Genomic DNA, 144,179 nt, shown 5'->3' on the forward strand with positions numbered 1-144,179 from the left:
GGGTCTCTCCTGCGCAGGAGAGGAGTCTGATCATAGCCTGGGCGTCTGGTTAACAGTGCCAGGAGCTGCTCTTTGTTCAGACTGTTTGTGCGGAGGGAGGAGTTAGAACTTCGAAGGCTGAGTTCCATAGAGGACAGTGTAAAAATAGTAATTCCAGTGGGTTTTCATAGATTTGCATTCCAGTGTTCCAGTGCTAATAATATTCCTTCTTATCTGTTTCTCGCTTTCTCTCTAAGCTTCCTCTCTTTGCTATCCACTCACTCACTGTCCTCTCTTTGGAGTTTGGAATATACACATTATTCCATCTCTCTCTCTCTCTCTCTCTCTCTCTCTCTTTCTCTCTCTCCTGCTTTCTTTTTTCTTTTCTTCTTTCAGTGGTGTACACAGTGATGTACACAAGGATGAGGTCCTTCATCAGTTGTGCAAGCAAAGTTCTTCTGATGTTCTAGGTGAAGGCCATTGTAAGACCATTTTATATATGCAGAAGTAAATGTTTACTGTAAATTTTAATATTCGTGCCATGTGGTTCTAAATTTCCAAGAGTGTAGATCAGTTATTTTTGTTTGTTTCCTGACTTCATTGCTGCCATAGCAACAACTAATACTTCCAACAGATTTGATAGTGAGACGGTGTTCAACAACATGACGTAAAGCTGATTACATCTCTCGCAAGAAATGTACTGTATGGGAAGGAAAGGGAGATAATGTTGCCATTTGTGCTAGTTATTTTAGTGGCTGTGTTAATCCATTTACATGTAGCATGCCTACAGTAGTTGCAGTTAGCAACGACTATCATCAAACTGATCATTTAACTCAGATTTGATGGTCTTTGACTTTTTGTCTTGTCTGTAGGAGATTTGTGGAGGATCCTGGAGGATTTGGAAATGGTTCTGTATGATATTAGTCATTTATTTATTTGTAGGATGGTAAGTCAGCACTAAAGGAATTCACTTATAGGTCTTACAGGAATTCATTGATAGGTCTTATAGGAATTCATTGATAGAACTTATAGGTCAGTGTGTGACCTCACTGAGCAGGTAAAACATGAGCAAAAGCATCACGACTTCCTTAGGAAAACCACAGGTATGAAAATATTCACACATTTCCAGAATATTTGGACTTCATACCGCCAATGTGCATCAGCCTTAGTAACTGTGAGTAAGTGAACATGAGCTACATTGTTACTAAGACTGAGTGTCCACAGGTGGAAGTGTAGACTCTAACCATGCATCAACTCTCTCTCTCTCTCTCTCTCTCTCTCTCTCTCTCTCTCTCTCCATGTGAATATGTAATATATGAAAGAGTGAGGAAGAACACAGACTTGGATTGTGGCCACATTGCTGTGAGAAACAGCAGGAAGACACATGTAGCATACCTGAAGAAGCTGTTCACAGCACACACCATTCAGTCACACTGGTCACCATCACTCACCAAAACCTCATTTCACTCCACAGCCACAGCTAACGAAGGAGCGTAAGAGGTCTGGTGAGAGTCCAGGAAGACCTTTCTGCATTCCTGCTGGCTGCTAGCAGTCCGCCAGACATTATTTGAATCAGCAGATAATCATCATATTTTAACATGGACAGCTGACAGTGGTCCTACGTTTTTTTCCTACAAACATGTAATACACATCAGATTCGTATGGAAAACATAAAGTCGGGGCCACCGTGAGCTGCTCACAAACGGTTCTTGTATTCCTGCACTTGAGCACACAGCTTAAGCTCCAGGAACACATTACCCCTCTGGGGAAGGAAGTGCTTTCTCACCGAGGCCCAGAGCGAGGAGCATGAGAGGTGAGGGAGAGAGACGTGAGCTCGCTGGTCTCCCGGGGACCGAGAGGGGAGAGGACCGGCAGGGTCTGGGCGGGGACGTCAAGAAGCACGACGACCGTCGGCAGGTCTGGAATTCTCATCTACGAGGGCACGGAGCCGGCAGACCAGGGCTTGGGCCGGCGCCAGGCCACGCCCCTTCTTCCTCTCTCCTCTTGGGCTAGATGGGTTCTGCTGTGCAGATCACCTCGCTGGATGTAGGTAGGGCCTGCCTCGTGGGGGCACACGGCCAGGGAGGGAATCGTTTGTCTGTCACGGACAAAGACAGCCACTGTTAGTAGACAGTAAATACATTTAAATAAGTATTCAACAGTGATTTATCAATCTTTCATAAATAAAACAAAAATGATCAGTATATTATAATGTTATTCATACTAACTGCTACTCATTACGTAGGAAAAAAACATTCCACGTTCTTTTCATATCCTATGATGTTTGAGTTTTCCATTAAGAGTGCTAGAGTCATGACTTATGGACCCTGTGTTCTCTGGTAGCAAACACACTCCGCGGGTTTTGTGCGTATCCTTCCTCAACCTGGCCCCCATGTCTGGGTTCTCTGCAGTGTGCTCGTCTCAGGGCGTGGCTGTGCTGAAGGACCCGGGGGCTGTGGGCACAGGTAGTGAGTGACATGCCTGAGGTTAATGCCACGGCACACTGCTGTGCCCTCACCTTTGCCACATGGGATGTGTACGCATGCTTTTCAGACCCTTCCCACAGTCCCTACACCTTCCTCTCCAGTCTGTTTGTGTGAAAATGCTGGAGGTGAGATTCCCCTGCACTCCCCGACCGCATGACTCTCATACACAAGTCGCTTGATTGTGTAGCAATAATGTAATACCATTATATAGAGATATACATAATTAAAGAGCAATTCTCTATTGAATTGATAAGCTGATATGTAGCTTTGGAAATGCCTGTATTGAACCCTGTTAGCTATAACCAACTCACCTGGTTCAGGATCAGCCGTGTTCACTTGCGACGATGTCTTTAGCAGCTGCGACACAAATCAACAGGCCCTCATCACTTGTTAAGGAAAAGATTTGAGTTGGAGCTTTTGAGTTGGAGCTTTTGAGTTGGAGCTTTCACATCACAGAGGGCAAGAAGTGGCTGGAGTCTGTGTGGCGTATTAGCAACGTGTGTATCAGGAGGGTGTGTATCGGGAGGGTGTGTATTGGGAGGGTGTGTATCAGGAGGGTGTGTATCAGGAGGGTGTGTATTGTGAGGGTGTGTATCAGGAGGGTGTGTATCAGGAGGGTGTGTATTGTGAGGGTGTGTATCAGGAGGGTGTGTATCAGGAAGGTGTGTATCGAGAGGGTGTGTATCGAGAGGGTGTGTATCGTGAGGGTGTGTATCGGGAGGGTGTGTATCAGGAGGGTGTGTATTGTGAGGGTGTGTATCAGGAGGGTGTGTATTGTGAGGGTGTGTATTGTGAGGGTGTGTATCAGGAGGGTGTGTATTGTGAGGGTGTGTATCAGGACGATGTGTATCAGGAGGGTGTGTATCAGAGTGTGAGGGATGGCTTCAATTGGGATTTTCAACGGAGAGATCCTGAAAGATCCACTTCCCTGTTATAAAAACCATACGAGAAAAACCGTCACTTGCATGTTGAATCCTTCTCAATGATTGGCTCAAAGCTGCACTAATCATTCTGAGTGGGGGTGTTTCATTGGGATTTAAATATCTTACATGTCTTTCTTTCTTTTAGCAAGAGGAGTCAATGATCCTTTATCCTGTGACGCAGGAGCAATTAGGATTAGACTGATGCAACATCTCACAGATTCTCACATCTCACAGAGAATGAACGGCTCAGTGGGGTAATGTCTTCCACGTCGAAGTATCAGTGAGCCAGAATGGCTTGGCACACACGTCGAAAATGGTGAAACTATGCAAGATGGGCAGTAAAAAATGTAAAGAATAGCTCCTCAAACATAAGCGTCATTACAGTGTGGAATTGAACCTGTCAAATTCACTCTTCTAAATGGCTCTCATGTCTGAGTGGCGAGAACAATTCTGCCAATAATCTTCGGGCATACGCTCACCAGCTCACCTGTGTGTTGACAAAACTACACCTGACAGTGCAGAGGCACCGAGGGGTTTCTGCAGCAGCCATGTCCCCGCGTCGTGCGTCCCCACGTCCTCCTTTCCAAGGACACGGCCGGTGTCACACCACATGGTTCACTGCAGCGGATGTAACGGTGCCTGCGTCTCCTGAGCCTGCAGTGAGAACCTTCTGCTCGGTGTCCTGGGGTTGCTAACTATCGACTGAGAGCTACACTTTGAGACATAATTTCTGTAGTATCTGAACCTTGACTTGAAAGGGTTCTCTTTACACGACTCTGCTTTTTGGAGGCTACTTTAGTGAACCCTGCTCCAGACGACGAGCTATGGGTCCTGGGTTAGGTGGACATGTCCCTGGGTGTGGGGACAGGGTGATGCTGAGATCACAGCTCCACTACAGACTGCACAGGCCTAGCAGTGCACGGCTTGGAGCTACTGTCCACAGCACACATACCTCATTTAACATAATGGATGGTTCAATTTCAGAGTTATGTTTGAATATGTGATATTTTCCCTCCACTGGTGGGGGCACGTTTGATCAGACAGAGCCAGGCTGTCCCAGACGCTTTGTGGTTGTTCACTCACATCAGAGATCTGCCTTTAGGAGCTGGGAGACGTTCTCTGAACATTCTTCAAAAAAAAAGATATGTGAGATTCGTCTTCGTAGTCCGCCCTTCACGGCGCTGACGGCGAGAAGCAGATACAAACCGTGCAGGAACAGGCGTGACATCAACCCTCCCTGGCTCGCAACCCTGGAGTCCTGCCGTGCTGATCAGAGCTTCCTGTCTGCTGCTCCGTAAGCGGAGAGAGCAGCTCAGCACCTACAGAGCCGTCAGGGGGCGTGGCAGCTCTGGAAAAGGCCAAACAGACCAGGGAGGTGGGAGGGGCTGTGGAGAGGAGGCTCAGGTCTGAGCTCAGAGCTGTTTGAACAGCTGCATGAAATCAGTGAGCCTGGCGTTGCAGTCTACGGATCCTGACCTGTGGAACCCGGAACCTGAACTCTGGAACCCAGAACCCTGTTCTGCTCGTTAATGTTTTGAGCTCTACCATGTCCTTGTTGTCATAGTGGTACCGCCTCACCAAAAAGGGCTATGACACCTTCTGTGTGCACCACGTCCTGTGCCAAGTGTGGGGAGTGCAGTGTGGCGAGTGTGTCGTGGCAGCGTGAAGCGTGCGTGAGACTCACCACGGCTCTCTGCTGGAACACACAAACGAACTCTTAGATGGGGCACTCGGCACGTGCTACCACACTGTTATTCACAGCTCTGGACTCGAGCTGCGTTAAGACATCACGATTTTAAAAAACACGGCCGTCGCTCCACGTGTCTTTTTAGTTTTAAGGATCGGGTTGTATAAATGTGAAAAACCATACAGACAGTCCACAGTTTGGTATGTATCATGCATGAAATAAAAGTCTTAACCCAAGCCACCACTTCCAAATCTGCATTCTGGTGTTCAGCTTGGCGGAGATAAACTCCACATGGGCTGGAATCGTCCCAGCGGACGCCGGCTCGCTCACAGCTTACACAACCGGTGGAAGACAGCAGCATGACGAGTCCTCCTTTACTTAAACACGTCCTGACAGTGATGAGGGGGAATATGCGCCTGTCATCTGAGGGGTTTGTTCTTTAAACTCCTGCGTAAACAACATGTCAGGGCCTTTTGAAAACCAGAGTGCTTTGCAGCGTTCGCTCTCTCTCAGTGCTCGTCTTGACGCAGGCATTATGCCTCTGTGTCTCCAGACTTTGGATGAAACACAGACACGCAGCATGACTCAAATAAAAATGAGGGTCCTTCTGCTTCAGCCTGGGAACTGAAAAACAACAGAGTAGAACAACCCACATGGTACTGATCACTGAGGCTTAGGTAATTATTGGAGTTTTGTCTAAAAAAGAGTGCCAAGAGTCGCTTCTGTACAGCCATGACTCAGAGGCCCATGCTGATGCCCACCACTGTTTTATCAGAGGAAGAACTTGACAGGTGAGTATGAGATAAGCGTCCTGCATCATTTGACAGGTCATTAAAGATGGTGTAAAGATATTTAGGTACTTTTTGCTCACAGTCTAATGTAGATTTATTCTATTTTGTATTTGTCATCTGGCTGGGTTTTTGGCGCTGGGTCAGAGACAATGTCCTTATTTAGATTCTGGAAGCTTCCTCCTTCCAATCTGTGGGAAGAATTAGAGAGAGAGAGAGAGAGAGAGAGAGAGAGAGAGAAAATGAGGGTTCACACAGAAGAGGGGAGACTTGCCAAGTCCTAACAAAATGATATATGGTCTGAAATGCCTGGGTTATGGAGTGTTGTACCAGCCAGCTCCACACACACACACACACACACACACACACACACACACACACACACACACACACGTGCACACATAATGTGTACAGAAACAATTCCATGAACAAATTCAAGCGAGTATCAAATTGCCCTCTGCAAAAATGAAATGTTACAAATGTGAACTTCACTGATAGTTAAATTCATGAACTGAGAATGTGGTAACCAACATGCTGATTTCTGTTTTCCCTTAGAGGAAGACTGGAAAGTTGGACTGAGTGAACAGCACAGACCTCACAGCAGCACAGACCTCACAGCAGCACAGACCTCACAGCAGCACAGACCTCACAGCGGCACAGACATCACAGCAGCACAGACATCACAGCAACACAGACGTCACAGCAGCACAGACCTCACAGACATCACAGCAGCACAGACATCACAGCAGCACAGACCTCACAGCAGCACAGACCTCACAGCAGCACAGATGTCACAGCAGCACAGACCTCACAGCGGCACAGACATCACAGCAGCACAGACATCACAGCAACACAGACGTCACAGCAGCACAGACCTCACAGCAGCACAGACCTCACAGCAGCACAGACCTCACAGCGGCACAGACATCACAGCAGCACAGACATCACAGCAACACAGACGTCACAGCAGCACAGACCTCACAGACATCACAGCAGCACAGACATCACAGCAGCACAGACCTCACAGCAGCACAGACCTCACAGCAGCACAGATGTCACAGCAGCACAGACCTCACAGCGGCACAGACATCACAGCAGCACAGACATCACAGCAACACAGACGTCACAGCAGCACAGACCTCACAGCGGCACAGACATCACAGCAGCACAGACATCACAGCAACACAGACCTCACAGCAGCACAGACATCACAGCAGCACAGACATCACAGCAGCACAGACCTCACAGCAGCACAGACCTCACAGCAGCACAGACCTCACAGCAGCACAGACATCACTACATTTACATTTACAGCATTTGGCAGACGTTCTTATCCAGAGCGACTTACTTTTTTTTAATCTTATTTTTATACAAGTGAGCAATTGGGGGTTATGGGCCTTGCTCAGGGGCCCCTCAGTCATGGGCTCAGGTCTGGGAATCGAACCCACAACCCTCCGGTCACAAGACCAGTTCCCTACCACCAGGCCATGACATCATAGCAGCACAGACGTCACAGCAGCACAGACCATATACCAGCACGGACATCACAGCAGCACAGACGTCACAGCAGCACAGACCACACAGCGGCACAGACATCACAGCAGCACAGACATCACAGCAGCACAGACATCACAGCAGCACAGATGTCACAACAGCACAGACATCACAACAGCACAGACCTCACAGCAGCACAGACATCACAGCGGCACAGACATCACAGCAGCACAGACATCACAGCAGCACAGACCTCACAGCGGCACAGACATCACAGCGGCACAGACATCACAGCAGCACAGACCTCACAGCAGCACAGGATAAGCCAGACCATGGTGTGTTTTGCAGTTTCCACACCAGCCAAACCATCTTCTCCAGCAGGAAAGTAGAGGCCACATGTCAGATTTAAATTAGCATTGTACTGTCAACCTGAAGCTTGAAGAATGAATCTGTTGGACACCACTACATTTCTAACAATGATGGCCAGATGCCATGACTGGTAACCATTCACAGGACTGAGACTCTCAGACTTTCCAATGTATGTTTCTACTGGAAGAGAGAGGAAGAGTTCACTGGTTTTCACCACTGGATCAAATAAGACAGTGTCTGTAGATCCTGTTTTGGTGCAGTAGTTCGCAAGTCTTGGGTTTTTGTTATGTTCATAAAGCAATTCCAGTTTCTGTAGCAACAATTATGCACCAGAGTGAGAATGTGCACATTAAAGCACATTTATTTTCATGTGGACTTCATCTCTGCAGCTGGACACACACAGCAGCAAATTTGTGCTGCTAATTTAATTACATTTATTAAACTGAATTATCATTGATTTGGTCAAGATTAGTAAGATTAAGTTCAACACGCATGGTTGTTTACTTTGTGCTAGCTGCTGCCTTTGATGCTATAATAAATGTTCATACAGTCAAAAGCTGTAGTTTAGTGAGGCCTTTGTTTTCTGTGTAAACCTCATTAGCACTGACACGCTAGTCCATACCAGTACTGACTTAGCTACGCTAAAGAGAGTCTGGTTCGAGATGAATCAGCGAGGGACTGGTGATGTGTGTCCACAGTTAGTTCCCGCCCGTGCTGCTAGTATAGGCTCCGCCCCCCACCGGGGCCCTAAATTGGATTAAGAGGTTTAGAAGATGAATGAACTAGCAAATAATCCGTTTTAGCCCTTTTATTGTGGACTTTATTATAGAAAGTGATTTGCAGTCTTATTCACTGCAGGCTTGCGTCTGAAGTGGACCAGCCAATCAGCAACAGGCCTGTTCCGTTTGTCCAATCAGATGTTACTCTTCACAGGGAACAAAAGACTGGACACACATTGGCTGTTGCAGACAATAGTCATTGAATATATCACAGAAGATTTATGGTTATCAGTGATGTATTTATGGCTCTTTTTAGCCACGTGTTTTTTAACTGGATGCCGGGTGGAGTAGTGCAGGTGGAACCGCCTGCTGCTCTGGGACTCACAGTAGCATGTACATACGTAGCTCAGTACAGTCTCAGTACAGGCTCAGTACAGTCTCACACAGCCCCATTTAACACTGCGTCCATCTCACATACACCAAAAGGCGCAAACCTCTTCCTCTCGTCTCCAGAATGTCTCCCTCCCACGCATCTGCTCCTCCACCTCCTCCATCTCTCAGCCTATCACGGAGCCCTTCACGCTCTCCGCTGCTGTCAGGGCTCATAGATCCCGGCAGTGTCAGTGCGGCCGGGAGGTAACGGGCGGAGACACGAGCGCCTCACTCGCTCGGCTTCAGCACACTCTGTCTGACAGGCGGGGCAGCTCGGTGCTGCAATTAGGCAACATGAGCACAAGATCTGGGAAAAATGTCGAGACGCAGGGGGGCACTTGAAGCCACTTGGCCAATCCTTGGTTTCAAAATAACTATCATTTTGCACAATTTCAAATAACACAAGGTCTTGTTATAATTAAGCACACATGAAGCAACAACATGAAGCAACAATATTTTTAAGTATTTTTTTGAGTAATTTACTCATCCGCATGTGGTTGTTGTCAAGGGTGAAATGATACATTGGCACAGGTCTGTAATCTAAATTAGGAATAGCCAGACTGGGTTCATGTCCACATAGGACTAGACAGTCAGTTTTCACCGTAGGTGTTGTGAGCCCGTGCTGCTGTGCTATTTGAGTCAGGACAAACTCATGTAGTGCACAAATGCTTGATGTATGACAATTATGGTAAAATTACATCGATCTGCACTTAATATTCCTGGAACATTCTTTAATTGTTAGAAATATGCTTCCCTGAGATTCGCACGTGTTGTTTATTTGTGTGTTTAAGAAAGCCGCTTTAAACTGTGTTGTATGTCTTTTTGTTCTACTTGAGTCTGTCTTAGCTTAAAACTCATCAGAGGGTGAGAGATCAGTTCTGAATCTGATCAGAATCAGAATCAGAATCTGATGGATCAAAAGCTTTTCTTATTTACATGGATGCTTGCACGCAAGGGTTAATGAATCCACTATTCAGCCAAACTGTGGTGCCCGTAAATACGCTCGAGGACCCTGCTGAACAGCTATGAGGTCACAGCACTGACCTCATCCCCTGTCTCCACCCCCTAAACCCTGTCTCCACCCCCTAAACCCTGTCTCCACCCCAATAAACCTTGTCTCCACCCCACTAAACCCTGTGTCCACCCCCTAAATCCTGTCTCTACCCCACTAAACCCTGTCTTCACCCCACTACACCCTGTCTCCACCCCAATAAATCAGCCAAACACGCTTGAGGACCCTGCTGAAAAGCTATGAGGTCACAGCACCAACCTTATACCCTGTCTCCACCCCACTAAACCCCATCTCCGCCCTACTAAACCCTGTCTCCACCCCACTAAACCCTGTCTCCAACCTCCTGACCCTTGGACCAGAATCACTCCCATATTCACTTTATTGTCTGCACACGGCAGACCAACAGTCTCGTGGATGAACTGTTGTGGAAGTTCAACTGCATTATTATTGCCCAGTCAAGCATTATGGGTCCATCCACTACTGGGAATAGATTTGTTTCTCTGCACTACCGTATGTCAATCTTCCCACGGGCCTCTAGGAGAGCTGTGCATTATTTATCAGTCCCTTCCAGTTGTAGCGAGGAAGGACAGACTCTTGTCCACAGATCAGCTCAGGGACTGGCAGTCACGGAACAATCCAGATATCTTGAGTTTGTCAGGCCTTTAATAAAACATCATTTCGGTCTGTTGCTGTGTTATATGTGTGGTCCTGAGTTGTACTCTCAAAGAACCAGGACAAGGATGCTTGATCCAAGCAATTTGTAACAGTCTGGTTGAGGTAGTTTAGCTAATGAGTGGTTGTTGACACTTATTAGTCTGATTTGTTTAATCAGACATGTTATTCTGGTAGAGGAAATGCATAACAAGCCAATAATAAATACGACTCTAACTCTGTTAGTCATCCTTAAATACTTAGTAATGTTAACAAAGAGAACAGGGATCATGCAGATAGTCCTCAGGTTGCAGGTGACATAAAACTAAATGATCAATGTACCATTTCTGTTTTACGTCCTGCAACAACTCTAAAGCCAAGTTAACGTTTAGTAAATGTCCACTGAGTTGTGCGGAGAGTTGTGCAGGTGTGTCAAAGCGGCTCCTGTCTGGTGGAGTCAGCAGGTCGTGTGTGGAGGCCCGTCTCACTCTTCACACTGACCTCCTCCCTGTGCCGACACATCGTGGTCTTTCACACGCACGTGTGCACGTGCACAAACAGGCTCCTGATGACACGCCTTCAAAAGCCGAGCAGGGTTCGCTCTCAGGAACTTTGCAGCAGGACATCCAGATTTTCTCACCCATGGGGAGAGAACAAGTTGAAACACAAAGTGTTTTCACTTGCACAATTGTGTGTTCATTTGTAAGCAGATGCTTGGATTAGATGACACACAACTGATCTCAGTCATAGCAGGGAAGCAAGTGAGTCACTTAGCTGGTCATGATGGGATAAGACTTCTGCTGCAGATCGAACACGTGTATGCACACATATCAGGACCATATACAGGTATTATAAATAACGATCCCCACTGATAAAGTTAATCATGATGGGATATAACCTGGGTGTCTTTAAACATTTCCTGCCTTGAAGTGATGACATTTTAGCAGGAAAAGAATGCACACGCAGTGAATTGCAGGAAGCAGACAGCGGGTCTGCGAGAGCACAGATATGTGGAAGGAAACATTTGTGAAACTCTTTACACGGCTGCACTGGGAATCGAAAAAGGCACACAACGCTGACCTGTGTATCCGCATCAATGTAACAAGCAACACAGTTGAAACCCCACAACAGTCACGTGTGGGTGTAATGTTTTCATCTCTCTTGTCCAGGCATGGAATTTATGATGTGTGATGCTCCTTGTGAGATGAACTACCATTATAGGGCACAGGGCTGGAGAAAGAACTTGCTACCGTTCAGTTTTGATGCTTCAGTCTGTGATCTTCTCTGTGCTGTCTGAGCAAGTGTCTAGGCAAGTAAGTGACATAGCTAGACACTTTATGCAGGAAAGAGTGAATCCTATACGTGACTGCACATACAGATCAGGTCCACAGCACCATGGGTGGTTTAACTGCTGCTTAGAAAATCAGCAAAGGGCTCTCAATGCTAGGAGGAATTCACCACTCTTGGGTGCAGAGATTCTTGGGTCCATTGTTGCTTCAATTAATATATAGTTCTCTGTATAAGGTATTGCATTATCTGTTTTAATTGCTATGACATGACAACACACTTTTGCACATCACCTGGCAACGTGTTAGACCTCAAACTTAAAAAGCTATACACGAAACATTAATGAATGAATGAATGACTTCAAGGCACATACGCAGCAGAGCACACAGGCGTGTGACTGTATCTCCTGAAGGAAGGCGTGACTTCACGTGTGGCACATATGTTTACATCCTTTGATTGGGCAGCACTAACAGTGGGGGGAGTCATATGGCTTCGTGACTACCTGCAGGGTCACTGGGAGGGGGGGGGGGGGGGGGGACTGTCTCTCACAGGTAAGGTAATAATAACAGAAAGACAGATTGCTGGACTCTGGGTTTCTTGTAGCCTTTGTGTGTGACAGACACCTTTTGGTGCTACTCACAGTGCTCTCAATGGGTAAAAATAAGATAATTACAATTTAATTATGAGTCACTGAATAGTACTAATGCAATTAGCTTCTCAGGCTGAGTGAGACTTGCCAATGTAAAATGTGCGATTACAGCCCATGCAGAAACATGTGGAATACAATATAGTAAAAAAAAAAAAAGATGTTTAAATAAACACAGAGAGCGTGAATTGAGATAAATTGTCTTCAAAACCCTTCATGGTTGTCTTCATACTGGTCCGCTAATCTTCAGCGAGCACACGTTTCCAGCGAAGAGGAAGAGAACTGTGAGGACCACGTACAGCCATTGTCCCCGAGTCAGGAAGGAGGTGAAAGGGAGAGGGGGGAGCAAACAGAGCTCCCAGCCAAGCCCAGCGCCCAGGACAACACCCTCACTACCACTCTACTCGCCCTCACTACGGCTCTCCACGCCCTCACTACGGCTCTCCGGCGTCTCTACGGCGTGTACAGAGCAGCCCTCTCTAGCACCATCAGTCTTCATATGTAAGTAGAGGCACAACTGTAGGGATTACCTGAGCTTTTGATGGCTGATCTGAAAGGCAAGAAATGATTGATAGAGCAACTGTAGATCCACTTTGCTTTACAAAATGAGTACCGTGACTCTCTCCTGCTTCACAACTAGATCAAAACAGGATCCCTCATTTAAACTCATTTAAGATCGGCAGGAGTTGTAGGATCTTCAATATCTTTGAAAAACACTGAAGCTTTGACCTTGGGGCTTAATATTCAGATGGTAATTCACCCCCCCACCAGCATATGAAGTAGGTTAGTGGCAGATCTGACCCTACACCAGCAAAGAGGTGAAGTCAAATGAACAAGATAACATGGTACCTATATCCCTGCCTATAAATATCAGCCTCAGGCCACAGGCTGAGTGTGTAGTGACTCAGGTTAGGTCACCTTGCCTGGAGGAATTATTTATGAAGTTCTCCCGGGTCCCTCCTAGAACCCAGATCAGTCAGTCAGAGTACCTGTGGGCAGCACTGAGACCTCGCCGAACGAACGCCACACTTTATATAAACTCAGTTGGACAAAACCTAAAAGCCAGATGGAGCGAGCATGTTCACACACACACACACACACACACACACACACACACACACACACACACGCACACAATGTTTAAATGAACTGATTAAAGCTGATTTGTCAGCATATTACTTGATTATTCACAACTTCAAGGCTCACGCCCCACACATCCACTCTATATGTGATTTAACATTTTTCCATTGTAAAGAACTTTAGGTATTGAGTGTAAGGTAAACGTATAATAAGCATCCATCAAAATTAGGACATTTACATATACAGTATTTAAATATACTCATGTCCATGTACAGTAGGACTTAGTTGTCTCCGTGGAAGACATCCTTCTTCTGGTATGGTAGACCTGAATCTAAAGATACCATTAAGATAGGACCCTGTCAGAGGGAATGTATACATAGAAAGTGCATACAATTTTCTTTATTTCATTAAATCATCAGCTCGAAGTTTATCAGATTTCTCAGCGTGCAAAGATACTGTGTAGCAGTTTGTAAAAACCCGTTAGTGTTTGCTAAATGTGACATACATAGACAGAACACAGCGGTGTCTCAGATTAACACCATCTGCCTAGGATTAATTCAAGATGGACCAACAGATTGAGTCTTTCCTGCTTGCTTCTGACTAATGTACCTGCTCACTGCGTGTGGCACGTTGTTCTCTAGAGGTGCCAAGGATGAAGCCCCCTACACAAATGAAGACTCACCTGTCCATGGGCTGACTACACTAGACCCGCACTTAGAAGGTGTACTTTTTAGATCTTTCATTTCAGGGATATTCTAAATAACGAACAAACTAACGGTTACGAACGCGCAAAATGCCAATTCTTTGTAGAAAATAAATAAATAACAAAAACAACGGACAACTCGTAACTCATGTGAAATATGATCTTATGTTGACTGGGAGGAGGCGTGAACGCGGAGCGCGTAACCGCCCCGGGCAGCCGCCGAACGGAACCAGGACTGGTGTCAGAAAGCCTCGCCAAGCTCGCCTGAAGGGATCGCCAAACGGGACAGGTTATTTCAAGAACTGGCACATTTTAAGGACATTTTCACTCTGTTGGATCGCAGTTTCCCAAGTCTAACAGCGTCAACTTGAATGACAACATTGGACTAGCCTACTGTACGGTAAGTTGACTTTACAATGATTCTTTACGACAGAAAATACTAATATTAATGGCAATTTTAGGGTAGCCCACTACAACACGAACCTTGGGCACAAGTTTGAGACTAGACTGCTTGTAAATGCACAGACCCTGATGATTTTACGGAGCCAGTATTTACAAGAAGGAAACAAAGTAACACAGGCTACATTAAGATGCCTCTTAACTCTCGATCTGAGTTTTTATTTATCTGTATGTTTATGTAGGTGTAGGTTAAATAACTCAGACTTGTTTTCCAAATTGTTGCGACTCAGTTTTATCCTTTGATTTCACACAGTGGGTAGAATTGCTTCGCTCTCTCCGTTAGCTTTGGGCATTACTGCCATTCCGGTGACACCAGATTCATTTTGCTGTTGCGGTGAGATTTGATATTATAGCGCATTTTGCTCCAACATTGTTAATGATGTAGTGACTGGACCCGGTGGACTGTAAACACCTCCATGTAACATATGTGCTGGTCGCCAAGCTCTGTGTGGTTATTACTGTCGAGTTCGCTTTTGAAAGTTCTGAGTTCGTCCCGTTTTATGGCGTCTTTAAATTATTTTAGTGGCTGTTTTGTTGTCAACAGGTTTTAACCCTGTTCGTCGTTTATATAAATACCGTTGGTTCTCCTCAACACGACCCACTCCAGGCGGCGGCTCCCCGACTCCGGCACGTTTTCCTCGGTCTGTGACCTTCACCACGGCGGTTCAGACGACGAAGAAGTTTCTCTAAATTTAAACTTGTCAAACTCAAGGACTTAGCTGACGGCGTTGATCAAACAAGTCCATTCAACAGAACTGGAACTCAGAAAAACCCTGCTCCAAATCTCATGACCTTTATCAGGAGACTGATAACTGTTTTCAATGATTTTGGTAGTTTGGCGTGTAGTTCCTCTCACAGTGCTCCAATAGCTTGCGCAATGAATGCGTGAAACGTCTAAAGTGAAGAATATCCAGTATGAAGGATTGAAGATCCTGTATGTGCGTGTCTTGTTGAGATCAAGGGCCGTTGAGTCCCCCAAACGACCCTTTCCGTGGTGTAGTTTATGACCACGTGACCGAAACCTCCTTTCAATAATCTGCATATCATTTAAATATAAGAAAAATGTCCGAAAAAAAAGCATTTTAATGCCGCCCCTACCACCTCCACCCCAGTGCAGACTGATTGGCAGGTGGGAGGTGGATATGTGGAGGTGTTGGAATTACCGGAGCATCTGAGGGAGAGAGCAGACATGTTGCCCCTCTGTGCTGCCCCTCTGTGCTGCCCCTCAGTGTTGCCCCTCTGTGCTGCCCCTCAGTGTTGCCCCTCAGTGTTGCCCCTCTGTGCTGCCCCTCAGTGTTGCCCCTCAGTGTTGCCCCTCAGTGTTGCCCCTCTGTGCTGCCCCTCAGTGTTGCCCCTCAGTGTTGCCCCTCTGTGCTGCCCCTCAGTGTTGCCCCTCTGTGCTGCCCCTCAGTGTTGCCCCTCAGTGTTGCCCCTCTGTGCTGCCCCTCAGTGTTGCCCCTCAGTGTTGCCCCTCTGTGCTGCCCCTCAGTGTTGCCCCTCTGTGCTGCCCCTCAGTGTTGCCCCTCAGTGTTGCCCATCTGTGCTACTGCACAGTGACTCCAGAGATCAGATGCGTTTCCCAGGAGAGGTGCAGAGGTGTAAAGGCTGCATGAGCTCTCCCACATATCACCTGCAGCAATGAAACCTTCAAATGAAATATTGTTAATGGAACCTTAAGGGTCATAACACACCTCATCACACCTTGAATGAGACACACCTCCCAAAGATGTAAACAAAGATGGGGTAGAGGACTCATTACGGCTGGGTAGAAAACTTATTACGTCTGGGCTAAAGGACTCATTATGGCTGAGGTAGAGGACTCATGGCTGGGGTAGAGGACTCATTACGGCTGGGTAGAGGACTCATTACGGCTGGGTAGAAAACTTATTACGTCTGGGCTAAAGGACTCATTATGGCTGAGGTAGAGGACTCATTACGACTGGGGTAGAGGACTCATTATGGCTGGGTAGAGGACTTATTATGGCTAGGGTAGAGGACTTATTATGGCTGGGCTAGAGGACTCATTATGGCTGGGGTAGAGGACTCATTACGGCTGGGGTAGAGGACTTATTATGGCTGGGGTAGAGGATTCATTACGACTGGGGTAGAGGACTTATTACGGCTGGGTAGAGGACTCATTATGGCTGGGGTAGAGGACTCATTACGGCTGGGGTAGAGGACTTATTATGGCTGGGGTAGAGGATTCATTACGACTGGGGTAGAGGACTTATTACGGCTGGGTAGAGGACTTATTATGGCTGGGGTAGAGGATTCATTACGACTGGGGTAGAGGACTTATTACGGCTGGGTAGAGGATTCATTATGGCTGGGGTAGAGGATTCATTATGGCTGGGGTAGAGGACTCATTATGGCTGGGGTAGAGGATTCATTACAGCTGGGGTAGAGGATTCATTACGGCTGGGGTAGAGGACTCATTACGGCTGGGTAGAGGACTCATTACAGATGAGGTACAGGACTCATGGCTGGGCTAGAGGACTCATTACGACTGGAGTAGAGGACTCATTACGACTGGGGTAGAGGACTCATTATGGCTGGGTAGAGGACTTATTATGGCTGGGCTAGAGGACTCATTATGGCTGGGGTAGAGGATTCATTATGGCTGGGGTAGAGGACTCATTACGGCTGGGGTAGAGGACTCATTACGGCGGGGTAGAGGACTTATTATGGCTGGGGTAGAGGATTCTGTCAGGGCTGGCTCGGATGCCGTGCCATCTACGTCCGCTAGGGGCACCCGAGCCAGTCCTAGACTCCAGCAGCGCAATCAGCAATGATCTGTCTCACCTGTTGCCATGGCTTCATAAGGAAGCGTTTGGAGACAGATCATTGCTGATTCGTTTTGGTTATGCCGTTACGCTCTCAGCCTCTCTCTTTCTCTGTTACAGCGTGTGCCTCTTTAGGTATCTCGTCATCTCTCTCTCGTATCTATATTCTCTGTCTTTTTCGAGTTCTCTCCTGCGTCGCTACTGACCTCCCTCAAGTTTTCCTCAACCTGTTACATTCCTATCCCATTGCCGTTTGTTTGGGAAGGGTTTTTTGTTTATATAGCCTTTTTGCTATTAGTCAGCTACTTCCCCTGACGTCCTTGTTTTTCGCTTTGTTTCTTTTACGCGTTGAGTAGTCCGCGGTTATTCAGGCACTCCTTTTAGTTCTGTTTTGTTTTTGTGGCACTTGGTTCCACCTCTCCCTCGCTCTCTCTAACGCGGTGTGTGTGCGTCCCTACCACCGTCGTTACAGAACGAATCAGCCCTTTAACATGGAACCAGCCGCTCCTAACGAAGCAGCAGAACTAAGGGCAGCCCTCTCCCAGCAGGGTCAGTTGTTAGGCAGCCATGACCAGGTCCTCCGCCAGATCATGGATCAGCTCAACAACGTGACCACTGCCCTACAGGCTTTAAGTAACCCGTCTCCCGCTCATCGGGATCCGCCTCCCGCAAGCCCAGCCGAACCCGCAGCAGCTCCGCGGCACCTCGAGCCTGCTCTCCCCGCCCCGGCTCGCTATTCAGGAGATCCCGAAGGGTGTAGGGGTTTTTTACTACAGTGTTCGCTTGTGTTCGAACAACAACCACTACGCTTCCCTACCGAGCGCGCGAAGATAGCATACGTAATAGCCCTACTCACTGATAAAGCCCTGGCTTGGGCAACCCCCGTATGGGAAAAACAGAGCGAAGTATGTGCTACTTACGATAGCTTCTCCCGTGCCATGAAAGGAGCCTTCTACCATCCCTCGTCGGGCGGGGTTGTCGGTCAGCGGCTTCTGCGTCTCAAGCAGGGAAAGCGGTCCGTAGCAGAGTACTCCATAGAGTTTCGCACGTTGGCGGCTGAAAGCGGTTGGGGTTCGGGCTCCCTCATGTCCGTGTTTCAGGAAGGGCTAACGGAGGAGTTGAAGGACGAACTAGCTCTCCGTGACCCTCCGTCTGATCTAGAAACACTGATCAGCCTGACGGTACGGCTCGATAACCGCCAACGCGAGCGCAAAAACACCAAGAAGCATTACCATCGCGAAACACCCCGTATGCCTGACGTCGTGCAGCCCGATGAAACCTTTAATCCCAGTAGTGAGCCGCAACCCATGCAGCTCGGTCATACACGCCTGTCACGGCAGGAAAAACAGGCGCGTTTACAGGAGGGGCGGTGTCTGTACTGCGGGGGCGGGGGACACCAACGTACCAAATGCCCCGAGCTGCAGGGAAAAGACACGACCCACCAGTAGACGGGAAGGCTCTGGCGGGTTGTAATACAAGTCCTCCCACTACCGGTCTGTCCATCCACGTTTCGTTATCGTGGCATAAATCACAGGAAAAGCGCCTTATGGCTTTTATTGATTCTGGTGCCGCGGCTAGTTTTATCGACAGCTCTTTAGCTCAGGAACTACAAATCCCTCTGGTTCGCCTTGACAAACCCCTCGCTGTCGCCGCGGTGGACGGCCGCGCCCTCACCTCCGGCGGTATCGACCACCAAACTATACCGCTGGAGATGCACGTCGGGGAGCACTTTGAGTTAGTCACCCTATACGTCATCAGCGCCCCACACATGCCGCTCATACTAGGGTTTCCATGGCTCCAACGACACAACCCTGACATAGACTGGCTCTCGCGCAGTATCGGGTCTTGGGGTGCTATGTGCAAACACACATGTCGTAAGAGCCTCCGTGCTTCGTCTGCTGAAAAGTCGGCCGAGACCGTTGACCTGTCCTCCGTACCTGCTGATTACCACGACCTCCAGGCGGTGTTCAGCAAAAAGAAGGCCAGTTTTCTTCCGCCTCACAGGTCTTACGACATCGCCATTGACCTACTTCCCGGGTCTAGTCCTCCTAGGGGTCGTCTCTTCTCTTTGGCCGCCCCCGAACGAAGAGCCATGGAGACGTACATCCAGGAGGCGTTGGCCGCTGGGTTCATACGGCCCTCCACGTCTCCAGCCGGTGCTGGTTTTTTCTTTGTCGGCAAGAAAGATGGTGGGTTGAGGCCGTGCATTGATTACAGGGGTCTCAATAAGATCACAGTCAAAGACCGTCACCCCCTGCCGCTTATGTCAACGGCCTTTGAGGCACTCCAACAAGCCACCATCTTCTCTAAACTAGACCTTCGGAGTGCCTACAATCTAGTGAGGGTCAGAGAGGGGGATGAGTGGAAGACGGCCTTCATCACACCATCGGGTCACTACGAGTACCTTTTGAGTGTCTTTATGGCTACGCCCCTCCTATGTTTGCTGACCAGGAGGACGAGGTGGCGGTTCCGGGTGCTCGTGCCTTGGTGCGGCGGTGCCGGTTGGCGTGGAGTAAGGCCCGTAGGGCCCTTCTGTCGGCCTCGGCCGGTTACCGTCGCAATGCTGACAAGCACCGTCTTCCGGCTTTGTCTTTCCGCCCCGGGCAGCGGGTCTGGCTTTCCGCCAAGGACCTGCCGGTCCGTGGCGGAACCAAGAAGCTGGCCCCTCGGTTCTTGGGTCCGTTCAAGGTGGACAGGCGGATCAATCCCGTCTCTTACCGGCTGCTGCTCCCTCCTTCCATGAGAGTTCATCCGGTGTTCCACGTCTCGCGTCTCCGCCCAGTTTTGTGTCATATGCCCCGTGCTCCGGCCCCGCCGCCTCCCCGCATGGTTGACGGCGGTCCGGTGTACGCCGTTTCTCGGTTGTTGGATCACCGTCGTGTCCGTGGTCGGGACCAGTACCTAGTTGACTGGGCGGGTTACGGGCCCGAGGAACGGTCCTGGGTCCCCGCCTCTCGGGTTGTCGACCGCTCTCTCATTCGTGACTTCCGTCGTGACAGGGCTGTCGCTCTGGGCCCGCGGGGTCTCGGGCCTAGAGGGGGGGGCTCTGTCAGGGCTGGCTCGGATGCCGTGCCATCTACGTCCGCTAGGGGCACCCGAGCCAGTCCTAGACTCCAGCAGCGCAATCAGCAATGATCTGTCTCACCTGTTGCCATGGCTTCATAAGGAAGCGTTTGGAGACAGATCATTGCTGATTCGTTTTGGTTATGCCGTTACGCTCTCAGCCTCTCTCTTTCTCTGTTACAGCGTGTGCCTCTTTAGGTATCTCGTCATCTCTCTCTCGTATCTATATTCTCTGTCTTTTTCGAGTTCTCTCCTGCGTCGCTACTGACCTCCCTCAAGTTTTCCTCAACCTGTTACATTCCTATCCCATTGCCGTTTGTTTGGGAAGGGTTTTTTGTTTATATAGCCTTTTTGCTATTAGTCAGCTACTTCCCCTGACGTCCTTGTTTTTCGCTTTGTTTCTTTTACGCGTTGAGTAGTCCGCGGTTATTCAGGCACTCCTTTTAGTTCTGTTTTGTTTTTGTGGCACTTGGTTCCACCTCTCCCTCGCTCTCTCTAACGCGGTGTGTGTGCGTCCCTACCACCGTCGTTACAGATTCATTATGGCTGGGGTAGAGGACTCATTATGACTGGGGTAGAGGACTTATTACGGCTGGGTAGAGGACTCATTATGGCTGGGGTAGAGGATTCATTACGGCTGGGGTAGAGGACTCATTATGGCTGGGGTAGAGGATTCATTACAGCTGGGGTAGAGGATTCATTACGGCTGGGGTAGAGGATTCATTACGGCTGGGGTAGAGGACTCATTACGGATGAGGTACAGGATTCATTACAGCTGTGCCAGAGAACTCATTATGGCTGGGTACAGGACTTATTACGGCTGGGCTAGAGGACTCATTATGGCTGGGGTAGAGAGCTCATTACGGATGAGGTAGAGGACTCATTACAGATGAGGTAGAGGACTCATTATGGCTGAGGTAGAGGAGTCATTACAGTGGAAAAGTCATACTGACAAAGACAAAACAAAAAAATGTTCACCAGGGGGATGGCTTTTCTCCTTCAAAGTGTGCAGCATCGTTGGTCTTAGTTCTATTGCTGTGGTGTGTTAAGGTCACCCCAGCCCTCCTCATACATACATGGAACCCCTGACAGTTGTTTACTTGCTCAGTGCTGAGCCTGTGCTGATGACACACATGGAAAACAGTTTTGAGTTTTTCATGTTTTAATTCAGAATTCACTTCCTCACCAACCCCCCCCCCCTCCCTATTCCCCCCTCACTGCCCCTGCTGTCATGGAGCAACAGGACTCCGTCTGCTTCCAACCGTCCACAGCCGTGCGAGGCTTAATCAGGGCCTTATTAGAGAGCTTCATTGTGCCCGGTCCACCTGTCTGCAGCCATAATGTTTTCCTTCCAGCTGGGATCAATGGCGACCCAGTTGGTCCTGTATCCAGCCTTATAAATGCGGGCCACAGAACTGAAGGCGTACGCCAGCCCCATCTGTAAAGCTTTGTGTGAAATCAGTGTGCGGGGGAGTGTGGGGTGTGTGTGGGGGGCTCACAGGTGTCCCTGCTCCTTAATGCTTTCAGATACAAGTCAGGCAGCTGATTCATGCGGCGTGCTGGCTAATTAGGAGCGTGAAAGAGAGGACTTGGTGCTGTGTGGGATCAGGCAGTCGCTGACGGGGGTGTCCTCTCCCATGCGTGGGCGGAGACGGGTGTCCTTGTGGTGGGATCTAGCAGAATGCCCACAGACAAGCTGCAGACCCATCTGCCTTCCTGCGTGTGAACATCACCGCCTTGTTCTGGGATCTCAGCAGGGGAGCAGATCCTGAACTCACCGTGCTTTGTCACTGACAAAAAGGAACAACTTTTATTCCACCTTCCCTGTCCGTGACGAGGTCTCGTGGTACACTGATCTGTAGAATACCTTCATTGGGATCCAATGATTTTAGTACTCGACCTGTCTTATATGTGCGAATGGATTCCTGAAGGCCTTGAAGACTCTTTGGATGACGTGATTTCGTAATTTCCTGCATTGACTATGTGAATGAACTGTCACATGGTTCTCTTCAACTTCATTGCCTGGGAAGCCAGGGAGCATTCATCATTTTAGTTATGGTGCTCACCTGCTGTGGTTAAGTGGTCTACTCCCAAGTCAGTAATGTGAAGTCACAGCCTGCTTAAAAGCACAGAAGAGAGAAAGGATATTGAAACTGTTTAGCTGCAGGTGCAATTTAACACCCTCTGCAATTAAATCAGGTGAAAATTACATATCTTGTTGTGAAAATGCGTCTTTTAAATACAGAACCTCTAGAAGGAAGATCCCGGGTGTGAAACGTTTTCTCTGTTGTAGCACGACAGTTCATCCAGTGTTGCCCCTAAAGTGGAATCACTCAGAAAGCACAGTGAGACTTGTTAGTGAGGCTTACATCCAACATAAAGATTTAAAACTACATGATTCAGACATTGAAATGTCCATAGTGGAATCTGTTAATCATAAACAATTTATATGCAAATTGCTACAGAAACTATTTTATTGCTGATTGGTAAATTTTTCATTTTAAAGCATAAGAATCTTGTGCATTTTCTGTAAATGCAGTAAGTCTGTCCATGCCACTGTGTGAAAGAGAGTAGTGAGTGTTGGTGTGATGGAGTACACTCGCTTCTCTGGTCACTGCCTCATTTACACACAGCAACGTAGCTTTGCGTAATATCCATAATATACAACCTTGACACAATGGAGTATAGTGGACTGACCTGATCTCTCTTCTCTCATCCTGTATTTATGGGTATTTTTGAATTTCTTTTTCTAGTTGCTTTCCTGTGAAACTGTTAACAGCAACTGCCTGACATTCTAATTTATTTAAGCATAATGTACATTGTGAAGAAGAGAAGCTGCTATTACATTGCACAATTTTTGTAATGTTGTGCCACTCAGTGTGACGCCGGAGGCGTCGGGACAGAGGCAACCGGAGACGGGGGTTGAACAGAAGGATGTTTATTGTCCATGGCAACCAAACCAGTAAAGCTCTTAGCGCACACACTGCAAGTGATGCAAGGTAAAGCTTGTAGCGCACACCAGTAAAGCTCTTAGCGCACACACTATAAGTGATGCAAGGTAAAGCTCGTAGCGCAGGTAGGGAACGCAGTGACGGACACGCAGAGACCAGAGACGCTCATGTAGCGGCAATGTGCAGCACTGGACCAGACGACCTGCGGGCTTAAGAAGAGCAAAGTAAATAAGAAACAGGTGTTCAGTATACTGGTGATTGGGACTGTGGGAGTGGTTGCGTGCGCGGAGGTGTGTGCTGGGATCGGCTGCTGGCCGGGATGCGCGCCCTCTGGTGGCGACCCGGCCCCCTCACCGTGACACTCAGATTATGACCATCATAATGGCAGTGGAAGAGCCCAACCCTGGTAGATCTGGGGGAGGCGAGGAAGTTCTTGAAGATTTGTAATGGATCAACCTTTAGCATTCCAAGTGTTATCCACAAAGCCCTCAGCTGTTTTGTTGTCTAACCTTTGATGATTCATTGCTCTGTTTCATCAAAAGCCATGCCACGCCTCACAGAAATCTCCTAGTGGTGGAAATGTCTTTGATACTGTTTTATCTGCACTGAATTTACCACTCTCAGCTGGGTTTTTATAGTTTGTAAGAATCTGAATGGTTGTATATAATAGAGATCATAATGGCTGTGTGATCCCGCAGGTATTCGGGCGGAGAATGAGGAGTGGTAAGAGCTCGTCTATGAGTGTCTCGATTTGCCTGCAGTGTTGTGGTGTCGGTCAGTTTCTTAAAGTGGTCCATCAGTAATCGCCTGTACCTTCCTGCTTTACACACGTATCTCTGGACTAATGGCTGTGACCACGCTGTCAGCTCTTCCATGAGTGTTGTGTTTTTGGAGTCTGCCCCTGAGTTGCATCCATGTTCAGAGTGCAGGTCTGTTTTCATACTTCCTTGTGGTTGATGGTCCAGCACTTCCATAAATTTTTCTCTTTGTGGCACCACGGAACAGGAAAATGGCTGTTCACATTCTGTTTCTATTCCTTTCTTTGCCCCCCCCCCCAAAAAAAACAGCACTGGGTTGTTTATTTTGTTTATATTGTCTCTCAGTCTCAATATAACCTAGACATCCCACACTAGCAGGGAGACGTGCCTGAGCAGCTGAACCTTTCTTTAGTGTATTCACAGTGGCCTTGTGAAGGTGGCTTGGTTTTTTTGCGTTACAGATCGAGCACAGTTGATACAAACCTCCTTCACAGTTGAGACAAACCTCCTTCACTGTTGAGACAAAGCTTCTTCTCAGTTGAGACAAACCTCCTTCACTGCTGAGACAAACCTCCTTCACTGTTGAGACAAACGTCCTTCACTGTTGAGACAAACCTCCTTCACAGTTGTGACAGACCTCCTTCACTGTTGAGACAAACCTCCTTCACTGTTGAGACAAACCTCCTTCACTGCTGAGACAAACCTCCTTTACAGTTGTGACAGACCTCCTTCACTGTTGAGACAGACCTCCTTCACTGTTGAGACAAACCTCCTTCACTGTTGAGACAAACCTCCTTCACTGCTGAGACAAACCTCCTTTACAGTTGTGACAGACCTCCTTCACTGTTGAGACAGGCTTTTTGATGCTGTTGATGGAGTGCAACAGGAGACAACCGTATCATTCTCTCTATACTCGCTGCGCTGGTTAAAATTCTTTTAAAAACAAATTTAATCTCATTTAGCTTCTGAATTCCTCTGAGGGCATAAGAAACAGTTGCTTGGAATATTTATTGCAATTTCCAGGATGTTCATTAAGACTGATGAACTGGACATCGGAATCAAAGCAAACGTTTGTGGAAGTTCTTTGAAATTTGGGTGACGTCTGAACGGTCATGGTGGTAGATGGCTGTCTGTGCCGGTGTGTCCGAACACGAGGAGGTAATTACAGTGAGTGTGTTCAGGGTCCCTCACGGATCAGACTCACACAGAGAGACAGATGAACTCGCCACACGCTCCCCGACCCTCCGGAATCACATCTCCTTCTCGGCTTCAGCAGACCCAGCTGTGAAAATGGAACAGCAAAATGTTTCTGTCACCTCTCCCAGCGAGCACGCCGCCCCCATCATGGCTGTCTGTTTTGCATAGTACCCATTGGTTTTTCCAACATTGCCAAAAATTCTCTTATTTTTGGTTTTCTCTGTCAGCCCAGAAACCTCGAGGTACTTTAAAGCTCCAGTAATGAAAAATATGCAGATTTCCGTTTCAGGCCGCATGGTTCTTATTGGGCTGGACGGTGGGTTGTGGAGGTGTGCTGTTGTCTTTGGTTCGGGCTGATGGAGTTTCTCCCTCAGCATGCGTGCTGTGCAGTAGTGAAGCAGCAGAAAGTGTGCTGGTGAGAAGATGAAGAGGAGCTCTCAGTAGTGATCTTCTGGCCTACCTGAGTAGGGCTACCTAGTCTGGATCACTGGATGAAATAGTCCTCTCTTGTAGTTAGTTTGAATGACGTGTCAGTGTGGAGTTATTTTTAGGGTTCACACACACATAGTGTGGGAACCCTATTGTAATTGTTAGGATTTTTAGGGTTCACACACACATAGTGTGGGAACCCTATTGTAATTGCTGGTATTTTTCTTATTTTTCTTATTCTTTTGCCCATTTTTTGACATAAAATGCATCGTGCAGCCTAGACCGTAATGCCTAGAAAACCCAATCTTGGCAAAAAGGTTCAGTTACCTCCAAGGACCAGATTCCCATACAGGGACCCCAAATTGGCCTGATGGTGGCGCTATAGCAGACCATATTGACTTTTTGTCCATATCTCCTACACCGTAGGTCCTAGAACCAAAATTCCAGTTCCTATGCATTCCTTGACTAAATTCAATAGGACAATTAATATACAACCATTAAGCTCCGCCCACTTAGATTTCGAGTTAATTTGCATAATGTGCAAAATCACACACATCTTTGAGCGCGAACTAGTCCCTGGATTTTTCACATACGTGCACATATGTGGTATCAAAACGTTCAGAAGAGTCTGAACTTTAAAATGTATCCAACAAAAATGCTAATTTCTTCACTACCTAGTCAGTATAAGCCAATCAAATGAGGGGGCGTAAATTCAATAGTAAATTTTGCACATATGGAACTCTAACTTAAGAAAACTTGCATGTAATGAGATGGCACTTCACAGACAGCTTCCGTGTGAGGGTCTGGGGCAGCTCGCAGTGGTTGCCATACCTCACCTGCTAGGGGGCGCTATAACATGCAAAAATTTGCCCCATGCACTCAGATTGGCCGATCCACATGAAACTTGACAGACATCATCTATGGGCCTCTGGAAACCAGGTCCTAAAGCAGACATGCCATACTTCCAAAATGGCTGACGTAATCGGCCAATCAGTGATCGGCACGCGTTTGACAGGCTTACCATTGGTCGATCTGCACGAAACCTCTTGGGTGTGGACAAGTGCACGCCCCCTATGACATAATCCAGCCGGGTGTCGATTTGCCACTGGGGGGCGCTATTGCAAAAAAAGCAAGTGTATCCCCTACATAATTCCACTTGGGAACATGCAATTGGACTTTTTTGATTCCTTGCAGTAGTGCGAACAACTTTCCCATTACATGTCCTATTAAAAAATGCACAGTTTATTTACAGTTAATAATAGTTTGAAATCATCACTTTTCATACTCCTCCTAGGATTTTCATACTATCATGTCAAGCAAAGTCTTATAATACTCTACAGAGTGTGAAATCAAAAAACAATCCAAAGATTTTGAATTTGAGGACACTTATACCTGCTAAATATTTTTTTAATGGACAGCATCGATACATATAATATTCATATTCTTAAAGCTCTTTCATATTTTACCCAATTCTGACCAAAATGCACAAGCCCATTCAGAATCCCATCCTGAACAAATTTGTCAAGTTTCATCTAAATCGGTTATCGTATGGCTCTACAGTGCAGTATTATATACAATGCATAAGAATGCATGTAAAGTCCCTCTGTCACCTTCTCCTTCTCACACGCACGCAAGCTGAAACTCACACTCTCAGTCTCTCTCACACTCTCACCCACATTCCCCCTCCCATCTCTGTGCCCTAAGTAAACATTGCTCTGGCTACCTAGATCTCTCTGTGTCTATTAACCAGGCACACACACATACAGGCACAAGCAGGCCTTCCTATAGCATTCACAATGACACTTCCCTAGCCATACCCACCCATATCTCAGTGACTAACACATGCTCATACAAACTGATATTTGGCTTCTTTTTTGTCTCTCTCTCTCACACAAACACACAGACACACACACCTTTATACCTATATGTATGTATAGTTTCTATGTATACTTATGTATGTATGTATTAGTATATGTTGTCATAGTTTCAGTACATACACTACCACACACACACACACACACACACACACACACACACACACACACACACACACACACTTCTACCTAAATGTATGTATAGTTTGTATGCATATCTGTCCAGTCATAACAGTCATGTCAGTCCAGTCATGTCAGTCATTTCAGTCCAGTCATATCAGTCATGTCAGTCCAGTCATGTCAGACATAAGTCATGTCAGTCATATCAGTCATGTCATTACAGTCATGCCAGTCATGTCACTCATTCCAGTTATGTCAGTCATATCAGTCATATTACTTTTGTTCATCATGCCAGTGATGTCATTTCAGTCATATCAGTTATGTCAGTCATGCCAGTCATGTCAGTCATGTAATGCCAGGCTTTGCAGACTACATTCATACTTTGAATACACGGGCAGTCATGTTAGGCGTGCAAGGTGTGCAAGGAGTGAATTAACAAAGCATAGTCTCTGGCACCCTCAATCTCTCTCTGTCTGTAATATACAGGCCCAATCATGTATAGACACAATATAGGCCTTCCTATATTGTTCACATAGATGCAGCCCTAGCCAGATGTGCTATTTCTGTGTCTCCCTTTCTGACACACGCAGATGTCATCACACACTATCTGTAGAGCACACACTGGCCAAACCCAAACAGCTTCTTTTCACTTTTAGGTCTAAAGGACCTTTTGGGCTTCCTTTTGCCTATTGAGGCCAAAATATGCCTATTTGTGTGTGAACCCGCCAATCGCCGCTTGCGGCTATATTTAGGGTTCACACACACATAGTGTGGGAACCCTATTGTAATTGCTGGTATTTTTCTTATTTTTCTTATTCTTTTGCCCATTTTTTGACATAAAATGCATCGTGCAGCCTAGACCGTAATGCCTAGAAAACCCAATCTTGGCAAAAAGGTTCAGTTACCTCCAAGGACCAGATTCCCATACAGGGACCCCAAATTGGCCTGATGGTGGCGCTATAGCAGACCATATTGACTTTTTGTCCATATCTCCTACACCGTAGGTCCTAGAACCAAAATTCCAGTTCCTATGCATTCCTTGACTAAATTCAATAGGACAATTAATATACAACCATTAAGCTCCGCCCACTTAGATTTCGAGTTAATTTGCATAATGTGCAAAATCACACACATCTTTGAGCGCGAACTAGTCCCTGGATTTTTCACATACGTGCACATATGTGGTATCAAAACGTTCAGAAGAGTCTGAACTTTAAAATGTATCCAACAAAAATGCTAATTTCTTCACTACCTAGTCAGTATAAGCCAATCAAATGAGGGGGCGTAAATTCAATAGTAAATTTTGCACAAATGGAACTCTAACTTAAGAAAACTTGCATGTAATGAGATGGCACTTCACAGACAGCTTCCGTGTGAGGGTCTGGGGCAGCTCGCAGTGGTTGCCATACCTCACCTGCTAGGGGGCGCTATAACATGCAAAAATTTGCCCCATGCACTCAGATTGGCCGATCCACATGAAACTTGACAGACATCATCTATGGGCCTCTGGAAACCAGGTCCTAAAGCAGACATGCCATACTTCCAAAATGGCTGACGTAATCGGCCAATCAGTGATCGGCACGCGTTTGACAGGCTTACCATTGGTCGATCTGCACGAAACCTCTTGGGTGTGGACAAGTGCACGCCCCCTATGACATAATCCAGCCGGGTGTCGATTGGCCACTGGGGGGCGCTATTGCAAAAAAAGCAAGTGTATCCCCTACATAATTCCACTTGGGAACATGCAATTGGACTCTTTTGATTCCTTGCAGTAGTGCGAACAACTTTCCCATTACATGTCCTATTAAAAAATGCACAGTTTATTTACAGTTAATAATAGTTTGAAATCATCACTTTTCATACTCCTCCTAGGATTTTCATACTATCATGTCAAGCAAAGTCTTATAATACTCTACAGAGTGTGAAATCAAAAAACAATCCAAAGATTTTGGATTTGAGGACACTTATACCTGCTAAATATTTTTTTAATGGACAGCATCGATACATATAATATTCATATTCTTAAAGCTCTTTCATATTTTACCCAATTCTGACCAAAATGCACAAGCCCATTCAGAATCCCATCCTGAACAAATTTGTCAAGTTTCATCTAAATCGGTTATCGTATGGCTCTACAGTGCAGTATTATATACAATGCATAAGAATGCATGTAAAGTCCCTCTGTCACCTTCTCCTTCTCACACGCACGCAAGCTGAAACTCACACTCTCAGTCTCTCTCACACTCTCACCCACATTCCCCCTCCCATCTCTGTGCCCTAAGTAAACATTGCTCTGGCTACCTAGATCTCTCTGTGTCTATTAACCAGGCACACACACATACAGGCACAAGCAGGCCTTCCTATAGCATTCACAATTGACACTTCCCTAGCCATACCCACCCATATCTCAGTGACTAACACATGCTTATACAAACTGATATTTGGCTTCTTTTTTGTCTCTCTCTCACACAAACACAGACACACACACCTTTATACCTATATGTATGTATAGTTTCTATGTATACTTATGTATGTATGTATTAGTATATGTTGTCATAGTTTGAATACAAATACTACCACACACACACACACACACACACACACACACACACACACACACACACTTCTACCTAAATGTATGTATAGTTTGTATGCATATCTATAGTATATGTATAGTATATGTCAGTCATACCAGTGATGTCAGTCATATCAGACATGCCAGTCCAGTCATGTCAGTTATATCAGTCATGTCAGTGATGCCAGTCATGTTCTGCCAGTCATGTAAGTCATGTCAGTCATATCAGTCATGTCAGTCCAGTCATGTCAGTCAAATCTTCAAATCATTACAGTCATGCCAGTTATGTCAGTCATATCAGTCATGTTAATTTTGTTCGTCATGCCAGTGATGTCATTCCAGTCATGCCAGTCATATCAGTTATGTCAGTAATGCCAGTCATGTCAGTCATGCCAGGCTTTGCAGACTACATTCATACTTTGAATACACAGGCAGTCATGTTAGGCGTGCTACGTGTACAAGGAGTGAATTAACTAAGCATAGTCTCTGGCTCCCTCAATCTCTCTCTGTCAGTAATATACAGGCCCAATCATGTATAGACAAGTGCAGGCCTTCCTATACTGTTCACATAGATGCAGCCATAGCCAGATGTGCTATTTTTGTGTCTCCCTTTCTGACACACACAGATGTCATCACACTCTACATCTGTAGAGCACACACTGGCCAAACCCAAACAGCTTTTTTTTCACTTTTAGGTCTAAAGGACCTTTTGGGCTTCCTTTTGCCTATTGAGGCCAAAATGCCTATTGGTGTGTGAACCCGCCAATCGCCGCTTGCGGCTATATTTAGGGTTCACACACACATAGTGTGGGAACCCTATTGTAATTGCTGGTATTTTTCTTATTTTTCTTATTCTTTTGCCCATTTTTTGACATAAAATGCATCGTGCAGCCTAGACCGTAATGCCTAGAAAACCCAATCTTGGCAAAAAGGTTCAGTTACCTCCAAGGACCAGATTCCCATACAGGGACCCCAAATTGGCCTGATGGTGGCGCTATAGCAGACCATATTGACTTTTTGTCCATATCTCCTACACCGTAGGTCCTAGAACCAAAATTCCAGTTCCTATGCATTCCTTGACTAAATTCAATAGGACAATTAATATACAACCATTAAGCTCCGCCCACTTAGATTTCGAGTTAATTTGCATAATGTGCAAAATCACACACATCTTTGAGCGCGAACTAGTCCCTGGATTTTTCACATACGTGCACATATGTGGTATCAAAACGTTCAGAAGAGTCTGAACTTTAAAATGTATCCAACAAAAATGCTAATTTCTTCACTACCTAGTCAGTATAAGCCAATCAAATGAGGGGGCGTAAATTCAATAGTAAATTTTGCACAAATGGAACTCTAACTTAAGAAAACTTGCATGTAATGAGATGGCACTTCACAGACAGCTTCCGTGTGAGGGTCTGGGGCAGCTCGCAGTGGTTGCCATACCTCACCTGCTAGGGGGCGCTATAACATGCAAAAATTTGCCCCATGCACTCAGATTGGCCGATCCACATGAAACTTGACAGACATCATCTATGGGCCTCTGGAAACCAGGTCCTAAAGCAGACATGCCATACTTCCAAAATGGCTGACGTAATCGGCCAATCAGTGATCGGCACGCGTTTGACAGGCTTACCATTGGTCGATCTGCACGAAACCTCTTGGGTGTGGACAAGTGCACGCCCCCTATGACATAATCCAGCCGGGTGTCGATTGGCCACTGGGGGGCGCTATTGCAAAAAAAGCAAGTGTATCCCCTACATAATTCCACTTGGGAACATGCAATTGGACTCTTTTGATTCCTTGCAGTAGTGCGAACAACTTTCCCATTACATGTCCTATTAAAAAATGCACAGTTTATTTACAGTTAATAATAGTTTGAAATCATCACTTTTCATACTCCTCCTAGGATTTTCATACTATCATGTCAAGCAAAGTCTTATAATACTCTACAGAGTGTGAAATCAAAAAACAATCCAAAGATTTTGGATTTGAGGACACTTATACCTGCTAAATATTTTTTTAATGGACAGCATCGATACATATAATATTCATATTCTTAAAGCTCTTTCATATTTTACCCAATTCTGACCAAAATGCACAAGCCCATTCAGAATCCCATCCTGAACAAATTTGTCAAGTTTCATCTAAATCGGTTATCGTATGGCTCTACAGTGCAGTATTATATACAATGCATAAGAATGCATGTAAAGTCCCTCTGTCACCTTCTCCTTCTCACACGCACGCAAGCTGAAACTCACACTCTCAGTCTCTCTCACACTCTCACCCACATTCCCCCTCCCATCTCTGTGCCCTAAGTAAACATTGCTCTGGCTACCTAGATCTCTCTGTGTCTATTAACCAGGCACACACACATACAGGCACAAGCAGGCCTTCCTATAGCATTCACAATTGACACTTCCCTAGCCATACCCACCCATATCTCAGTGACTAACACATGCTTATACAAACTGATATTTGGCTTCTTTTTTGTCTCTCTCTCACACAAACACAGACACACACACCTTTATACCTATATGTATGTATAGTTTCTATGTATACTTATGTATGTATGTATTAGTATATGTTGTCATAGTTTGAATACATATACTACCACACACACACACACACACACACACACACACACACACACACACACACACACACACTTCTACCTAAATGTATGTATAGTTTGTATGCATATCTATAGTATATGTATAGTATATGTCAGTCATACCAGTGATGTCAGTCATATCAGACATGCCAGTCCAGTCATGTCAGTTATATCAGTCATGTCAGTGATGCCAGTCATGTTCTGCCAGTCATGTAAGTCATGTCAGTCATATCAGTCATGTCAGTCCAGTCATGTCAGTCAAATCTTCAAATCATTACAGTCATGCCAGTTATGTCAGTCATATCAGTCATGTTAATTTTGTTCGTCATGCCAGTGATGTCATTCCAGTCATGCCAGTCATATCAGTTATGTCAGTAATGCCAGTCATGTCAGTCATGCCAGGCTTTGCAGACTACATTCATACTTTGAATACACAGGCAGTCATGTTAGGCGTGCTACGTGTACAAGGAGTGAAATAACAAAGCATAGTCTCTGGCTCCCTCAATCTCTCTCTGTCAGTAATATAGAGGCCCAATCATGTATAGACAAGTGCAGGCCTTCCTATACTGTTCACATACATGCAGCTCTAGCCAGATGTGCTATTTTTGTGTCTCCCTTTCTGACACACGCAGATGTCATCACACTCTACATCTGTAGAGCACACACTGGCCAAACCCAAACAGCTTTTTTTCACTTTTAGGTCTAAAGGACCTTTTGGGCTTCCTTTTGCCTACTGAGGCCAAAATGCCTATTGGTGTGTGAACCCGCCAATCGCCGCTTGCGGCTATATTTAGGGTTCACACACGTAGTGTGGGAAACCTATTGTAATTGCTCGGGTTTTTCTTATTATTATTATTTTTCTCCGCATAAAACGCATACTGCAGCCTAGACCGTAAGGCCCAGAAACACCAAAGTTGGCAGAATGGTGTAGTCTCTTTGCAGGACCACGCTTAAGTACAGAAGCCTAAATTGGCCTGATGGTGGCGCTATAGCGCAGTTTTTTGCATTTTGGCCCATATCTCCCACACCGTAGGTCCTAGAAAGAAAATTCCACTTCTGATGGATTCCTTGGCTCAAGCCAAAAACAATGGTACAAAAATTATTAAGCTCCGCCTACTTAGATTTTTTGCTAATTTGCATAATATGCAAAACCTACTTTTTTATACTAGTCCCTGGTTTTTCATCTGATCACCACAATCTTGGTGTCAAAATATTCACAAGAATCTCATTATCAAGGAACATCAACAAAACTGTGACATTGGTATACAGTCTGGTTGTCACATGTCAATCAATAGCTCTGAGGCGTGGCCAAATTTACTTCAGCAGCTATATCTCAGCAATGCTTTGACCTATCTTTATGAAAATTTATCAGTTGTTAGGGCACATGACTCAGAGGTCACAGGTCAAAGCTGGCCACGATTGTCCAATAGGGGGCGCTATAACATGGGGAAATTTGTTTCTCAGAAACCATTAGTCACATCAAGCCCAAACTTTACAGGCATCATCAGGGGCCCAAGTGGTATCAAGGCACACAATGATGACCTCATCACTCAAAAAACATGGCCGCCATGAGCCAATTAATTTTTATTTGAATTAATTGGCCATTTGACAGACTTACCATTGGCCAATCAACATGAAACCTCACCACTGTGCATATCCCAGGACTATGTGTCATACTGTGCAGTGTTGAAACATTTGGCCACTAGGTGGCGCTATTTGTAAAAATCATGCATAACTCCTTCAAATTTTCACTTAGGAACATGCAACTTGTTTCTTTTTATACCTTGCAGTAGACCTGACAACTTTGCAATTACAAGTCCTATTAAAAAATGCATACTTTTGTCACATTCATCAATTGTTTGAAAATAGCTCTTTAAAAACTAGTCCTAGGAATTTGATCTAATGATGGCAAAAATGGCATAGGCATAATCTGTAGACACTGTAGTTAACTAAATATGGAAAAAATGTTGCATTTTTATTTGTCTGATTGGTCAATTTTTCCATTATATCCTTCTGGCCATGCCATAAATGACCTTTATTGCTATAACTCATAAACCATGTAAGTGATCAACTCCCAATTTGAAAGGCTTTTATACACTGAGGTCCTTGTGAGGTAGGCCAAGTTTGGTTCAAATTGGCCTGTCGGAGGCGCTACAGTACCCAAAAACCTGAGAAATCAAAAAAACTCACGCAGCAATCTTGTTATGCAGAATGCAGACAAGTAATGGGGCTTGTATGATTCAGATCAATGAGGTCTATAACATTGCAAATACATCTCATAACAAAAAGTGCACTGCCTGACCAGAAATGAACCTTTTAATTCACCAAAATGTCATTGCATTACTGAGATTAATGAGATATCAGTATGATAGTACTTGGGCTCCATCTAGTGGCCAAACACCGAAACTGACTGAAAACAATTGCTCACATGAAACACCACACAAACGCACAGAAAGCTGATCTCAGCATGTGATTTAGTTCTGTGATCTGAATCATTTTGCCAATACACATTATTTTGATCCTTTTGGGCCTTTAGTGCCTCAGTTGAATAGAATGTTTTGTCACATTGATTTACTTATGCATTTTTTCCACTCAAACAGCTTCTATTCACTTTTGGGTCTAAAGGACCTATTGGGCTTCTTTTTGCCTATTGAGGCCAAGAGGCCAATTTGTTGGTCTAAAAGACCCTTTGGGCTTTTTTGCCTTTTTTTGTGTGAACCCGCCAATCGCCGCTTGCGGCTATATTTCTTTCTTATTATTATTCTTTGTCCCATTTTTTGACCTAAAACGTATTGTGCAGCCTAGACCGTAATGCCTAGAAACCCCAAACTTGGCAAAAAGGTTCAGTTACCTCCAAGGACCAGATTCCCATACAGGGACCCAAATTGGCCTGATGGTGGCGCTATAGTGGACCATATTGACTTTTTGTCCATATCTCCTACACCGTAGGTCCTAGAACCAAAATTCCAGTTCCTATACATTCCTTGACTAAATTCAATAGGACAATTAATATACAACCATTAAGCTCCGCCCACTTAGATTTCGAGTTAATTTGCATAATGTGCAAAATCACACACATCTTTGAGCGCGAACTAGTCCCTGGATTTTTCACATACATGCACATATGTGGTATCAAAACGTTCAGAAGAGTCTGAACTTTAAAACGTATCCAACAAAAATGCTAATTTTTTCACTACCTAGTCAGTATAAGCCAATCAAATGAGGGGGCGTAAATTCAATAGTAAATTTTGCGCATATGGAGCTCTAACTTAAGAAAACTTGCATGTAATGAGATGGCACTTCACAGACAGCTTCCCTGTGAGGGTCTGGGGCAGCTCGCAGAGGTTGCCATACCTCACCTGCTAGGGGGCGCTATAACATGCAAAAATTTGCCCCATGCACTCAGATTGGCCGATCCACATGAAACTTGACAGACATCATCTATGGGCCTCTGGAAACCAGGTCCTAAAGCAGACATGCCATACTTCCAAAATGGCTGACGTAATCGGCCAATCAGTGATCGGCACGCGTTTGACAGGCTTACCATTGGTCGATCTGCACGAAACCTCTTGGGTGTGGACAAGTGCACGCCCCCTATGACATAATCCAGCCGGGTGTCGATTGGCCACTGGGGGGCGCTATTGCAAAAAAAGCAAGTGTATCCCCTACATAATTCCACTTGGGAACATGCAATTGGACTCTTTTGATTCCTTGCAGTAGTGCGAATAACTTTCCCATTACATGTCCTATTAAAAAATGCACAGTTTATTTACAGTTAATAATAGTTTGAAATCATCACTTTTCATACTCCTCCTAGGATTTTCATACTATCATGTCAAGCAAAGTCTTATAATACTCTACAGAGTGTGAAATCAAAAAACAATCCAAAGATTTTGGATTTGAGGACACTTATACCTGCTAAATATTTTTTTAATGGACAGCATCGATACATATAATATTCATATTCTTAAAGCTCTTTCATATTTTACCCAATTCTGACCAAAATGCACAAGCCCATTCAGAATCCCATCCTGAACAAATTTGTCAAGTTTCATCTAAATCGGTTATCGTATGGCTCTACAGTGCAGTATTATATACAATGCATAAGAATGCATGTAAAGTCCCTCTGTCACCTTCTCCTTCTCACACGCACGCAAGCTGAAACTCACACTCTCAGTCTCTCTCACACTCTCACCCACATTCCCCCTCCCATCTCTGTGCCCTAAGTAAACATTGCTCTGGCTACCTAGATCTCTCTGTGTCTATTAACCAGGCACACACACATACAGGCACAAGCAGGCCTTCCTATAGCATTCACAATGACACTTCCCTAGCCATACCCACCCATATCTCAGTGACTAACACATGCTCATACAAACTGATATTTGGCTTCTTTTTTGTCTCTCTCTCTCACACAAACACACAGACACACACACCTTTATACCTATATGTATGTATAGTTTCTATGTATACTTATGTATGTATGTATTAGTATATGTTGTCATAGTTTGAGTACATACACTACCACACACACACACACACACACACACACACTTCTACCTAAATGTATGTATAGTTTGTATGCATATCTGTCCAGTCATAACAGTCATGTCAGTCTAGTCATGTCAGTCATTTCAGTCCAGTCATATCAGTCATGTCAGTCCAGTCATGTCAGACATAAGTCATGTCAGTCATATCAGTCATGTTACTTTGTTCATCATGCCAGTGATGTCATTTCAGTCATGCCAGTCATGTAATGCCAGGCTTTGCAGACTACATTCATACTTTGAATACACGGGCAGTCATGTTAGGCGTGCTAGGTGTACAAGGAGTGAAATAACAAAGCATAGTCTCTGGGGTCCTCAATCTCTCTCTGTCAGTAATATAGAGGCCCAATCATGTATAGACAAGTGCAGGCCTTCCTATGCTGTTCACATAGATGCAGCCCTAGCCAGATGTGCTATTTTTGTGTCTCCTTTTCTGACACACACAGATGTCATCACACTCTACATCTGTAGAGCACACACTGGCCAAACCCAAACAGCTTCTTTTCACTTTTAGGTCTAAAGGACCTTTTGGGCTTCCTTTTGCCTATTGAGGCCAAAATGCCTATTGGTGTGTGAACCCGCCAATCGCCGCTTGTTATTGATTGTTTTGGTGCGATACCTAAAGCAAAATGTATACATTGCATTTTAATACATAGTGATAGTGTTAATACATTGTGTTAATACATAGTGTTAATACGAGACAACATATAACTTAAATATAGATCTTGAACTTGTGAAAGCAGGTTCATTGGTTATGGCTTGAGGTTGTGTGAACATCAGAAGGCACTTGTGCCCCGGTGGAGTAATAAATCACACTCACTGAATCTACCTACAGCCATACAGTAATTCTGCTGTGGGATTCTGCTGTGAACACAGCTGTCTGGCGCACAGGTGCTTTGACACGCTCACGCTCTTAGTGCATCATCATGCCTGAATCGGCCCACTGTTTTTTTCATGATGGTTGTAGCTTCATGTATGTTGTGGTTGTGTGTGTGTGTGTGTGTGTGTGTGTGTGTGTGTGTGTGTTCCAGCATATCAGGGTGGTCTTACAGACAGCTTGCGCTATTTGTGAGCCATGATGTCCCTGGAGTGTGTTTGATAATAAGCATCCCACCCACCTAGCCACTGTGCAGACCGCTGATCTCATGCTGCTGGAATTGCTAAAACAGCTTAAACTCCGAAATCCACTTTGATATGTCTAAACGCTCAATGGGTTTTACATGGATAATGATGTTAGTCAGGCATGCTGTTAACATTCTCATGAACAGAAAAGCAAAATAAATTACTTTCTAATAACTAAATAACTACTTTCTAGGGATCTGAAGTATGAAATATGGGTATCATGTCGTAAGAACTGTGTTTGAACATCTGTAGGTGTCTTTGTAGAGAGTAGAATAATGAAAATATGCTGGCAGACTCTGAGAGTGAATCCCTCTATAACCCTAATAGTGAACCCCTATATAACTGTCTTTATACAGTGAACCCCTATTTGACCCTAAGAGTGAACCCCTATATAACCCAAAGAGTGAACCCCTGTATAACCCTAAGAGTGAACACATATATAACCCTAAGAGTGAACCCCAATTTGACCCTAAGAGTGAGCACCTATATAACCCATAGTGAACCCCTGTATGAACCTAAGAGTGAACCCCTATATAAACCTAAGTGTGAACCCCTATATAACCCCAAGAGTAAACCCCTATATAACTGTCTTTATAGAGTGAACCCCTATATAACCCTAAGAGTGAACCCCTATATAACTGTCTTTATAGAGTGAACCCCTAGGCCTATATAACCCTAAGAGTGAACCCCTATATAACTGTCTTTATAGAGTGAACCCCTATATAACCCTAATAGTGAACCCCTGTATAACCCTAAGAGTAAACCCCTCTATAACCCTAAGAGTGAACCCATATATAACCCTAGGAGTGATTCACTATATGTCATGCACACATTGTGACTTTGATATTGTAGTAAGATTATGTTTAAAAGAGAAAAGCAAACATCTGAGAGAAGAGAACAGCAGAGAAACCCTACCACCAGTGAGCTGATCGTTGTAAAACAGAGGAAAGTTCTTCCGAGCATGTGCAGAACAGTAACTGTGAAAAGCTCCAATTGATGCTGAGGTTTTGAAGCAAACACCAAAATAAGCGTGGAGCAAAATGCTGACATACAAACACAGGCCAGGATTCCTACAGCTGGCTAGAGAAACCTTGTGTGGACTGGCCAAAACATGGTTCTGCATGCAACTCCACACCTGCGGTCTGAGTGTGCCTTCTTACTGTATAAGTGATATTTTTTGTTTGTATATTTTGTTCTGCAGACGAAGGCCAGCTCTGGTGACCACGGCAGCTACTGTCAGTGGACAGATGCAGAGAGGAGAGATTGATTTGTTGTCTTCACAAGCTGTAATGAACTTGTGTTGCTGAGGGATGAGAATCCGGTGCTCTCTTTGGACTCCTTATTGTGAAGAGACTCTGACTTAATTGAGTCCCAAGGGCTCCGAGTCCCACCGTCTTTGAGAGCATCGTTCTCCTGCTGTAGCTCAGGATTCTTCCGGCTTTCAGAAGCGGCCAGAGTGGAATTGCTTCAGCGTCTGGTCTGTGTCCGCCTGTGACGAGGCCTTCTTCCTGGGGGAAAAAAAACCCAGACACAATGTGTAGAAATGGAAAAACATGACCTGATTTAGTATGGAAGCATCTGCCTATGTGCCTATAGGTGTGTTGACGTTCAGCTCCAGGTAGTGTAAGGAAATGTCTGGCCGTCTTCCTGCTGGGTGTGTGTTATGTTTGTTTTATCAGTGGGAAGGTAGTTTTACACTGTTGCACAGTTATATGGTTGAAGGATGCACTATAATATCACAGTTTCTTTCTCCTGAGTATTATGGGGCTAATATACTGTTAAATGTATTGTATCCATCTTTATGTCCTATTTTCTGCACTAAAGACCACTGCGTTTACATTTACATCATTTGGCTGCTTTGTAGTGCTTTGTAGTCTTGATCAAATATATGAAGTCATGTGATATTAGAGAGGTGTTAAGATGAGTGGTAATATTATTAGGTTAAATCCATGGCTAGAGAAGAAAGAATAGAGTCAATTAAAAGAATATTTAATGTTTAAAGTGCTTAGTGACTGAGTGGAGGGGTGTGTCTTCAGTCTTTGTTGGAAGACAGCAACACCTCAGCTGTACAGCCATTAGAAGTTGCATTTCATGTCTTCTTTGTGTCTTGAGGGAGGGTAGTTTGAGTTGCCTGAAGGTATAAGGTGTAGACATCTCAGTAGGTGATGCCAGCTGATTCCACCTTCTTATTTGTAGGCCTGTTGAGTTTTTTTTAATGATGATTAGGGGAAGGACAAAGTTGATTGCAGTGCTGGAAACAATATAAAGAAGTCTGTACTAGAGGACTCAGAAGCAATGCTGCCCAAAGGGCAGAACAGTAGAAAACAAAGTCTGTTTATTTTCAGAACCCCTCCAGTTTCTAGTTCGTGCTCATCCGGAGCGCTTTATTAATCCGTTTCTAAGTCAGAACATGAGCAGCAGAGATGACTGCCAGCCCCCTGGTCCACCAGCACTGCCTCAACGTGTGCCTGCCTGTGTGAGCATCTATAATCAGTCGTGACTGAGAGCTGCAGGAACCTGGGGCTGCCGACCGGCAGGTGCTGGAGGTACCGGCCTTCTGCGCGGGCTCTGACACGCATCCGACCCACGCTGTCCCACACGCATGATTCAGCTACCAGGAGGGGCCTGCATGTCTGCTAGAGCTCATGGGGACTCTGAAGTTCTCTCTCTGGAAGTGAGGTGGTTTGGGGTGGGGGCAATATTAGCACACGGCATTACATAACCATTCGTGCACAGAGCATGAGCAGTGCTTTAGAATACTGATGATGACTTCAACAACAACATATAATAAATAATTATAATAATGCCAAGTAGTTTTAATGCTCATGTAAGCATTTAAAACTATTTGGTTAGCTTTATCTTTTAGAATGAATTCATATTGCTTCCAAAATGGACCCCACTGCTCAAAGACCATGGTGATGTATAGAATCACTGGTCTGTGTGTGTGTTTGCAGGTACATTTGCCCCGTGTGCAGGACGAGCTGCTCACAAGCACAGCAGATGTGGTCGGACTGAAAGGCAGAGTGTAGTTATGAGTGTAGTCCACAGTCCCTGCCGATACACACATAGCCCTGAGATCTCTAAGCACATCGTGTTGCTGTTGTAGGGGTCAAACTGGTGGTTTTAACGCTTCACATCGCATTTCAAAACACACTTAAGTGGCGTCTGCTGTGTTGAGACACAGCGGCTGCTCGGTGAGACTGTGAGACATGGCAGGAGTGTAATTCTCATCACGTGCTCTTGTGGTCCTGCGAGGTCTTTTTCCACATTATGCAGAGCTGGAAATTAAGCTGATGAAGATGAATGCGTTGAGACGCTGGTGCACATCGCTGAGTTCTGATGCTCCTCTCTCCTCCCCAGACACACTCTACTCTGGTCTTTTCACACCTCTAGTCTGGCTCCCCCGAACAGTTCATTGTTCTGCTCTTTGATCTGTTCTGCTGGGCTCACACCCCCCCCCCTCCACCCAACACCCCCCACCTCAAACATCCAGCCACATTTTATTATCCCTTCATTTCCTCTGTTTGTTTCCATGGAAACAGATGAGTGATTCGGTCCTTTCGTTGCGTGCCCGGTTTGGAGTCCGTGGCCCTGGCTAATAAGCTGCGTTTGCTTCTCTTTTGATGCTAGATTCAAGTGAAACCCCATTTTCTGCTTGATTTGTCTGTGTTCTCAAAGGACAGGTACTGTCCTATCCTGTTTAGCATGAGGCCTTCAGTGTAATGAATTAATAATTAGCATCTTGGGTGTGTGCATTCATTGCCTAATTGTGTATTCCATGTGTTCTTCAGTTTGATGATCATGACAGGACTGCTAGGTGTAATCTCTCATAACATACAATAACATGCAGGTGCAATCTCTCATAACATACAATAACATGCAGGTTTAATCTATCATAACATACAATAACATACAGATTTAATCCATCCAACATACAGTAACATGCAACTCTTAGTCCCTCTTAGTAACATGCAACTCTTAATGTGCTGCAACACATGTACATTGACTAAAAATAAAATCAAAAACACAAATAACACCTGAGCGTTTATGCAGTACTGTAACATATACAGTAACATATAAAGTACTGTAACATATACTGTAACATATATACAGTAGAACCTCTGAACTCAACACTAATTCGTTCCGGAAGGAGCGTTGAGAAGCGATGCAGTCGAGTTCTGAATCAATTTTTCCCATAAGAAATAACTGAAAACAGATTAATTCGTTCTCAACCATCAAGTTGAATTCCAAATTCCTTCTCTATGATCACCCTTTTCAACTATTGTTCTTCTTACCGTTTTCCTCTTTTGCATTTTTGCATTTTTGTCTTTCTTGGGACCCATGTTTTTTGTCTAAAACAGTACAAAAAACACAAAAAACTACAAAAAATACAGCAAATGTTTGGAGCACAGCCTCAAAATGGTTTTAAACCCATTGAACAACAACGCCAACTAATGCCAACTAGTAGCATGTGACCATAGCACGAACTGTATTTTGTTTACAAAAGTCACGAGCTGGGTCAGATTCCGAAGTTTTGTTCAAGCTCCGAGACAAAATTTTCTCTAAATATTGTGTCGAATTCCGAATATGTCAAGTACTGGGATGGTTGAGTTCCGGGGTTCTAATGTAGTAACATGTACAGTAAAATATACAGTAACAGTTACAGTACTGTAACATCTACAGTGACATATACAGGATACCTGGGGGCCTGGAGGAGTCTGGGTGAGGCTGGGCTGCATGAAGTATTCAACAAAAAAAGGGTTTCAAGTATTCCAAAACAGTACAACTGATCCAGTCTTTTCCATCTTTAGTAAAATAACAATTCAAAACATGCAGAACATGAACGGTTCTTCAGAACATGAACGGTTCTTCAGAACATGAATGGTTCTTCACAACATGATCGGTTCTTCACAACATGATCGGTTCTTCACAATATGAACGGTTCTTCACAACGTGAACGGTTCTTCACAACATGAACGGTTCTTCAGAACATGAACGGTTCTTCACAACATCAACGGTTCTTCACAACATGATCGGTTCTTCACAACATGAACGGTTCTTCACAACATGAATGGTTCTTCACAACATGAACGGTTCTTCACAACATGAACGGTTCTTCAGAACATAGGTTCCTCTTACTTCCTCCTACTTCTTGCTGCCAGAGACTTGGCAGCGCTTCCTCACAGCCGAGCCACATTCGTCTTGAGGGAGGAAGCAACTGAGACTCTCTGTATGGCTGGAAGATTCTCATGTGTAAGTCTGGACCTGAACTTTGATTTATTAAAGATCATAGTGGAGAAGAGCTTTTCACACAGATAGGTGCTCCCAAAAAGGCACATGATCCATGTGAACATCTTGGAAAGTTCAGGGAACGTGAGCTAAGCCAACGTACCTCTGTGAAGTAGAGCTCATATGCTGACTCTCTTTCCTCCAAAAAGGTCCAGAACTGAAGGTGCTTTAACCCCCAGGATCTGATAAGGTTGATGCATTTCAGGCATTTGCTGCAAAGAGCCTGCTGATGGATGATGTAGAGCAAAGCAATGGCCTCTTCCACACCTTCCTCATCCAGTTTTCTTTGAACACGTGCCACCAGTCCATTTCCCCTCCCGGTCATTGATGGTGCCCCGTCGGTTGTTATTACAGCAAAACTCTTCCATTGTAAACCGGCTTCCACAATGGCATCACACAGCTGGTGGAATATCTCCTGACCAGTGGTCTGGCCATACATTGGAATCATTGTGAGCAACTCTTGTTGATTGTCATCTCATCTCAAACAGGTCAGAAATGACAGGTCTCATCAGACAGGTCAGAAATGCTGCCTCTGCGTTGGCTGGAAGGCTGATGTTGCTCAACTGCCTTTTCTTTTCTGGACAGACTATATTTACAGCCTGTAACACTGTTTGATGAACTTGCCATCTTTGAATGGCTTAATGGCTTTTCTGCTTTAGCAATTGTGTAATCCTGAAATTCTGAAATGATAAAATATCCCCCTGGGACCAATAAAGTGTCTATCTATCTATCTATCTATCTATCTATCTATCTATCTATCTATCTATCTATCTGTCTGTCTGTCTGTCTGTCTGTCTGTCTGTCTGTCTGTCTGTCTGTCTGTCTGTCTGTCTGTCTGTCTGTCCGTCCGTCCGTCCGTCCGTCCGTCCGTCCGCCCGCCCGAGCCCGCCCGAGCCCGCCCGTCCGTCCGTCCGCCCTTCTGTCTGTCTGTCTGTCTGCTTCCCTCCCTCCACATAGCCACCTTTTACAGCCTCACTGTCTTTGCTTGCTTTCTCGTTTGAAGTTTGGTGACCTGGTCCTCTTTGCTCCTCTCCCTGGTATGTTTCATAGTTCTCAGCATGTCTAGTTGAATGATGACATCTGATGTTATTCTCCTTGTGCACCACAGCTTTATCTGTGCATGTGTGAGACGTCAGGAAGCCCCTGTGTCCTACAGTCTCCCACTTCTCCTGAAACTGTCTGTGCTCATCGCCAGCCTTTCTCTTCATGGCAGGATTTGAAAAAGGCATGACTGGGTGACATGAAAATGGATTTGCACGGGGAGACAGGATATATTTACCCTTCACTGGTTGACACTCCTGAAAAATATGTCAAGTGACCAATGTTGATAATGCATGTTGTTGTCACAAGTGTTAAAAACACCCAAGGTAACAACTCATGCAGGTGCATGTGAGAAAAAACGTTAAGCTTTGCTTTCAAGTACTGGGCCACAAAATATTGTTTTGTGGGCCGCAATTGGCCCCCGGGCCATGAGTCTGAGGCCCCTGATATACAGTCACATATAGTAATGTAACATATACAGAACTGTAACATATACAGTAACATATACAGTAATGTAACATACATTCCATTTTCCATTTTCACACCTCAAATAGGAGGCTGTATGTGCTCAGGTTGTTTTGAATGTGTAGAGTAAGTTTCTAATTTAGCAGTTTTTCCAGTCAGCTGTCTGGCTTTTCTGAATTTAAATCAGATTTGTTTTTGTCAACAAATTGCAGTGCAAACAATTCAGTCAAACAATATTGCTGTACACATTTGATTCCAGTCCAATTTCTTTCTATCAGTCTACCACATACAGTGATGTGTAACTGTGTTCTGTGTAAGTTTGTATTTTGTGTGTAACTTGTATTGTTTCATTTGAATTCTTGAAATCAAAAACGTAGCTAGTTTCCATCAGAATATACTTAGAGTCTGTACTGTGACTTATAGTTGCACTGACAACATGACTAAGTATTTTGACTGCCTTGTTCATAGACAATGGCACACAGACTAGATATTCTGATGGCACTGACAAATTGACTGACCTAAATATTTGATTTTGAGGCAAAAACAAAGAATTTTGAGTGAAGTATCTGCTTTTGCAGGTATTTTATTGAGTTTTGCTGTTTGCACTAATTGTTTTGAGAAATGCACTAGTTGTGATGCCAATGTAAAGCATGATGTGAGAAATGATCCAAACCGACTGAGAAAAACTGTAATATATATGTATGCAGTGGTGATTTCTTGATGTGACCATTTAAACATTACAGTATGTCTATTTTTAAATAATGATATATCTTAAATCATATTTTAAGACTGTGACTGTAGTAATATGTTGTATAACAGTGTGTGACTGTAGTAATATGTTGTATAACAGTGTGAGTGCTGTAAGAAGCTGTATAATAGTATCTTCTTTGGTTTTGTTCCCAGTCACACAAAGGAGGTGGACATTTGAGAAACATTACTTCTACCAACATCTCCGAGGGAGAGACATTTACAGGTACATATGGTATGGTGGTTTTTAAAGATTTTGAATCATTCCCATCGAACGCTGGTGGTTCCACCAGACTCATCTTAGACAGCATGAAAATGAACCGAACCAGCTCACGGTTCATTTACAGCTGTGGTTCTGAGTGGGGACTCTTTACATGTATCCTCACATCCATTCTAAGGCATGTTCACACTGACTGAGTGCTCCATTGATTATTGTTATAATCTTGCTTTTTGAGCCTCTCTGTATTATTTAGTACTCTCTCCATCTCATATAGTGTTCTTGGTAAAATCAATGGTGCTCTGTGTGATACTTGTTAATTCATATTGACTCCATAACAGAAAAATGTTTTTCTAATATTACTGCAGTGCAGGAGTTCAGTGTGGAGTTTTAAATTATCAGGCAAATGCAAATACTATTATATGTATTTCACATACTTGCTTTATTATATCAGTTCACAAAGCAAAGAAAACATAGGTAAAGACTTTAATATATGTAGTGGACTATGCCAAAAACTCATGCTGTTATTTCACAAAAAGATATTCCCTAGTGGCCAGAAAAGAAAAAGAAAAGAAAGACTATGTTTTGGAGTATTCAAGTACACGATATTCCAGTGGTGTCTGGCCTGTCATCCTGAAGGCCTGAGTGAGATCAAGAGAAGCTTTTAGAGAGCAGACACAGTTCCTAGTGTAGCTGTCTGTAAGTCTGGCTCTGTGGAGAAAGTAAGACCCAAGCAATTTAAAACATCCCCACAAAACTCTTTTTAAAAAGTGTGTGTGTGATTGAGAGAGAGAGAGTGTGTGTGTGTGTGTGTGTGTGTGTGTGTGTGTGTGTGTGTGTGTGTGTGTGTGTGTGTGCAAGTAAGAATGGGTGGAGTGGATGGAGTGTCACTAACTACAAACTATCAGTAATAAGAAGTGGGAGTAGAGTGAGTTCTGTCTCTGAATCAGCCTGAATAACACTAATTATCTGATTGGGACTCTCAGGGTTCTAGTGGGGACTCTCAGGGTTCTGGTTGGAACTCTCAGGGTTCTGGTTTAGACTCTCAGTGTTCTAGTGGGGACTCTCATGGTTCTAGTTTGGACTCTCAGGGTTCTAGTTTGGACTCTCAGGGTTCTAGTTTAAACTCTCAGGGTTCTAGTTTGGACTCTCATGGTTCTGGTTGGGACTCTCAGGGTTCTAGTTTGGACTCTCAGGGTTCCTTTCCTCCTCAAGGCCCAGATCATTAGTGCAGCCTGTCTGTTCAGATCACAGTAGAGTGCTGACAGATGTTTAGCTTAATGCAAAGGGCCTTTCACAACAAATAAATCTTGGCCAGCCGCCCTCGAGTTGCACATTACACATTCTCTTGGCTCTTCTGGATGGAGTCTTGGAGTTGCAGAATCGAGCTGATCCTGTGTGGGGGAACTTCCTTGAGGCTTTGGCAGCTGTGCAGGTTATTCAATTATTAATTTTTTTCTCACATGGTTATGACCTTTGGTTTTCCCGGAATCTGGCAGACATGTTTGAGGTTTCCACTCTTTGTTTACACAGGTCTGGCTGGCATATGTCCTATATCTCTAACTGTTCTAGCTAGTCCCCGCTGCAGTGCTGAGATACTGAATCCCTCTTTCCATCCAAGCTTGTCTCACACTGATTTGGCAATGCTCAAAATATGACTGCTTCCCCCCGGAGAGAGGAACCACTCAACATGATGTCCCTCACTCATTTATTGTAGATAAGCCAGCTCTCAAACACCACTCCAAAAACTGTTCTCTCCAAGACTAACAACCGCCTTTCCTTTTCAGAATAATTAAGCCTGGGAAAATCATGAGAAAGCCCAGCTCACACTGTTAATGGGCTTTATGTTTTAGGGATTTCAGACTCTGTCTTTCCTCCTGTTGTCATAGTGAGTGCTTTCAGGCGTAATAAAGCAAGGAACGGAAGTAGGACAGAAGACTTTAATGGATATACATTTGAACAGGGAAAGAACCACCATAATGTCTACGACAAAATGTCAGTTGTGAAGTGTAAAACTCCCTATTAGATGTCCAGTATAACTGGATGTTATTACACTATTGAGCCAATACTAAAGGATCAGAAATAATCCTTTGTCTTGCAATAAATTGTAATACAAGTGATAATTCACCACTGAAAGTCCTCAGTAGTCTAGGTTTAGGATTAGTTTGAGTCTTGGAAACTAGTCTAAGTCTATAAGTAGCACTTCAGCAATGCCTTTGTATTTAATCTAAATGAAATGAGCTACCATGCTTGCCTTTAGGATCAATTCAGTGATTTATGTGTTTAGATTTTGTTGTTCACTTAATGTTTACATATTTTTTTCATCGCATCAACAAACCAGTGATTTATATTCACTATTTTTGCACTTTATGGTTTAGCAAATCATTTTCTATGTTCATGCAGCTGGACACAGAGGGTTTTGTAAAGATTTGATAGGCTAATTGGAATGAACCATAATCCGTCTTCAACTGCGATGGACCAGCGCTTCATCCCCTAAACAGATTTCTTTCTTTCTATTATGTGTTTGCCATGGACTGAGAGCACTTAGCCGGCTTATCTTTAATGCTGTCTTGGGAATATCACATCACAGCAAGCAATTAATCAAAGATCGATCGCCAGCCAGCGCTGGATATCGATCTGTTCTCAAGGTGGTGGTTAGCGTCTCTTTGTGGTAGATCGAGGTGCCGACACAATTAGGTGGTGAGGCACCTTCCCCACAGAAATATCGTCCAGTGGTTGTTTGGCCTAAAGTCCAGACGCACGGGCACATTTGAAGGTCTCAGGCATTGACTCCAAAGAGAGGATGCCATGAAAACAGCACTGCTGGGTGCTAAGCTGGTGGAAGATGCCCATGAGAATGAGTTCCTCCTCAGATTTACGGAAGCCTTCTGAAGGACCTGTTGAGTTCATGAATATTCCACAGTGGTTTTACAGAATTCCTGCCTCATGTGCATGTTAAAATTGGACCAATTTAAGACAAATTTGCCCACTTGAAAAATGACCCTGTCATTCATTCAGACAGTTGCCTCGTGTGGTATGCTCTTTACAAAATGGAGCCATATTCAGTCCCTGGTGGGTTTGGCCTGAGAGTGGCTCACCAGTGCAGAGAATACCGAACCCGGGGCCATCGACACTGGCAGCGTTGCTTCTGAAGTCCCCTGAGGGTTTGGCTTTTAAAGAGCCTCTGTGTCTCCAGAGAACATTATCTGTCTGATTAACATTCCACTCACCTCAGGCGCCGAGCAATCGGTCTCCCACTCAGTCCTTTGGGCCGCGGGGATGGACAGTGCCACTGTGCAGCTCTCCCGTTCGGCTTCCGCGGTGCCTGCGTTCTTTCTCCTGCCGCCTTATGTAAAAAGTGGGTTTTCACATCAGAATTGAAATGTGCTGAGAAAGTGAGTTTGATGTTCATGGTGCCCTGCTGAGACCTGTTTGAGCTTAATAAGTGCGGAAGTTAATCACCAAAGAGGTTGTGTGGGGAGGGACCCAAGCGGGAGGAGAGGTGGAAAGCCCTTGCTCAAAAGACTGGGAGGTGGAGGACTTTACTGGAGGATGGAGGAACTCTGTCTGCAGGCTGGTGATGTTGTAGGAGCCTGTGACCCAGCCCCAACCAGACACCATCGAGGGGCCACTGTCCTTAGTTGTGTCCAGTGGAGGAATGCTGATCTGTGTGGGAGGAGCTTGTTAAGATGAAGCTCGTTTGTGGCTTGTTTATGTAAATCTCTAAATTTATCTGTCCTGTCAGGTCCTGATTTTAATTTAATGTCGCAGTGAAACAAAGCTGACAGGTAGAGTTGGGTGTGATGTGTGATAATATGGTTTATTAGCATTGCTTGGATAACACATTTGGCAGCGTCTAAAAAAGCAGCGTTTGTAAAAAAATGGCTCAGTGCCACTTGAACCAAACAGATTTATGTCTGCTTTTAGGCTCAGAATAATAGGCTAAACAAGCATTGCTCTGAATCAACTCTTCCTCTGAATCAACTCTTCCTCTGAATTAACCATTCCTCTGAATCAACTCTTCCTCTGAATTAACCCTTCCTCTGAATTAACCCTTCCTCTGAATCAACTCTTCCTCTGAATTAACCATTCCTCTGAATCAACTCTTCCTCTGAATTAACCCTTCCTCTGAATCAACTCTTCCTCTGAATTAACCCTTCCTCTGAATTAACCCTTCCTCTGAATCAACTCTTCCTCTGAATCAACCCTTCCTCTGAATTAACCATTCCTCTGAATCAACTCTTCCTCTGAATTAACCCTTCCTCTGAATTAACCCTTCCTCTGAATCAACTCTTCCTCTGAATTAACCCTTCCTCTGAATTAACCCTTCCTCTGAATCAACTCTTCCTCTGAATCAACCCTTCCTCTGAATTAACCATTCCTCTGAATCAACTCTTCCTCTGAATTAACCCTTCCTCTGAATTAACCCTTCCTCTGAATCAACTCTTCCTCTGAATCAACCCTTCCTCTGAATCAACTCTTCCTCTCAATCAGCTCTTCCTCTGAATCAACTCTTCCTCTGAATTAACCCTTCCTCTGAATCAACTCTTCCTCTGAATCAACTCTTCCTCTGAATTAACCCTTCCTCTGAATCAACTCTTCCTCTGACTCAACCCTTCCTCTGAATCATCTCTTCCTCTGAATCAACTCTTCCTCTGACTCAACCCTTCCTCTGAATCAACTCTTCCTCTGAATCAACTCTTCCTCTGAATCAACCCTTCCTTTGAATCAACTCTTCCTCTGAATTAACCCTTCCTCTGAATCAACTCTTCCTCTGACTCAACCCTTCCTCTGAATCAACTCTTCCTCTGAATCAACTCTTCCTCTGACTCAACCCTTCCTCTGAATCAACTCTTCCTCTGAATCAACTCTTCCTCTGAATCAACCACATGCATTTATGTGGTGCTTCTACATGTGCACAGAAAACTCTGTGGAATAAAAAAAAATCAGAATCTAATCAGACAGATGGAAGGAAGAAATGATGGGAAACGCAGGTATACATGTGAGATATTTCCCAGGCTGGAGAGCAGCCTTTGATGTCAGGTGATTGACTCAGGTGACTGGAGCCTGGAGGAGATGTTCTGCTCGGACCGCTCACGCACTCTCACTGCTCCACACTCAGTCTGAGAGTCTCCTGCTTTCACGGGGGAGGTGAAAACACTTACAGCATCTTACCACTTAGTGGAATATAAAACTGTTGATTTGTTGGGGTCATATTTTGCATTTCAGAATACTGTTTTAGGTCGAGATGTCTACTTCGCATTACTGCTCCAGCGTCCAGGGGAAAAAAAAACGTTTTTTAATGAGCCTATGGCATATGCTGATGCATATGCAAATGTATTTAGCAATGCTGTTTCATAGTAATTAATGCAGTTTTGATGGAGTCACAGAAAAATCACTCTTTGCAAGTGTGATCATCAGAGTCTAGGGTTACATTTGACCAGGGAATAGTTAATAAATTATAGGATTTTTGCTATTTTAAAACTACTGCAGTGTATGTTTTGTACTGCATAATGAATTTATATAATATTTTTGTTTATTTACTTTTGGCTGTGGCCAAAAACACCCTGAGTGAAATAACTGTAAATGTAATGTAAATGTAACTGAAGGCACTGTGGATTTAAAGGCACACAGCACGTCTCACAGATGAAGGGAGTGGAACTCTCACAGATGGCTGAATGAAGGACGTGCTGCCATTGCACTGAAGCAGCTTAAACGAGTGTTTACACAGAACACGAGAACTTGATCAAGCTTTCATGTGCGACCCCTCTCACTGCTGTACCCTCTGACTGGCAACTTCTTGACAGATGAGGGCCATGCAAATCTACTGTTTTGCAAGACAGTGAAAACTGGGAGGTTAGTTTTGAAGACCTAAACGTTGATTTAAGCAAACGTAGACTGTATGGGGATAAAGCCGTAGAGACACTGTGGTAGACCCACAATGGTTGTAAAGTTATTAACAGTGGTTTCATGTGTGTTAAGACTCCCGGTGGCTGTTAGCAGATGTGCTGTGTTGCTGTGGTGAGACTGGACTAATGACTTAGCCAGTGCTCTCTGAGAAAACAGGGGATATGAACTCTGTTCCCTCAGAAATGATGGCCACTCTCACACACACACACACACACACACACACACACACACACACACACACACACACACACACACACACACACACACACCTGCTGGATTAACCCATCTCAGCAGTACCTCTCTCCTCCGCCTCTCACCGCACCTGACTGAGGTGCATTGCTGTGCAGGAAATGACTCTGAGAGAAGCTGTCTGGAAGGATTATTGAATTACGCCTGAGCTGTTCTGTATGAGGAGAGCTGGAATAAATCGCAGCTATCGACTGCTGGGCTCTGTGAAATCTTCCAGAAGATTAGGGCTGTTTTAGCACGGAGCCCCAGCTGAGAAGCTGTGCAGCCTCCTTCACGTCACCGTGCTGGCTGCCTTCACACTGGACTTGTCGTGCTGACTTTACGTGTACAGAGCCCTACCTACTGCAGGAGAACAAGGCCCTAATGAACAGTCTCACCATTAAACCTAATTCCCCCTAATGGCCTGAAATGATCTAGAGTGCACCGTCAGCTTTGAAACATCTATTCATGGAGGAACTGCTCACACCACACATTATTATGGCAAATGGTAACACGGGAAATGCATTCAACAAATGCTAATTTATTACTGTTGAAAGGCCACAACTAAGGGTGATAAATACACTGAAAAGCAGAAAATAACCATTCATTCTCAACCTGGAGATAATGTCTTTGGTGGATCACCTCGACAAACCTAGGGACCTAGGGCCTGCTTTGTAGTGCTACTGTTTCATGGTTTCATGAGCAACATTTTGCCTTAAAGCCACAAAGGTTCTTTGGCTCTTTAAACCATAAGAACAAAGGGAGGAAAGCTCAGCCTCATTATATAGACTGGCAGGATCACACAGGCCAGCTATAAAATGTGCCATGTGGCCCAGAGAGGTGGGCGGACATGTTTATTTCGTCTGCTTGGTCCTGCTCCTGGTGTGAACTGAACCAAATGTGCCCAAGCCGTCCTGATGGTGTTATTCTGTCGTTCACTCCACTCCCACTCGTGACCGTTTTTCAAGACTCATATCTCTAGCGCATAAACACGTCATCACATTTCTGCACGGTCATTTAGAAGTCTTTGGTCATGCGTCTCTGCTTCATAGGAACATGCTTCAGTTTTTTCTTTTTTTTTATATCCGAGTCATTTCTGGCAATGTAATTACATGAGACGCTGGAAATCTGATTAGGGGAATTCATTGTAAGTTTTAGCGAGGATGAAAACTGAAGCTGTCAGTGACTCATTTAACAGGCTGATATGTAATTTTTCATTCCCGCATGCTCGAACACAGCGTGCCTGTTCCAGCGCAAATGGGTGCGTTTTTTAAGTGAGGAAGTTGGAGAATGAGCTCATTCATTTTAATTAAGTTAAGGGGACAAAGATCTGGCTTTTTCACCCAGCGCACAGAGCAGCACACCACATCTTCCCCAAAATAGGGTGAGTTATTGTGGCCTTCTGCCTTTGCAGCAGGGTGACCCTTTGGCTGCTTCTCTTCCTGTCTGTCCCCAGGGGCAAGGCGAGGCTTCTGCCCGAGGCACAGCCATGGAGGGGGACTGTCTCAGCTGCATCAAATACCTCATGTTCATCTTCAACTTCTTCATATTTGTGAGTAGCTCTCCTTCAGTGTAGGGCTTTAATCTGCGCCAGAAGACTTCCTTTCCAACTGAACAGACTATAGGACCCCTTTTAATGCCCAGTTCCTGTTCCTCGGGGTAAGTTCATGTTGGTTTTGAGTGGGTTGTGTTTCCTTCAAAAGCACAATCGAAACAACATGGCTGAGGAAAAGGGATGATGATTCAACACCTTTTGTTCCATGCTTCAATGGGGTTATCGCCTCCTGTTTTCTTAAGCGAATTTAATAGGTACTTTTTTGGGTTGAGAATGCTCAACAGGTCTTGTTTTCTTAAACCCATATGTGCTTCAAAAGACTTTGGGAAACCTCAGGACGATCCAGTTTGCCACCTCTAATGTTAAAACTATATTGTGAAGTGATTCTCTCCGGTGCCACAACTAAACCACACTGCAGTCTCTTCTCCCAGACACTTCCCTTTTTAAGACTTCTTCTCCTCTCTGCTGCAGCTGGGTGGCGCCTTTTTGCTGGGCGTGGGTATTTGGGTGCTGGTGGACCCCACAGGGTTCCGAGAGATCGTGGCGGCCAACCCGCTGCTTTTCACGGGCGTCTACGTGATCCTGGCCATCGGCGGGATGCTGTTCCTGCTCGGCTTCCTGGGCTGCTGTGGAGCCATTCGAGAAAACAAGTGTCTGCTGCTGTTTGTGAGCGAATCTGTCACACGCACACCTGCTCTCCCAATAAGCTACAAGATACACTGACGATGCATGAAGATACAGTTGCTATCTGCGTATGGACGTAGTGCTTTCGTCTTTGGTGAACTTCACACACGTGTAACGTTTGTCTTTATTTCTTTGTTTTTTTGCAGTTCTTCCTGCTCATTCTGATTATATTCCTGGCAGAGCTGGCCGCTGCTATACTTGCCTTCATCTTCCGAGAGCACGTAAGCATCGTTTGTACGTAACGTGATCAGATTTCTGCCTTGAAATTGAGTCCTCAGTGGTCATGTCTCTCTGTGCAATCACAGCTCACCAAGGACTATTTCACCAAGGAGCTGAAAACCTATTACTATGGCAGCAACAACACCGACGTCTTCACCACCTCCTGGAACACCATCATGACCACTGTAGGCAAAGTTATTGCATATTTATGCGTATTTATGCATGTTCAAATATACACATCCCGACTGTAATAATGTGTCATTGAGTCGGTGGAGTGCTGGGACTGAACTCTTGCTTTGCTGGTCCCTTTGCAGTTTGAATGCTGTGGTGTGAAAGGTGCTGAAGACTTTGATCAGCAGAGCCTCTTCAGACGCCTGAACCCTGCTCGAGCAGTGCCTGAGGTCTGCTGTCAGAGGAACGACCTGGGGATAAACAAGGAAGACTGTATGAGTGGCGTGTCTATCCACAACAAGGTTAGCCGCCTCCGCAGACAACTGGTACAGACGAAAACACATGAGTGATCCAATTAGTCGAGGAACATGTAAAGGGATGTAAAGGGAATGAAGGGAAATCATAACAAATTATTAATTTCTGAATTCAAAAGCAAATATGGGCTGTGAAAGCCATATGATTCCACATAATCATGTTTAATCAGTCAACGGAGTGTGAACTATTTTTTAGAGGAATACTCCACGGTTTATCTGCCCAATCTCCGTGTAGTATAATATGTGGTGTCTGTTTACTTCCGTGAACCATGATCTCTTAACAGCTGTCCTTAGGCTTCTACTGTACAGGAGTTTCGAGTACGTTTTCTCTTTTTGTAAGTACAGGCAAACACGTCAAATAATTCCTTGTGTTTTTCGAGCACACACTACACATGCGACAGACGAGGGTTAGGTTGAAACCCAGTGGAGTATTCCTTTAGCTCTAACATGCACTGCGGTTTAGCAGGAGATTAACTGAATGAGGTCATAATTGAACAGCCTGCCAAAGACGGCCATGACAGTTCTGTGGCGATAGCAGCCAGCTCTGCTTTTGTTGAAACAAACTCTTCTGAAACAGGGCTGCTATTCAGCAGTGATGGATTACTTCGAGACATACATCTACATGGCTGGAGCTCTCGCTATTGTGGTGCTGACCATTGAAGTAGGATTATGATTATGATTTTATCACAACCCCCCTCCCCTCCCCTCCCCCAAACAATAACCAACCCAACCAATACTGCACTGGTATAACTGTTAAAATACTTGTTCCACTTTGCCACCTGGTGGACAAAAAGAAATACTACATTAAAGTCACAGATTTGCTAGAGTGAATGCCTTTTCCCCATATAAGTTGCATTCACTGAATTGTGAAGCAGTGAGATTAGTGTTGTCGCCTGTATTTGTGATATTCATGTGATTACTGTCACTGTTAGTGGTGTTATTTGTGTTTTTCTGAAACTTTTATTATTGTTGATCCCGTTCCTAATTTGGTCCTTTTGATCCTCTCTCCGCAGCTCTTTGCAATGGCCTTCGCCATGTGCTTGTTCCGAGGGATACAGTAGAGTCCATTCACGTTGTATTAAAAGACATTTCAGAAAAAGAAATTGCTTTAACAAGCTCAGCATTTGTATACATGTGTCTGTGTGTTTGAGGTGGAATTGCCAATCATGACCAAATTGTACTTCACAGCTGGAACTTTGAGGTACTTGATCGCAGAACCTGAAACATTACAAGAGAAACGGATGAAGAAGAAACTCCCTGAAGTTCTGAGGGAGTCCTTAAACCTCAATGGAGGGAGACCTTGCACTGATATTTGGATGAATATTTATAGATAGCAATTAAGTCATTTGTACAAAAACAGTGTACATACGTCACCTATTTCACTACTCCTTTGAGCCATACTAAAAATCTTACCACAGTGTTTGAGTGGTGTGTGTGTGCATGGCGTGCGTGCATGGTGTGTGTGTGTGTGTGTGTGTGCACATGTATGTTTTCAGAGACTGACATCTTCTATATTGTAATGTGATGTGTATTGCAACAGTGTACATTTTATATGATTTTAGCAGTGATGTGTTGTATGTGTTTGTACGGTCATCCATAGTCTATATGTAACATTGGTATTAAAAATAACTAAAACAAAATGGTGAGAGGTGTGTTGACTCTTTTGGGGGTGGATGGGGGGGGGAGGGGTGTTGGGAATACTGATTAAATAATACCTTGTTTGATAACTCTCATATTTTTTTATCTGTCTCAATTTTCTGATAATGAGAACACGTCCAGTGGTGAAGATCATGTTCTTCAGTGACTCCACCAAAATGATTTACATCTAAAAGGAATAAAACCAGAATCTCTGACAACTGACACCGTGGCCTGTCTGTTTCTGTAGATTCTGTGGAATGCACATTATTTATAAAAACAAACTGACATAATATGCAGAAAAATGACGACATACTTGTTTATGCACTACTCATTTTAGTTCGTGAGAAACGTCTGGGAGCAAACGACTGGGTGCATTTGTGCTGAAAACGTGAATAAATAATTCACATAAATATAAATATGAGTATCGTGAGATTGTTTATCTATAGACATGAGTTTGTAAAGTGAATATGTGAAGGACGTCGTTTAATAAACGCAGTCTCCTGTCCGGCAGGTGGCGCTACAGGCCTCCGTCCGTGAACAAGTCTCGGTATTCGTGACTTGACTGAGAGGAAATTCCTCACGGATTTTTCCTCCGAGCAGCTGTCGTCTACGCGGTACAAATGGACTTTAGAGGAATTTTGGAGAAAATAAAAAGACATTTTAGATATTTTACCGGACTAATAACAAAACTACAATGAATAGTTTTTCCGGGGCCTCTTTTAAACCGCAATGACGGATGAAGCTGAGGTAGGAACGGGGCCGCTAGCTCTCTAGCGCTGCTAACGCTATAGCAAAACAACCGGACTCGTCCGTTAAATCGGGTTTGTTTTTGTTTTTGTTTTTGTTCTGACGTCGCCATGGGCACCGCGGCCAAGTACGGCTCGCGCGGGCCCGCGCTGATCCCGCGCATGAAGACCAAGCACCGCGTCTACTACGTCACGCTCTTCTCGCTCGTGCTGCTGGGCCTGCTGGCCACCGGCGTGTTCCAGTTCTGGCCGCACTCCATCGAGTCCTCCGCCGAGTGGACCGTGGACCGGCGCAGCGTGCACGACGCGCCGCTGGTCCGGCTGCCCGCGTCCGGCCCCATTCCCGAGCGGGGCGACCTCAGCTGCCGCATGCACACGTGCTTCGACGTGTACCGCTGTGGCTACAACCCTAAAAACCGAATCAAGGTGAAATTAAATGTTTTGAAAATATGTCAGTTGTGATTTTTTATCACTTATCTGTGCAATTATAACACACACACACACACACACTAGTGATTACTAGGGGGTTGTGGTGCACACATCCCTAGTCCAGGGAGCAGTTGGGGTTAGGTGCTTTGCTCAAGGGCACCTCAGTCATGGCCTCAGGTCTGGGAATCGAACCCACAACCCTCCGGTCACAAGACCAGTTCCCTACCACCAGACCATGACTGCCCCATCAGAGGTTTATATAAATATGGCTATGGTGGAATCAGAGTCTTTCTGATCTGTTTCAAATGCATTCTTCTCCTTCATAATATAACGTGCATCACTTATCTTTTTTTTTTATTAATTCAGTTATGATTGTTTTTTAAACACGCTGTGCATTTAACTTGCTTCTCCAGGTTTACATCTACCCTCTCCAGCGGTTTGTGGATGACGTGGGAGTAGCTATCAGCAGCACTGGCCTGTCCCGGGAGTATAACGACTTGCTGAGTGCAATCTCGGATAGTGACTTTTACACCGATGATGTCACAAGGGCGTGTCTTTTTGTGCCTTCCATCGATGTACTGAACCAGAACTCTCTGCGGATTCGGGAGACGGCCCAGGCTCTGGCCTTGTTACCCAGGTGCACCTCATCCCATCACCCAAAACACTCTGTGGGACTTTTATCAGACACGCCCACGTTTCTATCGATTTGGCGTTTTAGGTTTGACCTCGTCCTAGTGCCTGTGTGCACTGGGACAGGATCAAGCCCCATACAGGCAGGTGCTCTGTGTTCTAGCGGTGAGAGCCCTTGACTCCTAACACTACATGCCTACGTCTGTAAGCTTGAAATCGTAAGCCGCTCTGGATAAGAGTGTCTGCCAAATGCGTAAAATGAAATAATTTCACAGCATTTTCAGCATTGGTGATGGCATGTAGCTGTTGTGTCTGCCTTTCTTCATGGTTAGATTTTTATATAACACAGTCTTCCTTGCTGTCTGTAGCAATTGTGACTTTTGCTAGAATTCCAAGGATTATTTCTGCTATATTTCTTAAGAGGATCGAAATGAAGTGTGAATTTTGAATACTCATATCAGTGAAGCATGATCATAAAGTCTTAGTGTAGACGATGTTAATGTTTTGAAATGGTTGCTATATTACCAGACGTACATCTTCCTGGTTTGGTACTGCCATTCATCCTTGGATTTGTATTGCCAAACCTTAACTGGGCTTCTTTGTGCATTCCTCTGCATCTTGTGTGTTGCAAGTTGCTAATCAAATGTCTCATTAACATAACAAGTTTACTGGAGTAATTAATTTGTTCTGATGGATTTGTCATTTTGTCAGGTTCTGCATCTTGTTCACCACATCTTGGTTCTGCGTGTTGACGTTGTCTGTCCGTGTGTTTTCAGATGGGACAAAGGCATGAATCACCTACTGTTTAACATGTTACCAGGAGGACCTCCAGACTACAATACAGCCTTGGACGTGCCCAGGGACAGGTTGGTCCACAAAGTCGAGATTTCTGCAAATGATGTACTCGAATTTAACCAAAAACGTTGGCTAAGCCGGCGTGTTGAGAGTGCCTTGCTGTTCTGCTGGTCGTTTAGATTAGTGTTAATACCCTCTCCTCCTTTAGGAGTGCAGCTCAAATGTGTTGATACCCTCTCCTCCTTTAGGAGTGCAGCTCAAATGTGTTGATACCCTCTCCTCCTTTAGGAGTGCAGCTCAAATGTGTTGATACCCTCTCCTCCTTTAGGAGTACAGCTCAAACGTGTTGATACCCTCTCCTCCTTTAGGAGTACAGCTCAAATGTGTTGATACCCTCTCCTCCTTTAGGAGTGTAGCTCAAACGTGTTGATACCCTCTCCTCCTTTAGGAGTGCAGCTCAAATGTGTTGATACCCTCTCCTCCTTTAGGAGTGTAGCTCAAATGTGTTGATACCCTCTCCTCCTTTAGGAGTGCAGCTCAAATGTGTTGATACCCTCTCCTCCTTTAGGAGTACAGCTCAAATGTGTTGATACCCTCTCCTCCTTTAGGAGTGTAGCTCAAATGTGTTGATACCCTCTCCTCCTTTAGGAGTGTAGCTCAAATGTGTTGATACCCTCTCCTCCTTTAGGAGTGTAGCTCAAATGTGTTGATACCCTCTCCTCCTTTAGGAGTGTAGCTCAAATGTGTTGATACCCTCTCCTCCTTTAGGAGTGCAGCTCAAATGTGTTGATACCCTCTCCTCCTTTAGGAGTACAGCTCAAATGTGTTGATACCCGCTCCTCCTTTAGGAGTACAGCTCAAATGTGTTGATACCCTCTCCTCCTTTAGGAGTACAGCTCAAATGCTGCTCCTCTTAACTTGGTTTGACCTTTTGGTTTTTATTTGAGACTAAAGAAAATATGAATGCTTTGTATGCGTTGGACCACTAGAGGGAAGCAGAACCTTAAACTTGGTTTGGGCCCTCATGATTTATAGCACGACTGTGTTCCTTCTGGAGAAAATCATAATAACTTGGAGTATAACATATTTTAACATTGCTGATTGTGAATTGTATTTCTTTATCCACCGTAATCAGTTTTAGACCTACTGAATGTTTCAACACTTAGAAACTATACTGGAGAAAACTGAATAAAGCTTAAGTTAAAAAAAAAATGTAAACAACTTTACAAAGCCAATAAAACAGTTAAAAATCTGTAATTAATTACACTAAGCAATACAACTTCACTTTTCCTTCAGAAAATGTATTTTAAATCAGTTTATCGTGTGTGAAAATATACGATGGCTTCCATACGTTTCTTGGAAGCGGCGTATTCCAAAGAGAGATCAAAGTTGCAGCTAAGAGCAGTCATGAAAGGGAAGGTCCCAGAGAGCAGACAGACATGCGTAATCTCCTGGTATTTACTGCTACACAGCCCGGCTTTCCCAGCCTCCTCTTTGGCCGCGCTCTCGCTTTTGGGTGGAAAAGGTGAGTTTTATGTACTAGAAAAGCCCTGAAACGACGAGCACTTATCTGGAGCTGTGGGGGAATTTCCTGGGTGCACCCAGCTGTGTGCTGTTTGGCGTGCGGCCTCATCAGAACCAGCTGGGCCGTGCATGTGCGTGGGCAGATGAAAGACGACATGTGCTGCGTGCACATTTATCGCAGCCTTTTCCTTTCGCTTGCTTCGGTTCGGGTTTTAATCCGTGTCCTCCACCGCAGTGAATGGTAGCTCACGTTTTATTGGCTTGTCACAGAGAGGGTGGCAGCTATGTTTAATGAGATCGAGGACGGTTGTCGGAGCGTGCCCACACACACACGGCAGGCCGTGCCAGACTGCTTCGGCAGTCGTCTGCGGGGGAAAACGCATTTCAGGGTGTTTGCATGTTAGCAGAAAACCCATCATCTCTTGTCTTGTGGCTCTTGATACCCAGAGCTCTGTTAGCTGGGGGAGGATTCTCCACGTGGACCTACAGACAAGGCTATGACATCAGCATTCCTGTGTACAGCCCCCTGTCGGATGAAGTGGACCTTCCTGAGAGACAGCCGGGGTGAGCCCACAGTGCCTTTTATCGCATCGCTTCTCTTTGGCCCATTAATCATTAACGGGGCCAAGACAGCTCAGGCTCTCTCTCTCTCCCTGTTTCAGGCCACGACGCTACTTCATCCTGTCCTCCCAGACGGCCATCCATCGAGAGTACCGCATTGAGCTGGAGAGGCTGAAGGAGGAGAACGGAGAAGCCCTGCTCCTCTTGGACAAGTGTAGCAACCTCTCCCAGGGCATGGCCTCCGCACGAAAGAGATGCTACAAGGGCCAGGTGTACGACTACCCCCAGATCCTACAGGTGGGGCTGATGATGATGCCAAACCCAGTACATCAATAAAGTTTGAGCTAGACTGCCATTCAGAACACTTGTCCATACCAGAATCCATAAAATAGCCAAAGATATTTGTTTTTAGTCATGTAAATTCTTGTGTCTAGTTTGAATATATTTATTTTGGCCAAATTTATTCTGGTCATTAGACCAGTATACATTTATGATGTCCATTAGATAAATTTATCTTGGTCGTTAGATAAGAGTGGGTGATTTGTAGTAATCTTCGCCATCCGCAGTGTACGTCACTGTTCATATAAATTGAGACGGTAGTAGGTGTACACAGTGTTCGTCTCCTGTCCGGCCCTGTCTAGACAGAACGCATGTTTACCATGTGGGCTGGGGGCAGGAGCAGTACATCTGGGGGGAAGACCTTCGGGGAAGGAGGTGGGGTTGGGTGGGGGTGTGGGCGGGGCCAGTGCCTGCCGCCACACCCACCACAGACCAGACGTAGTATCATTCTCATCCCAGAAAGCCTTGCAGCATTACCAATTCACCTCCACCTGCTTTTATCTAGCTGTCTGGCACTACACGCCCTCGGCCCCCGTGCAACAGCTGAGGTCGTCCTCCCGGTAACACGGCGCTGTGTGACGTAGCTGTGATGCAGCTCCCCCAGTAAACGGAAGCGGACGTGTTTTGGTACCGAGCCGTTAATACGTGCTGTGATGGTTCTGCAGGAGTCGTCCTTCTGCGTGGTGCTGAGAGGGGCTCGTCTGGGCCAGGCCACGCTCAGCGACGTCCTGCACGCCGGCTGCGTCCCCGTCATCATGGCCGACTCCTACGTGCTGCCGTTCTCGGAGGTGCTGGACTGGAAAAGGTACCTGCAGATATCTGGGCTAAACCCCGGGGCACTGCTGTACTCTGCAGGGAAGAGATGCTGTCATTTATTATTATTCTCTACGTTTGTGTTTTCAGAGCGTCTGTGGTCATTCCTGAGGAGAAGCTACCGGAGATGTACCAGATTTTAAAGAGTGTCCCGCACAGACAGGTGGAAGAGATGCAGAGACAGGTACGAGCGTAGGGCTGCACAGGTGCGTTCTGGGAATACGGTTCAGGGGAGAACTTGCTATTTAACAAGATAACCCACCATTTCAAGGAAAAGCATTTTGAAAGAAAAACTAATAACAGGCACAGATAGGTAAGGTAGGCAGGCATACATACTGGGGGAAGACTAAACCGAACACACCACAGCTAATCGGCAGTGTAGCAGTTCCTAACTGGGGCCAAATGCCGCTGAAGCGTAAAGCAGAGTCTCGATGACTAACATGCAAGCTGTCATCTCGGCTTTAATGCAGTGTGAAGGCCAGGGTAAAGGTGTGGTGACCTCCTTCCTGCTGCGCTAAACTCCTCGCTGCTCCTTAACTAACGTGTCTCCCTCAATAGAGCTTCACCTCCACTCTCAAAATAATACGCTCGGACAGGCCAGCGCCAAACATAATACGCTTAAAGTATGAACTTTCGATTTTATTTTAAGATAAAATTTTCTTTCTCTGCACTTAGAACTGATAAAAGGCAAGATTTGTTTAAATCGGTGATGTATTTTAATCAAAACAAGTGGTTAACCACACAGTATGTTTTGTGTAAGTTTTTTTTTTTTTTTACCCTAACTTTAGGCCCATGCCAAACCATACACACTGAATGATGGTGAAGTCCAGGGCTCAACCTGTTCAATCAGACTGCCCACAGAAAGAGAGAAATGTATTCAGTTCTGGCCAGACAAGAAGAAGAGGGTATTTTTTTTGTGTGTGAGTGCAGAACTCAAAGCTCTGCAGCGCTGGTCCTGGTCTTTGTACAAAGAGACCCAACATATTTCAGAGTAATGGTGTGTTGTAATGCTCAAAACTCCTCACCGCCACTCGTTTCATTCCTTTCTTTCCCATTCACGTCACAGCAACAAAAAAAAAAGACAGGAAAAAGCTGATTGCCGACATATTCTGGCATAATCACGGATCTTTAGACAATCCTAGGTCATCTACACTTCCTTAGTACGGCTGTACCCCTCACAGAAACTGTCCAGAAACCTTTAGACTTTTAAGAAGTTGCACTGCAGTTTCACTTTTCCCCAGCGGAGGGTGCTGTCATTCATTGTTGCTCACTGTTTGGTCCTGAAGCATCCAGGACCTTCGGTTGAAGGGCCATAAGTGTCAGGTCTCTTGTTTACAGATTGCTCCCTTTGCTGCGCTCTCTAAGTGCTTTCTTTTGAAATGTGGGCTGTGGTCCCCGTTTGTTGGCTGTAGTTTGTGGTGATCGGCTCCGATGAAGCTGGTTCTGCTCGTGATGTTATAGTTGTGGCGTGGATTGTAAACTGCTTGGCCCTGAACGCAGTAGCAACATGCATTTATAGCGGGCAAAACCACCTTGTTGCTTGTGAGGAGGCAGTGTTGATTTGGGTCAATTTGTTAGCTAAGTGCTGAATAGCTGCTAAATGTAAACAGTGGTCCAGACTGGCTTTTTAGCCATGCTCTATAAAGTGTTGGAGAGAGACTCCCTGGAGAGTTGTTTAGGTCAACACCAGAATAGAACACATGCCTCATAACGGAAGGGCTGGAGGCCGAACCGTCCAATCAGAACCCATGAGTGATGGCTGTCTTCGTGCCCGACATGTACACAGGCAGGAATGACTTCCTCCTACAGCACCAGTATTTCTGGGGTGTTGGCTTGCAAGTTTTCCTCATGACATCAGGGGAATCCAAGTTGTGGCTTCATATATGCCTCACCAATAATACAAAATAATCTTCTGTAGAACATTTAAAGAGCAAGTAGTTTATTTACAGTTGTATTAATGTGAAGGCGATGTACTGGCAAATCTACAGCTGTTTCTCTAGCAGTGAGGATTGGCTGTTGTGGTATCGGTTAAGTGTCTTTGAGAGTTTTGTGTGTTTGTGGCATTGACAGAAGAGTGTTCTCATGTGACCGTGTATTCCCTCATAAAAGGTCCTGCTGGCGTTTGAATGGGGCGGGGTTTGGAACTTGGTGGGTGCGGTTTTCCCTCTGCCCTCCTCCCCGTCGGAAAGGAAACTTTCATCACAGGCTGATTTATGGGTGGCTGCACTCTCCCTGGGACCAGAAAGTCTTTTTGAATCCTCTTCCCTTCTCCATAAAGAAGCAGAATCGTTTTTGTGTTGTATTTCTTGAGCGTTTAAGGGCCGTAGCTGTGGGCTCCGGGTGAAGAGGAGGGAGAACCGCTCTAATGTACCGCTCAGAAGTCTCTGTAGACCATATGACAACAAACATTGCAGTCAATAAAACTATCTGCGCAACGACGAAAGAAACCCGTGGACAGAGGGATCACGGCCTCAGTGCACCCTCAGTGCTGCCCCCACCCTCACGGCACGAACGGCTTGGACATACTATATTTCATTATCACTTCACTCTGCCCAGTCTGATGTAGGGTACAGGGTACAGAGGTAGGGCTCAGGGTACAGAGGTAGGGTACAGAGGTAGGGTACAGGGTACTGAGTTAGGGTACAGGGTACAGAGTTAGGGTACAGAGTTAGGGTACAGAGGTAGGGTACGGGGTACTGAGGTAGGGTACGGGGTACTGAGGTAGGGTTCAGGGTACTGAGGTAGGCTCTGCTGAAGTCTTAGGCAAATTCCTGTAGAAGAATCCAGGATCACGCAGGACTGGACATGGTGGAGCTGGGTTACAATGTCAAAGTGCGTCCTTGCAGGGCATCGCACTGTTTCATGGGTAATCAGCTCTTATAGATTACTCTCAAGTTGTAGCTGGGCTTTGCTTTTGTAAATCAGTCAACAGAGGTGAACATAAATGACAGGTCCTGGTAGCCACACTTGATGTGTGTTTGTTTTACAGATCTATTTCTCTAAGCATTGTCAAGATAGTATCTGTGATAGAATTTATGACCTTGAGTTTCTGATGATGCTCCCATTAGTTTTGAAAATGTTATCAAATAACCGGTGCTCAGTTTTTGGTTAGTATGTGTTCCGCATTACAGGATAAGGCTCCTACCTCTAGTCTGACTAGCAGAGTAGCAGTCAGCTGTGTGACGTGTGATTTGGTAAAGGTAGCTTGTGTTTCTATTCCTGCCTCATTGAATTGTTAGTTTTGGAGTTGGTGAGGAGTTATGTGGCTTGACCTTTGACCTTCAGCTCTTGCCCCCAAGTCACACTCCACTTCACTGGGAAGAGCTGGAAGACTGATGAGCTGAAGTTCACAACAGCCCAGGATGGTCCCTGCAGTTGTTGGAGACCTGGAAGCCTGTTAAAGCCTGCTGAAAGTCTCTCGTGGTGGGTCATAAAGGCACAAGGAGGATTCTGGGAGTGTAGCGGAAGCGCAGAGCTTGTAGAGGGGCCTCCGCCTGTGGTCTCCAGAGTTGTCTGACGGCTTTGAATGGGCTTGCGTCAGAATTCATCTGTCATTCTGTCCAGATAATGCTAACACTAAAATTTTATACCCTCTGTTGTTCCGCAGGCTCGTTGGTTCTGGGAAGCGTATTTCCGCTCCATGAAGGCTATTGGCTTAACCACACTGCAGATCATCAACGATCGCATTTACCCGTACGCCGCCCGCACATACGAGCAGTGGAACAACCCTCCGGTTGTGGTGAGTTGGACCAACACTTTTGGTCGGTCAGAACATTGTCTCGTGGGCCTTGTGCCCGTTTTCCTTCTTTTTTCTGCACTTTTTAAATCCGATTTGACTGCAGTGAAACTAACTGCATGTATTTTTCAATGTCACTGTCAAGTGGAGTAGCCTGTGCACTGGTAAACGTCCTCGAATGTCCATGTCTGAAATTGGAGAGCCCTTGGTCTGGGTTTGATGATGATGATGATGATGATGATGGGTTTGCAGATGAAAAGTAAAAATGAATGTTTGTGAATGTTTAATTATGAGCATTCAAGCAATTTCTGCAAATTAAATGACTAAGTATTAAATTCAGAAATCTAACCTTATCAGACCTAACTAGTTGATAATGGAGAGGTGGCAGTTGTTGAAGTACATCTCGCCTGTTAAATACTGTCACACAGAGATGTAGGGCTGGAAGATATGATCCCAGATCAGTACGTCAGGTGTCAAAATGACACCATTCGTTTTGATAAGCCACAATAGTTATAAGGAACAAGACTAGTCTAGTTTCCACCAGTGACTTGCACAACATTTTTCACAAAGTGAATCTAGGTGGGAATCTAGATCTGAGACCTCCCGCTGTTTTAGGAAATGTCTGATGGGAAGTTAGTTTTATTGGTCTTCTGAGCCTTGCTGCTGGGGTCCATGTCCTAGTTCCAAGAGGCCTGCTGTCTGTCCTGCTGTCTGTCCTGCTGTCTGTCCTGCTCTTTGTCCTGCTGTCCAGAAGAATTAGTGCTGTTTTGTGCTGTTGCAGGTAATAACAGGCGGTAGACACGGAGTTTCTTTCATCTGTCTGCAACTACACATTTTCACAATGGGCAATGTCAGTTAGTTAAAGAAATATTACAACTATACCCTTGTAGAATATAAATGTATTTAGATTTATTTTTTTATAAAGTGTGTGGCTGCTGATCTTTTGCAACTGACATAATTTCGTACAAAATTCATTATATGAATTCTGAACTAATAATACATTTAATGCTAATGGTAAGTTGGGGTTTAATAGGACAATATGCCAAATATTGTGAATGGTTTGTCTGATAGATCAAATATGGATGGAGGGTCTGTATATTATTTTAGGTGTTTTTACTCTGATTATATGGTTCTTAACAGTATTTGAATGACAGTCTTATATGATTGTAAAACGGAACAATCTGGTATGAGAGTAGACAGCTATTCTGGTGGAGGAATAATCACACTGTGGACATTAATGGCCGTCAGTAGTGCCACTAAGCTCCTGCTCCAATTCTGTCTCATGGAAGTGTGACTGCAAATGTTTCTCGTTGTTACTTAACAAACCTGATTTATCCTTTACTGTGAAAATTTGGAATTGCTTCAATTGTGCTGCTAATCAATCAGTGTCCAAGTTTGAAAGGAGAGGGGTTTGTAGCTCATTAGTGGTTCCACGTCACCTTGTCCTCCTGTGCCAGTATTCCCCAGCTCTTTATCAGTCAACACTGCCCAGTTCTCATGGTACCCAGGCCCAGGAGAGGTTAATTGGGCCGCATTTCTGTCCTCTGACCATTCCAGCATTATAGGAAAGATGAAATACTTTCTCAAGATACTCAGTGGAAACGCGTTCAGCAGAATTGGAACGGAGCACTAAATAAATCAAGGACCTTTTTATTTTTTCTCTGCCATTCTATATCCACCGGGACATAATTGAAAGCACATTTCTAGAACTCCGCTGGTGCTTTGGAGACATCGTCGAGATAGGCTGCATTTGTAATGCAGTTCTGAAGGAACTGGGAAGCAATGGAAGCCCAACAGATCGTGTGTGTGTGTGTGTGTGTGTGTGTGTGGTATATATTTTGAGCCACTGAGCCAACGTTGTTACTCAGTTCACCCGTTTGAAGTGCTGAAAAGTAGTAGGGCGAGATCTGTGTTGATCCGGCGTCCTGAGCAACTAGGCTAGGTGTTGTTTTTCACGCCCTGTCAGGACCATTTTGCTTCTCCCCGTACACATAATGAACGTAACTTTCATTTGAAAAGACGCTGCAGAAGCTGAAACCTAATGTGACTGCTAATGCTGTCCTGACAGTCCAAACCTTCTGGAAGCTGCTCTCTCCTTTACCACTTTAAAACTCAGCTCTTGCTTCGGCCCAGTCATTTTGATACCAGCATTCTGTGCCTATCAGCTCCAATGACAGCCCGGACGTACCGGTAAGTGTTTTGTGTGCTGCGCCCTTGCGACTGAACAGGCGTCCACGCTTTCATCTGGGTTCCATTTTGGCCTAATCCCGAAGCTGTGCTAGCGTTACCCCAGCTGCAGGCCTCTCCAGCCCGTCTGGGCCCACATGAAACAGCCTGTGGCCCCTCACCATCACTCAAGAGCCCCATACCTCTGCTGCCCGCCGTTTGACAAAAGTGTACTGGTCCCCAGTAACAAGCAATTCAAGGGCAATTATATACAACCCCCCCCCCCCCCCCCCCCTACTTTCATACTGGATATGATAATGACCAACTTGTCAATTGAGTACTGGAGTTTTCTCAGAAGTTTGTATTTTCTGTAAGGAAGGAGGAAGGGGCCCATGATTCACAATGATGTTGATGTTTATAGTGTTTATTATTTTGGGTTTTATGTGGATTTTGGGTCTTTATAATGGACACAAGGATTAGTACTGCTTTATAAATCATTTCCAGTAACACGGTAAAGGTTGTTTGAACATTTATTTGTATACTGTGAACCGAACAGCAGGTGAATTTAGATTGAATGCCACAGACAAATTTCTTGACAGTGCGTTGTAAAGGAAAAGGAGGTTTGTTTTCCTCTTGTGTATGCTGAACCACACTGGAGCCTGTCCAATTAGACCAAACTGTTTTCAGACTCCAGACTAAATTCTCATGTACCACACCCCTGTGTTCCTACCATTCACTTTACCACTTATATGTCACAGTGGTACTTTAATTATTTCCTCTTTGCTTGTATGTCAGTGTCACTTCAAAGACATTTCCATTGGCTAATGTAGGTTTTTTTTTTTTCTTCTTTTTGCTGTGATTGTTGACTGATGTTGAGGAATGGCTGTGTCTATGGTGATGGACCATGACCAGCCCAGCGAGAGAGCTGGTCAGCTGCTGAGTTTGGTTAGCACCTGGCGAGAAACACAGGAGCCCACAGCCTAACTTTACACTGCCTGTGAAATAAGGAATCTCTCCACGCAAATCTGATTCATTTGTAGGCACGCTTGCTGCTGTTTGGAGGGACCTTGAGTTTGATAATTGAGTTGAATTTATTGCTTCTCATAAATATCACTATCAAAATATAAGCATCACTCTTAAAGGGGACAGTGTATTTCAGCTTGTAAGATGTTGTATGTACATCCTTGTATTTCTGATTGTGTCTTGGATGGCACTGGCAAACAGCTATACACAAAACCTTAACGGGCTTTTTCAAAAAATCTGTAGCCACATGGTAGTCTGTAGTAGTCTGTGCCTTTGTGAGTTTTCAGGACAGCTGTTGGACTTCTCAGTACCTATGGTAGGTAGCCCTTCCTTTTGGACCTCTCGGTACCTATGGTAGGTAGCCCTTCCTTTTGGACCTCTCAGTACCAGTACCTATGGTAGGTAGCCCTTCCTTTTCGACCTCTCGGTACCTATGGAAGGTAGCCCTTCCGTTTCGACCTCTCGGTACCTATGGAAGGTAGACCTTCTGTTTCGACCTCTCGGTACCTATGGAAGGTAGCCCTTCCGTTTCGACCTCTCGGTACCTATGGAAGGTAGCCCTTCCTTTTCGACCTCTCGGTACCTATGGAAGGTAGCCCTTCCGTTTGGACCTCTCAGTACCTATGGTAGGTAGCCCTTCCATTTGGACCTCTTGGTACCTATGGAAGGTAGCCCTTCCTTTTCGACCTCTCGGTACCTATGGTAGGTAGCCCTTCCTTTTGGACCTCTCAGTACCTATGGAAGGTAGCCCTTCCTTTTGGACACCTCGGTACCTATGGAAGGTAGCCCTTCCTTTTGGACACCTCGGTACCTATGGTAGGTAGCCCTTCCTTTTGGACACCTCGGTACCTATGGAAGGTAGCCCTTCCTTTTGGACCTCTCAGTACCTATGGTAGGTAGCCCTTCCTTTGCTCGTTAGTGGAAAGTCCACAACTGCCTTTGATAAACACACCGTCAGTGTTTTCCCCCCTAAAATAAAACCAGGTCATTCTGATAAAGGGGGAGAAAAAAGCTTGACGTCAGTCAAGAACAAAGTTTTCCTCAGTGGTAGTTCTGCGAATTGTAGTTCTCTTTTATTGCCCAAGTTTCAGGATTTGTTTTGGGGTATCTCAAGTCAGTAATGTTGCGTGTTTGATGCTTAAGTCTGTCCTAGCAGTATGTTTCAACTCTTTGGTTTTAACAAGCCCTGTTACTGGAGCATGTAGAGTTTTACTGGTCTCCATTAATAATTGAATGACACCCAGGAAATGGGCATGTGAATTCAACACCTCTTGAAACATAGCTGAATAAGTCGTTTAAGGACCTAGCACACTGTAATTACACCCTGTGCACTATTGCCTTTTGTTTCCTTATTGGCAGAGAGCGTGTGTTATAGTTCAGTCCCATAGTCCTGCTGAATACGTTCTTACTAAACTGAAATTAATATTCCACTTAGTAAGGGCGCACATTTTAGTCCTGATGCTCAATGTTTTCTGTGAAGTTCATACATATCGAAGGGACTTTGTATAGACTAATTCTATGAAGCCAGCATAGGTTGATGGTGATTGGGTGAAGATGGCCAGTGTTGATGGTGATTGGATGAAGATGGCTAGTGTTGATGGTGATTGGATGAAGATGGCTAGTGTTGATGGTGATTGGGTGAAGATGGCTAGTGTTGATGGTGATTGGGTGAAGATGGCTAGTGTTGATGGTGATTGGGTGAAGATGGCTAGTGTTGATGGTGATTGGGTGAAGATGGCTAGTGTTGATGGTGATTGGGTGAAGATGGCCAGTGTTGATGGTGATTGGGTGAAGATTTCTTGCTACTTTATCATTTTCTAGACATTCTGTCTAGTAACTTATAATAACTTATTAGATTTATCCAGATCTGCCATAGTGTAGATTCTTTATTTATAGGCACAATCTTCATTTGAAACAGTTGTAGAGTAAATCTCAAATCATCTCATCTTATGCGACCCTACTCTCCTGTTGGATTTGAACAGAAAGTTGTAGTCTCTGACCGTGCGTTCATGCTGTCAAAGGGAAACGCTGGCACAGTATGATAATCATGCAAACATCTTTTTAATAAGCCGTACTAATCTGCATAGATTTGACATGTTTTCTTCCTGAGAAACTGAGCCCACTTAAAATTCATAAGGGATCAAAAAAGAACCTTATTTAAGTATAGATCTACTGTAGGTCTGTGTTTGTAACGCTCTTGAAGCAGTTGTTCCTCTCCCAGTTGCAGGTCGATGTATAATTTATGTTCCTAAGCATATGATCATGGCTGGTCAAGGTGACTGTCTTCCTCCGTGGGTGTACTGCACCTCTTGTGGGGCAGGATCTGAGGTTTTCTCTCTCCTGCCTCTCCTCATTCCTCCTCCTTCAGGCCCGTAAAGAACAGAAATCTCCATGACCGCATCACAAGGCCTTTAAGAGCTCTCAGTGTTTACTTTACAGTGTCACTTGATCTCTGCTCCAGTGCGTGCATCTTTGTGAGTTTACAGGCTGTTTTAAAGCAGGCCAGGAAGGCAATCCAAGCCCCACACTGGCAGGAGACGACCGCTGACGCCGACAGCGTCCCGACACCCCTGCCTCACTCTGGCCCTGCCAGGACGCATCTGCACCCCCGCTGCACAGAGTTCACAAGAGTGCAGTCATAAAATTCCACCCTCCCTGAAAACTGCACTATAGACTTTGAAGATGGAAATTCTGTACAAGCGGGTGCATAGATGTAGCAGGGCTTATTTACATCCCCATATTATGATTCTGGAACATTTACATACACAAATGATGGCTCTGGAACATTTACATACACAAATGATGGCTCTGGATATATATACATACACAAATGATGGCTCTGGAATATTAATATACACAAATGATGGCTCTGGATATATATACATACACAAATGATGGCTCTGGGACATTAACATACACAAATGATGGCTCTGGATATGTATACATACACAAATGATGGCTCTGGATATGTATACATACACAAATGATGGCTCTGGAATATTAATATACACAAATAATGGCTCTGGAATATTTACATACACAAATGATGGCTCTGGAAGAAAAAAAAATTTTAACGGGAGACTATATTTTAAACCGGAGAATTTATTTTCAGACGAGTGTTACGTTCACCACCCATTTGAGTGTTACGTTCGCCACCCCCCCCGCTCAACAACTTTCGTTCGCCACCGCGGACCCGGACCTAAGGTCTGAGCTATCTGCCAAAAATGGACCGCGGAAAGATTTAATTGATTATCCCTGCTCTAGAGCATTGCTTTTAGGGGAATGTTCACCACTTTTTTGGGAAGATAATGTAGAATGCCTTAGCTGTCTTGGGTTTGGTGGATAACAGATGTTTGGTTTTAAGTTTGAGAAGAATATCACCAAATCGAATTCAGTTTCATGTGAAAGTTAACGGGAAGAGAATGGAACAGATCTCTAAAAGCTTAAAGTAAGGAAACTTAATTTAGCCAGTACAAATACCACTCATAATATTTGCCTACATGTAGTGTATTGGATTCACCATGCAGACAGGCTCTAAAACACAATGCAAAGGTTCATGAGCTGAACTGAAGGTGACCTTCCCTTAATCCATCCCCATCCAGAACTTCACTGTGACTGAGAGGAAAGAGAAACAGATACAAACAAAGGAAATTATGGTCAATGCTTTTTGTAAATTCTGTTTTGAAGCAAAAATGAAATGGCATATTCATGTGAATATATCAAACGTTTTGGCAGCTTCCTTTGCCAGTACATTGTGGTGTGTGAGGGTATACGGAGGGACTGTGGTGCAAAAGATAATTAAATATTTTATGAAAGAATAAATGTTGCTCATATATGTCAATTTTGGCTCATTTGTGGTTTGTGTTTATGTACTGTTAACATGTCATGGTAACTTATGATGTATTTTTGGGAGTTTTGGTCCCAGCAAACATCACTTTTGGGTGCACAGCTGAAATGGCTTGTGAGTCTCCTGATCAAGGTTGGATTCTTATAGAGCTGTGGGTATTTTGAGAAGATGTTTCCATGGCAGAGATGTGCAACGTTTGTCTCATCGCGCTGTTTTTTTGCTCGATTACCAAGAACAAATTCTTGACTTTTCGTAGGCCGGGCAGGCGCTTGCTTACTGAGACTAATGGTGCTTGAATGCTTCCCAAGATTGAGGGAGATGCTTCAGGCGAATGTGTTGGCACGCAGCAAAGGTCACGGCTCTCTTCTTGAGCTGCTTGTTGCTGTGTTTTCCTCTGTTTTGTGCTCTAGACGTTTGCTGGTGTTTTTAATCTATTGTTCAGCACTGTTAGTTTGCAGTTTTTAAAGATTTCTTTATTTATATATATATATAGTGCTTGTTTTCAGTTGAAAGACATCATCTGTTTCATTTTTAATGAAATCCTATTTGTGAAATTCTTATTTCTTACTAATTCTTTAAATGCGTTGTGTGTGTTTCTCCCCAACAGAAATGGTCCAGTGTAAACAGCCCCCTTTTTCTTCCCCTCATTCCTCCTCGATCACCTGGCTTCACTGCTGTGGTTCTGACTTACGACCGGGTGGAGAGTCTCTTCAGGGTCATCACCGAGATCTCCAAAGTCCCTAGTTTGGCGAAGCTTCTGGTCGTGTGGAACAACCAGAACAAGAGTCCACCTGAAGGTTTGAATCACACTTTTTTTTTAACAGCAATCATTATTTCGGTTGTTCAAAGTCTAGCCTCTTTATTAGACGCATCTTGTAGGGGTTCATTTAAGGTCAAATGTGGGCGGGATATTCTTGGGTGCTGAACCCTTCAAGGTCTGTAATGGAATGACCGTAAAACCCCCCAGTAACTTTTTGTGTCTATCTGACCATAGAGGCTCACAAATCTTGGACATAGTCTGTAATTGTACATCTGTAAAGTTCACTTGGAAAGATAGGTGGACCTAATCTATGATAAGTGTGGTGTTCCAACACCACCAGCTAGGTGTTTTAATACAGTAGCCAGTGAGTATTTGATTTAGATGTTTTACATTTACCCACTCAATAATTCTCTGCCCTGACCAGCTTGTGTTGCTAACACTGAATTAAATATAGAGCTTTGTTTATTGAGACCTACGTGTGGCTAATTAAACATTTTAGGTACTGTTATTCTTGAATGCTTTTAAATCCATTGCATATTCACGTGTTCCTTTATTGCTGTCAGTTGTTTTATACAGAGATGTCTTTCATAGATATAGAATAAGAATAGAAAGCCCATGGTGTACCTTAGATTAACATTAGATCAGATCTACTGATGGTCACATCTGTGAAATTATGAAGCCAAACTTCTGAAGAAAAACCTCTTTCCGGCTTATCTTCAGATTGTGAATATAAAATGCTTGACCGATCCACTGGCATAGCCACATTGTTGGCCGATAGAGGTAGTGGAACATTCACCCGTGGACTGGTGGGTTTTATTGCTTTATGCTTTTATATATTTTTTTATGCTTTAATAGTTTTCGTGTGAGCTTTAGAAGTCCGAGCACTCCGTTGGTTCTCAACATGGGACAGTTTTAAGTTTTTCCTCATTTTGATGAACAGTCTGTTCTCACAAGACGTTCACCCTGAATTTGATGGTGGAACCAGAGGGATGGTGCCCCCAACCATCTCCCTCTCCGTCAGCTGAGAACAAATGTTTAGCCTACCAGAGATGTGTCAAAGTTCACCGACATTGTTATTTATTGAAGTGCTCTGACTAATGATAGTGCTTAACAAGGCAATTAGGTGTGTGCCTGTTTATGGAACGGTTACACTGACTGGCTTGGAGTAAGGAAAAAGCACCAGAAATTAAATATTTCCTCTGATAGATTTAGGTAATGTCATTATACTGGGGTGTACTTTAAAGTTGCTTAATGGCTCGCCGTTGCCTTTGATTAGAGGCGTCAGGGAAGCCACACTCCAGTTTAGTGAGCCATTAGAACTAATAAGGCCTGTTCTCAGGTCAGCGCCAGACTCTGGTTCGGATCAGGACGGATTTCCTTCTCCTCATTTGCGGATTGTGTTTGTTTGTTTTCAGCACTTTAACTTGCCCAAGTCTGGTCTGTTTATCATTTTAATGAAGTGCTGGTGACCACTTGAAGTATTAACCTATATACAATTATATATATATATATATATATATATATATATATATATATATAGTGAGTTTCTCAGTGATTTTAATGCACTCTGGGGGAGTAGAGCTAAAGTTATTACCTAAAGTGATTTTTGAATTAATGTTTCCTTTTGGCAGTCCTAAATATGTGTACATTGTATGAAGAGGTTTTAGGCAATAAGAGGGTTTGTGTGTGTGTGTGTGTGTGTGTGTGTGTGTGTGTGTGTGTGTGTGTGTGTGTGTGTGTGTGTGTGTGTGTGTGTGTGTGTGTGTGTGTGTGTGTGTGTGTGTGTGTGTGTGTCTCGGTGTCTCATGTCTATCACTGTATTCGTTTATCAAACCTTCACTACAGTAATGAGGTGGAGCTACAGAGGGCTCCGTAAATGCTGAGTGTCTGTTCTGTCTTAGGTAAACTTTTAGTTTGTGATCTTGCAGATTTGAAAGGTAGGTAGTCTCGGTCAGAGAGCCTATTCCAGTAATTCAGAAACTTTCCTCCTCAAAGTTCCAAAGACTCAGAAAACAAGGAAGAAGAGAAGAATCCTCTTAGAGTTTAATTACACACTCCCCCGTACTTTGTAAGGGTCTGTATGTCTTGGTCAACCTGGACCTTCTCTGTAGCTTTATTAGGTGACCAGGCATGTGCTGGCCGTCTTGTCCGTGCTGTGGACTATTCCCAAGATCTTACACAACTGCAAATACAGTGTTGTCTTTCTTGCCCTGTGAAGAATGCGAGTGTGGTCACACACGTATGCGCCATGAGGCAGTTGAAGTAAACCGTTTGTTCCCTTTTCCACAGTAACTTCTTCTACCTCTCAGAGCCTTTAACCCGTCTCTAAAGGAAACTCACCATGTTTCAAAGTTGCGCTGTTCATTCTGAAGCAAAGGTCTTCTCTCCCGATGTTCACAGAGTCTCTCTGGCCGAAGATCACCGTTCCTCTCAAGGTGGTGCGTACCAAGGAGAACAAACTCAGCAATCGCTTCTTCCCCTTCGACGAGATCGAGACGGAGGCGGTGTTGGCCATCGATGATGACATCATCATGCTGACCTCTGACGAGCTTCAGTTTGGATACGAGGTGGGTGGAAGGGGTCTCTCCGCATCATTACTGATTAACTAGCATGGAGTACAGTGTCGGGTCGTCGTCACTGTCCATTATGGAACCTCTTTTGGGGACCCATTCTGTTTGAGGGACAGTGTTTTCTGACTCGGGGCTTGAATTACATTTGGGAATTCCATTTCTATCTGATGGCTCCACTGCACTGGAGGTTTTCCTGAAATTTAGGGAAAATTGATCACACTTTAAGTCCAGGACAGTAATTTAGTGAATCATATAACCACAACCATGTGATGAAGGGAGACCCGCTGTCGTCTGTGTCTTACGTGTCTAATGCTACATCTCGCCAACATTCACCTAAATCCAGCATCAATGCCACCAGACACCCGCCTGCTGGAGCTGCTGAAAATCAGTTCATCTGAATTGCTTATTTGACTTTTTTGCTTCTATGACCAATTAAATTAGAATAACCTTCAGATGTGGGCTCTTTCAGCTTTGATGGGGTTTAATGCAGTCCTGTTGAACTTCTCTCTGTGGTGTAAAGTCATACGAAAAGCCTTAAATCCCTGTTCACCTCTGGATCCCTTACGTTCGGTCATGCATGCATGCTTCTGACAAGGGTTTGATGTGTGAGGGTTGATGACTGGTGGGCTGATGCTAATCATAGCTACCGGCTTACCTCTCCCTCACCTGCAGCCATTTATCACTCATTGAAGAAAATGGGCATCATTTATGGGTAATTGTATGAAATAGAGATTGGGTGTCTGGCTTACCATGCGAGCTCTTGTGACATATTGGTGTGACAGTCAAGGATTTCTAGAAACGGTAGGTTTGCCAGATATCTCTGGGATTTAGCTGAGGTTAACCCACTGACGTACCTTATGATTGTCAAGGTTGCTGTTTAGAGATGAGATTTGTCTAAAACTGGTGTAAACAGCACAAGAATAAACTGAATTATTTAGGTGAAGTCTTGGAGATGGAGGCAGATGTTTTTGTAAGTGTTTGTGTCTGCGTGGGCAGGTGTGGCGTGAATTCCCAGACAGGTTAGTGGGGTATCCTGGTCGGCTGCACTTATGGGATCATGAGATGGGAAAATGGAAGTACGAATCTGAATGGACGAATGAGGTTTCCATGGTGTTGACTGGAGCCGCCTTCTACCATAAGGTAGGAGAGTTTCTGTACCTTCTACCATAAGGTTGGAGAGTTTCTGTACCTTCTACCATAAGGTAGGAGAGTTTCTGTACCTTCTACCATAAGGTTGGAGAGTTTCTATACTCACGGCTCGACTGACCACTGACTACACAAAACTTTTTTTCTTGGTGGTTTGTGTGTACTAGCCAGCACACAGCCCCTTTCTCTCCCTCTCTCTCTCTCTCTCTCTCTCTCTCTCTCTCTCTCTCTCTCTCTCCAACTCGCTCTCATTAACTCTCTCTGCCTCTCTCCAACTAATTCACTGTCTCTCACTCTCTCCAACTCTCACTCTCTCATTCACTTTCTCTGTCTCTGTCTCACTCTCTCTCTCTCTCTCTCTCTCTCTCTCTCTCTCTCTCTCTCTCTCACACACACACACACACACACACACACACACACACACACACACACACACACACACACAGAGTTCATATTGTCCTGTTTCTTTTGCAGATGAATTTTTTGACATACAAATTTCTTTTTCTCCTTCAGTACTTCAACTATCTGTACACATACAAGATGCCAGGAGACATTAAGAACTGGGTAGACGCTCACATGAACTGCGAGGATATCGCCATGAACTTCCTCGTGGCGAACATCACTGGCAAAGCCCCCATAAAGGTATACAAGTGTACTGGTTAGAAAAAGTGACCTTTAAGATAGACTTTTTCCTGCACATACTGCTACTGTGCACCATGGTGAAAAGTGTTTTGGTCAGTTAGAGGTAAGTCCTCTTGGTGGGGGCGTGGAGAGAGCGTGGTTCCTTGAAGAATGCAGAATGCTCCTCTGATCTCACACGGCTCCTTCTCCACACTGCAGTGACTCTGTCCAGGAGCAGGGCGGCCCTTATAGCCCCTGCCCTAACCTCTCTTATCTGGGTGTTGTGGGCTGCCCATCTCTGGTGCAATATGTTTTCCTAGGCTCACCAGAGCCTGTGCTCTCGCTAGCGTCTGCTAAATCACAATTTTTTTGCCACATTCACTTCATAGCCACTTGTCTCTTCCAGAGTGCCATTGTAGTGTGTGTGTGTGTGTGTGTGTGTGTTTGAAAATGGGGGGGGGGGGTGGATAAGGAAAGTCATAGATCACCTCTCTAATGTCAGAGGCAGATAGGGCAGCTTATCCTGGTCACAGAAACACACACCTCTCCCTCATTACATCTGAGTTATATGGTCTGTCGTCAGGCCATCCCCCAACACACACACACGCTCGCCAAAGCTGTCTTCCCCTCATTAGTAATACAGAGTTTTCAGTGTGCTATCAGGTATTGTTTTTGAATCTCAAGACTTATCAGACTGTAATCATATTTATAAAGTAACTTCTGAGGAACACAATGTCAACTTGACATCATCTGTTAAGACCACATGGGGGATGAGCGGGGTTCTGTGTGCTTCTCTCCCTCGCAGGTGACTCCTCGAAAGAAGTTCAAGTGCCCCGAGTGTACAGCAATAGACGGACTGTCCCTGGACCAGACACACATGGTGGAGAGGTACTGTATGAGTCAGGCAGTCTGCCCATGGGACATGGAGGGCCCTGGAAGCTTCCTGGCCTTGGCATGGCTTCTGCCCACATCTGAAACACATTGTGTGTCTCACCAACAATCGCCTCATTGTGGCGCCTCACGGGAGAGCCTTGCCTCCAGGAGCCAGGGGGCGAGCGGCTGTCCGTCCAGGGCCGGCTGCTTGCGTGCCAAGAGCTAGTCTGATCAGTGCTGCTGGATTCACACTGTGGCAGAACACAGAAAATGGCTTCCTTCAGCTCTTTGTGCCGCTACGCAGAACAGACAGACAAAGGCAAAAAAAAAAACAAGCACAGAACTGAGCAGACATTTAAAAACAACAATCTGCTCGCGCTTGCAGATATTCCAGGACTTTGAGACATATTGCCCATGAAAAATTTGCAACTTATATTTCTTATTCGGGGGAGTAAGAAATATGTCAATTCAGGAGACCAGTAGATTTTGAAATGGAAAATGATCTTTCTGAAGACGACTGCTTAAACGGTTATTGTCCCAGTCATCTTTCTAGAGGCTGTTTCTGTAACCTGGCTGAGTGGCCACTTTAGGGCTTAGGAGTGGTGCCGAAGAGCATCCTCATCATCATCAATCGCAGGGTCTGGTCCACTCTGGGTAGGCCAGAGAGCCTGACCTTGACCTTGACCTTGGAAGTTTCTTGTTAGTGCTGGTGATGGAGTATGCCTCCACTGACCACGCGGCTCTTTGACCAGAGGCTCTGAGGTGCTTGACGGCGTCTCTGTGGTCGTTTCTCGCCTTCTCAATACATTTACTGCCATGACACATGAGTGCTGCAGATCTCTGTGGCAGCCCCTTTAATTTAAAGCACATTTTAAATTATAAAAATATAACAATAATACTAAGATAATAACAAAGAAAAAGGGTTAACTGGAGTCGGGTGTTTTCATTATTAGACGCAATTATATACGCTACATACAACACACATAATGTGGTCCTTACATAGACTATATAAGGAATGTACATTTTAGTTTATTTATATACCCTTTAAAACTCAAAATATATATGAGGTCAGACATAAAAAGGTCAGAATTCCACTTGGTATTGGCCGTGTTGTACATTCATATACATTATGGAAAAACCCTAAACCAGGGTGTGCTTGTGCCAGTACTGGTGACACCCCCTCCCCCAGTTTGCCACAGAACCCTCAAGCGATGTTCTGAGATTTTGACAGACAAGTTGAACATTTGGTAAATGTACATAATATCACAAAAAAAAAACTGCAAGCTAACCCAGCTAACCCCGTACCTGACTGTGAATGTGTATGCCTTGTGTAGCACAGGGCACCAACATACCTCCTAACTGCTGTGTAGGACTAATTTAATTGCAATTATTTTTTTTGTAAAGACATGAAATCAAAATGTTTGTATTATGACTTAGATGAAGGTCACATCGCAAGAGAGATCAGTATCGGCTCCTGGATAAATTATCAACGAGCTGGAGTCTCTTCTGAGCAAACTAACCCAAGCTGGAAACACTTTCCCCCAGCTGTCAGTTATAAGTGACTGTTCAATGTGTCGGGCTGACGCAGATCAGGTGATGGTGCGCTGATTACATCACTCTGACCCCAGGCGTTAAACTTGTAAATATCACAGTGCTTACCTTGTCTCCTCTGGTTGGTTCAGAGGGATGTTGGGGGATCTGTTACTTTCATGCTTTGCCAATCGCCGTTTCTCCCCCGTCCCACTCTTCCCAGGTCCGAGTGCATAAACAAGTTTGCGTCCGTGTTCGGCACCATGCCTCTCAAGGTCGTGGAGCACCGTGCCGACCCCGTCCTGTACAAAGACGACTTCCCCGAGAAGCTCAAGAGTTTCCCCAACATCGGCAGTCTATGACGAGGCCAGGCCCCTCTCCTTCCAACGCCCTTGTGGGCGAAAACTGTCCTCTCTACAGCTCGGCGCCATGCGTGTCCTGACTAACGACACCCTGAACATACAGCATGTCTGCTTGATGTGGCAGAGGTGAAAAACGCTGTTGCTTTTTATCCACGTTTCTTTTTGTTTGTTTTTTTAAGTCCATGGACTCTTTGGATGTGGGGAGCATTGCTGAGCATGAAGGTGAGGAACTCCAGGACTCATCAGATGGCTGAGAGTGCCGACTGGAGCACTACGTGGACCTTAACGCAGGACTAAAGTGATGTTCCTCCTCGATTCACAATGAAAACTATTTAACTGTGTGCTGCACTGTTCTGCAGTACAGCGTTTGAGAACAGTGCCCTACACAGTCTGAACTCAGGCTGAAATATCAGGCTGAATTTGTCTTGCGGTTGATAATTATTTTACGGTTATATCAAAAAGCAGAAAATGCAATGTCGTACATACACAAACCAAGAAGGCGTAGTGAGAGGTGTATCACAGTGTTACAAAATGCTAAAGCTTTATTTAGCTTTTTTGATCAGTTGTGATCACAGAAGGTATGTAAAAGACAGGAAAGGGCTCAAGGCTTGTGTTCAGGCTGTAGCACAAAGATGATTATACAGAAACTAGAAAGTAATCACGTTTATTTGGTTTACTGTAGTCTTTGTGGATGCCAACACATCCGTGTGTGAAAGTGACCAGAAATGATAAGTCAAAATAATGGTAGCCTTGTTATTAGGGTTACTGCTGCCAGTATTTATACAATGTGTTTGGAAATGGTAAAGGTAATATATCTGTGTAATTTATCTAACAGTTCAAGCTGATTTTTAAGGATATGCGTTTAGGGCATTCATCTTGCCATGGGTCAAGAAACTGATTATATTGAGTCATTTGTTTAGGAGGAGGTGCTTGTATACAGCAGTAAATGGGGTTTTACATTTATGTTTGTGTTCTAATTTTAGTCTGTGAATGTAATTAAATGCCGGAAAAAGTGTTTTGTGTGTAGCATTTCTGTCTTTTTCAATCAGGTGATCTTAAAGCATAAAGACCTGCTTCTTGTGATGGATGAGAGATATTTCTGGTATTTTGCAATCGTCTTCAGTGGCATGTCAAGGAAGTGGCCATGTATCAAGGACTTTCTTCCGTTCACTTCAACATTTTAACCAAGAAGTTTATTGGGTTTTAACCATAGAATGAAATAGTTGTACATTTCTTTAAGGTGTTTTGTTTGGTTCTCCTATTTTGTCTTTTTTTTTTTTTTACTTTAAAATTCATTTTGTATAATAAATGGGCTTTCTAAAACATGTATAATTGATGATATCGTGAAGCTGTGCGAATTTCCTTTTTTTTTTTCTTCTTTCTCTCTCCCCCCTTTCATGGTCATCTCTGTCTAGGGATGGAGCAGATGTCTGCTGTGTGAATGATTTAGGTCCAGGAGCCTGGGTGTCTGAGGTAAATGCATTTCATCTCTATGGGGAGTGAACTTGTGAAGAGAAATGTATTCCTGTTCTGACTCTTCCTCCACAGACACAGAGAAAATCTGGTGAGGAGGTTTCAGCAACAAGTCCGGTATTGGAAATGTCAGTGAATGACCAATTACACAGTGAGTGCCAGGCCGTCTGCAGCTCCTTCTTTATGAAGTGTCTGTTATTTAGCCGACAGGAAACTCCTGTGGGAGTACCGCGGTGGGTGCGTTCTAAATGTGTCTGCTCTGCGAAAGTGTGTATCTGGGTGCAAGACACGGAGCACGGCGTGCTTGTGTTTGAGACCAGCGTTAGTTTTTAGTGCGATATCCCAGAGTTCTCCTATTCTGGAGTTTGTTGATGTGTCGGCCCTGCAAGACCGAATGTCATCTGTTCTTAATATCTGCCGTTTAATCCTCCCTGTGCAACGTTAGCAGTTCAAGTGGGTGAGCTGGTGTCTTCTCTTCTGTGTGTAGTGTGTCAGTACAACAAAGCAGAGCAGTCAGTGTGTTAATGCTATTTTTTATTCATCAGTATCTAGAGGGAAAAAACACACGCAAAGTTTCAAAACATCTATCAGGGGATCTCCCTTCCCCTAAAATGGCCATTTCCCATTGCTGGACGACACAGTTAAACCACTCTGGCTCTCCTTTGAATCTCTGTTACCCCAGTTCAGTCAATGGATGTGGATGTGGTGGACAAAGCTTTGAGAATGAATCCTGTTTCACAAACCATAATCTTAAAATAGTCTGTGTCTGTTGAGCAGGAATTGTCTTGGGGCAGAATGACTCGGAACCAGTGGGATCCTTGAAGGGTTTGGGGATCATGTTATGATTTACAGCTGAGTCGTACATAATGGTGGTCTCAGTCATTACTGTGTGTAATGAGCTTTGAGCATCAGTGTGACCTGGTGGGGGTCAGAAGAATGGGGTAATGGGGTTTGGGGGGGGGGGGGGTTGTAATTGAAGAAAACAAAAACATGCTCTTCAGGTTTTGGAGATTGAATACAAGTTGCTTAATAGTGACATTGTACCCAATAATCAGTAATTGCAAAAAATTACTCTATGCAAATCAAAGTTTAAAAAAACGTAAGTGCAATAACTTACTGTTGTAAATCACACACAATATATATATAGAATATTAACAAGCTTGGAAGTAAATAATTATTTAAAATGCCATATGTTTAGCTTGAAGCTTTGGGAAAAAAAATCTTTCGGTAATGAAATCCATTTACATACCAAAACCTCACATTTAGTCCCATAAAACTAACACAAAAACCACCAATCTCTCAAACAAAATAATATTAAACTCCCCACAAGGATACTTTACAACAAATTAGTTAAGTTTTCAAAAAAAAAAAAGTATTTCTAAACAACATTAATTCATGCACAAAGTAAATTGTACATGCGCGCGCACACACAAACACAGAAAAGCCTTACTTATATTATTTTTCCTTTAGTTGGATATGCCTGCTTCAGTAGTATTAGAATGACAATAGATGACAGAGGTGTACTTAAAATGGCCTCCCTCATACTCTTGAGATGTCTGCAGGCCTTTGTCTAACAGAACCTCTGTTTTGTGTTTGGTTTTATTCACACAGAGTGTAATCCTGTTGTATAATTAATTCAGTGATTTGATTATATATGAAGAACCTTTTTTTGTGCCGTCTGTGTGTGTGTTCCTGAAAGGTAGCATTATTACAAACTAAATATTGTCATATTTTTTTAGTCTGCAAAAGTGCTCAGTATTTTCTCAGGATAACGGTGTTAAGTGGACACCACAGCTGTTAGGGTTGACGTCTGGGGCTGAACCACCTAAAGCCCTTTTCCCTACCAGTCAAACAGCCTGACACTGTACACAGAGCTCCACACTACCACGGCGCCTTCATCCACAGATGTCCCAGCGCTAATGAACAATTCTGCCTGAATGTAATACTAGTGTGTGACCCCAGTGCTGCTGAGAGCCAATCATGTGGCCAGAAGAGTGAACCAGGCCTAGTGCATTGTGGGACTGAAAGAGGAGTCATGATAGCTAAAGGGTGAACATGTGCACAGCTGTGTGGACTGTCCTTTTACTCCACACCGGAAAGCTAAAGTTTCTTCGCCCTCTAAGTAACCCCCCTAACGGCAGGGGTAGAGCACTGAAGCCTCTGTGTCCACATGATGGGGACAGCGTTTGTCAGCGTCTGCTAGTTGTCAACACATCCATAAGCTTGTAGCTTGTAATGCAAAATGTGAACAGAGTCCAGTGTGGAACAGGATCGCTTCGGTGCCGTGTAGTTACTGACGGTGAAACGCACATCCGTGCACATGTCACTAGTCTCATTTACCTAGTCAGGAAACGTTCTGTATCATGGCATTACGATGTTTGTTCTTTAAAGGAGGGGCGGGATGAGTTATCCTGATTCATGATCTCTAATAGACCTGTATGCTTTCTTTTTAGAAGACATTTTTTCTGCCACTTCTACAGGTGAGAACATTTAGGAAAGATGCAGTGGGGAAGCTCCTTTTGATTATTATTTACTTAAGCTATTACTTAATTCTGTTTATGATTAGATTCGTATATCAGTTCCCTTACCACAAAGCCACTCCTCTTTACCAAAAAAAGGTCAACTTTCCCTCAAGTAAATAATTTGTCCTAAAATGTTTGGAGGGAGATGTCACTTTTCCTTGTGTAACTGTTCAAGTCAAGTTTGAAGATCAGGGTCTCTGAAAGGCAGCCCACGAAAATGGAGGGAATGTGGTTCTTATTTAGAAATTAGAAATGGCCTGTCCAAAGGTCTAGTCATATCAGGTTCTTGTCCAAATTTAAAACAGGTTTGTTTTTTACCTGATCTGTATCTGACTCCGGAAAAACACAAAACCTATAAATCAAACCATGATGGAACGGACTTGTTATTTCAGTCACTTTAGTCAGTTGTGAGCGGAGAGAGGATGGTGTTGGGACCTGCGTTGCCCGATCCCTGTTCTCTGGTGTGATACGTCACAGACGGTGTGGAGCGCGCACTGTGGAACACTGACCATTTCTCTTCCTGGTTACTGGGGCCAAAAAACGTACAAAGCAGGAGACGGACTCGAGGCACCCCTGAAATGAGGGGTATCAATTTCAGGTTGTTCCATCACTGCATGCTTCACATATTCAGATTAGGGGCCACAAAACAAAATTCCTTGTATCATAGTTCTGACACCACATCATATATGTTCAATTCTTGTTGATTATTAATTATGTTTTTGATACTTTGATGCACCATCTGGCCAGAAAAACCCCAGGAGGCCCAAAGGACAAGCGCTGCACTAATTCGTAACCTTTTGTGAAGCCTCCCCTCTCTGCTAGCTGTGTGTTTTGACACCGTTTGACTGCTAAGCAGAACTATTGGACAGCATGTTAGCATCACTTCACTTGAAGCATCTTGAGTTTGCCCTGCCCGAGGGAGAGATCAAACTGGAATTGAGATGTGGAGATGTATTTCCACAGATCAAGCATCTTGCCAACCTACAGTAGGCCTACTGGCCTGCCATTCAAAACCATTTCACTACATCGTTACAAGAGCTCTTCGAGTGGAAAACGCATTTCTATCTCTTTTCTATAAATGGTTGGCCTCCGACTCCGTGGGGTTCACTTTAGTCTGTGGTGGAGGCCAGAGCCTCTGGTAGATTCTGAGAGCCACACTTAGTGGGTATCACTGATATCTCAAGACTTCTCATTGTACTGTCCTGAAACTGACACTCCTGATCTGATTCCTCTCAGGAGAGCACCGCGGGACACAACAGGGTCCTGTAATCCAGTGTGCAAGCACAAATGTTTGCAGAGTTACCTGTGGACAGGTGAGAGGATGAATTGGCACTGGCATGGTGTATGTATGTTATTGATGATCCTTGGGCTAAAGATTTGGGCGCATTTAGAAAATGCCACACTGACAGAACAAGATTCCGCTTATCTATAAAATACTTCAGATGTTAATAGGATCACACCTGTTTCTGTACATTTACACTCTTTACAATTAGGACCTACATATTCAGCTAGAAGTGCAGGGTTTGGATCTTTTAGGTCTTTTCATACTTTTGGGAGCAACAAACGTCTTTTGCGCTCACTTGTAGAGGAAGCCACATCTGTTGAATTTACTTGTTCTAATGAGTTTTCCTCTCCAAGAGCAACAGTCTCTGATTCTCCTTAAGAGGTTACGTTTGCAGGGTCAGGTTTCTTTTCTCCCTGGGGTCCGTTCCGTCCTGGTGGTGGCTTGTGCTGCTCGGTGCACACGACTCCTCTCCGAGCTGTCTTCACTCTGCCTCGTTGGTTAAGGGGAGGTGGGGTATCGCGTGTCGTGGCTGTGGGAGTCATGTGGCCCAGGAGATGGCTGCACTGTGTTCCTTGGCCTTCATGCGTAGGGTGGCGATGCTGGATGACTTCCTGTCCGGGTCCATGTTGAGATCGTATCCATTAATGCCGGCACTCATGCCTGGACCGCCAAACAGACTGCTCATGTGACCCTGTCCCATGTGACCCCCGGGGCTGGACACTCCCAGGAAGTCAGACACTCCGCTTGAAGCATGTGGGTGGGGAGTCATGCAGGAAGTGACGGAGTCACACGGCACGACGCAGCCGGGCACGGGAGACGCCGAGCTACTGCCGCCGATCCACGATGGGTTCTGGATCTGCAACACAGGGGGGGGAGAGAGTCAGGGCTGGACACGGCTAACATAATTCACCTCAACAACACAACTATCCTTCAGGCTGTCGACAAACACGTTGCTATCCTTGCACATTGTTGTCTGTGATTTATTATATTCTATTGTTTAAAAATGAAAAGCAGTGACGGTAAGATCACACTCCTCCTATTTATTTATTTTTTTTCCATTCTGTGTTCTTTGTCCTGAAATATTGAATGAGCCGTGTTGGCTTGTCCCAGGTGGAGTTAAGCCAGGAGATTTATCAGACCCTTGGAGGCCATCGTCTGGTTCTGGTGTTGAGTGGGAGTCGCTCTGCCTCTCTTGAGGAGGGGATGCCTGTCTGTACTCCACTTCAACACCTCGCGTGCCTCACCGCAGCGGGCTTTTCTGCCGGGGCCCGGGCTCAGAGGGCAGCGCTGTGTGCCGGGGCATGGGGGCGGCAGAGGGAGATGAAAGCCCTCTCAGGGAGATGCCCCAGATGTGTGCGGGGCCACATTCCACAGCTGCAGGCCTGCTCCCCGAAGAGCCGCCCCCCCCTGCAGATTCATAATAAATCCGGGGGATTCTCTGGGTCTCCTGCGAGGGCGTGTCTCGCTCGACGGAGGCCCCGAGGCTGACCTTACTCCAGGGCTTGGGGAGTATCCAGCAGGGGGGGGAGGGGGAGGCCCACGGAGGCGTTTGCCTCTGATCCCACACAGTGTTAACGCTGCAGAGAGCTGCTTATCCTCTTAATGTTCACCTCTGTCTCTTTCAGATAATGTCCATGCTGTCCGTCCTAAATTACCTTTTACTTCCTCTATGGGCTTTTCTCGTTATGTGAATGCTGTCCTTAGTTACCTGCTCTAATATCTGACGTTGTATTTGATGCAACGTCAGATATGATCAGTGCAGACATCGAGTAAACGGTACCTGAGCGTAGTTCTCGGGTCGAGTGAGGAGCGGGAGCTCGTAGGCCGTGGAGAAGTGCGTCCGGACCTGCTGCATCTGCCCGAAACGTTCTCTCTTCCTCCACTTGGCTCTGCGGTTTTGGAACCACACCTGCAAGTAAGACGTTCAGTGGTCATGCGTTTAGCAGACGCGCTACACCACTCCAGCAGTGCGTGTGAATGTTTCTGAAGAACATCATCGCGTGAAGTCACAGACTTGAAATGTTTTTTTTTTAAGATTATTATGGCATTAATTATGTTAGATAAGTAATCCCAGCACTCATGGTACTCCCTATCAAGAAAACTTGGACATGTGGATGAATTTTATGATTCATTTTGCAATCAGATGACCTGTAGGTGAAATTCTGTGCTGAGAGTCTTGGTCCAGCCACGCTGGTCAGAACGCTCTCACAGAAATTCCCCTGGGCCGTAGCAGAGTGCGAGATTCTTTTTCGGCATCTCTTCCTAAGGGAGAAAAGTGAGGCCTGGCCGTTGTTTGATGCTGAGGAAGCTGACGGACTTTGATGGCCTCCTCTGAGCTCCTTTCCTATCAGAGTCTTGGGCAGCAGGAGGTGGGAGGGGTCTGCAGGAACCCACAGGGGCCAGAGGTCTCCGAGAACCTTGTCACTCCTCCACCACCGCTCACCTGATGGATTGGTAGACTGCAGTTGACTCTTAAAAATGGGGTAGAGTTTGGGGGGGGTTCTGTTGGCTGGAGCTAAATCACAAGCCAAATGATTTCACCCCAAAACCATGTCTGTCTTCTACTTCTCTGTATTTATTTAGCAGAATTTACTGTGATTAAATGATTTGTTGATAGCTATCATGTTTAGATGTACACTGTTTACACATAAACTGCTGACTCATGGATCTATGCCGCAATTACAATCTATCTCTTTTTCTAATTTCTTTATGTGTGTCAGTTCAGGGAACTGTAAGCCTTTTCCCAAAGGAGAGTCACTTTTGTTTTGTAGCGTTTGAACTTGGCTTTGGGGAGAATCATTTGGTCATTCATCTCTCATTTGTGATGTGCTGTTTTCCTGTGTCCACCCGCAACACACTTGTGCACAAAATTCAAACTCGAACGGGGTAATCCAGTCCTTCGTGTCCCTCCCCAGGGAAGCGTGCGCTCAAAGGGAGGCGAGGATGTCCTTTAATGCAGACGATGTGAGGACCTTCACATGAGCTTTCAAAACAAACTGCTAGCAGATCCTTCCAAGTCCCACACGGCTTCTCCTTTGTGTTCGGACCGTGATTGGCCAATATGTTCATGACAAAAGTGTCCCGTAATTAGCTATGACAGCTGATCCTACAACCATTGTTTAGCAGAGCAATGTTATGTTTAAATTTCCCCTGGAAGGCTGAGAGAGTGATGTGGATGGAGCCCGAGTCTCATATGCTCTCAGACCTGGGTGCCTCCCTCTCGGCCAGAAGGAGGGGCGTCATCAGCGCTATCTGCACTCGGCATAACGTGATTGCCTTTCACCCTGATTACTCCTCATGTCACAGTGGACATCACGGTCCCTTCACTTTCTGGAACTTAATAGGTTGTGTAAAAAAAAACGGATCCTGTTTTTTTGAAATGCCACTTTTCAATTAGTAACCAATTAAAATTAGTAACACTACATATTTTAATTGGTAACACTACATATTTTTGAGCTTAGTTCATTTGGGTATTTGAATCTCTCAGATAATTAGGAGCCACTAGAGGATTTTGCCAAGTTGTTCTAATGAACTGTGCAGCAGGGCAAGAAACTGCGACGGGACTGTGGCCACTTTGGTCGTGTCCTTTAGTATGATCCCGTACTCAAACACTCTTCCCCTTTATAAATCTGAGCAGGCAAGTTGGGAAATTGAAAAGTGAGAAGGGAGAGGGTTCCAACCAGAGCTTGTTTTCATTTTGTGTTTAATTTCCTGACTCGTAAGCCCCGGGCTTTGTGACTCTGCTCCTCCAGCCTCTGGGAGGCGTGCAGACGCAGGGCGGATCCCCCCCCCCTCCCCACTCCCCTCCCCAACACATGGACCAGAGCACAGGACTGCAGAGGCTCTGCTCACACCAAAGGCCTGCCTTTGAACCCCAGGCGTGGGGAGAGGGAGAGGCCCAGAGCGTAAGGGAGGATTGTTTGGGAGCATAGTTCACCCGCACGAGTCTCGCAGCGGCCGGCATCCACATGTCTCCCCTGAACCCTCACTGGTGCTTGCACACTGGATTCTGCAGTATCTCTACATTTGTTCTTATTTTGTCTGCTTTAAAAGCGTCTCGTTGCCAACGAGTGTGTGTGTAAGTGTGTGTGAGTGTGTGTGTGTGTGCGCTGAGCAGCTCTGGGGTTATTGTGCTGCCTTTCTGCTCCAGTAGCAGGCAGGGCGGGAACCAGCCGCTTTGAAGTCGGGAGCAACTTGGAGGATTGATGGCCTGCTTCTGCTGTCACTCACATGCACCTTTTAGCATTCCGTGTGTGTGTGTGTGTGTGTGTGTGTGTGTGTGTGTGTGCGCGCGCGGGCTAAACACTTTTTTAGGGTTGATGAAAACATATTATTTTCCCAATGAAACCTTAAAGCTTATCTTCAGCTAACAAATGCATGTGCTTTAAACAAAATATGTAATTCATTTATTTACAACCTCCCTGATATAAGTAGGTATCTGAGACAGATAACTGCAGGTCTAGTAGTAATGAAGTGGCTGCAGAGATGGTAAGAGGAGCCAAGCGGTTTGGCCAGCTCTCTGTGGGACGTCTTTCATCCCATTACCATTTCATTTCCTTTTTAGATAATTCTGTCATATGAAACTGTGTGATGCAGTGGATGGGGCAGGTTTTTAATGGTCATAATAACCTTTCAGTTGTAGATGTTTTGGGGGAGCAGTTGTCAGTCTAGCCACACATCCACTGCTACGCCAAGCGCTCTAGCTGCAGTGCGATACAACCCAGACATCATTTCAATATCATTTAATTCCTTTACTCTTCCTTCAGCACTTGTGTGTTTCTGTATGTTTACGGTGTGCAAAACTTTTAGAAACTTCAGAAACACAGCAGTGTGTTTCTGTGCTTGTTTGTCTTGTTTCTTCAGACATGCGTGCACATGTAATGTCACTCGTGTCCGTGAACGCACGTGGGCTGTGAATAATGAACGTCTCTGGTGACGCTTCAGAGAGTCCCGTCAGATTACACACAGGACATTTCTGTGGCTTCTCTCCATGTGTGTCAACATTATTTTTATTGTTTATCTAGAGTAACAGAGACATTTTAGTGTATGAGCTAACCTCACCACATCCAAAGCCCCAGGCCTGGTTCCCTCACCTACCCCTGAGAACAGGGCAGGACACATTCTTTCCTGAGCAGGACGCTAATGAAAAACAAACAGGGCAAATCCTTGGGTTCTTAGAGAAGCGTGCATGTGGGTCTGGACAGAGGCCTCCCTGTCCCTCGGTCAGGCCTGGTATGTAGCAGTAGTCCTGGAAGGATTATATGCAAATCGGAGGGTGAAAGGTGAAGGGTGAAGGGTCACGCATGCTGGTTTTCCAGGCCCAGGTATGGTTCAGCACGTCTGACGTTTTCTGCACCGTACGTGTAGGGGAACAGCTGCTGCGCTTCGAACGCTTCTCGAACACGAGAGATATCTAGTCGTGTCCCTTTCGCATGTTTACTCCTCCTGATCCCTGTAGTAGTTTCTCGCATAAATTATAAAGTACCTGAATATTCATGTTTTTATTAAACTTATCAAAATATCACCTGTTTTAGATTAAAACTTTGCATAGACTTTACACATGAAAGTGGATTAGCACCAGCAACAATTTCTGTTACTCCACCCCGATCGTAAAGGTAATGAGGAGGTTCTGTGGAGGTCCTGGTGTGTGCAGCAGCTGATTCGTTGCGGGAGAAGCGCAGAACGGCAGAGTGTTACCTGCACTCGAGCCTCTGTGAGGTCGGTCCTCAACGCCAGCTGCTCGCGAGCGTAGACGTCGGGGTAGTGCGTCTTCTGGAAGACCTTCTCCAGTTCCTCCAGCTGGTAGCTGGTGAAGGTGGTGCGGTTACGACGTTTCTTGCCTTTGTTGCTGTCCCCTTCGGCCTTGTCCAGAGGGGACGGCAGCTCCGGGCTCGGCCTCTCCTGAGACCCCTTCACTCCTGGCTCCTTCACGCTGAGGTAGCTTCCGTCCATACCCGCGGAGTCAGTGTTTGGGGGTAACTCTGAGTCTGTCAACCCTGCGCTGTCTTTACCTGGAAGTGAAGGAGAACAGAAACACATATTAGCATCGCCCTTGTACCAGGTAGAGGAAAATCATTGTATCGGCACCGAGACCATGGAACGGCCCTGAACAGCTAATGAACAAGAACAGTATAAAATGACCTACTGATTTCAAGACTAAAAGAAAAAGTATAATGTAAGTGCAATAGTGTATAGTGTAATATGTAAGTTTCATTTCATATTTTTGTCCTTTCATCAGTTTGCACCGATCCCAGGGTTCATTTGTCACTACTGTTCCTCTGGGTTTTTGGGTAGTTGAGTCCTGAACCTGGAGCGTAACTGCACGTCAGTGCTACAGCTCGCTGTAATATCTAAACACGTCTGACTTACTGCAGTTTGGGCTGCCAGTCTCAGCTTGTAAATCAAGCGCTCATATGAAACAGATACACAGGCCATAATTGCAGGCTGAGGGAAAATTGCCTGGTGCCCTGCTCCCGTGTCTGGGGGCTGGGTGCAGGGTGCTGCTGGGTGCTGGAGACTGAGAGCTGGGGTCTGGGTGCAGGCTGCAGGCCTCTCGCATGTCGCTCTTCAACAGAGTCGTGGTGAAGTGAACCCATCGCTCTGGAGCGACCGCTTTCTGTCTCCAGCCACTGGAAATGCAAAGCAGTTCAGCTGTGAAGCTATATGAGCCTGTCGGTCATAAATTCCCTCAGATAAATGGATTTGAACATGTAATGTCTCATTTGTAGTTCAGTTCTGCATGCTCCTGTTATGTGTGTGTGGACCTAACGAAGCAGCCGTGCTGGAAACGGTGACGTGAGCCACAGCTGAAGTGGTGCTGCCTGTGAAAGGGTCTGAACACGTGATGGCCATGTGCAGCCATTAACAGACATTAAATGGAAAAGGACGGATCTGGGTGATTCTGGGCTCAACCGGTTTCCTTGAGCTTACAAATGCTAGTAGGTGACATCTAGAGGCATACGATTTCTCATTTGTTGCTTAGCTGAAGGCTTTTGCGCTTGGACGTGGAACACACGTTTGGGTTCAGGGCTCTGGCATTCTTGCCTTACATGGGTAAAATCTGTGCCTGAGGTGGAGAGACAGTTGGTCCAAAATCCCAACTAGTTATATACCAAGCTAATAATCATGCTAGACAACAGCTGAGCGGCCCTGTTACACACCCACAGCTAAAGGGTTGTTTGATGCGGCAACAGTATTGACGTTAGCACATGGTCAGTCTGAACCCATGGAACATGACCAAGAAACATGCTACGAGGTGTTCTTCAGACTTCTTCTCCTTCTGCCATTCAAATACCTGACTGTTAAATTCAGTCTGGCAGGAGACGTTGGGTGCTGTGTGAGTGGTGCATGAAAGACGCAGGGCCGTTTGACTCCGTTATGTCAATAAATATGCCCCACAGTCGGCCCTTGCCCCGCTCTGAAGGGCAGGTCGTGTGAGTGCAGCCTCACCAGGGCAGGCTAACTTCCCTGGTGACTCTGGCCCCAGTCTCCACAGACACGGAGCCTGGCTTGGGCTATAATGGCTCCCACATGGTCTCCTGAGCTGGACTGACATATCCTGTTAAGCCAAGGGAGCAAGCGTATTTATTCAAACATAAATATTTTCAGCCCGTGCTTTTAAATGCCCCTCCTCTCTTGCCTCCACATGGGACGCCTGTCAGGCTGTTTGAAAGCGGGACTTGGCGATCAAAGGCTCTCGTTGATGCCCCGTGTCACTGATGGCTTTTGCTAGATGCAGTATTGTCACAATTCCTTGCTTGTTATTCGGTGTGACTGAGCTTGACTGCGAGACGTCTCGTTGGCCGGGGCGAACGGCGGCCGGCTGACCCTGCGGATCCTCCATCTGGGTGTGTAACATGACCTGCCCTTTTAGGCATGGAACCTCACTGCAAATTGTTTCTGTCAGAATGGGAAAGTTTTTGAGTGGAGCGCTGGTTGGAGAGGGCGGTGGAGGGGTGGGGGGGGTGGGGGGGTGGTGTTAACGCGTAGCCCAAGACTTCAGTGGAACCAGGAACAAGGGGGATTGTGGGGGTCACTGTGACTGTGGAAAAAACACTTTTCCCAAGTGACACAAAGACTCTCTTGTATGTACTTTATGCAGAACATTATTAATAATTAATCGCTGGTATTAGTTTTAATTAAGTTACTTAGAGTGATGTATTACTGCTTAAATAGATTTCTTGATATTTGGCAGAGTACATGGAATTAGTGCTCTTCAAAGCCCTTTAATCTTTTGATCAAATTTCACACAGTGTGTGTTTATTCACAGCGTGCTGAGGACAGAGAGGTTTGGCCAGAGGTGTTTTTCCCAGCCCGGCCACAACAGTGACATTCTGCCTTTCACATTAGTTAAGACTTCATCTCAATCTCAACTCTGCGTCCCACATAAACTACTGGATATGATTTAGGTGGGAGGTCACTGGTTAACATGACATTGAGACCAATATGGTAATTACGTGGTTGTGGGTTTGAGGGTGTAGTCCAGTACATGTAAGTGTTGGACTGAGCATGGTCCATGGTCAGAAACCCACCAGTGAAGAAATCGTGGAGATAAAAGACTGGTTAGACTGATTAGGCTGATTAGAAACTGCATAAAAACATCTATTTACTCTAACTGTTTATCACTGAGGAGTTTCTAATAAAGTGGTTGTTGTGTGGTGGTTGTGTAGCTGCGATACTGTAGCACAGGCGAAGTAAATTAGCAGAGGGTGGGACTCAGCTACACCAATTTAACCTGTGTGGATTCACACCTGTCTGTGTAGCAAGAGCAGACCTTATAAATCCATTTTACAGCATCTGAATTTACATCTGACTTTGGAAAACAATCCGTCCGAGTGATCTGCCATTCTGTAAGGCTAAGGCTAGCTATTAAAGGGACCCTGTGTGTCTTTGATAGGACGTGCAGAAGTGACGCAGCAGACCCGTGTCCCCTAGAAGACGTCTTTGGTGCAGCAGGGGACGCCATGGGTTCTGGCCCCTGTGATGTCAGCGCCCAGCCTCTTGAGTTAGTGAGGGTCACGTCTTTACAAGGGGCAGCTATTTAGTCCCAGTTGAAAACGGGGAAATACATCAAAGTGTAATTTAACTGGCTGTAAAGCGGCAGGGCATCCTCAGTGCTTATTCTGGAATGGACAGGGTCAGCAGCAGACTCATAAAACACCATAACATAGGAACCGCAGTGCTCCTCTTAAGGGTCTGTGGCAAAATATTTTAAAAGACGAAGAGGTTTTAATATTAAAACACCAAAAGAAGATATAGCAAAGATCATATATGGTGTATGAATGTGCTTTCAGGGACCGTGTGATTCATGTAGTCCATGTTTTGATGGGAAGAGGAGAAGCATTTGTGCTTTTTTTTTCAGCATTTGTTTGTTTTCTGTTCTGTTCAAAGTCATAGTAGCTTGTTGATCTCAGGCCTTACAGTACCGGTCCAAACTGTCCTGCTTTGCGGTTATTATACTGACTGGCGTACAGATACAGGTCCAGGGAAGAATTTCCTGCTTACAGTATTAACACAAACAGAGGCTGGTGCAACACGGTAGACGGAAAGATTTATTTATTTAGGTGGTAGTTTTGAGAAGAATGCAACTTGGGACAGCAAATGCTTCATTAGCAAACAGCAGCTTCTAAAGGAAGTTTTAAGGATTATTCAGCATCAGTGACTAAATGTTACTCTAAATGCCCAGTACATTCAGCTGCAGGCTTTTGAAGGGGTAACAGTTGCCATGACGTCCAGTTATATCTCACAGTAAAAAAAACCCCCAGAAAACAACAAAATAGTGGGAATCGTCCACTGAAAAAATTCTGCTAGTCCCAGCACACTCGTCATGACAACCCAACGTATCCTTACGCCTCACCTCAACATCAGTCACCCCCCCCCCCCCCCCTTAACTGTTAATACTCCAGTTTTAACTGTTCAGCTGAAGTGTGACTTGGGACACATGGTTTATTAACAGATGCATCCCTGGCCAAAACCACTCCAACAAGAAACAGGCTGTGGATGCAGAGCAGAACTGTGTAGTGGTTTACTGAACCCAACTTAGCTGTGTGAGATGTCTTTCCCATGATGGGGTCTTTATGAACCCGATTTGGTGATTTTGCCAAATAAGTGGTTTAAAAGGGGCTGGTGTAAAAATGATTTGGATAACACAAGCTGTGGTTTTGGTTGGAGCGTCCCAAGAGTCGACCACGTGGATCGGTGCCACGGCTTTCTACACACATCAGGGAGCATCTTTGCTGCAGTGATTACACAATTAAAACTCTCTGTACAGTTTGAGAGCTCTCCCACACCTCACACTGCATGAACTTCCTTCGCATGTGCTTGTTTAGCAGTTTACATCTACGTTTCTGTCCCTCGCTGAGGTTTGGAGTCTCCCGAGGAGTGCTTAAAGCCTCACTGGAGAAATGATGTGCTTGTTGAGTGTAATGGAGTTCCATCGGACGGAGTGATCACCGTCTCTAAGCCTGTGGCAGAGTTCAGTAAAAACCAGATGGGCAGCAAAATGCCATTTTTACCCACTGTTGGGCTCTAAAAACCTGACTTCAGAGGTTATTTCTTTTTTTTAGGATAACTGCATGAGGAAAAGTAATTAATATTCTTCCATTCCTTCACTTCACTTTTCTTCAGAAATTTGCTGAATGCCAAGGGAGGTGCAGTCCACAGCGAGCTGAGAAACGGAGCCTCGTTTGTCAGATTGAGTCCAGTTCCCCAAAAGCAGTGTAGTGTGAAGATTATCTTAAATAGGAGAGTGTTCAGAGCCACGTGATATTCTACCTCTTAAAGATTATCTTTAGCATGGACGTAATTTTGATTTCAAAAGTGGGGGGGACATAGATTCGTCGCTATTTAAATATTTGGTTTTAACCGTAAAAACTGGGGGGGACCAAAGCCGGCTTTTAAAAAAGTGGGGGGGACATGTCCCCCCCCCCCAAAATTACGTCCGTGATCTTTAGGTTATGATACTTTTAGGGAACCCCAACCCTGTTTGGGCACATAGCAGAAGGATTCTGAGGCATGTGTGTCCATCGAACAGAACCTACAGGGACCCTGGAGGAACGCAGCGCCTATTCTTTGAAGCTGTCTGATTGTCCTCTCCTGCCTGGCCGTGCAGATTGAGACTAATGTAAATTGTAAACCCCCAAAAAGGATCTAAGTGGTAAAATGATCCTGGGTCCTTGTCATTCCTCCTTAAACTAACAACCTACAGAAATATGCATTTACTTCAAGTTACGGGGAACCCATGGAACTGGTTCCCATTATGTTCTGTGTGTGTTACTAAACATAAGGTTGACGTAGCTCTTCTGGACTGACTAAACAAGTAGACTTCATAGTAGCATGGGGTGTGTGCTTTTGTGTTTGTAGTATTGCAGGGTGTTTAATTTATATATATATATATATATATATATATATATATATATATATATATATATATATATATATATATATATATATATATATATATATATACATACATCTGATAGATAATTTGCAGTTATACGTCATTTCAATGAAATCTTGATAATGGCCCAAACCATATTTGTCATTTTCATGAGCTTTACTGCTTTTTTTTAATTTATTATTGGTTACTCCTGTACATACTGTAAGAGTTTACAAAACTTTTATATCCCTTTAATATTTATGGTTTTGATCATGTTCTTTATAATCAATAATTGTGTAAACAAAGCTGACATTAAATGCAAGGTTCTTCAAATTCCTCATTCAGACACACTGTTAGATGGAGGCCATTTTTTCTAGAGGCAAATGAATGTGGACATGGGATCACAGCTCAAAGTCCTTTCAGCTGTTACAGCAAAGGAGTGAAACAGTCATTGCTTTGGTGTTCAAACAAGTGTGCCTTTAAAACCGCATCTCACATTGTAAATTCATTAAGTAAAATGTTATTAATTTCTTGTGTTTAGAAATCTGCATCGATTGCCTCTCTACTCCCTAAAGAAATAAAAGCTTTGAGATCATTTTAAGCATTTTTATTACCTAAATAATTATAAAATGTTAAAAGTAATAATTAAAAAGCTTTACTATAATTAGTTTATTTACTTTTTACAAGCACAATGATTTATAGTTTATGTAATTTCATTTCTGTAATTGTAAGTCAATATCCCTGTAGGTGAATGTATCCCTGACTTGGATAAAAGAGCAAAAACAAGAATATTTTCTATTATCCACTAGTCACTTTTCTGATTAATTTAGCATCTTAGTACCATGTCAAATTACAAATTCAATTAATCAAGCCTGATGATTTTACAAAATGCTTCGTTTACATTACTAAGTCATTTCACTTTAAGAGCAGTCTGATCAAAGCAGTTTGTTATAAACATACTCAGTAATGCCTAATTTTATTTGTGGTGTGTTCAGTATATGCACATAAGAAGATTTGATTGTATTGATCAGTTTTCAACAGTCAATGTCTTTACCTGCCAACTGCTTGATCAGCTATATATGTACAGATTGTGTTCAGAAACAGTGAGATGGAATTGCTAAAACATTAGAATGGCCAACACTTGACATGCTGATTACATGTTCCACAAACATCAATATATCTGTGTGGAATTCAATGAACATTTTAATTTGCAGGGATTTTTTAAAATGCATTCTATATCATGTTCTGCCTTTGCAGTAAAATGGGGAAATATTATCAGTCACTGATTCTAGTACATAGATGGCCAATAATAGACCCTTCTAATAAACTGCTAAAATAATTGATTCGGTATTGCTCGTTTAGTGCTTATGTAATAGATGTACTGAACATCTGATGGAAATTCAAACCATCTCGTGTGTCTTTTGATTGGAACTCCACTACAAGACGTATCTTTTTTTTTCTCACTCACTTCAGAACAGTTGGACAGCCACCAAATGTTCATCACATCCAGAGCTCCAGCTACACCCCCACCTGATATACAGAGGTTCTTTGCGTCTGGCTATGGTAACCAACCGGGTCAGTGGGCCACAGGACTGTGTGCAGACCTCAAGGAGTCTAAGGCCAGACAAAAAGTCCGGGAGAGGCTGATAGGGTGCCCTTGGGTTCATGCTACTCAAAGTCGTGTTTCTGTTCGGTTTACCTCCGTGATACAGTGATCAGAGATTAATGTTATTCAGAATTGCCGTTTAGTTGAAAATGTGTAAATGACGTTGTTACTGAGGCATTTAGCTGCTCCCAGCACACTGATAAAAACGTGAATGCCTTAAGATGAGTTAAAACCGCGTATACGTTTTAAGGTTCTTAAAGTTTGTTTTGACGTTTTTACGGCACAAAAGTGCAGATTTACACCTTGAATACGTTTTTCATGAACTCGGTTTAAATGAACACGCGTTAGGTCTGTGTTCATTTGTGTGTGGTGATCGCCATCACGAATAAATCGGAAGCTTAAAATAGTGCCGAAGACATCTTGCGTGTTTGTTCAAGTCGTTCGTTTAACGGGGTTACACAAACCGATCAGCCCGTGGCATCTAAGGGATTCCCTTTGGCGTTTGGCCTCTTGTGGAATAAACGGGTCGGTAACATCTGACTCAGATGAATGAGTGAGTACAGGGGGCCAGGCGTCCCAGCCCTCTTTATTAGCTCTCTGAAAGCCTCATACTGCAGCTTTACTGATATTACCGAACAGTTACACCTTCACTCTCTCCATCTCCTTTTGTTTTTTATATGAACCCATGAAAAGTAATCGAACCGTCTTCCTTTTAGACGCCGCGGGCTGCTTAAACGTGGAACATTCTCGGTTTGTGTCGTGTTTGTATGTTGTTGTACGCAGCTGTGGTTTACTGTTCTTATGCACAGCTGTATGGTGCTCTATTGTGCAAAATTGACCTTCAGGGGTTGTATAATAAAATAATAAATAAATGGTAAATTTTATTTTAAACTTGAAAATTACTTTGAGCAAAATGAACAATATACGCTTTGTCCAACATTTGCATTTTTGCTGCATATTTGCTGCATTTTATGCCTCGTTATTGTTTTGTTATTGTCTTATTTACATGCGATTTCATATAAACAGTTATCTGACTCCGCATTTAGTCTCTTGATCTGGCGAGGCCGAGCAGCCCGCAGGCGCAACACACCACCCCGCCAGAGCAGGACGTGTAGTCCAGCATGTTGGCGTGAATCCGCTGCAGAATGATTCATAATAATAAAAACGGCGCAACACACCTGAACGCACTCCATTACAGGTTTTAGAATAAATGGGTGGAAATGTGGTTTCAATTTGCCCGTTGCCCGTGTTGCGGGAGTCAGACTAACCTCTCTATATCGATGAGAGTGATCATTCATATATCCCTCATAATAGACCATTTTATACATTTGCCCCTTAACCTGAGTGTGCGATTCAGCTACTTATTTTGATCTTTTTCGTGTGTTGTTTTTTTTGCCAGCTGTTATTCTCAAATGGATTCATTTTACACAACGGTCTACCCTGTCGCTCTCGCTTAATTAAAAGAAAAGGAAATTCATTAATTTAGTAAACAAATAACACAACCACGTTAGCCACAGGGTTTTCTTGTAGACTCTTAATGTACCGTTCTCTCACTCCCAGTTAAGACTGTAGAACTGTGTGATTTACGTGTCATTGATTACAAGAAATGTTGGCTGTATTTAGTATTTATGAATAATTTTATTTTATGTTTGATTTAATTCTGCAAACTTATCGTTCTTGCGATTTCACAAGCTAAACTGTATGTACGGTATACTATATCATGGCCTACTGTAGGCTGTACGATATACAATATTTGTATTGTAGTATAATATGTACAGTATGTATTTTGCACCCTGTATTTTAGTAAATAATGCCTTATTGACGTTTTTATTATAAAACTGAAAATTATTAAAGGTGTTAGAATGTAGACCTTTTGAAAATTATTATAAGTGTATGACCGTAGACCTGCTGAGGGGGTCAAATTACCTTTGGTATTATTCTGAATTTCGCAGATTTGTGCCAGTTTGGGATAATATGGAATAGACTTGTAATTACTGTTTTTTGTCCATTTCATTTTGTTTTCTGATTTATATCAATCATTTCATGCATAGTGTTTCAATCTGAGCAGTTTCGTCGGAGGAACCTACTATATAACATCTGCGCAACAGACCGACGTTAATGTTCATGTATGTCAATGGCTGTGGTACCTCATGCATTTACAGTGATTATTTCACTCTGAAAAGACTGATTGCTTTATCTATTGTCTATACACGCCAAACATACGGTCTGAGCTATTCATAATAATCACTGTTATTCTTGATGTTTTTATTATTATAACGACTACTACTATAATTAGCTAATATTGTTATTTGTACCCTAGTAGCAGTTTTATTGTAGAGCATTGATGTTGATAACTGATTCTACCCTAGAACGACATGATTAAGTGTCCCGGTTAACAGGTCATACGAGCGTCGGTTTAATTCTGATATCTCAACCTACATTAATGTATCAATGTCAGCTGTGACAGCACAGAGGGACTGTTGGGGTTAGCTTGCGTTAGCGGACATATCCACCTTCCTCTTCATCACCTTCGTCCTGGTGACATCTGTAGTGTAGGCCTACACCCGGTTACATGCGCGAAGCTCCTTTCTCAGACAGAATTTTGATCTAGGTGTCGGATCCTCTTAAGTGGTCTTTCCTATAGGATCCCCACGGTATCGACATACGCTTTTTTTAATCTTCGTGCACACGATCAGTTACTCTGCTTGTGTACATTTCACAGTTTCAGACGTCTGAACTTTCATTAGCTTGAAAGCACTTACTGCGATCTTAGCACTGAAAGAGTTTGAAGGCTGTGAGAAGTAAGTTTATATTCTTCGGAATCCAAACTCTTAAATCCTTAATACAGATGGGATGTGTTATTGCATTTGGAGCGGGATCAAGCTCTCTTATGTGCTGCTTCACACGTGGATGACAAATGGGAAAAGCTCTCTTAAGTGTTCCCGGGTTGTCATGAGCCTTGCTTTGTATTTTTATTATTATTTGTGTCAGATAGTGACTAAGGACATATTTTATTTTTTTTGCGTAAACATACGTTTCTGAAATCGTGCAGAGTCACTCGAGCTGTGCTGAAGCACTCTTTATATTCGTTGCATTTTAGTATGAATGGTTATTGTATATAATGAACAAGCATTCAAACCGATATGGCAGAGTCATCCCTAAATCATTATCATTCTCGTCTCTGCTGAATTAGTATCCATGTGTATCTTGAGTGATAATAATCTGTCCTCCGTATGTCACATGTAAAGATGCTTTTGACAAATGCGAAAACACTAAACCGACTGACTTGTCTTACGTTGGAAGCAAAAGCGTTTTGCTGCATATTTTGCTTGTCCAAGAAACGTGGAACAAAACATTTAGTCTATTATAATTTTTTCTTGGAGTGGCGAGCACTTGTGAACATTTTTATTAAGATACAGTCTGACTCTTGAAATTATAGCGAGATTGAAATACTGTAATAAAAGTTGAAATATTGTGCCGAACTAGATTAATGTACTAATTATATTTTGTTTTTCCACACATTTAGCCTTCGTTTGGGTTTCATATCGGTTCAGCAGCGCTGCAGTCAACATGCAGGTCTAGATCACCTTATGGCCTTTTTTGCATTAACTTTAAAAGCTATTTGAGATTTTTCCCATAACGCGTGTTGTACGTTTCATCGTCTTAAAACATATACTCACATCCACATGTCACGAAAAGCGATTCATTTTGTGCGACTGTGAAATATATGGCAACATTGTGTAGGGTGTTCCTGCTGGTGTCGTGCAACTGTGTGCTGTGGCCTACAGACTCTGTTCAAAACACACCGCCGCATTTTCGAGGCTGTAATATATTGCTATTAAATATCTCACTAACTTTGAGCGAATGTAAAGGTGTTTTAGATTCTCTTTTATCATCTTAAAAATACTGCAGGATGTTACACACACACTGGAGTATGCTTTCAATTTCTATTTTAACCCATTAAAAGGTACAGCTTGTTCGTGCGGGCTGTGTTAAGACCTGGTTGGCCCCCGTGTCCCCTCGCAAGAACACATCTAGTCCACACCAGCGCGTAAACAGAGTGGTTAGAAAACAAGAATTATTTTTATTTGTTCTGTGCAATATTGATTTTGATGAAGAAAAAAAATTCCTCGTTGAGATAATCTTTTGTTTTTGTTTTTTTTTTATTACTTATTTCCATTGTGGTTGTCACTGAAGCTCAAATAGTATCTAAAAGTATTTGTTATGTCGTAAAAAAAACTATAAAAATATATACATTCACATAATGGACATCTGAAATGTGTTAATTCAATTGTCCGCTTTAACTTCAATAGCCTATTAAGGATTGTAACAGATTAACGCATTAAATATAATTTAATTCAGTCTTTAAAATGCAAATAATAATCCGCAAGGTTATATCTCCTCATAATCGTGTTACTGAAGAACAATATCGTTAAGTTGTAAAGTCTATTGTATTCTCAAAGTAAAGACAATTACTTTGATGAGGTTACCAATATAACCTCTACAGTTACAGCAATGGCACCACGAGACTCATCATTTCTCTCCACACGTATCCGTTTGCTACGCCTCAACTCACGTTGCGTAAAGATCGATTTGGTTGAACGGTACAGACTGGTGTGTTTCAGAATGAAACTGCAATATCCGTCCGCTGTATTTCTAAGAAAAGACAAACGCTTTGGACCATTTTTAGAAGGCGAAAGATTGTAAAGTTATATCCCAGAGTCATCTCGTCCTCTCCATATTGAGGGAGAGCTAAAACAGGTCCCAGAGACAGCTAGACATCTCCAACAGTTTCGCATGTAAGAATGTGCTTCTCTTAAAAACTCACCATAACAGGGGACGAGTCCTCCGTTGTGCGCGCTGCCCTGCTGCAGCTTGTTGCCTTCGGGGGGAGTTTTGCAAGAGGACCTCTGCATGAAGATGTTGTATTTGTTAAAGGTGCCTTCCCCAGGTATGGCATCTAGCGACTGGCATTCCTGTTGGAACGGGCTTCGAGACTTTTCCCCGTAAGCCTGAGCTTTGCTGGTCAGGAAAGTGGGGCTGTATTTGGTATCACTCGTCTGGAATGTCCTGTACGGGTTCGCTTGGTGATCCCTACCTTGCGGTGCCGACGGGCTATAATATGAATCCATGGATGTCATATCGCAGTATGAAACGCACGTCTCGGCGTTCATTCCTAAAAAAAAGTTAACGGGGGGAAAAAAGACGTCCAAAGTTTTTTTCTTTATTTCCTTTTTGGAGAGCAGGGGAAGTGGATCGTCTCTCCCTCTCCCGCCTACGAGCCGCACACGCGCGCACACACAGGCGCACACACGCACTGCGCGGCAGCTGGGTTTGGTTATAAAATGATTCAGATGTTTTCCAGAAACTGCAAGCTGACCAAAAGCTTAAAAAGCCCCTTTAGGTTTAGTGGAGTAACAAAAAGCCGTCCTTCTTCGGAAGATGCAACCCAGATCTCTTCTGTGTTTGCTTCCCTGTGCCGCTCAGACTCGGTGGCAAGACCCCTCTCTTCGGTTATTATGTAGATGAAATGAATGGATGAGGTCAGAGCTTTGCTTAGAAGAAAAAATGTTTTGTTGGATATTTGTGGGGGGATTTAACACATGACATTAATGTAATTAGGATATGAATATAACTACCAGAACGAGAAGCGCAACACGGACCAGTTTAATGTGGCAACTGGCAGTAGTTTTTTTTAACGAATTTCTATATTCACACAATTGATCGTCACTCGAGCGGTAGTAGCTCGGGTTGGTGTATACTTTATTTGTCTTGTATAAGAAAGCGTATTCATTTAATGGTCAGTTTTTAGGATATACAGTTTCGTCTCACTCTTGACAATCACTTTTTTTTGTCCGAACACCCCACTCGTTTCGTTGGAGGGTTCCTGGAGTCTGTTCCCCACGGAGTCATCGTTCAACGGCGGTGATCATTCTCCTGCGTTGATGCTTTGATGACATTAAACCTTCACCTTTTTAACAATAATGTCATTAGCGATGTCAAAATAAGACATGATAAATGATTCCATTCGCGCTTAATATTGTACAGTTTATAGACCCATATGTACCCAGAGAGAGAGAGCGTATAGTTCATCAGGTTTAGGACAGCTGTTGATGGACCTCTGTCAGAAACGTCCCCTCTCTCTGGAGGCCTTGCGTACTTCACTGCAATTTTGAATATGTCTGCATCTTTTATTCCAGTACACTTCAGACACTTCAGATACTGTACTTCGTGGGAATATTCCGTTCATTTATTTATATATATATATATATATATATATATATATATATATATATATATATATATATATATATATATAGTTGTTCGTACATATGTTACAATATTAATTCATATCATTCGTATCCTGTAGTTATTATTAAAGACAGGCTGGCGAATGTGTAGTACATTAACCCACATAATATAGCTGTGATTACGCGCTCTTTGGTCTCTCGACTATAAACAACATCCCTTTGTATTAAACTGTGATCGTTATCGTGCAAAGTATGATATTTACGACTATAACCATTAGTTGTCAATTTTCCTGTATGTATTTGGAAATTCTACCTTTTAAAAATGTTCTTTTCGTTTTCAGACACTGACGTGAAATATACGGCAGAAGCGGATGTGTCCACCGACGCCGGTGGAATCGCCGTGTGGTTCGCTGGTTACCCAGTTGCTCAAAACTATTATGAATGCAAGTTAACCTCATTTCGTTGAGCTCTTAGTGCTTGTTGGGTATTACAGGCGAGCTGTGAGACTGTTGTCCTGCGCTAGAGTCTTACACTACGCACCTTTACGTCTTGGGGGGCTGAGGATCACCTTGCTAGACTTTTAGAAATGACCCATGATGTGAGATGATGTGATTCCGTGGGACCTCTGTAAGGCGTTTTCACGTTCGATATAGAGTATTAAATCTCGATACGAACTTTGACATTAAGTATTTTTGTTTAGTTTGCTAATATCAGTTATGCATAAATACCACACAAAGATTTAAAGGAATGTAGAATAACTGTATTTAACTTCCAAAATTGATCACTTTGGATTTATGAACAAGTGTAAATGGAAAAAAAAGAAAAATGCAATTTGAAAGTCCAATGATATCTTGGCTATCTAGTTCCATTTGGATTAGCCTAATCTGTAAGGAGACTTACCTTGAAAAAATACATTCAGTAGGATGTAATTTGTTGTACATTTCCTGTGATTAAATACGCGTTATTAGAGTTCAGTGAAATGCGAAGGCCTATTACAGTAAGAGACAATGTCAGCCTAACCTCGCTCCGAAAACACGAGTGTAAATAAGTTGTGTTCAATAATGGCAAAACAGGCCTACAGCGACTATTAGATTGCTGTGATCAGTTAATGGCATCGAATATCCTGAAACGCAGTATAAACGCAGCAGCAACTACAGCAAAATATTTTTATATTTTTTCCTATCAAATAATAATGGAAAATAGATATCTGGACTACCAAACGCTGCATTGTTAACCTTTAAACATGTTACAGTTACAATTTTCAATCGTAAGACTTGTGGACTAATTAACACTGTATTGGGATTTTACTGATAATAGATAATATAGTTTTGTATTCATGATGTAGGAGAAGTGCTGCTGTTATTGAACCGACTTTATGAGGATGAAAACCCGTAAAGCAATCGAGGGATATCACAGCACTGTGATCCACAGCCGCGCTCTTTAGAAATGAAATAGGGAGCATTATTCCTAATGCTGGTTATTATCGTTCATTCTGCCCAAAACCTTCTGGGTCAGGAGTAATTATCTTTTTCCCCCCACCGCAACAAAATTCTTGACTTAATTAATTGTTTAACGTATGTCCATTGCCACAATATGCGACTGTTTCACGATGGCTGACGGTACAACTATTCTACAGTGCTTTCTCACTACGATAATGCATCATCATCATCATCATCATCATCATTATTGTATAATCGCTATTTATCTGTTATCTATTGAACTGGCTGAAGAGAACCCTTTTAAATCTCTATTAGCTCACTGTTTTTTCTAAAATACATGAGGATGTGTTATAGGCTTCTGAATTTCACCAACCCAATTGAAAATATTTTTTTTTAATATTTTTTTTTTACATTTAAAATGTCAAGGTGACGCTGATAGTCTAGTATCTGCGGTTCTATATTCCGACTTCTAAAGACTCCAACGAATCAGGAGACGTAGCCTACATGCTAACATTTAAAATAATTGAACGCTCAAAAGAGCACCATTACTAGTCTAAAGCCCTGTCGCGTAGATACAAATATGAAGAAAGATGATTACTGATATTTCATGTAACCTGTTCAGATACTTGAAATAGGCTAATTGAAATTAATTGAAACTAGCTAATTGGTATGATGTAATATACATGAACATGTGTTCCTTTGTTGTACAGTTCAAATAACACGTGGAAGAATATTATACTGCATTATATGATTTATCCAATAATTTTTTTTTAGACAGTGCCATTGATATACCCTGAAGTCAATTCCAAACATTTATTGTCCCGTCCACAGGCTAAATGTTTTTGCCTTAAACCAAGGCAACGCGTATCTTTTTAAAATGACCTCAGGTTTTAAGTTTGGGTGTCGGCTTTCAGACGGCAGGCACGCCGGAGGAGCGATGCTTTCTGTGGGTTGTTTTGTCTTCTGATTGAGGTCTTGTTATTAGTCAAACGTCACAATAATGGCAGATGAACAAGTGTGGCAAAATACTCAGTTCATTTAGAGAATATTGCGATATTCTCGTTGTCTGAGATATACGTTCTAATGGATAGGCCTTCAATTGATCCTACTATGAATAGATCGATAATATTAAGTGTACTAAGACTGCACTAGAAGACGTTTAGAAGACGTTAATTTTATAAAGAATACAATTTCACTAAATGTCACTAAATTTGGACATTTAGTGTCGAATTTGTAGACTCAGTATTCTAAGGGTTATCACAGACTTATAAAGATGCACAGAAGATACATGGCTTTCTTAACAGCCGGCTGTGAGATTTCTGGCACAGAGAACACAGACAATGACTAGAAAAATGCAGCATGTAAAAAAAAAAAACAGAACAGAAACAGCATTTGCCCACCCAAATAACATAAATCTTCATTTCTCTCAAAGCACAGCATTAGGGTTACAATCAGAAAAATCTTAAAATGATATTAAAGTCTCCTCGAAGTCTCTCTTAAGAGGGAGAGGGTGCTGGCGAGAGGGAACACATGGGTAGAAAGCTTAAGAGAGTGATGCCATGTTTACTGAGCCTGACGGACTGCAGGATTCCGGAGGGATGTGGTTGTCTGTTTGGACAGGTATTACTGGCAAACATGATGTCACAGGCATATTTTCACAGCAGGCTGTGTTTCAGGGCTGTGGCCTGGCAGACCGCACGGCAAAGAAACAGTCCACCGGTCTGGAGATACTGCATGCACAGTCCACCATTCTGGGGTTACTGCATGCACAGTACACCGGGTTGGGTCGTGTATGCGTGGCCCATCCAGCCTGGGTACAACATGTGCAGATGACACTTGGAGTTCATGCTTGGAGGGCCCACAGCACAGCAGAACAAATCCAAACCAGGCCCAGTCACCGTACAGCCTTCTGTCTCTCCCTGATTGGATCTGAAGGGCAGTTAGTCAGCTGAAAAGGTGCCTGTATGTTTATATATCACTGTCTCCATATGTCAGGACATATTACTCTCAGCAAAGCCAGTCCCCACCTCATACAAATCTTTGCTCCCATGCCACTGAAGGTCAATTATTTTGGAGTTTGTGAACACGCTGCACTGAAGGGTGATTGGCCTGATGGGCTGAGGGTTAAGAGAACTGTGCAGGAGTCTCGCTCATGAATTACTGCCTGCTCCTACCTTACTTCTGATTTCAGACTGTTTACCATGCTTCAAAAACGATTGAACTACATTTCTTGTTTGTTGTTGCTAACTGCTATATTTCTTATGATTTATAAGATAAAGAAAGAATTTCAACTTTTGTAAGTGGGATATTAGAGTATAGCCTGACCTGAATTCTATTTCCTCAGCAGTGTTTTTGTAACTACATAAACTCTTTGATTTACAATTAGTTTAAGGCTACAATGGGTGATATTTTCTAGATTCATTTTTACAAAATAATAAACATGCTCTAAATGTGTTTTGTGTGTCCTAGCAGCTACCTAAACTATTTATTTTACAATTTATTTAATAACTTTAAAGTACAATATATTTTAATTTGTTTTGTGTGTGCTGGTAGAGGAAATTTGGTATTGGTAAATAATTGTTTGTGACCATGGCAATGACAGGGACATACTATATTTTCAGTGTTGAAGACATGTGACTGGACCACACCTGCGCTACAACACCATGGTAACCACAGTAAATAAAGAGCAGAATGTGGCGTGTTTGAGGGAGGGGTCTTGACACCAAGCTCAATTTCTGCCCTTTCATTTCAGAGTAAAAGTCTCCCTAGCCTCACTCGGTGTAATTGTTTTATTGTAGAACCCATGCACCATCCCGTGAGATCTTGCACACATTCGACAAGCTGCAAGCACAACTAGCTCCTGTTAGAAGTTGATTATTGAAGAACCTTTTAAAGGGTCAGAGAGAATGCCTTCATCAGCTCACATCAACCACACATTCTATCTATCTATCTATCTATCTATCTATCTATCTATCTATCTATCTATCTATCTATCTATCTATCTATCTATCTATCTATCTATCTATCTATCTATCTAATAATTATATATATATATATATATATATATATATATATATATATATAATTAGATAGATAGATAGATAGATAGATAGATATATAATTATTAGATAGGTAGATAGATAGATAGATAGATAGATAGATAGATAGATAGATAGATAGATAGATAGATAGATAGATAGATAGATAGATAAATGCTTTCCAAACTAAAAAAAAAAAACCTTATTAAAAGTTATAATTACAATAGCTTTACCAAGCAACGGGCTTGAAACAAACAACCACGCTGATTGCTTCTCTGCATTTACTGTGATAAGGATATTTATTATGTGTAAATATTATGTGGGATAAAATAAGTTTTTGAAATGATCTAATTTCTGTAGACTTGTGCTGTTTAAGTGTGTGTGGTAACTTGATTCTTGTTAATCACACACGTCTGATTTTTGACAGAAATGACACTTGTTTTAGAAATAAACTGGCTGATTCTTGGATTTTAACTTTTATGAGGTACTTTCAGTTATGAAGTAGGTATGATAATGTTTGTGTAATTTAACTAGATTTCATGTGCTTGAGTTCTATGTATTTGTCTTAAATAATGATTTATTATATTACTAATAGTTTATTATTATTAATGGATAAACATCACATTTTGGGGTTGTTTTTTCTGTCCAAAATAGCTAAGATTGAATAATTTCAGATGTATATATAATTTTTTTCTTTAATCATATTTCATACATATTTGTTTTGTCTTTCGATTTTTAACAAGTGAATGTTTTATGTCCACATATGGTTTCCAATTAGCTGCATCTGTTGCTAGCTGTCACAGCACACGCTTACACACTTGGAAGCAAAATCATTCGCGGCATTAACAAAAAAACAGAATATACAGATCATTAAAACCTCTTCGTGGTGAAACAAAAAAAGCCATTCACTGATTTATTTTAAAAAAAAGAATAGGTGCCAAACGCATAAAAGTTGAAAAGCAACCATGTTGTGTGTCTGGGAGCTTCATTTTTCCAGATAGGTTCTTTACCAGTACAGCGGAGATGCTGAGAGGAGACCTCTGCTATGGTGAGGATGACCTTCTACACACTTCTGTGCTGAAGTCGGATGGCCTTGTGACCCACAGGGTTGTTTTTGACCTGGCCATGTGGTGAAGGAGACCTGCTTCTGTAGAGTTGTGCATCCAGGTTTCAGGTCCATCTCTCACGAACATCTTGTGTTTCAGATGTTTGTTTATGTGGGTTTTTGAACACACAAGCATGTGCCTTTTTAGAGTCTGTATATTTTATGCAAATTTGCAGTGAACTAATTAGCCTAAAAAAAAACTCTTTACAAGAGGCAGTGTTCATGAGCTAGTCTGTGTTCATGAGCTGGTGTGTGTTCATGAGCTGGGGATTTCAGTGATTGCCACAGTTTATGCTACTTAAATATTCTCAAAACAAAAAAAAAAAACACAAATTGATCATACTGAAATGCCTCAAAAAGACACGTATGTAGGATAATAAAGAGTTCATTTGGTACTCAGCATTTTATTTAAACAGATGTTTTTGGCTTCTGTGGGCATCACAATGAATGGCATATTCACGCTGGTGCCCAGCGCCTTTACTGTGAGACAGAGGACAAAGGCATGTGCTTCTGTCCCTTATTGTCCTCGTCTGGGGTCTTAGAGGAGCTCATTCCAGTACATTTGGGGTCAACTATTTGCGTTCTGCAAAAATAAATTTTAAAGACAGACTGACCGTCTGTGAGTACACATGGCTGTCTGTTGTAACTACTGCCCCGTGGCAAAGCTAGCAGCGCGTGGTATCTTCTGAAAACATAAATTTACCGTAACGCAAGACTCATAGTGGACTGCATTGTCCTGATGACAGTTGCATTAACAGAGCAGGTTTCCGGGGGAGGGACACAGGACGGAGATGAGCAGCTCACTGACACGTGTTTCCATATTTCATGTAAAAGAGTTGCTCCATGCTTCATTATCTTCTAGTTTATTACTTCCATTGCCCTTTACGCTGGGCCTGGGGCAGACTGGCTGGGCCTGGGGCAGGCTGGCTGGGCCTGGGGCAGGCTGGCTGGGCCTGGGGCAGGCTGGCTGGGCCCCGGTGGGTGTCACTCAGAGTGCAGGCTGCCCACGTCTGTTCCCTGTGCCCTTCTGTGCTCTACTGTCACAACCGTCTCAGCAGCGGGGCACTTCAATGACAATAAACAGCGGAAGTTACCCTTCAAAGTTAAAGACGCTGGAGGCTCATTTCAGTGCCCAGATGAAGTGCAGGTCTTGTCGCAGTGTTGCAGTGAGGTGCGTGCTTGCGTGTGTGCAAAACACACCCAGTTTTTAACGCCGAACGGTAAATGTCAGAGTGGCACATGCGAGCTGTGATTGTTTGTACTGGTTCCCAGTCTGGCTGCGATATTGGGGCGCCGTGGTGCTGGGATTGTTTGCCTGTGTCGTTTTGGTGCACGTCTCTCCTTCACGTTTGTTTACAAGGTAGTTAGTGGTGCTGCAGGCCTTCTGTAAGGTCAGATGGCCCGGCAATCAGAAAGGTTTGCAGTGCTGCTGTATAATCGTGAGTGTAATCATGACATTTCTGAGAGTTTCACGGTTAATGCTTGCAGTCTGCATAGCGACCTGATGTTTCATGTACTTGGACAAATGCAGCTTTGTTTGAATTTGTTGTGTGACATTTATGTGAGGGTATTTTCAGCAGAACGCGATACAACAAAATCTCATTTCTCACAGTGGAGAGACCTGTTGGTCAGTCATTACTGCATGTAGTTCACTTCTTGTTCAGGTCTCAGACTGGTTTGGTTGGTTGGCTATAATTACATTGTTGGAAGGAACTTGGAAATTCAGGTTTATACCTCAAATGATTTGCAGTTCAATTCCAGTAGGAGAGCGCTTTTCAATGGATTAAGAATTACTTTTATATATGAGTAGTTGCTCTCATTTTTAAAATGCAGTGGTCACACAGTGGTCCCCTAAATCAGGAATTAAACTCATACATGTTGTGTGGGTTTTATTGCTTTCTCTAACCTAGTAGATGACCTCACAATGAAAAGCAGCTGTCAACTGGCTGCAAATACAATATATTCATTAATTGTAGGGGAGAGTGACAGTAGAGTTTTCATTTATAATGCAAGGTTGAGACAAATGTTCAGAGTATCAGCATCGGAACTGCAATATTTGAGATAAATAAAGTTGCCTTGCCTTGACAAGTAACTATTACCTAACTGAAAACATATAATTCATATTAACTGTTCTGGTATTGTGTATGTAGCAGACAGGGCTTCATAAAGGGCCCTAAAAAGCCACTTTAAAATGTTATAGTATAGAGTTTCAAAAGGCTAGCTTAGCCTTCTGGGTTACGAAAGGGTAGCCATTATCTCCAAATGATATGTGAGATTATTAAGGTCAGATGCAAAATTTCAGGTGATTTGCAGAGTTCTTAACATTTAATCAATGAAAAGGGGATCTTTCATAATTAATAATTACATGACTAAATTACTGAATTAATGAATTAATTACAAAATGCAAAAGCTGAATAAATTAGCTCAACTCTATCAGGACCCTTCAAACTTGCATACTTGCTTATACACGATTCTCACCATCCATCCAGTATGTTTTATTTATTTGTTATCTAAGGACATTCTGCTGTGGTAACACAAGCAAAAGACGGCTATTGTTAAAGAATAGCAAAACGACCCCCCCCCCCCCCCCCCCCCCCCCAAAAAAAAAAAAAAAAAACAACACATTTTTGTCAGAGTAAAGAACGAATTCCGTGAATAAGGAATGTGATCAGGAATGACGGGATTCCCCATCATTGGATTTTTCTCCAGTGTAAAACCACAGTGGTCCTGTGTTCCTCTACCCTCAGCTCCGCGTGCCGGCTGGCTCTGTTTGGTCCACCATGCACGTTTGGCTGTGGTATTTCTTCACTGTTTGGAGGCTTACCGCTTCATTTCCAAGCACAGTGACTCCAGGCTGTGGCCTCTGTGTTCGAACCCATGCAAGTGGGAGAGAAGGCACAGTGCATCTCTGTGTAAGGGCCCACATTTCATCTCTGTGTAAGGGCCCACATTTCATCTCTGTGTAAGGGCCCACATTTCATCTCTGTGTAAGGGCCCACATTTCATCTCTGTGTAAGGGTCCACATTTCATCTCTGTGTAAGGGCCCACATTTCATCTCTGTGTAAGGGTCCACATTTCATCTCTGTGTAAGGGCCCACATTTCATCTCTGTGTAAGGGCCCACATTTCATCTCTGTGTAAGGGCCCACATTTCATCTCTGTGTAAGGGCCCACATTTCATCTCTGTGTAAGGGCCCACATTTCATCTCTGTGTAAGGGCCGACATTTCATCTCTGTGTAAGGGCCCACATTTCATCTCTGTGTAAGGGCCCACATTTCATCTCTGTGTAAGGGCCCACATTTCATCTCTGTGTAAGGGTCCACATTTCATCTCTGTGTAAGGGTCCACATTTCATCTCTGTGTAAGGGTCCACATTTCATCTCTGTGTAAGGGTCCACATTTCATCTCTGTGTAAGGGTCCACATTTCATCTCTGTGTAAGGGTTCACATTTCATCTCTGTGTAAGGGCCCACATTTCATCTCTGTGTAAGGGTCCACATTTCATCTCTGTGTAAGGGTCCACATTTCATCTCTGTGTAAGGGTTCACATTTCATCTCTGTGTAAGGGTCCACATTTCATCTCTGTATAAGGGCCCACATTTCATCTCTGTGTAAGGGCCCACATTTCATCTCTGTGTAAGGGCCCCCATTTCATCTCTGTGTAAGGGTCCACATTTCATCTCTGTGTAAGGGCCCACATTTCATTTTTCATCTGTATAAGAGCCCACGTTTCATGTACCATCTGTGTAAGAGCCCACGTTTCATCTCTGTGTAAGGGCCCACGTTTCATCTCTGTGTAAGGGTCCACATTTCATCTCTGTATAAGGGCCCACATTTAATCTCTGTGTAAGAGTCCACATTTCATCTCTGTGTAAGGGTCCACATTTCATCTCTGTGTAAGGGTCCACATTTCATCTCTGTGTAAGGGTCCACATTTCATCTCTGTGTAAGGGCCCACATTTCATTTTTCATCTGTATAAGAGCCCACGTTTCATGTACCATCTGTGTAAGAGCCCACGTTTCATCTCTGTGTAAGGGCCCACGTTTCATCTCTGTGTAAGGGCCCACGTTTCACTAGACATCAGCGTGTCACGTAAGATGAGTGCTGGTTTTAGCCACTGCGAGCATTACTTCAGGGTTTTTTCCTCCTTTTAAAAAAAAAAAAAAGTGTAGCTGAAATTGTTTTCACATGAGTTTGGTACAGCCTGCATCAGCAGATCAAATTAACCAGAGAGGAAGAAAGAGCCATCGGCTGATGTTAAATTTAATAAACAGGATCCAACAAGAAAACGAACCACATCCTCAACGACCCCCATGGTCTGATCTCCCCCCATGGTCTGATCTCCCCCCATAGTCTGATCTGCCCTCATGGTCTGACTTGCCCCCCATGGCCTGATCTGCCCCCTTGGATTTGCCCCCATGTTCTGACTCCACATTGCTACTCAGAAGCAGAGTCCTGCCTGCTTTGCAACACTCCTGCACCTCTGGGTTTTTTTTTTACACACCAAGAATTTATGATATTGTGGTTGAACAAAAAGCTGTCATGTGTGTGCCTGATGCACGTCGTTATTCATCTGCTGAATGGGAAAGGAAGAATTTTCATTTATTCCTCAGAGGCATCCTTTCATAATAAAATATTGAATAAGCATGTTGGTAATAATATTGGTCTCTTATCACTTTGTTCACTGTTCCCACACCCTGGTTCTAACCCAGCCTCTGTACAGACTCCACCATGTACTGAGATCAGCAGAACTCACTGGTGGGCTGGAGTTTTTGCCCAGAACCCCCTTAATCTGTAGATGAAAGTTTATTAGAATTTGTAAAAATGCGTCCCATATGTGTGTGTTTTGGGAGTCTGGTGTTGATCTAAGGATTCCTCCTTCAGTGATATGATCGGTTGGGAAAATTATCCCACTTCATCAAATTCAGAGCACACCCTGCGTGAGCTGTGCAGAAGGTGATGTGAAGGGGAGTAGCAGAGACAGGGCACGCGTGCCGCACGCAGAAGACCTTCATCACCTCCGCTGAACAACATTAACCACCGCTCCTCAGAGTAATGAAAAAGCCTGCTGGGTCTCTGGAACAAGTGCTCCTGGAGTCCTGAAGTCCTGGAGTCCTGGAGTCCTGGAGTCCTGGAGTCCTGAAGTCCTGGAGTCCTGAAGTCCTGAAGTCCTGAAGTCCTGGAGTCCTGGAGTCCTGAAGTCCTGGAGTCCTGAAGTCCTGGAGCCCTGAAGTCCTGGAGCCCTGAAGTCCTGGAGTCCTGGAGTCCTGGAGTCCTGAAGTCCTGAAGTCCTGAAGTCCTGGAGCCCTGAAGTCCTGGAGCCCTGGAGTCCTGAAGTCATGGAGTCCTGAAGTCCTGGAGTCCTGGAGCCCTGGAGCCCTGGAGCCCTGGAGCCCTGGAGTCCTGAAGTCCTGGAGTCCTGGAGTCCTGGAGTCCTCCAGCACAACGCTTCACGTGCCTCTGGCCTTGTGGCCTCCACTGCAGAATGAAGAACCTTTTTTTCCACAGCTTAACATCCGACAGTTCAGACACCCCATGAGTCTGTCACCAGAAGTGCTGATGGCACAAAAGGGCACAGAGGCTCTGGAAGTGTCCTGCATCACAAACAGAGCAAGTCAGTGTTGTTTGAGAAATGCTCTAGAGGAAGACAAGGACACACAGCAAGGAAACAGAACCATTATTTGGAAACAGTGGAGAGACTGACAAAATAGTGGCATCATTCATACTCCAAGAATTCAACAATAGGCCAGTGGGCCACTGGAATTTAAGTAACCAAGGTTTAAGTGCTTTCACAGCAGCAGGGGATGTGCTTGGCACACAAAAATGACCACTGAGACCTCAGGGAAGTCATTCTGGGTGGAAGAGTCAGGGTCTGAAGGGCATATTCAGCAGGCTTCTGGAGCACAAAGGCCAGAAAGTGTTGTTGTCTGGAATAATAAAAAAAATAGCCATAGTCTCTAAGGTATAGACTGTCTCCAGACAAAGACAGTCCAGTGTGTGGTGTTTTATATCTGCTGGAGAACACACACTGCAGTGTGGGGTTTTGTGTGTGGGTTTGAAAGAAAGAAGCACCCTTCAAGATGTTCTGGTCCTGTGGGCAGAGACATCTCTCAACATTTCTCACTGATAATGCTGTGCAAATGGGTTGCAGACAGCAATTTCGATGGCAATGTATTCTGAATAAATTACACAAATGTCCAGCAATTTTCTTCTTTTTTCCTCTCCTCTTCATACCACTGGGAAAAGCCAGATGTGGCTGCTGTAGCTGCTGTAGCTGCTGTAGTTGCTGTAGCCGCTGTAGTTGCTGTAGCCGCTGTAGTTGCTGTAGCTGCTGTAGCCCCTGTAGCCGCTGTAGCTGCTGTAGTTGCTATAGCCGCTGTAGCTGCTGTAGTTTCTGTAGCTGCTGTAGCTGCTGTAACTGTGTCTATTAGGTTCGAGTGTGTGAAGGTAAACAGGAATTATACTCCACATTTTGTGTAGTTTGAAGTAAAATTGTTTTGTGATTCAAATCTATGGTCACAATCTTTGAACTTCTGTCTTACACAAAACAACAGGCGTAATAAGTCAGCACCGCCGGAGTCTGGGTATTGGACATGGGTCATGTGAACAAAGCCAAGGGGTGGAGAAAGGGTAGACAAAAGGACAAGGTTTGGCAAAAAAAGTCAGTTTTCTTTAAAGAACATATTTACTTTCAAGGACAACTAATCGGCGACCAAATGTTTTCAATTTGAAGGCGGCACCCATGGCTGCTTGTCTCTGTCGGTGCTGGAGAAACCCTCACACACGGAGGCCACCACCACCACCACCACCACCACCACCACCACCACCACCACCCTCTACAGTTCCTCAACCTCTCCAACCAGCTCAGATAATCAGTGCCTTTCCCATCACTCTGGCCTGTTCTGCCTCTCACAGATTTAGCTTTAATCCATGTTGAATGAGCACATTTCTGACGTGTCTTTGTTTATCATCGTAACGTTTGATGTTTAATCTCAAGGAAAGTGTGTTTTTGAGCTAGAACTGGACACGATGGTCCTCCGTGTATGTAATCACCGCCCCTGGAGCTGAAAACACAGCGTCCAGTTGGGTGACTTTGGTTCTCGTTTTCTGTTGTTTACAGTAAGAGACAGAAACAAACCAGTTAACTTGAATTGGTTTTTAAATAGCTCGCAATCATTCAAATAGACATGTAATATGGTGATCTCAGGAGACACAGTGAGAGCTTAGTCAAGAAAGATAAAGGCCTGGTTTATTGGGAAATTGATTTATTGATACCAAGATCATCCTGAATATTTTTGTAATATTATAAAGTGGTTACAACAGGTTCACTTTAATGTTTGTGGTCTTGTTAGCTAAAACTAGCAAAGCAAATAATGAACAAATAACTATTCATCATATCATCAATAACTATTCATATGTTCATCACAACTGCACTGATACCATTTCCTGCTTATCTTCTGACTGAAAAGCAGGACATTATATGTCATACTTTGAGTTTTGTCGAATACAATGAAGACACAGTTTAGACAAACAATATTCTGTTTATATTGACCTTTTAACTGGGTAAAATCTAAATATCTAGATCTCTAGATATTAGAGACATGTATTGTAATGTACTTGCTACAACAGCTAAGAGTAAAATTTGAAAAAGAAGATTTGAAAAGAAGACATTTTCCTGCTGTGCTGTTGCTAGTGCTCTAATGTCATTGCCATGTGGAAGCACTTGTTAATTTAATTAGTTCAAATTAAACGGACTTTAATAACCATGGCTGGTCTGAGTATCACCTGTTTCTGCTATTGGCATTTTGACTGTGTTAAATTACAGTGTGAGGTTGTATTGCTCATAGTTACTTCAGTTACCTGAAATGAATCAGGGGGCCTTGCTAAAAGTTAATTAAATATAAGGTAACTCGATTTGCAGTTTTATTTAACCTGTCATATACCTCAGATATGTGCTATACTGTATTTATTTAAACATTTATTCGTAGTGAATGTTTATAGACAAAGGAATGATGATTCGCAAGTTGCTAATACAGGTCTTGTCATCTGTTTGGAAACTTTTAAAAAATATTTAACTATCAGGGCAGAGGAGAAGAACTGAAACTCAAAACTCCACCACGAGATGCACATGTGACCTACGGCTTTGTTTTGGATTTAGATGAATTTGTCTTTGCTTTGTGAGTGTTATTGCTCAAATATGCTTCATTGGTTCTTCTTCATTGGTCAGGTGAGGAGCCGCAGAGGCCCTGGGTGGAGGAGAGAGAGAAACGTGTGGGACTCAGTCTGCTCATGGACACGCTCCTTCAGGCTCCACCCAGCTCCACCCAGCTCCACCTCACTCCCCGTGTCTCGAATACGTGACTGATGTTTAGTCATTGTGGATGCCTTATTTAGGGTTTGGGAGGAGGGGTGGTTTCTGCTGCTTATTGAAACCCACTTTTAATAACCCAAATGATTATGGCATGGCTCAGTTATCCAAAGATAAATGTCTCAGTAAGCCACAGAGAGTGAGAACTACTTAAAGATGTGTTGAAAAAGCTCAAAGAGCTCTTGGGGAGGGGTGTGTGTGTGGCGGGGGGACTGTAGACAAGCAGACAGTCCTTGTGGGACTTGGATCAGTCCCTCACACCCAGCCTGAAAGTGCTATGTCATCATTGTGTTCTCAGGGTGTGAGGAGATGCTTGGGGTGCATATGTCATGGGTTCTCGCCCTCACGGTCCTCTAACCCGCCACCCTGTGGACACCTCTCAACAGCCTTGGAACAGCCTTAACACATCCTGGACTAGCCTGTGAAGATTTCGCTCTGGAACATGCATGCAGAAGATGTGGATTTGGCTGTGAGCTATGCCTGCACAAATTCAGAGCCCCTTTCGAGGACTTCAAACCAGGCTGACTTTCTCTGCCTTCTACAGCCCGCTAGCTATGGGAGACAGCTCACACGTTCATGTACAAAAACTTGAAACTACTCAATCTTTCTCATTGTAAGACGAAGTTTTGATTTGCAATTATATGCTGCTCTATTATTTTGGAGGAATGCTCAATGTATTGTTTGACAATGCATTGTATGACAATATTTCTTCATAGGATACTACATGACTGAACTCTGATGACTGTCCAGTCGTCTCCTTCTACCATGTGACCATGGGCGATGGCAGGAATGAGACCCTGTCACGCTCTGAGGAAGAACGTGATTGGTTGTTTGGCTGGGAGATGAAGCTTCAGCACTCGACCCGGGACTATGAAAGAGTGTGGTAGTAACTGTACCACTCTACCCACGACGTGAAATACGTCGGTCCTGTTGCCTCTGTTACTGCTGGAGACAACATTCCCCATCAGTGTGCTTGGTGGGGATGAAAGCACAGTGTGACCCCCCCAGGTCAGCCACTGACCCCAGCACTGTTTTCACAAATGGACACTTGATCCAAAGCGTCCATACAGGAGGGATCCAGCGGCCTGGCCAGCAGACTGACTGGCTGTTGTGCTTACACCACTGGCCGCACTCTTCCCAGCAAGGTGCCCACTGTCATCGCTGTGACCTCTGACCTGGCCGGTGGGCCGCCCCAGGGATGCTGATCTGGAGGAGGGTAGGAGGGCGGGGTTAGCCCACCAGACGGCCCAGGAAAGGGACAGACGTGAGGATCAGAGGTCAAGAGCTGTGGATGTGTGCTTGTTTAAGATGCTCCCAGCTCATCACTTCATGTGGAATGTGCTTTTACTAAACTTTACACGTTTACACTTTTACTAAACTTTACAAGTTGCCTGTTTATTATTCTGTTTCCTTTGCTCCATAAAAATGTTTCAGAACAAAACATTAATTTCAGAATACTGCAAACATCTTAGTTAGTTACATACCATCAGGTCGAAGAAAGTTTGGCTGAAAAACAATTCCACCTACCTGGAGACCTCAGATTCAATTCTGGTATTCTTTCCACAATGTGTGACGTGTTTGTATTTAGGTCTACAGGTCTATAGGTCTACAGGGCCTACACACATAGACACACACACACACACACACATGCTCTCACACACACCAGGCCATCTATTGCCCCTCCGGCTTTCACTCATGCCCAAGTCTCCACTTTCCATTTCCCACTATGGCTTCCCATGCACCACACACACACACACACACACACCATCACCATCAATACAAGTGGAAACATTATCACTGGGGTCCATATCTCCCCTCTGCCTCAGCTGGCCCTCAGGCCTCGACCGTAATTCAGTTAAATGTTGGCTTGAAGGGGAGTATGGAGGAAGGGGCTGCTCACAGACAGGTCACAGCAGAGGTATGCAGACACACTGAGCACACTCAGTGAGAACAGTGTGAAAGTGCCTCTGCTGTTCTTTCTTGCATACTTGGCTGTTAAAATACCTGATAACGGATCTTGTCATTTGTGGTGTAATTCATCGTTTTATGTTTGAAATGTCCCTGAAGAGCCCCTGAAGAGACCCCGAAGAGCCCCGGCTCTCTAAGCTCAGTGCATCTCAGGCACACGGATGTTCCCTCCCTGAAAACATCCTCCCTAAATTATGTAAATGGGACTTTTCTGAGGAAAGTGATCTTATATTTGTGTGAGGACTCGGCACATTTGACTCAGTCTCTTTCAAGGGTGTAAACCAGAGTAAACCAGAGCCCTCAGTGCTCCCTGTGTGACCACTATCCATGTTACTAGTAAAACAGGGACAAATTAGATGCCATACAACAGTGTAGTCTATAAATAATATTTCAGGAGATTTAAAAATTATGAATGAAATGTGGCTGAATAGAATGAAAATGACAGGAAGACGTCTATCTTCACTCTCTCTGGTGTCTCCACAGGAGCGTTTCGTGTTCAGCTGAAACCAACTGACAACGAATGTGTGGTGCTTATTTAAACCTCTCAAAATAATTTCCATTCAAATTAAACTGGTTTTGGGAGAGTTTCAGAAACTGTGTTTATTTTGTGTTTATCTTTTGTTTTGTAGTATACAAATATGCTTGGTCTGTTCATCCGTGCAGCGGCCAGCGTTTAATTACGGTTGTATCTGAGCCCGTTTGCTGTAGGCACCCTGAAGGTCAGCCAGCTCCAGGTTGGTTTTCAGAAAGCTGGTACTATTTGTGATGTTGGAAAAGTGTGTGCCCTGGTGCTGGTTTGCCAGCCGTCTGGACTCTCTCTCTTACTGCTGCTATTTTTCAGGATAATTACTTCAGCCAAGTGAACTTAGAGTTATTTATTTGGAAATGAGAGATGCGGTTGTAAAAAGCTCTCAGTGCCAATCTCATCTTACACAACTATCCACATAAAACCCTGTAAATGGGATGTTCTGGGCGGAGGGAGACGGTGCTGCTGAGGGTGAAGTGATGCTGAGGGATACGGAGCGAAGCAGCTTTCTAAACACTACACAGTTTATGCTAGACTAACAAACATGAGTCCACATCACATGCTTTACAGGAGGGAGGGCTGCAGTGTGCACAGAGCCTGATTCAGGGGAGCTGTTTGCTCTGAACGAAACGCCAGTGCCCCTTCAGTGACATGTCTCCCTCCTTCAGTGACATGTCTCCGTCCTTCGGTGACATGTCTCCGTCCTTCGGTGACATGTCTCCGTCCTTCGGTGACATGTCTCCGTCCTTCGGTGACATGTCTCCGTCCTTCGGTGACATGTCTCCGTCCTTCGGTGACATGTCTCCGTCCTTCGGTGACATGTCTCCGTCCTTCGGTGACATGTCTCTGTCCTTCGGTGACATGTCTCCGTCCTTCGGTGACATGTCTCCGTCCTTCGGTGACATGTCTTCGTCCTTCTCTGTTCTGAGCCAGCCAAAATAACCGATGGTCTACAGATTCTGCACGCAAGAAGGAGCTTCAAATGTCATGAAGATCTTGTGCCTGTGCTTTTAGTCATGACACACTGCTGTTAAACATTTCTCCTAATGGCACCAGCTCTTGCCTGTGGTCTGTGTTGCTTTGGGCTGTGAATTCTCAGTTAAAATTGGATGTTTAAGCAGATCTCGATGTCAGAACCTGCTGTTGCGTCCGGCTTTATTAGCTGGGGTGCACGTGTGCAGACTGTAGGGTTGTGACTACTGATCCAGAATGAACCTTCTCTGTTCAGCCAGTAAGACCGGACATGACAGAAAAACCCCCTAAAGTATATCTATAAGACAGAAAGAAGAGGCTATGGGCCAAACTGGGATGACAGTGTCACGCACCTCCGTGGAAAGTGAAGCCCATACTGGCATTTATTCTGGCATTATATTTATTATGTATTATTTATATCTTATTACAAATGTGTATAGTATATGCATAGTGTTGGCCATTTAAATTTTAATGTAGTCAAATATAGTTACTGTATAGTATATCTGACTAAAGAATTTGTCAAATGGCACTTCAATATTGAACTGCAATAATCTATCAAGATTACAATTTATGTTGTATTATGGAATGAAAATCTTCTATTGTATTAAAAGTACTTTTAAATTTAGATTTAATAGATATATGTATTTATAATTTATTTATTAATTAGCATTTATTATTTATTAGTACTTATGTTATAGAAGTTATTTTGCTTTTATTTTACCAATACTGGAATTAACAGTAGAATTCAATTTAGGGGTTGTCTATTTATAGTATTCTTAAATAGAGATGTGGTACAGATCAGACATCAAGGCTGTGTGTAGTTCTGAACATCAGAGTCTTTGTTGTCTTAGAAAATTTTAATTATTTTACCGCTTCAAAACTGAAAATTACATTTACCAATGAAAGTCATGCCGGTTTGTCAGAACTTGTGTATAAAATGTTGCCGTGCTGACCTAGTATGTCTCTGGTCTTTGAAGTGACGTATTTTGAAATCCTAATGTCCAACAATATGCTCCTGTCATGACATTTGAGAGTCGTTTAACAGCCGAGGTTTCGCCATGGCAGTCAGGTATTGTAACACCACTGCCCTCTGAGGCTGAGGTCATTCCAGAGGGGGAACAGAGACCCTGTCATGGGCCTAATGTCTTGGAATGTTCTGGAAATGACCAGAAAGAGGCTCTTTTAAATTTGTCCCTAATCAGAGTCATGTTCCTTATTCAATTTCGGAGGACGCTTGGGTGGAGGGACTTGTCCTTTCTTCACGGCTCATTCATTTCCAGCTCTGAGGAGAGAGGGATCTTTCTTTCCGTTTTTCTCCTGCCTTCACCCAACACATTCTGTCAGTTTGGGTTTATTCAGGTCTTTCCTTCATCAGTAGTAATAGTGTCCTTGCACCACTGGTTTGCAGTACAGTGAACTTCAATCAGATATGTACAGTTAAAGCAGTGTTGTAGCGTTTCGTGAGGGTCTTATACATGTTATATCCTGTGATGCAATTGTTGGTGTCCACAGCTTAAGCGGCATGTTAGTTGAATTTTTATTTTTTTCCATCCTGCTTTGGAGAGTTCTAAAAATGGCTCATGGCTGGGACATGACACCGAGATAATGCAGGTAGTCAGACGAAACCTAGTCCTTTAACAAAGCTCTGTTCATCTAGCCGGTGAGCCGCAAGTGATTTCAATTACTGCTGTGAGTGCTGTTTACTGAGCCTGGGGTCAAAAGGTCATCGGTAAGCCGGTCTGATCTTCAAAGTGACATGGGGAGCTCTGCTGTGGTCTGCCAGGCCTCCCCAGTTGGGGGCAACACTGGCTGACTATTCTCCATCTGAGAGGGCCACATGCCTGGCTTGAGCAGACCCGCTGTATCATATATAGGTTCTCTCTTCATGCATTACACACAAACTTATCCCACTTCTCTAAGAGAAGTAGTTTTGGAGTTGTAAAAGAAAAATGCTGTTAACGGCAATTAAAGAAGACCACCTCCACTATGATGTTGAGTGGCGAGAGTATGTGAACAGACCCGACTGATTTTTGACCCCGGTGACTCAGACGAACCCCCGATCCTATTTCCTCTTGCGGATGCACTAAAATGTAACCAACATGTCTAAACAGCTCCAGAACACTGTCAACCAATTAATCAAATTAGCATGGACCTTGCAGCACGAGGGGCAAGAAAAATCAATTTGTTTTAGTACGCAGTAACTTCCTGTAGAGTGGCCACAGAGACGGAGAGGCAGGAGCGAGAAGAGGAAGCCGGACTCAGGGACGTGCCGTGCTCAAGGCTTCGGGGCTTCCTGTCCAGCACTGAGGCTCAATGTCCCACAGGCCCCAGCACACTAGCTACAGTGTCAGAGGAACTGCCTTCCATTAATATTCTGCACTAATAGTAACATGCTGGACACAGATAGGTTTTTCTATTATACGAAATAGGTTCCAGTTCATTTGATCATATTTTTCCCTTTCCTAAAATATTCTCTCTGATTTAAAGGTTCAACGTGCTATTGTTGATAAAGTATGACATTTTCAGATGGGGTAATATACGATATGCAATAAAAGGTGATAAACTCAGTGTGTGTGAATCATAGATAAATGTTTCAGGGCAGTGGACATAGAAAGTGTTTGACTGTATGCAACTCACAGCTTCTTCCAAGTCCCAACCTGCCTCAGTGTAAAGATTGTTTTACAGTGTTTTATCCAGAATCGACAGGACAATGACCCAAAATGTGTTTTTTGGGTTCTGTCCTAGCAGATTAGATCTGAAATGTTTTAAAGACTGAATGCGTAAACTCAAAATGTTTTAATTGCTCGGAAGCGGGGTATTTACACTGGTCAAACTTAGTACACTTAGTAAATAACCCTTTTATGAGCAACCTTTTCATTGCATTTCCATAATGAATTGGTCAATAAACCGATCCGCTGTTTTGTGATCAGTTTTATCTTCTATTGTAGTCTTTGGAACTGGACTGACTGGAGTCGCTCTTTCCACATGAAGACCAAAAGGGTTTGACGTCGCACGTGATGAGGGACAGCCAGCCAAATGACTGTGGCCCACAGCAGAGGATGTCCAAACAACGCCTTCATTTGGGAAGCCAAACTGTCAGAACAACCACAACACCCATCAGGATGTAGACGTACCCAACACAGGGTGAAAAATACAGTTGCAGGAACACAGAGTGGGGACACAATCCACTGGGAAGCATCGAAAAGAGAAAAGTCTTCCTACACTCTGCTAATATGGACATGAAGGAGAGACCAGCATGAACCTAGACCAGAACATGGTGATGTGTGAGTCCAGACATTTGTCCAGTCACTTATTGGGAGGCGTGTGGGGGGTTGCTATGTATAAAAGGTCTACAGTTTGCCTTAAAACAGCCATGCACTAAAGCTGTCACTCTGCCCTTCTAAAAACTCTATTTAAATCCACAGCATGTAAAAGCAAAACATGCTTTAGTTGTGCGGTTACATACAGACTGGTCCGTACATAACTTTAAGTAGACATAAATGATATACAGAGAGTGGCCTGAACCTGTGTGTGTGTGTGTGTGTGTGTGTGTGTGTGTGTGTGTGTGTGTGTGTGTGTGTGTGGGGTGTTGGGGAGCTGAAGGAACGTTTGTTGTGTTCATCCTGGTGCCAGTTGCCTCCTGCCCAAGAAACAGTAGCTGTGATGTGAAATAACATTTTACTGCATATCAAAGACGGGCCGTTTTAGTCTAGACTGTCTCAGATGCCTCTGCCATGATTTAAAGTGCTCTCTGCGCAGTGAGTGGTCAAAGGCTATTAGTGTAATTAGGTTTGAATATATCTGGAAACATGTGTTTTCAGCATGGGGTTTTTGTGATTGTGTTATTATAAAATACTATATAATAACACAATGATTCCTGTAATAATTGATATCAGCTAGAAGTTTTAAAATGTTTTTAAAGTAGTGTCTGTTTCCAAGTGATAGAGTGACACCAGATTAAAAAAATAAAACATTTCCTGGGAATGATGAACGCTGTAGAATTTAGGATTATTGCACATTACAACTTAAGGTTTGCACATTCAGTTCCCCTAAAATTACAAATTACAAGTCTTACAAATTCAAATAGCATAGCTTGTTTGGTTGTTTAGGTAAACTAATACGTATTTAGAAAGTGTGTACTTTACCATAAAGATGAACTTTTCATGTCTTATTAGCTTAATGTAATAGATGAGATCACTTTGAGCTTTTAGGTATAATGCAGCATGTTGTGAGAACACAGGTGTGTGAGGCCAGCCCTGTGAGTGACAGGTGTGTCTGGGTGGAGGGACTGGCCTGCCTGAACAGGCCCAGACACTGTGTATCAGGACAGGGATGCTGCAGCTGCCATGTGCCTATCTGGACTCGTGACTCGCACGCCGAGGTAAGCAGCATGGCAGGGGTCGCCTGAGCAACGACCTCCCTCAACCCTCACCTTTATTCTCTGACTTGCGTCCGTGCACTCTGGCCTTTCAGTTTATGATTCAATTACCACTAATCACTCAATTCAAATCACATGTACTCAGCAAGTAAATAAGAACCCCAAACCCACAGACGAAGAACTGTGTTGTTTGTCTCTCGCTTCCTAGGCTGGAATGCTAGTCACACAATGCTGTGTTATTATCCCATATATAGCACCTGCATCCAGCCAGGACAGCCTTTAAACTGGATGACAGACAGTGCAGTGATACTATAATTTGAACTACACTGCTGGTCTTGCTGCGTATATTGTGTTTTAGCTTAGCACTGAGAAATATGAGACGGTCACGAGAGATACATGTTTTTGCTGTAAAAAACACATTTTACAGCTAAATAAACTCTTCTACAGATCATAAATTCTACAGAACCTAAAATTGTGATGGGAACCACAGCCTGGAGAACTATTTGTTTAAAATGGGCTTCAAGGAGCTGGAATTTCACACTAGTTACAGGAAAACATTTAACCAATAGCTTCTAATGAATTTTACCAATAGCTTCTAATGGGTTTTACCAATGGCTTATTATGTTTTACAGGGTTAGGGTTAGGGTTTGTCCTTTTTATAGTGTGCTATTGGCTTTTAGAGCACTTCATTTGACCACATTGAATGGAGACATACTCACTGGGATGTATGCCTGACTGTTGACCAGTCCCCAGTAAGACACCGATTCAGTTCCCATGTGCCAGGACATTTAAACACATAAATACATTAAACATGGTCTCAGCTACAATGCAGCATCTGAGCTTAGTTGGTTCCAATGGACAAATCACTGGGGTTAAAGACAGGGCAAAAAGGAAATGGGTTCTGACATGTTGACTCAAGAGAAAATCCCTCAGGACCTTTCAATGGACAGCTATTAAAGTTTAATTGCTCGCCTCTCTTGGAAGCTCTCTGGGTTCTGGTGGGATAAGTAGGGGATACAGAAGGGGCCAGTCAGCCAGAGAGACTCAGTGAGGGGCATGGTCTCCCGCAACAAGGGTCTGTACAGTGCACCTGTCTGCAAAAGGTGGAGCACTTCACACGGAGTGTGAAGCTCCACCCGTGCAGAGCAGCTGAAGAACAGAGCCATTACCGAGCCCTGCGTTTTGGGAGGAAACACCATCAAGAAAGTTTCCATCAAGTTCCTGCAGCTAAGCCAACTTCCTGTTCTCTCTCAGGAAAAACACACAGCATCTGAGCTATGTTGGGGGGTTATTTGCATAATTTGCTTTGATGGCTGGATATTTGCCCTCCATCTTTTGCGCTCGCTTTTGTATTTGAAGATTACAAAGGGACTATTTCCAGCGCCATGGAGACTACCAAGAGCAGACTATCAAAGAGAAGAAGAAGCTTTCAAGTCAGGACACTTCGATTGTGTTACAGATTGGTTCCAGGTGAGGAGGCTTTGAGAGTCTCAGTCAGAGGAAAATTGCCCTCCACGAAGTGCTGGGCAAGATGGAGCAAAGCTTCACGGTTGGGATGGCATTCCGGAATTCCAAATCTACTCACGTTTGGCGGGATTTGAAGGGATGAAGGCCAGGCCTCAAGAGTCTTGTTGTGGTGTTCGTCTGCAAATTAAAAGCTAAGCAAGATGTGGGGACTAGCATCATAAACTTGGTAAATAGCCTGCAGTTTCTTCTCTGGACAGATTTGGACTGACATTTTCCAGCTCTTTTACTTGTTTTCTTTAGGTATATATTTTCATTATAAGTGTTTTGTTTTGCTTGCAAATCTGGTTCTCAAGAAATAGACAATTATAAACTTTCGTATCTCAGAAGCCAGTGACAAGCCACCACAATACACCACTGTATCTGATACCACTGTGTCTAATAACAATTATTCTGAGTGGATAGATATAAGACATCACAGAGCATTTAAAACGTCTATCAAAGTTTATCAAAGCTACTGCAGGTTGATAGCGTTGTTAAATTCATTTTGAGCAGTTCGGACTCTGTAAAGGTCTGAAGAGAAATTAGGGGTCCTTAATCTCTTCTGTTTATTTCTTTAATCTTTCAGTGATTTTGAATCCCGTTCCCAGTGCTCCTATCATACTTGTTCTTATTTGTAACTCTATGTCCATTATGATATGCATCAAGAACTTAGAGGATCTGTCTCACCAGTGAAATATGACCACCTGACATCACTAAACATTATTGCTTCTCCTGTAATACACTTCCTGTGGTCATCTTCTTTCAATAGATAATGTTGCTCTCGCCAGATTCCAAAGCCAAGATTGTCTGCACAGTTTAACGCATCATAAACCAATTCTCACTGAAACACAGAGCAGATTCTGGTGCGCCTGCCGTGTGCGAATCGCAGACATGATCTGCCATTGCGGCTCAAGCCCCGTGCACATGGTGGCTAGCTGATCTAAACCAGGCCGGCCACGAGAGTGCTAATCAGACCACGTGTGCACTCTCCCTCCAGCCTCACCTGCACTCAGAGATCTACTCAAATTAAGATCTCTCCTTTCAGCTCGGATCTGGGAGGTTTTCTCTAGTTCCTTTTCAAAGCATTTTCATGTTTAAAGAAGTGTAGCTTTAAAACAGTTCACAAAAATGTAAAAAAAAAAAAAAAAAAAAACCCCAGAGTCGGATTCATTATCAAATTGAGGCAGACACACCACAGGAGACTGCCTGACCTCAGGTCAGTTATTGACGTGGGAAAAATGGAATCCCTGAATGGTTCACTGGTACTGCTCTGATTAAGTTTACACTGAGAGGAAAGATTGTTTCCACCTTCGATGGAGGCCGCGGCGACGGTGAGCCAGAGAGCATCCGGTGGGCCTCGAGCTCCAAACGCCAGCCCCTTCCACCACAGCCAAGGCCACGCAGAGCAAACAAGCTGTTATTCCACTGTTGTTTGGAAGGCTAGAATGAGGATTGGTCCAGTAATGAAAAGAAAACAGAGGATATGTTCCCATGACAGCTTTGGCGAGGCGTCTGGGTCTGCTCGGCTGGTGCGGAGTTCACACCTCTGGTCTCCAAGCTCTCCACGCTCCCTGCCCCAAAAAACACCAGCACCTGGTTTGCTCTTTCTGTTACAATCTGATCCGGACCAGAGGCCCATGGCATCACTTCCTGCGCCCCCGGTTTGTTTGAGCGCTGTAATGAATGTCCTGTTGTGGCTTTGTTATTGTTTGTTTTGCTGAGTGAGGAGTAAACACGAGCATCACACAGCTCCCATGATGGAGCCTGAGGAACTGTAGTGTGGTATCAATGCGCGGTTCATACTGTTCCAACACTGGCACCGTGCTCATTCTGGCATTCTGTGCGTCGCCCTTCAGAAGTGGCTGTATGAATGTGTATGAACCAAAAATCATGCCAAATCATGCCTCATGAGTCGGTTCTTACCACAAGTAGTGACATCGTTAAAGGTGTGTTGATCTCTATAAGATACGTGGAAATGTAGCAATTGTTTTTCTTCATTAGACAGCTGCACACTAGGGGTGTGTGTGTGTGTGTGTGTGTGTGTGTGTGTGTGTGTAAGGAGATCCCTAGTGATCGTGTGCCCCAAAGCGAGCGAGCACATCAGAGGGTTGCAGTGGGGAATCAGAACCAGAGTGGAGCAGGAAGAGCACTGTTTACGCTTCTTCCAGGCCTTCTCTTCACTTTCAAAGCAAACAAACCCTGCTGGTGTACGAGCTGGACCTGCGCTTCCTCCACAGAACCACCCCCCACCCCCCAGCCCGTTCCCCCGGGGCGGCCGCACAGTGCCATGTGCAGGCCCCTCCTCTCCTCGGGTTGTCTGGAGGAAGCATTCGACCTCAGCCACCTAGCCTGCTCCCTGGTGAAGGCTACTGTGAGAGTCAGGGGTTTGAGGAGATATTTTTACCCAAATCTGTCTGTGATTTCGTGCCAGAGATGTGACGTTTGTGCTTTAAAACATCCTACCCAACCCCACATTGTGACTTCTCCTGTCCAAAAATCTTCAAGGAACAAAATGTTTGTTTCAGGAAGCCTTTAACATATCTCACAGGGCTCTTCGTCATTGTGAAAGCTCTGACTTAGTGGAGTTCTGTCCTGTTAGGACTTTCTCACATCATGGAGTACATCAGGCCTAACTGCAATACCACTTATGTCACATAGTGGAACACAAAAATGTCATGATGTCATTGTCAGCATAAAAGAAGTTCAGATCTGCATGAATTTTCACAAGCTTGCTGCAAACATGCTGGGTGAATTTCCTGCTGGCATTCCCTTCTTCTTGGGTTTATGTATATGCTGTCATCATATCCCTGAGAGACTGGAGATTGGTCTCTTTATTGGTTTGGACATCGCCATGACATTCTTATTTTGTTTTGTTTTGGACATTCATTGCTTTTTTTGTCAGCCAAGGGGAATGGAAAAATAAGAAACAGTGAAATATTTAAATGTTTTGGATCATGTCTCCGGAATATGTAGGTTCACCACATTCGTTTACTATAAACATATCCTATCTGGATGCGTTTTCATTATACACAACAAATCAGTATTGTGACAGTCCAACTTTTAAAATATATTTTTTTAAGTTGAAAAAAAAAGTAAAAAAATAAATAAATCTAATCCAGTTCTCCTAATAAAGTAGCTAGACAGATAAGAGCTGTGTTAGTTTTGTAATAGATTGTTTGTTTGTGTTTTAACATGGTTTGAGAGGAAGCTGTTCTTTCAACCCTTACCTGATACACACCACAATGAATGCAGAGTCACAGAGACTGAGCTCTCCAGAGGGGCTTTAACTACATAATGGTCCTCTGATGTGGAGCTGCAGTGTTTCTGATGATGCTCAGACACGCACATCCCTGCCAGCCCCCTGGATCACATGACACACACACACTCTCCATCACACCAATTAAGCAGCACTGCCGAAGCTACTTTTTGCGCAGCTAAATTTGTCCCTACGGGACGAGCCGGGCCCTGCCAGCCAACCAGACCTGCGGCCGCAGGAGAAGATACAGAGACAGGAGGCCTCGGTGTTCTCATGTCCTGACATGACTGGTGGCTCTGGTGGCCTGTGGCGCTATTTTGTGTACCTACTCGGTTTTCTCTCCATGACTCATACTGAGCAGTAATTTAGACATCTCTTTGAATCATCACACTCAATCGAGCACTTGACCTCAGATCATCTGCAGAGCGCCAGTGTGTCAGCCGACGTCCCCACATCCAGGCCGGGTGATCCTCAGCTTGGCCCGGGTGGATGTGGCCTAGGTGGGGTTCACCATCTGACGTCAGCCCAGACCCAACCGAGAGGTGAAGATCTTGTGTCATAGCACAACAACAGCCCCAGAAGATTGAATTAAATCTGTCTCTGTTATTGCAGTCTCCATGTGTGAGGAGGACATGACAGACTCCAGAAGATTATTTTTTTTGTGCACTGCACCACAAAGGTCTGTGGATGTGGATCATACAGGAGTCACGATTGGCCGGACCAGAACCTGCTCACCACCCCAACGCACGTCATTCCTCGATCGTGCTGCCTGGTTACCACAGTGCTTCTCATCGGCTGGTTACCCAGCCACACGCTGGTGAGACCACAAACCACTGGGTTCAGTCCTGCCTGCTTATTTTTGCACTGCCACAAAGGGAACCGATGTCCCATACGTGTGCTGGAGGAAGGTGTCTTGCTGTGGGTGTTTGGTTCTGTGTCTCGTGTCTGTCTCACTCTGTCTCGCGCTTATCCTCTTGGTTGCAGTAACGCTCTTGCGCGCTCATGCTCACAACACTTTTAGACGCCTCCCTAACAGCACAGCAGATCCAATGCTTGAGAATACCTACAAACAAAAGGCATGTTTTACAACCAGTCCGTGCTAATTTGTTTATTTCCCATTTGTTCCTGGGATCAGTTACAAGCATGCATTGGAATATTGGCAGAGTATGTGTTCCTGACGTAATGCCCTTACTGATACCATCACACTCAGCAGGAATGAGCAGATATCCAAGCATGGCTCCATTTTGACTTGTTTGGATGAAACATTCATTCCTGTTATCTCTCCATCAGTTTTTGTTTTGCTTTTCCAATATGGATAGATTTCACCCTTGGTAACAGTGGAAGCTTAAAACCCCTCTACAAAAGCCTAAACACAAACATGGACCTGTAGTGCAAGCAGTCTTGCTCCAAGTTTGGGTTTAGATTTCTATCTGAACTGATTTCCATCTGAATTCAGAGTAAACATGATGGTCTCCATCTGTTTCTGTGCAGAAAGGGGAACGCGCTAGATGAAACCCTTGCACGTCTTAAAGAAATGCCCCGTAACAACTCCTATTTCAACTTAACCCGTCGTTGCTAGTGCGGATCGCACTGATTGGTCATCTTTTGATTCATAGTGAAACCTATCTGTGTGGCCTCAGGATTTCACCGGCGGTAAACGTACACATGGCAGGACCTTGTGTGACAGGCCTGGGAGCCGTTGCACATACAACATTGTCCAACTCTCACAATCGATTCTCCCCGGACATCGTTACACTCCTGGCTCCATGTGCTCGCCTTCATCCGCATGCTCAAGGTGGAACAGTTGGAGGACTGGTAGGTCAGGATAGCACTTGGTTAGCGAGGTGGGGATTTCACGGGGAGCTGGGTCCACGTCACTCAAGATCCTCTTCACTCTGGGCCCACTCAACAGCTCCTGAGCATCACAGAACTGCTGCTAGATATGTTCAAGAAGCAGTGGGAAGTGATGTTTGTTCACAGACTACACGCTACACTTCTCCACTTCACAGGCTACACGCTACACTTCACAGACTACACGCTACACGTCTCCACTTCTACACGCTACACTTCACAGACTACACGCTACACTTCACAGACTACACACTACACTTCACAGACTACATGCTACACTTCTCCACTTCTACACTCTACACTTCACAGACTACACACTACACTTCACAGACTACATGCTACACTTCTACACTTCACAGACTACACGCTACACTTCACAGACTACACGCTAGACTTCTCCACTTCACAGACTACATGCTACACTTCACAGACTACACGCTACACTTCACAAACTATACACTACACTTCTACACTTCACAGACTACACGCTACACTTCACAGACTACACGCTACACTTCTACACTTCACAGACTACACACTACACTTCACAGACTACACGCTACACTTCACAAACTACACGCTACACTTCTACACTTCACAGACTACACGCTACACTTCTACACTTCACAGACTACACGCTACACTTCACAGACTACACGCTAAACTTCTCCACTTCACAGACTACACGCTAAACTTCTCCACTTCACAGACTACACGCTACACTTCTCCACTTCACAGACTACACGCTACATTTCACAGACTACACGCTACACTTCACAGACTACACGCTAAACTTCTCCACTTCACAGACTACACGCTACACTTCTACACTTCACAGACTACACGCTAAACTTCTCCACTTCACAGACTACACGCTACACTTCTCCACTTCACAGACTACACGCTACATTTCACAGACTACACGCTACACTTCAGAGAGTACACACTACACTTCTACACTTCACAGACTACACACTACACGCTACACTTCTACACTTCACAGATTACACTTCTACAATCTACACTTCTGCACTCTACACTTCACAGACTACACGCTACACTTCACAGACTACACCCTACACTTCTACACACTACACTTCTACACTTCACAGACTACACACTACACTTCTACACACTACACTTCTACACACTACACTTCTACACTTCACAGACTACACCCTACACTTCTACACACTACACTTCTACACTTCACAGACTACACACTACACTTCTACACACTACACTTCTACACACTACACTTCTACACTTCACAGACTACACTCTACACTTCTACACGCTACACTTCTACACTTCACAGACTACACTCTACACTTCACAGACTACACTCTACATGTCTACACTTCTACGCTCTACACTCTACACTCTACACTATACACTTCTACACTCTACACCAGGCGTACTCAACTAAATTTGTCCGCGGTCCAATTTTGGCAAATACCTGTGACCTGAGGTCCGGTGCGGCGGGGGTGGCGAACGTAAGTTGTTGAGCGGGGGTGGCGAACGTAACACTCGTGACGGAATGTTTTTTCAATAGCCCTGAAATAAATGCTACGGTTTTGTTTTGGTCCGTATCCAGTTAATCAGGAATGAGACTGGGTCCGGACAGGACTGCGTTCGGGTCCGGATCCGGACCGCGGTCCGCCAGTTGAGTACCCCTGCTCTACACTATACACTTCACAGACTACACTTGCTTTGATCCTTCCAAAGCAAGACATTTAGAATATCAGTACCTGTACTGAAGAGTTCCTGCAAGTTTTCACACGTGCTTTCTGAATGTTTCTTTAGTACTGTTTGTGGTTTCTGTAGTTTGGCTCTTTGTGTTATTACTATGGTTCTCTTTGACTGATTTACTACTGAGTGCTGCACATGACTGAACTGCCAAATCAGCATCTGAACTGGCAAAATCACACAGTCTGTAACACTTAAATTTAGACACCTCCAATTAGCAGGAATTATATGGCAATACAACACATGAAACATCTCTAACATTCTGTGGAACATCCATAACGTCCCGTGGAACATCTAGAACGTCCCATGGAACATCTAGAACATCCATGAAAAGTATTCGGCTCAGGTGCAGGAGAAGAAATGTTTCTCCCCATATGGGAATCATTTAAGGGGGGGCAGGGAAGAATTATGACCTGAAAACATGTGTAAAGGACATTGACATATCACAGATCAAAAAACAGTTTTGTGCAGGCCTTCGTGTTGGAGATGCCTCACTCAATGATGTCCATGTGTTGTATTAATTTCAACCTGCACATACACATATGCACAAACATCGACTCTTAAACTTACCAAATAGTGACAGTGGTATTAAAAATATCACTTTAACATTATGACTGGTGTTCAAAACAAAGAATCAGAAGAAGATACAACCTTTAAATCTCAGTCTGGCATTTTTTGAATGTGTGCTGATATTCTTAGATACTCATAAGCTCCATGTAACTCAACCTGAGAAGAGATTATGATTATGAGTGACAGCTGACTGTGAAAACAGCTCAAATATTGTCACATGACTGGACATCTGGGAGGGTCTCGGTTGGGGATCAGGGGAGTGTGGGGTGAGGGCATCGCGGGAGTTCCCAGAATGCCCTCTGAGCCTGGCTCATGTTGAGCCATACAGCGGCAGTGCTCAGGTTTCATACTGGGAGATAAGATCAGGTTTGGGTGGATTCTTTACATCCACTAGCACCATTGAGTGCAGATACCCCCCCCCCCCCCAGCCCCCTGAGAGACGTAACATTGTGCCACGTGTGAAGACCAAGTGGCTCCAACTCCAAATACAGCTAGTCAAGCTAGACGAGAACGGGAATGGGGTTAAAGGTCACACTTCCTTTGTCTTAACGTATATCAAGGTATATTCAACAGAGTTGCTTTGGAATGGCCCATGTGTATTATTATATCATAGCTCTGGTTCTCAAGTCATGAGCTTTTGAAGTTGTAGTTACTTTCTTCTCTTTCTGTTTGGTCTTTTGCTCTCTCTCTCTCTCTCTCATTCACTCTCTCCAACTCCCTTCTCTCCCTGTCTTCCCGTGTCCAAGCATATCTTCCTAATTTTCTCCCTCTCTTTCTCCCTCTGCCTCTCTGTCTCCCTCTTTTGTTCTTTCTCTTTTTCCCTCCCCCTCTCTCCTTCTCTTCATCATTCTCTCTCTCTCCTGCTCTCTCCCTCTGCTACTGTCTTGGGCATGAGATGGAGGTGGAGGTGGAGCTCACAGGTGGAGGTGATGCTTCACGTGGGCTACACTCTAGTGGCAGTGGTCTTCAGAAGTGCAGCCCCCGGTTGTGGTGGATGAGCGTGGTGGAGGAGTGGGTGTAGCGCCTGACTCTAGGACTCAACTGCACTTGTCTCCCCTGCCCAGAGCAGAGATGGAGCAAGAAGATGGAGGTTAAAGGTGGGGTGCTCCTGCACAGGTGCATACAGGCTTGCCGCTGTGCACGCCTGCAGCCCACAGAAGCTCGCTGCCACAGGTTTTTGTAATGAGTTTAGCAGCAATGACATGTTGGCTCCAACTGTGTTTTAGGCACTTACTGATGCGTATATTACCAGAGGAAGGAGAGTCCATCCTGTCATGAAACTTGTGATAGTCTGAAATGATGGCCATGTTATTGTTTGAAGCGATGAGGAGACTAATTTATTGATCAGTTGCTGGAGTTTCTGCTCTTGTTCTTGCTGTGGGACTGTGATGACTCTTGTGAGAGTGAGACACACTGTCAAACCCTGGTGTGCTTGTATCACCCGCAGAGAGTGAGCTGGTGATTAAGGCAGGGTTTCGCCATGTGCTCACTAATGAAGTGTTCTTTTTTTATGTCACCCATCCCACATTTTACTGTCAGTGGAAAGTATGCAAATGTAATCTCTGGTGATGAAGGCTAGAGGCACGTGGGAGACTCAGAAACCACACTCGGCCCACTTTAAATCATCTGGCAAGCATGGACTGTCTTTATGACCTTGTGGAGAGAAGCGCTTTTAAAGCTCCATAGAATTTTGATGTGGTGCTGGATTCCTCACTGTCTCTCCCAAAAGCTCAGTGTTGGCCAATCTGTATTCACCAGGCGGTCTACGCCAGGGCCAGCCACTCCAATGGTGGACGTCTGGAGTCACACTGCAGTGGTTTCCCTCCATAAACACACACGTCTGTCCCAATCCCAGACTTGGTGAGGTGTTCCAACACTGAGAAATAATCAAATTGTGCTTTCAAGAATAGAGTTATGCAGAATAACAAACATGGACACACACACACACGCACACACACACACACACACACACACACACACACACACACACGTACACTGCAAGGTGTAATAAAGAAGATGCTAAAGGGGATTATTATTATATGACGGGATTATTAGATGATTAAACACTCCTATCGTGCTACAAGGAGTTACATAGTCCTTGATGTTCACATTACATCTGTTGTAAAATATATCTATGCTCCAATTGACATGAATAAATACCCAGTAAATTAAGTCATGGCAGAACTGAAGGCAGATGAGGGAATCCTTGGTGGGCTGATTGAACTCAGGCTGGGCATTGGCGCGCACATGGGAGACGACCTATGGACACCCGAGAGGCGTGGGGGAGAGAGGGCCGCTGCTGCCGGGGTGTGTGTTCGCTGCCCTGAGCAGTTCTGAGCAGGACAGCCTGGATTCAGGCAGCTGGCGAACAGACCTCCATCCCCACGTCTCCATGCTCTTGTGTTAGAAGATCTCAAGCTCACTCCTCCTCCTCCTCCTCCTCCTCCCCCTCCTCTCTCTGTCTCTTGCTTTCTCTCCTCCTGGGGAAAAGAATATTTCTCTCTTTGATTTCAATCTTGGCACCAAATAAGGCTCCTCTCCCCCAGATGGCCCTGCATCCTCTGAGAGAGAAAGAGAGGGGAGTTAGGGAGGAGAGAGAGAGAAGGAGAGAGGGGAGTTAGGGAGGAGAGAGGGAGAAGGAGAGAGGGGAGTTTGGGAGGAGAGAGAGAGACAGATAGATGCAGAGAGAAAGAGTGTAAGAGAGGAAAAAGAGGTGGAGAGGGAGGGAGAGAGAGAGAAATAGGGAGAGGGGGGGGGGGGGGAGTGTTCTGAAGCCAACCACAGCCTGGGCTTTCCCTCCACGTGGATGGATGTGTACCCTGATGGATGCATGTGATAATTATGAGTGGGGATTATCCTGCACATCCCACGGCTGGAGGCCATGTCATCTTCACACACACACACACACACACACACACACACACACACACACACACACACACACACACACACCCACACACACACACACACACACATATATAGTGTGTGGGACCATTGACCACAGCTCATTGGCTAGACACAATTAAAATGAATCTACTTTGTTGTCATGAGTCAGTGTTTACATGTCACAGGGGTTCATGTGCTGTAGTTTATATACGTTTGGGAAATGGCTGGTTAGAGGCTTAAACCTCCAACAGTAGTAATAAATGATTCACTAGCCTACTGAAGTCTCACTAAACATGCCCCACAATGCACCGTCTGTAGTAATCACACTGCATTATCACAGAGGGTCTGTCATCTTGCTTTGGTGTATGAATAATTTATGCACCTTTCTCATTTGAATATGGAGCTAACTGGAACTTCTCTCAAATGACCTTATAGCCCAGAGGTCATGTCTTGTCATTTGTCACCGATTTGTTTCCAGATGTGGTGTCTCGATAGGGAAGGGTTAGTAAGAGAGAGAGACAGAGAGAGAGACAGGGAGAGTAAGACAGACAAAGGTTTGTAAGCTAAAGATTGTTGGACAAGGAAGACAGAAGCTGCACAATTCTCGCAATTCAAAGTGAATGAATGGACAAAGAATTAATTATAAAAAACATGGCTGGTAGACAGTAGATAGTGCTGGTCAAATGTGAGATGCAGGTCTATAGGAAGACCGTATGGACACAGCGTCAGAACCAGCTGGCCTCTGGTGTGCTGTGATGTGCAGTGATATGGAGACAGGTATAGATGGACCACAGGTCAGAGCAGGGACGTGGATGGAATCCATCTCAGTGAAGTGAAAAGACAAAAGAGAGAGAGAGGGAGAAGGTGAGGGAAAGAAAGAGAGATGAACAAGAGTGAGAGAGAGAGAGAGAGTGAGAGAAGAGGGATAGAGAGAGCAGGAGGTCTCGGAGGGGCAGCTGGTGAATTCCAGCATAGGTCTGCAGTGCAGCAGGAGAGGGGGCCTTTGGCTGAAGTGTTTGTGGGGCCCCTGTGGTTTTTCAACCAATAAATCCACTGCACGTCTTTAATCCGCGCCGAGTGTGCAGGCAGAGGAGTGCGGAGGGATGTTGGGCCATTACTCAGCGGGCCACATCTGAGGACCCAGCCCGGCCCGCTCCGCTCCGCTGTGCCCCCACCGCTCCCCCCTGTGCTCTGGGGACAAACGCCAGCAGCTCTGCCCAGGTGTGAAAAGCAACGGATGTCTGTGGCACCCCACTGATCTGGGTCCTAAGCATTTCACTTTTCAGTCAGCCCAAGTCCCTGGGCTTTTGACCCGTCTCTGTCTCTTTTGACCCGTCTAGTTTAGAAATAAATAAACGAGACTCATGAGAGCACAAAAACCCCATGACAGACAGGTTGATGTATTGGTACAGTTTGTTAGTGCAGTGTTCCCAGTGACAGTAATTCCAGTTCGCTGCATGTGTCTGTTAGTGCACTGTAACTATGGTCGTCGATGTTGAATATCTTTGTGAAAAGGATCAGTTGCTGTGAACTCTCACGTTAGATCACTGATCTTAAAAAAAGACCCCTGAGCTCTCTGAGACTGTAATATCGCTCCATTGTGTTTCTGCTCTATGTTTGCTTCCCGCCACTTTTTGAATTGTCTCTTCAGCCTCATGGCTATAAACTCGTGGCTATAAACTGCCTTTATCTCCGGTCTCCCCACTTCTTCTGTTGACCTCAAGCCATTCCTTTGTGCTGCCGTGTTTCAAGAGAGAGTAGCGCCATCTGCTGTTCTGGGATAGCACTGCCCCTCCTATGGCCTTTGGCCATTAGCTTGCTCATCAAAGTCACTCCTCGTCAGGAGTGTGAGGGCTGACCAGTGATTAATTGTCACTACAACAAACTATTATGTTTTAATGGGCACGGTACTACACAGAGTCAGCCTGGACTCCTTGATATGTTTGATATTATGAAGAGATTGAAACCAGGCCCCTCTCTCATGGTTTATTAGGGGGCTCTGTTCTGTTTATATTCAGGTTGCTAAGAGTGAAACGGCACTCTGGTGGGTTTATATACGGAGGTTGATGAACCCCAGTGATCACAGGCTTCTTGGAGTTGATTTATGATTGGCCCGTGCACTTGTTTCCGTGTTCAGATACAAGTCAGGTGTCTCCCTGGGCAAAGACTTTCTGTTTTGTACAGGAAGGCATTAAAGCAGCTATTCTAACCCACTGACAGAGCTTCACAGGGCCCAGAAACAGGTTAGCTGGAGACGCAGAGAACACAGCCCCTGTTCACTTCTTGAAGACCTTCACGGATCATCAGAGGGGCCTGTGCGTGTGCCAGAGACGAGCACACGGTTAGCTTTCCCACTCATGCCACATGACAGTCTGTCTTTCTCCCAGCTCGTGTGTGTGGAATGAAGCAAACATTTTTTTGGATGCAGCGCTGATTGGTCTCATAACTCTCTGGTCCTGCGTGCTGCTCCTGGCTCAGCCCGAGCCGGGCCGCTCCGTGCTACGCCATATGTCCGCTCGTCTGCTGCAGATTTGTGAGCCGTCATCAAGTGTTACGAGTGAGACGCTGACTTAGAGAGGCGGCTGCAACTTCGCCGCTTTTTCTGCGCTTTCCTTTTTTCTTTTCTTTCTTTTCTTTTTTTTTGGCTCTTTCCACTATTCAAAGAGACAAACAATATCACTCTCTCATGTGGTCGGGATCTTTTCACAATCCAAACGCTAACCATTTGTTTGTGTCAGTTAACGCCATCTCTCCCACTCCGGATTACGACAGATTTTCTGGGACCTCACACGCAAACCCAAAACACATCAGCCATGGATGCAATTACTGTTTTCAACGGCGTCCCAGTATCGATGGAGAGGGATCTTCTGCCGGCTGGCATGAGGAGAATTGGGGGGGGGGGGGGGTTCGGGAGGGAGGGAGGGTTTGCACCACCGAGGCCCCCGTTCCCATCTGAAAGATCCCATATGCGTGGAGTGCTGGTAAGGTTACTGAGTGTTGACTGAAAGTCTGGAATAAATGGTTAATATCTCATCTAAAACGGGTTCTGGCCTTGTGAATTCCACTGGATAATTTAAACAGCTTTACAGTTACTTGTCTGGAAAATATATACCTTTATCAATCATATGGCCTATTCACTCCTAAGACTCTTTTACTCAGATGTGTCAATACATCAAGTTTGAAGTCGGCATGCCCGTAATACACATTCAGAGTGAAATGGTGTTTTTCTCACTCCTCTTAATTTGACGTGTGCGTTTTGCTCATAAATAACAGGAAATGTCAAAGGAAAGCAGTGTACCCCACACACGTTTCCTTGTATCTCAGGCCATCTATTCCAGAGACGTCGCTGTATGAAGTGGCTGGCCACGTCCCAGCCACGCTGACAAATAAACCTATAAATCACTATAACCTATAAACCTATAAATCACTCAGGCGCATCTATTGTTATTAGATGTTCGTGGGTAATTTGAGCAAACAGAGGTGAAAGAACAGGTTTGACTGGTATGACCATCTCGGAGTGGGTATGGCTGAGGTGAGTAGTCGTTTCTGTGCCATGAAAACAGTACCGTAGGCTGTTGAATATTCTCCATACACACAAATGGAAGAGGAGAAGCCAACTGAGAGGATTTACCCACACCACCCACTCTTTCTGCTGAAGACCATGTGGATTTGGTTATTTGGCTAGAAAAACACGTCTTGTATGCACACATACAATAAAGCATGCGATAGTCTGAGAGCTTATTTCTTATTTGTGCTGGTGCCTGTTGACCAGTGGCCTTAAATGCTGTTAAAGAAAAACTTTTAGTGCAGACGTGCACATCAGACATGCACATCAGACCTGCTCATCAGCCCTGCTCATCAGCCCTGCACATCAGACCTGCTCATCAGACCTGCACATCAGACATGCACATCAGACATGCACATCGGCCCTGCACATCAGACCTGCACATCAGACCTGCACATCAGACCTGCACATCAGCCCTGCTCATCAGACCTGCACATCAGCCCTGCTCATCAGACCTGCTCATCAGACATGCACATCAGACATGCACATCGGCCCTGCACATCAGACATGCACATCGGCCTTGCACATCGGCCCTGCACATCAGACCTGCACATCAGACATGCACATCAGACCTGCACATCAGCCCTGCTCATCAGACCTGCACATCAGCCCTGCTCATCAGACCTGCACATCAGCCCTGCTCATCAGACCTGCTCATCAGACATGCACATCAGACATGCACATCGGCCCTGCACATCAGACATGCACATCGGCCTTGCACATCGGCCCTGCACATCAGACATGCACATCAGACCTGCACATCAGCCCTGCTCATCAGACCTGCACATC

The 144,179-nt window shown here is 44.3% G+C and overlaps 3 protein-coding genes across 4 annotated transcripts; 2 read left to right on the plus strand and 1 right to left on the minus strand.

Annotated features, from left to right (window-relative positions):
* The first annotated feature begins 14,223 nt into the window (after positions 1-14,223).
* tspan18a (tetraspanin 18a) lies at positions 14,224-57,231 on the plus strand. 2 transcript variants are annotated; one of them, XM_077023787.1, is made up of 9 exons: positions 14,224-14,656; positions 46,447-46,525; positions 54,102-54,197; positions 54,672-54,866; positions 55,031-55,105; positions 55,190-55,288; positions 55,418-55,576; positions 56,166-56,249; positions 56,602-57,231. In XM_077023787.1, the coding sequence occupies exons 2-9, from the start codon at positions 46,523-46,525 to the stop codon at positions 56,647-56,649; spliced, it is 759 nt and encodes a 252-aa protein (XP_076879902.1). In that variant the 5' UTR covers positions 14,224-14,656; positions 46,447-46,522; the 3' UTR covers positions 56,650-57,231. The 2 variants fall into 2 exon arrangements, with proteins under 2 accessions (XP_076879902.1, XP_076879903.1); XM_077023788.1 differs by having other exon boundaries at positions 14,225-14,656; positions 46,447-46,516.
* Positions 57,232-57,777: 546 nt separating this feature from the next.
* On the plus strand, positions 57,778-82,712 carry ext2 (exostosin glycosyltransferase 2). The gene is made up of 14 exons (XM_077023789.1): positions 57,778-58,398; positions 58,815-59,038; positions 59,808-59,897; positions 61,798-61,914; positions 62,013-62,208; positions 62,916-63,055; positions 63,154-63,247; positions 66,671-66,802; positions 74,443-74,632; positions 76,996-77,162; positions 78,162-78,305; positions 78,825-78,953; positions 79,738-79,820; positions 81,559-82,712. Exons 1-14 carry the CDS (start codon positions 58,084-58,086, stop codon positions 81,695-81,697), a joined length of 2,160 nt encoding a protein of 719 aa, XP_076879904.1. The 5' UTR covers positions 57,778-58,083; the 3' UTR covers positions 81,698-82,712.
* Positions 82,713-83,689: 977 nt separating this feature from the next.
* alx4a (ALX homeobox 4a) lies at positions 83,690-105,456 on the minus strand. Its single transcript, XM_077023791.1, has 4 exons — positions 104,789-105,456; positions 92,675-92,988; positions 88,758-88,886; positions 83,690-87,833 (listed from the first exon to the last, which is right to left on the minus strand). The coding sequence occupies exons 1-4, from the start codon at positions 105,132-105,134 to the stop codon at positions 87,516-87,518; spliced, it is 1,107 nt and encodes a 368-aa protein (XP_076879906.1). The 5' UTR covers positions 105,135-105,456; the 3' UTR covers positions 83,690-87,515.
* Between the last annotated feature and the right edge of the window lie 38,723 nt (positions 105,457-144,179).

The sequence above is a fragment of the Brachyhypopomus gauderio genome, chromosome 12 (genome assembly GCF_052324685.1).
Source record: "Brachyhypopomus gauderio isolate BG-103 chromosome 12, BGAUD_0.2, whole genome shotgun sequence".
In the NCBI taxonomy this organism is placed as follows: Eukaryota; Metazoa; Chordata; class Actinopteri; order Gymnotiformes; family Hypopomidae; genus Brachyhypopomus; species Brachyhypopomus gauderio.

What these genes read in the sequence shown, in the direction of transcription:
- tspan18a (XM_077023787.1), top strand. An exon ending in TCTTCAACTTCTTCATATTT is followed by an intron (nt 54,198 to 54,671) that starts GTGAGTAGCTCT and finishes TCTCTGCTGCAG; the next exon opens with CTGGGTGGCGCCTTTTTGCT. An exon ending in GGAACACCATCATGACCACT is followed by an intron (nt 55,289 to 55,417) that starts GTAGGCAAAGTT and finishes GTCCCTTTGCAG; the next exon opens with TTTGAATGCTGTGGTGTGAA.
- ext2 (XM_077023789.1), top strand. Translation starts at nt 58,084, where the DNA reads ATGGGCACCGCGGCCAAGTACGGCTCGCGCGGGCCCGCGCTGATCCCG. An exon ending in ACCCTAAAAACCGAATCAAG is followed by an intron (nt 58,399 to 58,814) that starts GTGAAATTAAAT and finishes TTGCTTCTCCAG; the next exon opens with GTTTACATCTACCCTCTCCA. An exon ending in GCTCTGGCCTTGTTACCCAG is followed by an intron (nt 59,039 to 59,807) that starts GTGCACCTCATC and finishes GTGTGTTTTCAG; the next exon opens with ATGGGACAAAGGCATGAATC.
- alx4a (XM_077023791.1), bottom strand. Translation starts at nt 105,134, where the DNA reads ATGAACGCCGAGACGTGCGTTTCATACTGCGATATGACATCCATGGAT. An exon ending in TCACAGAGGCTCGAGTGCAG is followed by an intron (nt 88,887 to 92,674) that starts GTAACACTCTGC and finishes TCTTACTTGCAG; the next exon opens with GTGTGGTTCCAAAACCGCAG. An exon ending in GACCCGAGAACTACGCTCAG is followed by an intron (nt 87,834 to 88,757) that starts GTACCGTTTACT and finishes CCTGTGTTGCAG; the next exon opens with ATCCAGAACCCATCGTGGAT.